Here is a 144179-nt window from a genome sequence, read left to right as displayed (position 1 = left end):
TTTGGGTTTCAAATGACAGTTCGTCTATCCTGCTATGTATCTCAACACACATACATGTTCATTTCCCGAAACCAGAAGAAAGCGTACCTCTTTAGGAAGAGTATCACTGCCTGTTTGCAAGAGCATGAGATTTGGAGTCGGAAGATCTATGCTTGAATCCTGGCAGTATAGCTTCTTCTATGCATTAATTTGAGATAAGTCAAAACTATGGAATACTCATTTCTTTTTCCCACATAAAGATACTTACATATAAATCCCATAGAATAACTACAGCATGGTTATTCGTATTGCTATAGGAATTAAATAATATACACAAAGGTGTTTTGTAAAGTGTTATTAATGCTACAAATCTTAGCTCTTTATTATTGTTATGTGTCTTAGTTTTAACAGATTATTTCATGGGGGGGTGGTTATTTACTTTCCAACACTGAAGCCAAAGTCTTCTTCCACTCTCAATCAATTTTGAAGCAGATGTTTTATAATGGAAGTAGCTCGAAGTCAAACATTAGCTAAGGGGAGCTTTTTCATACACAGAGGTTGCCCCATACTGTAAGGGCACCTTTTTATGTCTTCTCATCCTATCTCACTGTCCTTGTTTTATCTCAACATAGGGGTCACAGGATTTCTATGAGTTAATGAAGAGGTTTAGAGGTGGGGAGAAGGAAGCAATACAAGTGGAGAGAGCCCTATAACTTAGCAGCCTCTATATATTTCTACATCCGGGAAATTTGATCTGGACTGGGAAAAGAATTTGTCATTTTCTTAAAACAAGTTAGTTCAGTGAGGATATGTTTAGCAGCTTCCCTCATGTCTTTATGCCCATTAGTCCAATGACCAAATCCCCTTGAATGACAATTCTTGGTTCTTTCCAACTGCAGCTAGGTTTTATCAAGTAACCTAGATATTAAATTCAAAATTTATCTCCAGGAATGTCTGGAGTGCAGGTAAATTGTAAAAGAGCCTCTTTTTGGGGGAACTGTAGCTATCCTTTATGAACCATAGAGCTTCTGTTAGTCCTGTCATATCTCCTATGGAGTTAGCACTAAGTCTTTTGTTATTTCTTTGGTTTTTATATGAATTTGATTAAATGAAAAGGGAGGAAACATTTCTGGAAAATTATTTGTAGTGACGAGCTTCTAAGAAGCATAGAAATGTGGCCAAATGCTTTGACTTTAATAAATTTGTTTGAAGTTTAGTGGTCCTCTTTGAAGTAAGTCCATTCACTGTGATAAATGTTGACACTAAAGTCCCTGGGTTTGAAAGGCTAGCTTGCATCATCTCTCATTCCTTAAAACAATTTCTTTTTAAAAAAATTAAAGGAAGTTTCACAACAAAATTAAAGGGAGTTTAACCAATGAAATATAAATCACTTAATATGACATTATCCTAATCTAATCATTGGTTTCCTTGGTTTTCAGATGCCCTTTCAACTCCATGATGTGCTATATTGTTTCGTAGTTAGTGATTGAATTAATAATCTTTTAACATTATGTCATTAACACTTCTTATAGTATATAGTTGTTCATCATTATCTCTTTTAATAGCTGCTTAATAACATGTGGGCTATTACCAAATTTCATTATTCCATTACATTAATGTGTTATTATTTACATGGACATTTAAATTGCTTTCAAATGTTTGCTGAGATATTAATGCATTATCTTTATGGATATAACTTTTTCTATTTCCTTAGGTTTTTTTTTGTTGTTGTTGTTTGTTTGTTTTTTAGTAATCTGTACAACCAACATGGGACTCAAACTCAAAACTCCTGATCAAGAGTCTTATGCTCTACCAAGTGAGCCAGCTGGGCATCCCTGTTCTATTTCTTTAAAATACATTTCTTTTAGTAGATTCAAGAGATTGTTATATAACCTTCCAGTACAACCAGCAGAGATGGGAATATTAAGGTCAACACAATATTGCCATTTCTTAGTGTGAATATTTAAAACTTTTGAATAGCTTGGATAATATACATAAATTGAGAAACTGAACATGTGAAAAAATCATATAAAAGTGTCTTCTATTTTTCTATTTTCTGGAAGATGATGTATAATCTTGAAATCATGTGTTTCTTGCATGTTTGGTGAAAATCTTGTGCGTTATTACTTGAGTGTGGTCTTTTGTGTGAAGACTTTGAGAATAGTTAGGGAACTAGTCTACTTTGCACGCTTCTGGTAAATTGTTATATTCTAGACAAATAATTTTTATTTCATCCAAGTTTTCAACATGTTTTTTTCATAATGCTCTTAGCATTTAAAAAATCTAGAATGTAACTATAGTCATGCCTCCTTTTAAATTACATTTTAATTTGTTCCTTCTGTCTCTTTTCCTGCATTAATCTTCTAGGGAATTATTGGGATGCCTGGGTGGCCTAGCTGGCTGAGCGTCTGACCCTTAATTTTGGCTCAGGTCATGATCCCAGGATCGTGAGATTGAGCCCCGCATCAGGCTCCACACTGAGCATGGAGCCTGGTTAAGATTCTCTCTCTTTTTCCTCCTCTGTCCCTCTCCCCAACTTGTGTGTACTCTCTCTCTAAAATAAAATGAAAAAAAAAAAAAAATCTTCCAGAGAATTATCAAGATTATCTCTTTAAAAAGAGTTAAGTTTGTCTTTGGTAATGCTTCTGATGACTTTGTTTTCTATTTAGTTTTCTTCTTTTAACTTGATTACTGTTTTCTAATTTCATTACCCTTTACTCACTAATTTCAGCCTTTTCCTTTCCTAATATAAAGCTACATTTTCTTTCTAAATACCACTTTGGCCATATTCCCCAGGCTTTTGATAAATAATTTGCCAAGTATTTTTAACATTTCCATAATGATTTCCTTTTCAACTTTTCAGTTACTTAACAGAGGTATTTTAAAATTTCCAATATGTGGAAGTTCTTTTTTTTTATTCTTCTTCTTATTGATTGCTAATTCAATTGCACTGGGGTAGGAAAGCATAATCTGTATGATACCAATTCTTTGAAATCTTTTGAGACTTAGGGCCAGTATTCATAAATGCTAATTTTTTTTAAATGTTCCTAGTATGCATTGAAATAATATATACTTAAAAATTGATAGGTGCTAATTTATATATGTACATTAGCCAATCATGTTATTTGTATTCAAATTTTCAGTATCTTTGTTTTTTTTTTTTTTTTCTACACTTGACATGTCAGTAATGAGTGAGAGATGTGTTGAAATACTCCACAACAAGGAGATGTTTTTTTTCATTTTGTTTCTGTAATCGTACTGTTTTTTGCTGGTATTTTGAGGCATTTTTATTAGGATGGTACAACTTTAGAACTGTTATACTCTCTAGGTGAGTTCACATTTTATCAGTGTTAGTGACAAAGTGATAAAGGTTTACTCTTAATATTTTTGATTTTGTTATCTCTATGCAAATTAACTTTTAAAGTGTTTTTTCTGGTGTATATTTTGTCCTTTTTATGTCTTCTTTTTGAAATGAAAAAATATCCAATCTGACAATCTGTCTTTTAACTGACCATTTAGGTCCATTGTAATTATTGATATATTAGAACTTCTTAAATCTGTATGTATTGGTTTTAGCTATTCCTTATGCTTTTTTTTTGTTCTGAGTAGAGGATTTCAAGATTCCTTCCAGTTGTAACATTCTATATTGTACAGTAGGTAAAATTAAGTGACAAGTAGCATCATTCAAGCTATACACTTAATTGCAGCCAGTGTGAGTGAGAGCAGTCAGGATGGCTTCATTGGAGCTCATCCTTGAAGGATGGATTCTATTTGAGTAAGCAGAAAGATAAAGATTGACAGTAGGAAGCAGGATGGAGGTACACACTGTAAAAGAAGTTGATAGAGGCCAGGGAACAAAGACGTCACGATCACAAGAAAAAGACCTAGAGCTTAGAAGGAAGGTAAAGTGGAGAGAAAGGAAAAAGGAGCTGGAAGATGATTGTAACACTGAGCATAAATACTACAAATATGTGTAGGTACTTTAGAGATTAGAGAAGCAACTTTAACTCTTGCAGTGGGCTCTCCATCGTCTCAGAGTGGTAATGTAAAAGAATCCTACATCTTGCATCATTTTGATGTAGGAAAAGCAGGTTGGAAGTGAATTGTTCCTGGTAGCCTTGGGTGCAGGGAAACTGTCATTTTTAACTACCAAAATCCTGTTTCCACAAGAACAGTGAGACATATCAGCGGAAGTAGCATCCAAGTTGTCAGAACATGCTAGGGACCCCACATGCTGTATGTGGACTTCTAATGGAAAGATGAGCTTTTATGAAATGTTTATTAGAAAGCTCTGAAAGTAAACTTGACTTCCCAGTACCATTTGTAGTGTTTGTAAGTATAAGGGTAAAGGCTGTCTTACACGGAAAGTGTTCATAATTTTGAAAGAGGGGAGTAGAAAATATTGGTCAAGAAATCCCATTATAAGAGAGCAAGGTTTGCATGCCCTCATTTACATTCCAGCCTGGGAAATGGTCTTTCATGGGATGATAAGAGAAAGGCAGAAGCTTATTCATGACCCTTCTATTAAAACCAAATTTATGAGTGAAAAAGAAATAATGACTGAAAATTTACAAGAATTATGAGGCAAGAATTGAGCAATGTGTTCTGAGCTTTTGCTCTTGCTATCATTAATAAATCTAAGCTGCCCAATTGCTACTCTTATCCCAGGGAGCTGAATGATGATAACGTATCTCTCCTACATTAGCAATCTGAATGCAGTAACAAAATGTCACTTTGTTGAAGATTAGATGTCAGAGGCGGGTCAAAACAGCAAATGGCCGAATTCAAATCCACACATCTGCAAATTCCTACTCCTAGCACAGTTTCCTTCAGTTGGCACTATTAGGGCTGAGTTTTGTGTGACCTTCCTCAGGCTGCCTATGGAGTTTTGTCATCAGTGTATCAAAAGGTCACAGTACAGGGAAAGTTGAACAATTTCTGTGATGCTCCACTGGCAAAACTCTTTTCCATAAAGCCATTATAATTAAAGTATGCTGCTGGCACAGAGGTAGATTGATTGGTGAACAGGCTAGATGACCCAGACCCTCAAATATGTAAAAACTTAGTGTACAGTTAAATCCTTGTCTTCTGTCACGTACAAAAAGAGAGGGGGGCAGGGTGTTATATTTTAATGTAATGAATATGCAAATATTGTAAGAAACTGTCAGTAATTACTCCAGTCTAGAGATGAGGGAAGTAAAGTTTGTAGGATAAATGCAAGCAGTATAGAATGCTTTAACAGCATTGCTCTGGAGTCAGTAACCTGTAGTCTAATTTAGCTAGCAGCTTACTTACTGTCTTTCTCACTTGGTCAAGTTGCCTAATTTTTCCAAATTTATAATTATGCAATCTGTAAAATGGGAATGGCAATTAAACCTATCTTGGGCAAGTTACATGTTTCCTCATCTCAAATAGTAGTGATGTAATAAAGACTTTCACAGTATGTAGTTATTGGAATAATAATTATAAAACCTACCTTGTTACCAGGAGAAAATGGAAACCTAGTATCTGTCTCACAACCACATCCTTACTTATCTAATACTGTTAATTCATACATTGGAACAAAGAAGGGAAAGATTGGTCTATGTAAAATACAAAATGTAATACACAAAAACTTAAAGGGAAACATCAAACAAAATATTTTTGAAAAATAGGTCTAATATATAAACTTTCTATAGATCTGAAAACTTGGGGTGGGGTATAATTTCTAGGAGGTCTGTTGGCAATAAATTCTCTTAGCTTCCTTCCCTCCCCCCAAAAAAACCATCTATACTTTACCTGTACTTTTAAGGAACATTTTTTACTGGATACAGAACTCCTGGTTGAGGATTTTATTCTTGCAGACCCTAAATTTATAACTCTGTTATTTTCTGGTCATCAGTGTTTCTGATAGAATACCAACTGTCACTTTTTCATTATTCCCCTGTGTGTAATGGAATTTTTTTTCTCCTGGGGTTGATTTTTAGGATCTTTATCTTTGTTTTCTAGAAGTTCAACTCTGATCAACATAGGTGTGATTTCTTTGTATTTATCCTGGTTAGAGTACACTAATATTTCTGGATTTGTGAGTTGCCATTTTTGATCAAATTTAGAGTAAAGTTGGCCAGTTGCATGAATTTAGAGTGCTTGATATTGTTTCACATGTAACTGAGGTTTTGTTAGTGTTTCCCCCCCCCCCCCCCCAATCTTTTTTCTCCCTATGCTTCAGTTGCATAATTTTCATTGAGCTGAGTTCAAGGTCACGGATCTTTTGTTGTATGTAATCTTCTGTTAATCTCATCTAATGACTTTTTAAATTTTTTTGATTTCAGATATTCTATTTAGTATCGATTTATTTTTTACAATGTTCAAATCTCTTAAGAAATTCTCAATATCTTCACTTATCTCTCTTTTCCTGTGAACTGTTCAACGTTTTGATCTTACTTATTTTAAAGTTCTGACACATGAAAAAATGCTCAACATCACTCATCAGGGAAATACAAGTCAAAACCACAATGAGCTACCACTCACACCTGTCAAAATGGCTAACATTAACAACGTAGGCAACAACAGACGTTGGTGAGGATGCAGAGAAAGAGGATCTCTTTTGCACAGCTGGTGGGAATGCAAACTGGTGCAGCCTCTGGAAAACAGTATGGAGGTTCCTCAAAAAATTAAAAATAGAACTACCCTATGACCCAGCAATTGCACTACTAGGTTATCCAGGGGATACAGGTGTGCTGTTTTGAAAGGGTACATGCACCCCAAAGTTTATAGCAGCGCTATCGACAATAGCCAAAGTATGGAAGGAGCCCAAATGTTCATCTATGGATGAATGGATAAAGAAGATGTGGTGTTTATATACACAATGGAGTATTACTTGGCAATCAAAAAGAATGAAATCTTGCCATTTGCAACCACGTGGATGGAACTAGAATGTATTATGCTAAGTGAAATTAGTCAGAGAAAGACAAATATGTGACTTCACTTATATGAGGAATTTAAGATGCAAAACAGATGAACATAAGGGAAGGGAAGCAATAATATAAAAACAGGGAAAGGGACAAAACATAAGAGAGTCTTAAATATGGAGAACAGAAGGTTGCTGGAGGGGTTGTAGGAGGGGGATGGACTAAATGGGTAAAGGGCATTAAGGAATCTACTCCTGAAATCATTGTTCCACCATATGCTAACTAACTTGGATGTAAATTAAACAATAAATAAATTTAAAAAGTCCTGTCTGAAAATAACAATACCTGGTTTACTTCTGAGTACATTTCTTTAGACTATTGGTTACATGTTATTGTTCCCCCCCCCCCACACACACATACGTTAATTTTTTATTGAATAGTGGATATTTTGAGTGATACCAGACTGGATTCTTTTATTTTCACTGGAGACTGTGAAGTTTTGTTTGTGGAAGCAGTTAAATTACTGATGGATCACCTTGAACCTGTGAAGTCTTGGCTTTGTGATTTGCAAGACCAGATCTATTTCTTTCTTACTCTATTTTAGTCCTGGAATGTGTCTTTACTTCTGAAGTGGAGGGGGCTCTTTCTGGATGCTCAGCACTTCCCAACTAAAGTCAGTGTACTCCATGTTAATAGAGCAGGGGTCACACTTTGCCTATTCTGTTGCCTTCTGCATTCCTCTCCTCCAAATCTATAATACTTGGGATGCCTGGATGGCTCAGTCAGTTAAGCATGCGACTCTTGATTTTGGCTCAGGTCATATCATCATGATTTGTGAGTTTAAGCACCACATCTGGTACCAGAAGTTTGACCTAAGGCGGAAGGAATCAACCAGCTCAAAGCCCACAGTCTCAGCATAATTTCTTCTATGTATTGGCACACAGCACTGAGATTGTGCTTGTATCTTCATTTCTTTCAAATCATTTTATTGTAAACCATGCAAGACAAGGAGCTAATCTTTGAGCTTAGTTGTCCTCCTAGGAACCAGATTCTTGCTTCTGAATATTTAGTGGTTGTAGCCATGCTATTCTTAGGTGGAACGTCTTAATTCTGTCTACTTGTTTGGATTGAAGGGTTTTGTCTGCCTTGGGTTCTTTCTTGCTCTGTGCTATCCACTCTTGGGCAAGTTTGTTCATGATAACTTTTGACCTGGAATGAGATAATAGAATCTACTAAAGAAGGCTGGTGAGCCAAACCAAACATCCTATGTTAATCTACTTCTGAGTTCTTTGAACAAATATTTATTGAACTTCTGTATGTCAGGATCTCAGAAAATAGCGATGAGTTCTATTGAGAAATCCTGACGTGTAGTACAAATTATTTACACTAAGAGTAAAAAAACTGGTTGTTAAAACTTGATTGGGGGAAAAGCATATCTGTGTGTGTGTGTGTGTGTGTGTGTGTGTGTGTGTGTGTGTGTATACACAAATAGTGTTTATCATGATTGAACAATGGGAACTTCAGCAAAATAGTTTGCATTGGCCTGATGCTCAACATTTAATTTGCTTTACCCATGAAACCGAAAGACCTTCCTCCCCAGGCTGCTGCAGAGAAACTTTCTGAAGTCAGCTTATGAGCCCAGTGCTGGGAAATGGCATTTAGCATAGCTGGCATGTTCCTGAGGCAATGGTTACCTACGGAGAGCAGTGGTAGAGGCAAATTGCTTCTCAATTTTATGCGACGCTGACTTGTCAACCCAGAGGATGCATTTCATTATCTGTGACTTTGCTGGGGATTAGTTTGGACAGCTCATTGAGGCAGATCTGCCTATCAAAGCAACACTGAGAGATTTATTTATTTATTTAAATATATTTTCCTATTGTAAAGAAAATTAAAAGCAAAAAGTGAAAACAAAAACTTTAAGAATTACAAAAAAAAAAAAACAAAAAAACGGAGAAAATGGAATCTAACCAAGTTTTTGGAGCAGTCCAGTTTTCCAGATATAACCACCTATTGCAAGTGGTCATTCGTTTGTCTTGGGAAGGGTTTCCAGGGTTAGAAAGTAATGAGTTGCTCTGTTCTTTCCTTCCATTTCCCCCTTGAGATGGCCACAAAGAAAAGGTATTTTTGTGATCCCATTCCGTCATTTCAATATGCCAGAGTTTCTGAATTCCATACTAGTCTAGTCCCATTCTCTTGGGATTCAAATATTTGAGCAGCAGAGCCTGAACCTCACAGCACCCTCCTTTATCATTAATCCAAGAATTCAGGAACAAATGCATTTCTGTCCACCCACGCACAGAAGAGGCTCTGGAAACTACTACAGAGAAGTTTTGAGAAGATGCTAAACAGTAGTGGTTTTCAACATTTTCTTAGCTCTGGGATCCTTTGGCAGAATTAAAGTTTACAAAAGCTTGGTGGAAATGGGTGGAAACTTAATGTCTCACTTGTGTCACTCCAATCTGGCCCTTCAAGTAGCTCTTTGAACCAATGCCTTAAAGCTATTTGAGTATGTTTAAGGTAACTCATGCTTATTATGGAAAATTTGGCAGGTTCAAAAAAAATCACATCACTCAGTAACTACCTTTTAACATGTCATGTATATATACTTGTGTATATGTATGTATGTTTTTAAAATTTTGAAAATGTGGATTATGTTAACTTCATATCCCACCTTTTATTTGGAATTTTATTTTTTATCAGTTTCAGGAGTAGAGTGTAGTGATTATCACTTACATATAATACCCAGTGCTCACCACAAGTGCCTTCCTTAATACCTGCCACCCATTTAGCTCATCGCCCCCCTCCCTCCAGCAACCCTCAGTTTGTTCTCTATAATTAAGAGTCTCTTATGGTTTGCCTGCCTTCTTTGAAATTTTAATACAAATAACATATGTTCTTTGAAAACACTCCACTTAGGGGCTCCTGGGTGGCTCAGTCAGTTGAGTGTCTGACTTTGGCTTAGGTCATGATCTCGCTGTTGACAAGTTTGAGCCCCATGTCTGGCTCTGTGCTGACAGCTCAGAGCCTGGAGCCTGCTTCGGATTTTGTGTCTTCCTCTCTCTCTGCCCCTCCTTTGCTCATGCTCTTTCTCTGTCTCAAAAATAAATAATTTTTTTTTTAATGTTTAAGAAAACACTGCACTTAATGTTATAATATGTGGATCTGCCCTTTGCCTATTGTATAGACAGACATTTCTCCAATTTTGTCTATTGTAAACAACAATGATTCATGTCTGTGTCCTAAAGACAAATCACAGATGTAAAAATATCTGTGGTGTCACTAAAAATATCTTATGAAAAAGAGTAAACCAAGACTCATATATCTGTATATCCAGTGGTTCCATGGAAGGACCTGAATGGGAAACTATGCCCTTGATTGGATTTAGGCTTGATTTATAATGGAAACAAGCATGAGATAGTTGAATAGGAAGGAAGTGTCCTTGCTTCTCTGCTTGCTTCTTAGCCTCTTCCTTGCTTTTTCACAGGGAGTGTAATTAGTAAATCTAATTGCTTAGATAGAGCAGGATTAGCAAACATTTTTGGTAAAGGCCAGAATGTAAATACTTTAGGCTTTGTAGACCATGGGGTTTGTGGCAACTATTCAACTCTACTGTAAAGGGAGAACAGACACAGACAATCTGTAAGTGAATGGGTATAGCAGTGTTCAAATCTTTATTCACAAAAAAAGATGGTGGGCTGAATTTGGCCTATAAGCTGTAGTTTGCTCACCCATGACTTTGAGCCCAAGATAATGATTGGATGAGGTTTACTGGTGGGTAGGGTCGCTGTGCACATAAGGACAGACTGCTCAATCTGGCCACCATTTCTCTAGGCCTTAAAACTAGTAAACTGATAAGGACCAGTTAGGAGGTCCATAATCCATACCATACCATACCTTACCATAATCCTTTTTCTTTCCGCACCTGAATATTGGTCAGGGCTCTGGCCCAGAGGGTGGTTCAGTTGGATCCCAGCTTGCATGTGAGAAGCAGATGACCCTTCATAGGCCTTGAGACTAAGCTGTGTGTTATAACCTAATATTATCAAAATTTCTTTTTAAGGAATGTAGGGTAAGGCTCTGCTGAAGATAAAGAGGGATTTTATTAATTTTATGCTGTAATATCTTTTGAGTTCCTTTGGAACTCTTGTTGGTAAGAGGGTAATAGGGCATGAATTCTGGGGTTGTTTAGTTAGATACCATCAAACTCATCCCGTAGTTTTTATGGAAGCAACACCTTTTCTGCATGCACTGTTAGCATGACATTTCAGCACAATGGGCTATATTTTCTTCCCTGGCTAAAACTAAAAAAAGTCACTCGAGTGTCTGCTGCATGTGACTGTTGTTCAGAGAACAGCATTTAGAGATGGCAGGAGGCCAGATGGACTAATCTGATTGCAAGTGGAGCAGGGGCTTCTGGCCTGTCTCGTGGGATCTTCCGTGAGGACACTCTAATGAAAAATAGATTAGATTTTTACCAAGTGGAGCTTCAGGTGTCAAATGCCTAAATTGTACCATTTCCCTTCCTCATTACAATTACTGTCATAAGAATTGATTCACATCGTGCTTTTTTTTTTTTTTTTTTTTTTTTTTTTTTGGGTGGGTGTGGGGGGGAGTCCTCATTGCAGTTTTACCAGGGGGTAAAAATAAGACCTGGGAGTGCATTATCTGCACTGCCCTGGAAACCACTGGTCCCTGTAATTGTGAGGTATATTTTCTTTCTCAAGCAATCTGTATGTGGAGGTACTTTATGAAAACTCATGTTCTCAGTGGGGAAAGCATGTCCTGGGATGTAGAAGAGAACTTGCTCAAAGGAGGCGAAAGTAGAGTCAGCAGATACTGGTGGCATAATTTATATATATAATATATAATATATGTTATATATGTTATATATATATATATTATGTTATATATATATAACATATATAACATATATTATATACATATATAAATATATATGTAATATATAATATATATTATATATATAAATGATAGGTTGTGCTAGAAAAGCCATTTATAAGGAAATACAAGTAACAACTAAAAATAACAACCAAGGAAGCAAAAAGCAAGTGACGAATGGATTCTGTAGCTAACTTTTTAATATCAAGGTATTTGAAGAATGCTGCTTCCAAGGGAATATTTAAAAAAAAATAAGAATACTGGGAAGGGAGTAGAGACTTTCTAGAATTTTTTTTTTTCCAGCATGCAGAAAGGACTGGGGCCCTAAAGCTCAGTAATGATAAAAATGTGGGCTTGCTTTCTGGTCTCTAACTCCAAGACCACTGCTTTTCTTTTCACTCACAAATTTTTCTTTAGGAGCAAATCGTTTTGTACTCATTTTTCATATAGACATGAACTTGGTTTGCATTGCTTTTCCTTCAGTAGGGGTGGGTCAACATTTTATTGGGTATATTCTGAAGAGTGCTCATCTTAAGAGATGATTCATGAGAGGGAAAAATTTCCTAATTAAGTTTGGGAGAAGTAGTAGCTCACTATATCCCTCTCTTGGATGGTTTCCTCACATGTTGGTGTAGTGAAGAGCTGGGAAAAGTCACAGGAAAGAGGCTCTTTGCCTTTATTTATGCAGAGTGTCTGAAACATACTTTGTCCTGGTGCCCTTTTGGGTGTTAATTAGACATCACTGAACATAATTTGGAAAACTGATTTGGATGTGCCATTAACAGGTGCTCCACCTGATTAAGGGTGCTAGTTGTAGCCCTGATTAAAATTTGCTGTTCCAGAAAGAAGAGCTAGTAATATTTACTGAGATTCCACACTATGACCTGTAATTCTCTTTATCTTCTAACTGTTGTTTCTTTTTGTCCTCCCTCTCATACCATCCTGTAGATATTCTTTTCTTTAGTTAATACAAGAAACCTGAGATTCTGAGAGACAAAGTGGTGTTTCCAAAGTATCTAATAAATTAGTTGTGTAAAAGAAGTAACCAGCTTAAGTTGTTTTTCTCCATATACTAGGCTCTTTGAACTAGACCATGGAAGGCAAGCAGGTAACTATTTCCTGGTAGAGAGAGAATTATCTTGGTTTGCCTGGTACCCTGGAATGCAGAGTACTAAAATCAGGAGAATCTCAGGCAAACTGAGATGAGCTGGTCACCTTATATTTCTTCCTTTTACCGTCATAATAAACATAGATGAGCCATCGTAGGACTCTCTTCTGCTGAAACTGCATATTGGCTCAGAATCTGCCCTGACACCACGGTCCAGGCAGCCACTACCGATCAAAGTGTGTGTGTGGGTGTGTGGGAGGAGGGTGAAGGGGAGGTTATCTCATCTCTAACCTATATTATGCTGGCTCATATGAAATCTTTTGCATGCCAAATACCCTGAGTGCTAGGAGAGGGCTCCCTGCAGAGACTCTGGCTGTGTATTTCAGACTCTGAGCTATATCCACCATGTCAGGCGAACACGATAACTGCCATGCTATGGAAACAATCCACCATGGAATGAACTGACATTTAGTGATTTTTTCACTTCCCTTCAGGCTGATAGCTTTCATTTGTGACCCAAATCCATTCTTCCCAATTCCCCAACCCATTAAATCTAGGCTAGTCTTGTTCTTGTATTTTGTTTTAGCCTCAGCTCTCAGTTCTCAGAACATGCCTAGAATAAGTGAGTTAATATCAAAGAAAGTGATTCTACCAACTTAAAAACAGAATCAATTTATTGAAGCTTCTCTGTAAAGTCGAAATGTTTTCCCCTTTATCAACAGAACATTTTAATTATGTCATAGATCAAAGTAAATACTAAAATGTGTAGGACTTAGACTAAACAAGGAAGTCCATCAAATCTGTTTCTAATTACCATAGAGCATTTTCTGATATCCTGAATTAAAAATCAGCCCTAATCCTCCAATCCTATACAACTTGTAAAGCTTCTTTATGTATATGTTCAATTTTAGAACACAAATCGTAAATGTACAGCTTGGTGCATTTAGTAAGTGAACATACTCTTGTAATCATTACCCAGATGAAGAGAGTATTATCAGCACCTTGGAAATACTTTTTATGCTATGTCTCAGCCACTCCTCCTTCCAACATCTACCACTCTCCTGACTTTAATTCCTGTAGAATATGTTTACCTGTTTTTGAGCTTTATATAAATGGCATCTTTTGCATCTGTATTCTTTCATTTACTGTTAGGCTTGTCATAAGCATTTAGGTTGCTGTATATAGTAGTAGTTCATTCTTTCTCATCACTACATCATATCTGTTACTGTGCCACAGTGCATTTATGCAGGCCACTGTTGTTAGGCATTTGAGTTCTGGTTTTTGGCTAGTACAGTGTTGCAACGAACATTCTCATACGTGTATTTTTGGTGAACACACACACATACACATTTCTATTGGATGTGTACTTAAGAGTGGAATTGCTGAGTTATGATAGTGTGTCCATATATTTAGCATTAGTAGATAATAGCAATTTTCCAAAGCAGCTGTATTAAGTTATACCCCTGGCAGCAATTATGATAGTCCCAAGCAGTCCACAACTTCATCAACAGCTAAGATCTATTCTAACAAAGAAAGTATTTATCTTCATACATAGGAGAATCTTTGTGGAAGTGGATCTCCTCATTGCTGCCCCTTGCCTTCCTGCCTACCTCCTTTTCAGAAGATTCTCAATTAAATCCTCCCTTTTCTCAGTCTGCATACTCTTTCCTGCTCTTTGTTAGAAAAATTCATTAGAAATGTGATGTACTACTCCCCAGGAGTATGTGCATTTGTGTGGAGGACTAGGGGTAATGGTAACATAAGAAAAATGAAAGTCCATAGTTTCTGTTAGGGTTCACACTTAGTGTTGAGCATTCTTTGGGTTTGGACAAATGTATAATGATGTGTATCCACAATTATAGTATCCTACAGAGTAGTTTCACTGTCCTAAAAACCCACTATAGTTTGTCAGTTCATCCTTCCCTTTTCCCAAGCTCTGGCAACTACTGATCCATTTTAGTCTCTCCATAGTTTTGGCTTCTCTAGAATATCTTATAGAGTCATAAATGTAGCCTTTTCAGATTGGCTGATTTTATTTAGTAATGTACATTTAAGTTTCCTCCATGTCTTTTCATTTCTTGATAGCTTATTTCCTTCTAATGTTGAATAATCATTGTCTGGATGTTCCACAGTTTATCCATTCACTTACTGAAGGACATATTGGTCGTATCCAAGTTTTGCAAATTATGAATAAAGCTTTTATAAACATCTGTGTACAGGTTTTTGTGTGGACTTAAGTTTTCAACTTTTTAAATACCAAGGAGCACAGCTGCTAGATAGTATGGTTAAGAGTGTCTGCAGACTTTTGATTGTCCTATCCATGGCCTGCTGTACTCAATTAGGTTACCTTCCTGGCACCCCATCTCTATATCAGATATTTCTGCTCTGATAGTCTTCAAATCCTTTAAACTCAGTAAATCTAAACTCAACAGATGAAATCAGCATCTGCAATCCTACTCCTGTACTGACAAACTAGCTCCATTTTCGAATTCTCTTGTTTCTAGTTAACCTTCATTCTTCCATGGCTATATGGCTTTGCAATGCCTTTCACCTTCCTACTTCCTCTCCCTTTCCCTCCATCCATGATTTGTAACCAAGTTCTATAAGTTTCTTCACTCTAAGATCCACTTTGTTAGAGCCCTTCCTGCCCTGTCCCCGCCCCCTCCACTCTCTGGTTTAGTTCCTCATTTTTGCTTAAGCTATTACAATAGCCACTCCCTTGTTTATAAGCTTCCACTCCCCCCCCCCCACACTAATCCAATTCATTTTGTAAACTCCTGTTTGCTAAATAATTCTTCATAAGTAATACTTGGATTATGCTATTCTTCTGGAAAATTATCAGTTGTTTCCTAGTCTCACCTAGTGGTGATTAAAGGCTAAACTCCTTATCTGGTCAATCAAGACCTGTATTCCAGCTTCCATATGCCTTCCTAGACTGATTTCCCTCTCTCTCCTGATATGCTTTGTGACTTCTTGCCTTTGTGCTTTGCTCAGATTGTTCCCTTACCTCGGAATATTCTCACACTTTATATTTCTCACTGTGGAAATCTTACTTATTCCTCAAAACCAGATGAATGAACATGAGTTTCCTAATTGTGCACTTGCCATTCCATGTGCAGATTGTCTCATTCAACTAACCTACAATTTAATGGAGGCTCTTCCAAATTGGATTAATTATTAAGAATCTTCTGAGCTTTGTACAGATACACTGAAGTATAGGATAAGCCTACTGCAACAATATATATATATATTATATATTAGGGGCAGAGAGAGAGAGGGAGACACAGAATCTGAAGCAGGCTCCAGGCTCTGAGCTGTCAGCACAGAGCCTGACGTGGGGCTTGAACTCATGAGCTGTGAGAGCATGACCTGGGCCGAAGTCAGGCTGAACCGACTGAGCCACCCAGGCACCCCAAGGGCATGGATGGATCTTTTAGCTCTGAATGCCTTGAATTTCTCAGCATAGTTATTTGCAGATCTTGGTGCTTAATTCATATAGATTTAATAAGTTAATAATACAGTTCTCCAGGGAACTCCAATGATGAATTAAAAAAAAATTATTAGAGTATTCTCATACTCTATCTGTTCTTGGCCTTGCTCTTTTTCTAAAATGTCTTTTATCACACTCTGATTTCTTTTTTTGGCTGTCATGACAGGACACCTATTTCCAGGATGGGTCCAAAATCTCGATATCATTCAGGAGACTGGGAAAGCAATTAATCCTGTGTAAATCTCTCTTATTTCTGGGAAACCCTATGTTTGAATCAATTCAAGCACACTGTTTTTGATGGGGGAAGGAGAATATTATTCACTCTAACAGAACTACAGAGCCCAGAGTATGATAGGAAAATCATGACTATAAAATGATCTTCCTCATGTGTGTGAAGACAGAAAGATATCAAATTGCCCTGGGTGATTTGTTCTTACAATTGCTCATGGTGATTTATTCAACTTCAAGTCTCTTCTAAGTTTTTCCAGAGAAAGATCAGGCCAAATTACCTGCTGGTGCCTAATCTTTCAGTACGATTACTTAAGAGAATGCTTTGGGGCAGTTTTCTGCTTTGATGATATTATGGTGCATTCACCATTTAACAATGGTGAGATGATTGTCATTTATGGGACCCATCCTAACTGCACAATGGTTTCTGATTAGGATAGGGCCGAAATTGTTGCTGATTAGAGTAACACACTGTGTTTGGCTGTTATTGCCCCATATCTCCTTTGAAAAAGGTGGCACCTGTAAAAATCAATAATGCATGAGTTGAGAAAGCTCTGAGATAGCATTTCTGTTAAGTCCAGAAGGAATGAAAGAATCAAACTTTCTCAATCTCCCAAGTTTCTCTTTTTATTCCTATCAAAGAGTTTATGTAGAGCACCTGTGTTGTGCTTTTTTACTATGCCAGCTGTTGTGGGTTAGACAAGAGAAATAGAAGTCATTATTTCTATCCTCAAGTAGTTTGATTTTGTTGGGTGAGACAAGACACTTAAACATACACAACTAAAAGGCAATGCAGGACCATATGCGGGCAGTTTGCCAAGTATGTTATATAGAGAATGTGATCAAATTTAAAAGAGAAGGAAACGTGTTATCTTTAAGGAAGATTGGACTTAACTGGTCTGGATATTATGTGAGCCTAAAATGAAATAACAAGAGCACTAATAGAGCTAGCTGTTGGTATCTTTTGTCTTTTAGGCAGTGGTTTGAGTGCTTAGGAGGATATCTAAGAATTTTTAAATGGACATCTTGGGTAATTCTTAATGTATATTGTATTCATTATCCCTGAAGGTGCCAGAAAGTAAACAACCTCTTTCTAATGGTGGTATCTCATTTTGCATTCTTAAAGTGATTTTATTTACAGCTGGGCTATTAATTATCTTCATCAGTGGCAACCTTTGAGCCATTCATTTGCTTTCTTTGCCTTCTGGTGTTTTCCTGCTGTCTCTCTTTGTGAGTGCACTTCTGTCTCTGCAGTGATCTATAGTGCTCAAGAAAGGGTTTTTAAATTGACAGGCTGAAAGATATCAGCACCCGGGAGAGTTTATTAAACCCACAGCCAATGAACTTGGTTCAGCCAATGCCTTTAAAAGAATGAGTGTCTGAAAAGCTGCAGGGTACTGTATCGTTTTAGCACTGAAAAATGAGACAGAGATTTTGAACAGTGTGAAATGGACATTCTGTTCTGTAGTTGAAAGTGTGTGTGAGGGAGGAAGAGATTATGTTAATGGAAGACTGGAGAAGAAAATATGAACAGGAACAAATTTCTGTAAGTGGCAGTTTTCCAAGGACTCTCAAGGATCAGGGCAAGGAAGCAGGATTCTTTTGGATGGGAAACAGTTCTACATCCAGATTTTGCCCTCTTTATTTTCCTGTTTCAAGAGAAAAACATATGAGGCTTTAAATGAAACAGCAAACCCCCTAGATTATTTAGATACTCACTTGTCTATGTGCATGGGTTGGACCGGCTGGTTCCTGGAGGCCCTGTCCAGCCCCTGGTTTTGAGGGTCTCTCCCAAGAAAGCAGTTTGTGTTTAATTTAAATGTGAAGTAGACATTCTGTTGGACATTCTACAATATCGGCCAAAAAGCTCAAATAATAACGTGGTGGTATTGCACATTCTCCAGTATGTTACCTGGATCATATCTCTCATTTCCTGCTTTCATTTGTCATTCTCACTTATTGCGCACCTAAAAGTAATAAGAGACTAGGATACAAAGACCGATAGGCCCCTACCTCAAGGAGTTTGGAATCCAGGGGGGTAGACAGAAAATTACCAAATAAATTTGTGATGGAAACAACAGAGGTCAGAAAAGGATTCCAGGACTGAGGTGAGTTTTGATGCCTTGTAAGGTTAGCTAGGTAAAATGTTGAAAGGACAACAGATTATGTATCATGAGGCTTTTAGAAGGTTAAGTTCATATAATATTGGAATAATGTTTCTTGGTAAATTGCACTTGACTATAATTTCTATATAAATGTTACTGACACATATATAATAAACTGAAAGAAGAAAATACTCAAAAGGAAAAATGATTTCATCATATAGTTTGATTATTTCACATATATTTGAAATAATTTTTCCTTTAATAAGCTAAACTCTGACCTAAATGCTACCATATTACATTGTCCTGATTACTTGCAAGGGAGTCAGAAAAACTGAATGCTACCTCTACTGATACTTATGTTCTTGAACGTTCAGTTATTTTATCTGGTTGCCTTTTGAGTAATGGGGCTGTTTGACTTACTAAGTTTTGGTGGTTATCTGAAACAGCCATATGAAAAGAAGTTATATATTTTGTGGGCTTTTGACATGTGCTCTGGTGGCTTCAAATGCATAATAGACTTTTTAATTGTTACTTTGGGCACAACCCTTAATACCCTCCCCTAGCATTATCTATCAAATGGGGAAAATACCCTTTCTTCTTCACAGAGTTGCAGTCAGGATCAAACAAAGCCGTGTGTGAAGATCTTTCACAGACTACAAACTCTTACAGTATTCTACTTTTAGGTTCGAAACACTAAGCTCTCTGGAAAATTCTGGCTTTTCAAATTATCCCACAGTGTTATTGGTATCTAGTTTCCATCTTCCTACATTATACACACACACACACACACACACACACACACACACATACACACACACACACACACACACACACAAATGCATGTAAATACAAAATTCTAGAATTCACTAATCTTATATAGTGAATTCAGTCTATAAACATACAGGAGGGCTAGATTTTAGTTATAAGTTCTCAGAATTTTTTTTTCTATATTTAAGCCACCTTTCATATAAAATTCAATTGAGACAGGGAAACTGAAGGACTCCATAAAAACCTGCTTTTTGCTCCTTTTCCTGATTCCATTCTTGCAAGGACCTGCACCCCCACTTTACACCTGCCTCAGAATGCATATAGTATATGTCCTTCTGGTAAGGGGCAAGGAGTTAATGACCTTTTTAGAAGAGATAACATCTCAGGAAGGACCAGGTGAGAATGACCTCATATGCACATTCTAGACCAATGACTCTAGACACCTCAATGCCAAGAGCCACTGAGTCCAAGGAATAATTGACTTATGAAGGACACCTGGGCCCTGTCCTTGTTCTAACAGGCTCCTGGATGCCTGAGAGGACATGTACACCAGACCACAATCCTCAGTAAAAATTCTGGGCCCAAAACAAAGATGGGACTCTTCTCTCCTTTCTGAGTCTCCCAGATACCATCTGTATCTGTGCTCTCTCTACACCTTAATTAAACTCTGCTTTCATCTCCTGCTGGCTCATGTTTGATATCCATGCAGTACATAGCCAGGGTCCTTTGGGGTCCTCAGACCCGGCTGGCCTGCCTGCATCAAAATGACCACTAAAATCCCCTGCACAGCCCTAGTACACAGCATTCTCTTTTGAAAATCCTTCTATATAAATTGCTGCTCTGAGGTCTCTTGCTGTCACGTCATTAACTGCAAAGGCAATTTGTTTGCTCCTTTACCTAGGTTGATGATCACTTAAGATGCATTGTGATTTGTGAGAGAGTCTAGGGGCTGAATTCCCATAGGGGAGATGTTGGTGTGTGAAACGTACATGAGGTTAGCATCATTCAAACTCAGATCTGTCAGTACATCAGGAAGACAGAAGGCAGCAACTCCAGCTCCATGTCCTTCACAGGAGTCATGAAGTTTTCAAGCCTGGAAAAGAGCTTACGGGGAATCTCCTCCAGCTACATGTCTTCCTTCTCTTGTGGAAACAATACTGAAATGAAGTATGTTAGCCAAGGGCGTGCCATTAGGATGAGAACTCAAGCCTCCCAGCTTAGAGCTCGTTTTCCCACACTCTCCTCCTTCCCCTTTTGGTACGATACATGTCAGGGCCCAAGTGCTTTCTGGTTTTCTTCATAGTCCAGAATTTGTCGATGCGATTTTGAGAGGGTTGCTTTGGTTCTCATTCAGGTTAGGGTTTCATCCTGATAGATATAAAGTGGACTTGAGTGTCATAATCCTGGAAAAGTTGTTTGGAAGAAAACATTTAGCTCTTTATGGGGGGTGAGGTGAATGGCTCCTTGACATGTTTATGTAGCTTATAAAGGAAATACATATATGTAGAGTACGATTATTAAACCATTCTATCCCTCCTTACCATTTGTGAGATTATCAGCATTTCTCTTAATGCTTCAGAATCTTTTCTGCAAAATGAGAGTACAACTACTATATAAAATTACTGTCCAGGTTAAGATAATTTGTGAATATGAACTTTTATGTCATCTATAACAAACTATGCAAATACATTAATATTAACTGCATGCTCCAGAGCCCTCCAGTTTTGCTGCCTGCTATAGGTGGTTGAATCAAGTCACATGTAATTACAGCAGTGTCTAGTGGCTCCATTGGAGTATCATGGGTCCTTAAAAATGCCTAATTCTGATCATAGATAAACTTCCTTGTTGAAATTGTGGTCAGATATGAATTCTAATCCTTAAAATTTTTGACTTTGGAAAGGAGCAATGGTGGGGGAGAGTCATTTGTATATAAAAAAATCACAGAAGAGGTAACCGGGAAACCGAGGCACATAAAACAATAGAAGACTTAGTATTCAGAATCTTAAAATCGTTTATTTTGAATGTTCATTTTGAAGCAGGATTTTTGTGACTTACTCCCCATGCTCCATGTCCGTACTAATGTTAACAGATGTCCCACCTTCCAAAACAGAGAAGCAAGCTTGGCAGCTCTTCCCAGTTCGCAAATTTAATTATGGCTGCAAATGTGATAACGGAGCAACCTTTCCAAGTTTTAATTGGATTTGCATTTGGCACAAGCACCCTTCGTTTTCCACCATATGGGTAACGGTGGTGCAAGGTGCTATCTTGTGCCCTTGCTGTGAGTTAGTCAACTCTTGATTATCTGCAGAGGAACCAGCCACATAGTGGATCAATCATGGCTTTTTTATAACCTTAACCAGCTATCCCTGTACCTAATAAGTAGCTGGACTGCCTTTTCACGTCACTTAGTTTAGTCTTGGGAACTGTAAACTTATTTGAACATTTACTTGGCAGACACCAATTAGTAATCTGATGCCAGTTTACTCATCACTCCTTGCCATCAGATAATCTTTCAAGTGTAATATTCACACAGTCTTAGATGTGTATTTTGCATTTTAGGATTTGAAGAATATAGAAAAACTTGTATAATATAGATGCTAGTCCTGTGGCTAGGAAAAGTAAGCATTGTGGGTGAAGAAGCTGAGTTTCAGAAAGGTTCAGTGACTTATCCAGGGTCATGTTATAAATAAGGAATGTGATGTTAGCCTTAGGTCTCTAAAGTCAGAGCTCTTGCTTGTGTATGACACTTTTCCCAAAAGGACAAGGGGATTATTTAGATGATATGCTGTTTTAAATTATGTGTACTTTAGCTTCCCTTTATTAGTATAGGTAACGGAGAGCTTGAGTTTGAATAAACATGGGGAAAGATGGGATATATAGATAAAGAAGCAGGGACATCTCAATACATGTCCATTAGCTTTGTAAACATTTCTCACTGTCGTACTTCTTAGAACTGATTCTCATGGTTTCAGGCAGTAGTTCATGGAGTAAAGAGAAGGGGTGGGCATGAGGTATAAATGGACAAGAAATAGGATCTGGTAGTATGACCAGTGCCTGAGGGCATTGAAGTGGTTATCATGGACACGTACAATTCCAATTCAACAGTCTCTATACTGGATACCTGTTAGGTAATTGCCGAGCACTGTTTAGGCTCTGGGGATAAAAAGATGCCTAAAATATATTTCAGGTATGTATTGCTACAGGGAAAGAAAGGTATAAATAATTATGATACCTAGTAAATATAAAAGCAAAGACAAGTTTGAAGTGTTGTCGGAACCCAGAGGAAGGACAAACTAATTCCATATGGTGGTGAATTTCAAGCCTTCCTGGCTTAATTTGGGCACATATGGGAGAGTGGAGGCCTTTTATAATCATGAAGTTAAAGAGAATCTCTTGAGTCAAATGAAGATATAATTCCAAATTAAAGCTGAGTGTATAGAAATACTTAACCTTGCAAGACCATAGCTAAATCTTTTAAATCAACTGTTTGGAGCCATATTTGGAAGGAGTCTTTTCAGTCACAGTGTGTATAGTCAGCATAAAAGAATGATGCTGAATAAAGCAGAGAAATAGCTTTCACTAGCAAAGCAGCACCGATCATTGGGGGATATAAATCTAAATAACTGAAGTCCTTCTCTTTAAAAATCTGTTTTAGTCACAATAACCGTCCTGGATGATTCCAAGGCACGTTGAAATAGCGGTGTTCTGGGCATCAGATGTTCCAGGGAGAGCACTGAACAATGTGGTCTGGGCTGGGCTGGGGAGCAGGCGGGGGTTGGGGGTGGTGGTGGAAGGGATAAAGCCACTTTATGAAATGCCTTACTGTCTAGGTGCAGGGCAAGAAGGTGGCTTCTTCAATTTGTCAAAAATTCATTTTCAGGCCGTTAGGTCTCCTAGCAGCAGAATGGTTTCTGGAACCCGCCTTTTCTTTCTTGTGCCAAAATAGGAGTATTTACCCAGATGCAAAAGATGAAAAATAATGACATTAAAAAAGATTGGAGTGCTTAAAAAATATGGATTTAATTAAGCATCCCTACCATTTGGGGATGGAGGGATTCAGATTTGGAGAAGCACACGTAAGATGTAACTTCTGTCTTTTCACTACCATAGCCACTTTCGTCTTAATGTGGCTTACTTCTTAGCCTTCCTCTTGGCTAAATGGGTAGTTTGGAAATGATCCTCTATCTTGGGTTTTTACTGAATATTACCTGATTAAGGCACACTTCCTCTGGTATAAAAAGACGAAGTGCTGTGGGGTGGGTGTTGGGTATGTGTTTGTGTGCTCCTGAAAATAGCAGAAATAGTAGACATTGTAGTAATTAACTTGAAGGTCTACAACTTTATTTTTTCTGTTGCCTTCCCCAGAAGTAGCTATAATGGTGCCATGGCCACAATATAAAGTAATTTGGCAGTATGATATTCTGAAAGGGAATGGGTTCTTGGACTGAGAAGTGAATTTGAATCCTACTCTTGCTTCTTACTAGCTAGTAAAAATGGCCTACTTCTACTAAAGTTGTTTTCTCCCCCAGTAAATGTAGATTATTCCCATTTTACAGATTTATAGTCCCTTTTAAAGCTTCCCCTAGTTTCCTCTGGGAGTCCCCAGGGTTTGAGCACATAGACACATGCTCATGACCTTCTCTGCTTTCTAGCTGTGGTTCTGACTGGCTCTGCAGTTGTCCCACCCTGACTCTCATTACAGTGTGGCTCAGGGGGTTAGATGCTATCTGTGCTAGGAGAGAACTCCCAAGTACACTGGGAGTGTGGCAATGGAACCTGGGTTTGGCGCTGGGCTTGGTGGGATGAAGATGGCACTTACTCCAATTCTGTCTTGCTTCATAAAATCTGAAGAAGCACATTTTGTTCCCAGAATATCACCTATACTTTATCAGATCTTCTGGCTTCTGAACTCCGTTTCTCTCTATAGGATTTTAACACTGGTCCCTTTGGCTGGCAGGGAGACAGATGCTAAGCAATTCCCTCCATATCTAATTCTCTCCTCTGCCATTGACTCAAGCCTCCCTGCACTAAATTCTTCCCCTAACTGCAACCTTATACCATAAAATCATATGAATAGATACCCAGCAGTGTCACCAGTCTGCCAGTTCTACAGACAACTCAGCTCTGAATCTCACTTTTGAATCTCTGAAACTCAAAGAAACAGCAAAGAGAGCAGTCCACTCTCTTGGTAACTGGAAGGCTTCATGAGTTAGTATGCTGCAGTAATAGTTCAGAAAGTAGTAATTCTGTTTCTTACCAGATCCATTTAAAAACAGATGAGTGGAGTGTACTTGGTCAGTACAAACTGAGTTTTCATAGTGTATACTGGATTCATTTGAGTTCTAAGAATAGAGCAACAGAATTCTAATTCAGTAAATAATAATACTTGGAGATATACAAATGGCCTTTTAAAATACTTCTAGAAGTGTCTCACTTTTTTTTTTTTTAAAGTGTTTTTTTGAGAGAGACAGTGTAAGCAGGGAGGGGAGGGGCAGAGAGAGAGAGAATCTCAAGCAGGCTCTGTACTGATAGTGCAGAGCCCAATATGGGGCTTGAACCCACAAAACTGAGATCATGACCTTAGCCAAGATCAAGAGTCAGACGCTCAGCCAACTGAGCCACCCAGGATCCCCAGAGCCATTTCACTTTTGGAATCTAAAAATATGTATTCATTTCAAATATGCCTCAATTTATGCATCACTTACCATATCTTCATTGTACTTTACAAGGAACAGTCATAATAACTAATGAGTGTAATAGATGACATTTACTAGATATTTACTGAGATCAGGCACAGTTCTAAGCATTTTATGTATGTTAATACATTTAATCCTCTTTACAACCTTATGAGGTAATATTGTTACTATTAAAATTTCACAAATGAGGATGCTGAGGGTAGGAGAGATTAAGCACTCTGCCAAGGCCACACAGCCAATAAGTGGTGGAGTTGGGTTTGTTAAACCTATGCAGTTTATTAATTTTTTTCATTTCTTTTATATACTCCTTTATTTTTTTATATTCTTCTATAACACTTATTACATTGCATAATAGATATTTAATATCATTCTTTCCCCACTAGATGATGCTCTCTGATGTCAGGGGCTATGACTTAATGTAGCTCAGCGTTCTACCTGAAACATGGTTAGAACTAGTGTCTGCTGCATGTGGAACAGATTCATTGGTGAATCTCAGGAATATTTATCTGCTTCTCCTTTGTGTATGGCAAAAGTGACTGTTAGAAATAGCAAAGAACATATGGACTCTCACACTGTTCTCAACCAATTTGAGAAGAGAAGCCCTTCCCAGAGGAAGAGGTTATGTAACCATTTGAAAGATGACACCAACACAAGACAGTGAGCTGGTATAGCTAGTGTTTAGGAAAGTCTCAACTGAGTGACACATAAGGGCTGTGGCTCAAAGGAAGGGGAGGTCGCAGTCCTGGGAAGTACTGAATTGCTCAAAAGCATAGAGTAAGTTAGTGTTCTGTCAAGGACTAAAACTGGAATCTTTATCATCTACCAGGTTACCAGGAAACACTAGGTGTTAGATGAAATAGGTCAATATGAGTCAGTTAGACTCATTTGGATCAGGGCCAGAAACCTACAAGAGAATTAGAGGTTAAACAAAACAAAGCAAAACAAAAACAAACAAAAAAACACCTGAAGTTACTGATTTCCAAATGCTTGAATGATTGAATAGCAAACTTGCTTGATTTATAAAACTCCTGAGTCTGTAGCCCGTTAGTTCACTCAATTACTCACTCACTTGCTTACTCACCATATTTATAATTAGTGCTTACTATGTACTAAGCTCTGTATTAGTCATGAAAGCCTCTGGTTTTGAAAGAGGAAAAGAGAAAGCCCTAAGTTTTAGAATAACTTTTCTGGCTAGGTAACCATTTCTTGCCAGCAACTTGGCATTGTGGGAGGTGTTTAAGAAACCACTGATAATTTTAGACTTGAATAATTTAAGATAGGTGGAACTAGAGACTTGACTAGTCCAGTGATTTCACTAGAATATTTCGTGTACTCTCTATATTTAAACATTATGAGAATAAAGTTATAAAAAGTTTCTGCACTTAAGTAGATTATAGTGTATTTAATTAGGATTTATAGTTTGTCTCTAAACCAGAAGCTGTGGGAATAGATGGGAAGGATCTTTTCATGTAACAGAAGATGGAGAATTTCTTTTTCTTCTTAAAAATGTTTTTTAATGTTTGTTTATTTTTGAGACAGAGACAGAGTGTGAGCAGAGGGAGGGGCAAAGAGAGAGGGAGACACAGAAACCAAAGCAGGCTCCAGGCTGTAAGCTGTCAGCACAGAGCCCAACACGGGGCTCAAACCTATGAACCTTGAGATCGTGACCTGAACCAAAGTCAGACACTTAACGAACCAAGCCACTCAGGCGTCCCTAAGGTGGATGATGTCTTAAAAGTTCATTAATACCTTGGCTGAGTGTCCGTGCTCACAATAATCCATGTTCTACTTTTCCTCTTAGGTACCAACATAGTTACCATTTCCAGATCCTTTTGTAGTTGGGTATGACAGCGTGATTGAGTTCTTATAGTAGAATGTGAGCAGAAATGTTGTATATCTGCCCATAAAGTTTTCTCAGGTGTTCTTTCCCTATTTCTTCATCTGCTGGTAGAAAGGAGAGGGCTTCTTGAACTTAGAGTTGGATAAAGTCATGAGATAAACTGGAATTAAAAAAGAATTACCTGTTTCACTCAGCATAATACCTTCCAGTTCCATCGATGTTGTTGGAAATAGCATGATGGGCATTGAGGAGGGCATTTGTTGGGATGAGCACTGGGTGTTGTATGTAAGCGATGAACCACGGGAATCTACTCCAAAAACCAAGAGCACAATTTACACACTATATGTTAGCCACTTTGACAATACATTAAAAAAAAAAAAAAAAAAGACCTGCACCTGACAAAATTTTATTTAAAAAAAAAAAAAAAAAAAAGTAGGCTAATGGTGTGGGTCAGATGCTGTGTTGAGACTTTAAAAAAATTTTTTTTAAATGTTTGTTTATTTATTTTTTTTTTAGAGAAAGAGATAGGGAGACACAGAATCTGAAGCAGGATCCAGGCTTTGAGCTGTCAGCACAAAGCCTGATGCGGGGCTTGAACTTATGAACTGTGACATTGTGACCTGAGCTGAAGTTGGTGCTTAACTGACTGAGCCACCCAGGCACCCTGAGACTTTTTTTTTTTTTTTTTTTTGAGGTTTTTTTTTTTTTTTTTTTTAAGTTCATTTATTTTTGAGAGAGAGATACAGAGCATGAGTGGGGGAAGGGCAGAGAGACGGAGACAGAATCTGAAGCAGGCTCCAGGCTCCAAGGTGTCAGCACAGAGCCCCATGCAGGGCTTGAACCCACGAAATGTGAGATCATGACCTTAGCCGAAGTCAGATGCTTAACTGACTAAGCCACCCAGGTGCCCCAGTTGAGACATTTTTGGTAGTAAGTTATAGAAAATTCAGTTCAAATTGGTTTGAGCCAAAGGGAATTTATTGGCTTCTATGCCTGAAAAATCTAGGCCATAAGTCTGTATTAGTAGAATTAGAAACAAATTTTGTAATTTCAGAGGTGGGAAATGGAACAGATTCTTTTTCTCCTAGATAAGTGGAGAATAGAAATAGAACCACTTAATACAGATAAAATATAAGCAAGCTTTAAGGCAACCACTTGTCTTTGTTAGAAACAGGGAACAAAATAAAGCATTCCAGCAAGAGGGCAATTAAGTCAATAGATTCTCACCAATATGACCAAGTAAATGGTAAAGATGTCCTGACAGTCTGTGATCCTCATTCCTCAAAAAAGTTAAGTCAGTGTTCTGACCAGGTGAGAGAACACTTGTCTAGTGAGTGACTCCCAGCAAGTATATTAGCAGAAAGACAGGCTGGTGTATGTCCTCTTACCTTAGGGTTGTCCAGAAGCGATGGACCTTCTTTTTTATGGAATCACCTATGTAAGAGTTGGGTAAGTCAAGTACATCAAGTTTTACCAAGGAATTTAGGCAATGGGACTGAAGGCAAAAAAAAAAAAAAAAAAGGAAAAATCCTCTATATAATTAAAAACCTCCTAGACATTGTTTTCAAATATAGCAGTTGTACATAAATTTAAACTGCTATAGTACTGTTAAGTTTCTTCAGCCAGCATTGCATCAGTGGCCAGAAGCTTTTAATAGGTCATAGAATCATCTAGGCCATAGGATTATCTAGGCTATCAAAGGAAGAAATTCTTTTTACAAAGAATTTGGAAGACCCCAGAGACTTGTATCAAGATAATGTTTCAGGCTCAGTTGGATCCAAGTTCTCAAGCAAAGGATCATTCCCCTTAATTCTTGGTTATGCTTTTCTCTGTGTTGATTCCTTCTTAGGCAGGTTCTCTATTTAAGGTGTCAAGACTGCCACTAGTAACTCCAAGTGTTACATTCCATCCCCTCATTAACCGATAGAGATATTCTTTCTTCCCCCAAATTGAAAGGTCCTGGGGTTGAATTATGGAATCAGCTTAGGTCATGAGCCCATCCTGAATTAATTACTTCAGTGCATCTCTAAGATTTGATGATTCAGTTAGCCAGCCTAGATCACATGCCACCCAAGCCACATGGATGGGGATAACCAAGAAAATTGTTGAATCAACTGCTATGGCATTGCACAGTAGGCTTCCCAGCTCAGGATCACGGGAGGGTTACTGCAATTCCTCACTTCAGAAATTTTTACTTGTAGTATTCTCCTTCCTAATACCTATTTTTTATTCAAAATTTTTCTTATTACAAGAATCAAAGGAATCAGAAAGCAAGTTATGGCTACTAAGGGCACATACACGCACAGAAAATCTGTAGACAGTTACTGGAAGGGTCTTTGGGTATCTCACAGATCAAAGGAAGTAAGCATGCCTATAGAGGAACAAGGGAAAAACAGCCCCTAGTATCTCAGAAGTAGTAGTTTATGGTCTTTTCAATGGTATCAATGTTACTCCACTCCAAAGACTTTCAACCTTTGTCTCTCAATGAAAAATTTCCCAATTGTTAGAAAAGTGCATTTTATTAGCCTATCCTAGGTCAAATGTAAACCTCCAGATGATTTAGCTGTTGCTGGGAGACTGAGCCACGTGATACAACATGAAAAAGATACTATCACCGCTTTTTAAAGTTGAGGTAATTATGTTCATGGAAATGAATGTTTCCAATATTATATGGCTAATAATAGCAGAGCCAGTATTTTAATACAGTTCTAATTAAATAGTTTTTTATTGTTGTTCTGTCTGTAGTACTGGGCCTGTTAAACTCACTGGATTCTAAGCTGATTTTGCTTTTACATTTGTGTGCCTTCATTTGTGATTTGCTAATTTTTTTAGTTTTAATCAAGTCTGTGCCAACAAAAGCAGTGTCTTTGGGGATTGCATATGGTTGACATCAGGATTGAAAGTGGGATGTGCTCATCAGAGAGGCTCTACCCCCTTGGACAATTGTTCTCCCTCTCAATAATTCTTTCTGAGAGCTCTTCTCATTTGTAGGATTTTTGAGTTTAGGTTATTGAGAAATTGTTCTTTGATCACACCACCCTGCCCCAATCCATGAATGTTTGGAATTTGAAAATTCCAAACTGTAATAGTTTTGCTCACCATATGTGGAAGGAAGAGTGGAAGACTATTTCATGGTAAACATTAAAATGTGGCTAAACCAGATAGAAATATAGGTGATGGCAAATTGAGTTAAGAATGATAGGGCTCCTTCCTTAGTCAAAAATCTGGTGTCTGGAATTGGCAATTGATTGCTATTGGTGCAGATCAAGTGATCTTCTAAAATACTTTTTTGGAAGTTATAAAAATATATCTGCAGACAGAAAAACTCAGTTTAGAAGCATCTCTACATAAATTCTATACACCGTTTTGTGTGTTTATTTTTTATAAGGTGTTTCTGAGGTTAAGTTTTAATCCTCTTCACTAAGGTGAAATTATTGTGCGTATGGTGTCCCTGTTTGGCCTTCTTTCACTATTCTTATGGAAAAGTTTCTTCTGATCTTAGGCAGATCTACCCACACAGTTTATGCTCGGCTAGTTACTTCTTACTGTTAGAGAATATTAAAATCACAAGGTTCATCTCAGAACTGACCATTGTTCAGCTTTCACTGTTGAAGCATGGAGTCCTCATCACTGTCTCCCCAGTTTAGGAACTTCCTTCCGCCATTAGCTTTAGCATGCCTTTCCCTGGTGCAGTGTTTCAGTTTTCTGCCTGGTCTCTGATCTATAGGACTGAATAAAACCATTTCTAAGTGTGGGATAGCTTGAGAAAAGCTTCCCTTCTGCAGAGATAATTTGACTCTGGTACAGCATTATCTAATACTCCCTTTGTTCTCTAACCTCTTGGTCCCCTTACTTTGCTCCTGTCTCCTTCCTCTTCCTCCTCCCTGGCTGTGTGGCTAAGTAGAGTGTTATTACTCCAAGAATTTCAGGTCAACATCAGTGTAGGCTAGGAAGCATACATGGACCTGATCTGCAGACAGTGCTATGGAAGGCAAGAAACTTGTCAGAAAACCTGGAGGGTGATACATAGTACTAATGTCTGATCCTATCCAAGGCAATCTGGCTCAAAGGAGAGTAAGGCTATGTTCATGAGATGACTCCACTACAGAAAAGGAAAGTTGTCAGGCCAACAAATAACAGATTAGCACTTAGAGCCTACAAAGCATTTCTACATCCATTATTTCCTTTAATCCTCATGACTCTGAGGAACATGGTGTAATGATGTCGCTTCCCAGATGAAGCCCAGATTTAAATATTCATAACCAGAGTTGTATCTGATTTAAGATCTTCTAGCTCTGAATCCCATCTCTTGCCCTGATGTCTCCTAGCTGCACTAGAAAAGGGTATAGTTTTTGTGCCTTCTTAACATAGAAACACCCTACATTGGCTTTTGTGTGAGTATGGTAGGGTTCAGGTCTGTTAAATGATTCCCTTAAAGAGGGACCAGACATAAGAAGGGGATCTATGTATAGGTCAAATACAAGGACACTTGTTGTAGATGAGTGATCAAGAATAAGCTGCAGATGAAGAACAAATGACCAGCAATGGGGCAAAGAGTGGCTGGTTTTTTTTTCTGTAACTTAGAGAAGGCACAAGTTAGGTGAATTCCTAACAAATAGAGGAAAACAAACTGCATTCCTTTCCATGAAAATATTCTATTCATTTGAAATTTTGAAAATCTATAATTAGGGATGTCTAGATGGCTCAGTTGGTTGGGCATCGACTCTTGATTTAGGCTCAGATCATGATCTCAGAAACCGTGAGATCGAGCCCCGAGCCAGGCTCTGTGCTAACAGCATGGAGTCTGCTTGGGATTCTCTCTCTGTCTCTGCCCCCCTTTCTCCCTCTTTCTGCCTCTCCCCTGCTCAGGCTCCCTGTCTTAACCCCTCCCCCCATCTCTCTCTCTCCAAATAAACGTTAAAATAAAAATCATTTAAATATTCTGTCAGTAGGAAAAGTCGTGAAGTTCTTTAAATCAGAGGTTATGATTAGCAAAGCAAAACAAAAAAGTTGGAGGAGTTTTCTTAAGAGAAACTACTGCAGCAGTCAGAAGTTACTTTTATAGCATTGAAAAGAAGGCCAATTTGTGGAAGCGGCCATAGTTGAGGTGATAGAGGAGGAAGCTTGCTAAAACTTCTTCTCCCTTTAAGGTTTTTGATTCTATGAAGATGAAATCTGTTCACTTTCAGAGAAGCCTAAAATACGAGAAGCAGCCAGGGCTCCCTTTCTTGGCCTGACAGTGTTGCTGACACACAGCTGGAGACTGATTTATCATCATATCTAAGGAAAGCCTTTAACAAACAGCAACACATATGGACGTTAGGCAGTTCCTTTCCCCCGCATAAAACAAAGTGATAAATGGTGTGTGAATTTTAAAGACATAATTGCACCAATAAAAACTCTAGAGCATGTGCTAGTGATTCCTCCATTTCAAATTTACAAGACGATTCATGGAAGAGAAGTGAGAAAAGTTAGTGAAGTCTATTAGTCTCTTATTTCAATGCCAGCCTTCCTTCACCATTTCCATGCTTCACGTTTATAAAATGCATTGTGATTTTTTTTTTTTCCTTTAGGAGACTAAGGTGGGTTGGATTTATCACTAGCTTATCTCTCTCTGCCATCATATGATATCCAATTTTTATTGTTGACAAATAAGGATGCTTTAAAGCAGACCACATCAGAAGTAGACCCTTAATCCATAAATACTTGAATTTTATGGGTGAAAACCTAGAAGATCAAGTTAAGAGAAAGTCAAGGAATATTCAAAGTTTTATTTCACATCTGTCAGCAAGGCATGTATGGAAACCCAGTTATCTCCATTTCACAACCATATCTTCCTTTTCTTTGGAAATTTGTCAATTTGAAATTTGCCCTTAGGATCCTTTTTTAAAATAAATTGTATTTTTTTTTTAAGTTTATTGATTTTATTTTGAGAAAGAGCACAATTGGGGAAGGGGCAGAGAGAGAATTCCAAGCAGGCTCTACACTGTCAGTGCAGAGCCTGATGAGGGGCTCAAACTCATGAAACATGAGATCCTGACTTGAGCCGTGATCAAGAGTCAGACACTTAAGCAACTGAGCCACCCAGGCACCCTTTAATAAATTGTATTGAACCATTGAAATGTTGGAGCTGTTTGAGTAAGCAGTTAAGCTAATGTAAACAAAACACTCAGGGGCTAATATATAGTTCCCATATTTGGATAGTGAGATTGAAAATCATTAGTCACTTTCTCCTCTTTGAGACCAATCACTTTGAGCAGCCTCACTCTGGGCAGCTGGTTCCTATTCTTTGCTCTTGGGTGCATACATGGCCTAGCAGGCCCTTGATGTTGATGCCTTTAGGATTAAGTAGCCAACCTGGCATCAAGGTCTAGTCCAGAGGTTAGTAAATGACAGCTAGCCAGCAGGCCAACTTTAGCCTACTGTCTGATTTTATGAATAAAGTTTTTTTTTTTTAATTTTAATTTTCTGATTTCTTCAGAGAGAATGTTTGCATGCAAGTGGGGGAGAGGGGCAGAGGGAGAGAGAGAATCTTAAGCAGGCTCCATGCTCAGCACGGAGTCCAACGTAGGGCTCAATCCCACAACCCTGGGATCATGACCTGAGGTGAAATCGAGAGTCAGATACTCAACTGACTAAGCCACCCAGGCACTCCTAAAGTTTTATTAGAACACAGCCAAGCCCATTTGCTTATAGGTTGTCTATGGCTGCTTTCACAGCACAGTGGCAGAGTTGAGTAGTTGGAATGGTTTGAGCCTGAAAACCCTAAAATATTTACCATCTGGCCCTGTAAATAAGTAGTTTGCTTACCCCTGGTCTAACCCCATTCAGACTTGTGTTTGAAGGCTGCAAAAGATTTTTCCCCCTCCTGATTCTTTCATTTATAGAAAATTTTTTTCTTTTTTCAATTAAATATCTAGTATTTGAAAGTTCATCTGATTATGCTGTAGCCCAGATTCCATTCTTCATATTTAAAAGGCCATTAGACCTGACAGACATTTCTCAGTCTGCAGTTTCCCCATTTTTCTCATTTTAAATACTTTTTTAAAAAATTATTTTGAGAGAGAGAATGGGGGAGGGGGAGAGGTGCAGAGAGAGAGGGGAGAGAGAGAATCCCAGGCAGGCTCTTTGCTGTCAGTGCAGACACGGATGCGGGGCTTGAACCCATGAACTGTGAGACCATGACCTGAGCAGAAATCAAGAGTTGGATGCTTAACTGACTGAGGCACTTAGGAGCCCCCATTTTAGAATGCTTTTTTTTTAATTATTTTTTTAATGTTTATTTTTGATAGAGTGTGAGCAGGGGAGGGGCAGAGAGAGAGGGAGACAGAGAATCTGAAGCACGCTCCAGGCTCTGAGCTGTCAACACAAGTAGGGCTTGAACACTCACAAATGGTGAGATCACAACCTGAGCTGAAGTTGGATGCATAACTGATTGAGCCACCCAGGCACCCCAGAATACTTTCAATAGAAAGGTAAAAAAGATGTTTCTTGGCTACTTGGTTAGCTTTATAAGTCTTCTCACTACCTGCCAACCCCAGCAGAAATCTCCAAGTGATTTTTCTCAGTGACTTTAAACCACTGAGCTGCTGCTGCTCACCTTGCATTCTCCCACCTGCACTTTAAACCACATTTCTAGTGGTCATGATGTGTGGTCCTGACAGAAATATGCAGAGGACACAAAGGACCCTTTTAGGTAAAGTAGTTCTGATTTCCACAGGAGTTTTCCAGGTTGCAGGAACTGAGATTCCAGCAAGGAACTAACATTCTTTTTAGTGGGTTTGAGTTGAAATCCTGAAACTGTTTCTTTCGAACATGCTGCTCATAAATTCTTTTAAGCATGCAGCCCTTAGCACAGGTCCCTACTAAATTAAATATCAAGCAGAGCTAGGAAAGGACTGGTTGGTACGTTTGATTATTTTATAAGGTTGGGGGAGAGAGGGTGGCACAGGGGTTTGAAACTGTAATTGCTGCTTCTCCCTTGTTGCCCCTCTAGATTCCTAAGGAGTTGTAAGAAGTTCTGAGCCCATGCTTTCCTGGCTGTGCATGTTCAGTCTTGTCCTCCTTTCTGACACCAGGTGCCCACTGTACTTACCCAGAAAGCATGGGGGAATTCAGTGCAGTTGTCTTTTGTATTGCTGAGATTTTCTTTTTTAAACAAGAAATGACTATTTTTGGGGCATTTGGCCATATCCTCTGAGGTGATAAAACAATTTCAGCAGTCACTTGCAACTTGTAAGCATCTGTCACCTCAAATCTCCATAATTCTGCAACCAGAGGTTAAATTCTCCAAATATCCCCTTCCCCCTAATATTGAAAGGGAAAATAAAAATCACCAAATGAGAGCTAGAAGCAGGAGTATATTCCATTACACAAGCCACGTTATTTGGACAATGTGCAATAATTGAGTTCTTAATCCCTGGTTGGCCTTTATCTAGTCATGTGCCCTGAGGGAGTCATTTCCTATCACTGGGTTTGTTAATTGTAAAAAAGGAGAAAGATTAGTACACATTCAGATTGTACTCAAATTCTGAACTGTGAGGGCTGTCAATCTCTTGAACAGGCTTTTCGAGAAAGGCAGTCTTGGAAAATTTACTGTCTTATGTCATCTTCCTGCTGGCCCTAAATAAACCTATTTAGAACTTGCACCAGGAAAGTACAAATCCTTGAATGCCCTTGATAAGATAAATGGCCCTTCTGTTTGGAAGGTTGTGCTTCTTGACCAAACGTGCATCTTTGGCAGGTGCCTGAAGGTAAAATGTGTCAGGTAGAATGGTGAAAAAAATGGGGGTGGGTAGCTGTCTTTCCCACCAGATCTTCTGAAACAACCCTGACCCTCAGAAGAGATGTGTTACAAACAGATGGCCTTCACAAACCAGAGGCAGTGGTGCATTTTACATATTATCTCATCTGGAGCCAAGGGGATAGAGGATAAACTATGTAACTTCCTTCCTAAGCCTATAATTTTATGATTTTATAAGCGATAAGGCTCTGATTTTGTTAAGACTACAATTGGAACTTTGATAAGCACACATTTTTATTGAGATGAATCTTGACTTAACAGCTGCAGGTGGGGCATAGTTCATTAGGGACCTCTACATTAAGAGATCCATAATCCTTCCTCAGTTTTTATAGGAGAAAAAAATCTTGACAGTGACACCATAATATTTGACCTTAATAACTGCACCTGGAGTCATTCACCAAGAATACCAGCGGAATTTTGCCAACAAATTTAGCTCTTCACGTTAACAATAAATGATTCTGAAATCACATTCATCTGTACTTTTTAGGAGGTTCTAAAACAGCTCAGTTAGCCTTGATGAATTAGCTCTTTCTCTGAAACATAATTCATTATTAGCACATTTTATGGAAACAGCACTAACCCAAATTGTTAGTAATTTAAGATGCATATTTGAAAAGTGCATGATTTAATTCAGTGCAATGGATGAGATTAAGAGTAAATTTGCTCCTACCTCTTGTCATGAAATATACTACATGGAAATATTATAACACAGGGGAAGTAGACTTGGTAATATAGCATGCTTGGGGATATAAATCGGTGCATGTCTTTTTACCCTGGCATTCCATTCAGGAGCCCTATGTAGAAGTAGACTGTTGGCCTGCTCATGGAGACTAATGATTCTTTATTCTTTCTAAGTCTACAGGCATTTAGAATGCATCATTCTTGGGACTATTCAGAAAAGACATGTCTATTGAAGAACAGAAGGTGAAAGAAAAGCCGCATGATCCAAGCCCTAGGAAAAACACAGAAACACCTTTCTTCTTACACCTTGAACCCCAGTATATTAGTAAGAGATTTATGACCAGTCTTATAGGAGGTCAAAACAAGACCTTTAACCCAACTTGTCTCACCTACAAGAAGGTCCTCTATCCATACTGCACGGCCATAGGTCAAAACCCTTAAAGTTTTCACCTGGGAAGCTGATTGCAGTGGCACTGTAACTGCTTGCAGTGGGTTTTGCCCCTGACCTGCCTACTTTCCACATTGTTCACAGAGTGATCTTACTGTCATAGAAATTAGAAATGCCTCCCATGCTTAAAAATCCTTCTGTGTCTCCCACAACCTGTAACCATCATGATAAAATTCAGGTTAGTCAGAGTAGTACTCAGGCTTCTACCTCAGAATATGGGCCCTATCAGCACCCCTAGAGGAATGCTGTACTCCAGTCAGATCGATGTATGTGCAGTTTTCCAAATGGTTCCATGTTCTTACGTCTCTGATCCTTGTATGTGCCATTCACTTCTCATTTGAGGTGAACCTGGAAAGATGAAAAGTGATAGCTAAAATTTATTGGGCACTTAATTATGAGTCAGATACAATTCTGAGGGTTTTACATTTATTGTTATATTCAGTACTTTCATCGATAGCATGAAGTAGGTGCTCTTATTCTCCGTGAAGTAACTTGCCTGAAGTTACCCAAGAAATAAGGATCTGATCGGATTCCAAGCCACACACTCAACACCGTAGTGCTACAATGCCTCTAGGGCTCAGGAAGCATTTGCTTATCCTTCAACATTAAATTTAGAGAGTATTTCACTGAGAAACTCCTATGGTACTCCAGATCTGAGGAAGGTAGTCTTTGTATCCTGCCCTGCTTTTATAACATATCACATAACATTGCTCATGCTAAGTTCCAGAAGAGACCGGGATCTCGACAATCTCTCCTGCCTTTTTATTCCTAGGGCTTTGTAAACATTTGTGGAATGGAGAAAAACTTGTTGTCTCCTACTGTAAATGATTTCCTTTGTTTAAAAAATTTCTATATTTCTTTTTTTTTAATATTTTTTTTTAATGTTTATTTTTGAGAGAGACAGAGACAGAATGTGAGTGGGTTAGGGGCAGAGAGAGAGGGAGACACAGAATCAGAAGCAGGCTCCAGGCTCCTAGCTGTCAGCACAGAACCCAATGCGGGGCTCGAACTCACGAGGCATGAGATCATGACCTGAGCCAAAGTCGGACGCTCAACGGACTGAGACACCCAGGCGCCCCCCAAAATTTCTATATTTCTAGTGAGTATCTTAGCCCTAGTAGACAGTAGGTATTCTACTAGCCCTAGTAGACGGTAGTAAATGTTGAGTGATGAAAGAGAAAATGAGTTTATGTGCTCTTGGTTCTAATACGAAATAGGAGTAGATTAGCTTCCATTAAAATGGCAGCTATATTTCTTTTCATTTTTTGCCACTCCTTTAATTACAAATTGTATCCCATACAATTATGAACTGTAAAGAAATCTTCTCTTACACAAAAACAAGAAATTTGTCTTGTGTAGCCTTTGACTTACAGGGTAAAGCACACTTCTTAATTTTAGCACAACAATGAAAAAAATTACAACAAAAATTTTCTGGATTGCTATTTGCTATAGCAATAAAAAATAAATGGGAAACCTACTGTATGCCAGGTTCTAGTGTAAACATTTTATATGATTTCATTTACTCATCATAATGATCTCTTGGATAAGCATTATTATCCCCATTTTACAGATGAAAAAACTGAGGCGAATCAGTGTCTTGCTGAATGTCACACAAAGAGTAACATGCAGAGCGGAAACCCAAACCTAGATCTGCCTGATTCCAAAGCCTGGGCATATGATTTAAAGCCTGTCCAATGGCATGGTGTCTTGAGGCCTGGGGGGGCATGTCCGTGTAATTGATTATTCTTTGGGATTACAAATTCAAGTAAATTCAACAGTGAAACCTGTCCACTTCATTGTGCAATAGCAGGTCTTGTATATTGGATTTCAGTGTAGTAGAAAGAAGGCATCATTTACTAATGATAAAGAGAACTCTGATGCTAGATTGCTAGTTTGAATCCCTGTTTGCTTGTTATGTGTCCTTGGGTGACTGAACTCTGTATCCAGTTTCTACACCTGAAAAACAAGTGATAATAAGTGAAACAGTTTGTAATAATAAAACCTATCTTCTGGGGTTGTTAGACTCTTGATCTCTGATTTAAATTAGAGCTTCCCTATCAGTGTTCCATTGCTGGATAAGCCAGAATCTCCATGCTTACTTAGTTTAGTGCTGCTGCTGTCTGCCTTTTTTTTTTTTTTTTTTCTGACTCCAATATGCCACTCCTCATTCTATGCTCTGCCGCAGGATGGAGGCATGTAGTCATGAATCCAAAAAAGCCTTTTGCTAATGTTCTTCTTTCCCCAGGAAGTGATGAAAGTTTCCTGCTTCAGCTTTAACAGTCATGCAGTTTATGTATACACCCTGCTATATAAATTGCAGTCAATTACTTAAGGTTAGCAACTGAAATCCCCAGTAGTAGTCAAGAAGCTAGCCATTTGTAAGTCATTTGTAGTAATCTTTAGTAACCGATAATTAGACACTAATTAGCTCATTTGCTTAGTGTTGTTTTTACTTAGTGAGACATTTAATGAGTTAATTAGAAGAAAAAGAATTGAATGGTAATTAAATGCCAATTAAAGGGTTTTATATGTGAGCAAAGTACATTGGTTAAATAATAACGTTTAAAACGAAAACACTGAACTAAATGTTTAAGGTAATGTGATAAGAATCATTTTATCCCTATACTGATTTTCATAGTACCTTAGTCTTGCTTGGGTGTACACAAGTCTCAGGTTATCAGAGCTTCTCCACCTCGGCACTACTGACCTCTGGAGCCTCATAATTCTTTGTTGTGGGGGCTGTACAATGCATTGTAAGATGTTTAGCAGCATCTTTGTCCTGTTAGAAGGCGGTAGTACTTTCCCTTTTGTGACAACAAAATGTCTCTAGTCATTGACAAATGTCCTATGGGAGTCAAAACTGCCCCAGTTGGGAACTACTGGGTCCATTATACACTTATTGTGTTTTTTTTTTCTTTTCTTTTCCTCATTGTTACTTTATTTTCACCATTTACCTTAAGTTGAGATTATAAAGTTCATTGTAACATCTGCCAACTCTTAGATTGCTAAGAATGAACTGTTAATGTGGCAAGAGCACTGAATTTGGTACTTGAACACTTAGCCTCATATTAAGTGTCCCACTTACAGTGTGTATGATCTTCAGTAACGGAACACCTTTGAATATTCTCATGTACCTAAGAAGTATAAGGGAGTTTGTTTTTAGTTTTGGTGTCAGGTTCTAGGACGTGGAAGGTAAAAATTGCCATATGACTCTTAACCTTTTGATCACAAGGTTCATCTAGAACCTTCCCTGACCTACTGGCTATTTTTTCTTTCATTCAAATATATTGAATTGAATATATATCAAATATGTTGAAATTACTGAATGCTTTCTATGTGCCAGTTGCTTTTTTAGGCACTGAGGATACAGTAATGAACAAAACAAATGTATGTTATATTAGAATGACAGCATGGAGACAAACAGCAGGGATGGAGAATTCACTTTTAAGTGAGGTTCTGCTAGATGTTCCCACTTAGAAGGAGCCTACTTGAAGAAGTGAGCCAGGTGGATACCTGAGGGAAGAGTTTCCAGGACAGAGGAAACAGCCAGGACAAACCTGTTTCCTTTTTCTTACTCAAAATTTGAAAAGTTTATGAACTTAATTAGACATTGTTGTTGATCTTGTTGCTTATAGAATTGGACATTTGGTTATAAACATCTCATAATTTTTCTTAAAAGATCTTCATATGTTTACAGCCTATATAAAAATAGGCACAATTATATCTTTTAATATAATATTGGCATAATTTGAAGAAATGGGTAATATTTTTGTATATTTCAACTAAGGATAGAGAAAAGTTTTTTTGAGAATCAACTAAAAAATAGTCCAACACTGTTGTGTTACTGTCTTTTAGGAACATTAATTAGCTGCTCTTGTCAATTTGAGTCTATTGACAAGACCTCAGCACCACATTAAGTAGTCACATTATGACCTACGCAATTTGAAATCCTCAGGATGCCTATGAAAGCACCACTCATTTTAATTAGAAAGCCTAATAAATTAGGTAAATATTGGCTTTAGAATCTTAATCACACAGTACAGATCAGTCATAATTATAATGAAGAAACTGTGCTTTCATTACAGGATTTTTCATAATTCTTTTCAGGCCACAAAGTTCAAGGGCATATTCTGATTCTTCATCTCCTATTGGGAAGCATAGAAGTTGATATTTCTAAAGTTATATTTATGCCAATTAACACAACAGTTAATTCCGTTATAGACTGACAAAGTCACAGCCATGATGTGTGTTTTAAAGATTGTGTCTTACAGCAGTCTTTATGTCAGAGTCTCTTGGCTCCTTTAGAATGTCTTACTGTCTAGTAATTCCTCAGAAAAGGCACAAAGGAACTGTATTGTCCAAATCCTTACATTTTCATAATAGTTGATCTGTGGGATTTATAATTAAAAGTCCATTTGTGTGTGAAATTCTTGTCTCAAATTTTCTTTCCTTTAGTAACACAACCTATTATTCCATTGTTATCTGGAATAACGTACTAGTCTAAAAATATGACACTTTATAATTTCATTTCCTTTATAAGTGAGTTGATTGTTTTGCATGGATGTCCAAAGGATTTTATTTTCTTTACAGTTCAGTAGATTTATTAGATTATGTCTCACTTTGGGTTCTTCTGGGTTGATTTTCCCAGCTAGTTGTGTACCTTCACGGAACATAATGTCAGTACTATTTTTTTCCCCTTTGTGGTAAAACTTTTTTTTTTGTAATGTTTGTTTATTTTTGAGAGAGACAGAGACAGAATGCGAGTGGGTTGGGGCAGAGAGAGAGGGAGACACAGAATCCGAAGCAGGCTCCAGGCTCTGAGCTGTCAGCACAGAGCCTGATGTGGGGCTTGAACTCACGAGCTGTGAGATCATGACCTGAGCCGAAGTCGGACGCTCAACCAACTGAGCCACCCAGGCGCCCGCCCCTGTGGTAAAACTTTTAAGAAAGTTTTCTTCAGTTAAAGTTTGTGATGTTTGTTTCATCCTGTCATGTTGGTTTAAAACTTCAGAAATTCTGTTAGAAGGTTTGTGTCTGATTTTATTTTTCTAAAGATGGTCATGCCTGCATATTTATTCCATCCCATATGTTTTCCTCATAGTGTGATTGACACAGTTTTCAGGCAGTGGAGGGAGTGGAATCTATTTCTTTTCCTTGAATCAGGGTCATGTCTTGTGGCTGCACTGACCAATGGATGACAAGTGGCACTCCGGGACTTCTGAGGCTAGGTCATAGGAATAATGCAGCTTCTTCCTGGTCCTGTCTTGGGAGGCTTGCACTTGAAATCCTGCCTTTGAGTGTCAAGGAAACACTTTGCACGTCACCTGGAAAGGCCATATGCAGGTATTTCAACCAGTAGATCCAGCCGGGCGCTCAGAAAATAACCAGCATTGACAGCATTTGAGAGAATTGTTTTTAGATGATTCCAGCCCCCAGCCTTCAAATATCCCCAGCTGAGGCTGTAGAACTGATGGGGCAAAAAATAAACTTCCCATTTATGTGTTATATGATGCTCAGAAACCATGAGAGATCATACATCATTGTTAATGTTTAAATTCCTAGGTTTTGTGAATTGATACACAGCAATGGAAAGGTAACACTGGGGTATTGATTCTTGAAAATTTTTTTCTATACCTCTTAACTTTCTTTTTTTTAACTTTTGTGTTTTATTCAGTTCTGTGTTCCTCCTAATTTAGTTTTCATTTCTGCAGTGATTTTTAGCAGTTACATTTAAAGTTTTCTTGAGTTCTGCCATCTTATTTCACCTATTTTTATGTTGTTTTTCCATATCTGAGAGCTATATGTCTTTTAACTTATTTGACAGTCTAGGTCACAGTTTCTATCTGTGTTGTAGACTTGTTGTTATGGTGTATTTTCATTATTTGTAGGATGATACTTTGTCCATTCCCCTCTATATTTGCTTGTGAGAGCTTTGTACAGTGCTTTACCTCCATTCCTTTTGACTGCTCACTTTTATAGGAAACTGGTTTTCCTGAACATTCTGGCAGATGTGTTGGGTTGAAGTAGCTATTCTAGTTTCAGGTGTCTAGAGCTGCTTGTTTGGTTCCTTTTTCTCAAAGTGAAGTTATGTCTATTCTGATAGCTGCCTCCTCTGGTGTTCCCCTACCTTTGTCAGGGCCTAATTTCTCCTGTACACCTTTAGTCCCTCCCCTGTTCAATTGGGCATCTCCTTCCGGCAGTTTCTCCTCAGTGTGGGGCTTTGTCCTGGAAAAAGGGTTGATTAGTTTCCAGAGTTCATAGGGTCATGTTTTTTTCAGTACTTTCAGACTTCTCCACAGATCCCTTGTTACCCAGATGACTGTAAAGAGGCATGCTAACTCCTCCTGGGGTTTGCTGCTGTCCTCAACTTGCCTGTGATGTGTGTTCTCCAGAGGCTCCCTGTTGACCATCTTGGGGTTCTTCTTCTCAGGTGCATATGGTGCCTGGTGGCTTTTTTCTTCTTTATCCTGTATAGATGCTGATATCACAAGGGCCTTTGGATTCTATGTGATCATGCCCCACCTGTTTATATTTTGGGGTTCATAGAGATCCCTCTGTTACAGAGTTTGGTTGTAGATGTTATTTGGGTGATTTTTTTTTTTTTTTTTGCTATTTTATTTGCTTACTTTTTTCTTTAAGGTTTTATTTATTTTGAGAGAGTGTGCGCACAAGTTTGGGAAGGGCAGAGAGAGAGAGAGAGAGAGAGAGAGAGAGAGAGAGAGAGAATATCAATCCCAAGCAGGCTCGACACTATCAGCACAGAGCCCAATGCAGGGCTCAATCCCACGAACCATGACATCATGACATGAGCTAAAATCAAGAGTCAGATGCTTAACCAACTGAGCCATCTAGGCATCCCTGTTGCTTTCTTTTAATGGGGGGAATTCAGGGAGAATCACACTATATGGTTACCATCATCACTGTCATTCCAGCATGGCATCTGTGCATTGTAATCTATCTTTTGTATGTGTTTCTGAGCCACCTCAGAGCCCTTATCTATAGAGAAAAGACATAAATAAGAGTTGTGATGTGCTACCTCTGCCTTCTTAACAGCAAACCTCCAGGAAGATGGTGGTCAATGGAGCTGTAATCTTTCCAAATGTTACCCATTATAGTGCCCTATACATAAAAATTTGTCATATCTTGGAAATCTATTAGGCTTCATAATGTGAAGAAATGCAGGGTTTCTTCTCATGGCACAATTTCTTCCAGCCATGGCACACTTTGTCAACAGTTCCCCACAGGCCTTTAGAAGCTTGAGAACCATTTGGAATGTGGAGGGAGATGGGGTAGCTGAAGTGAAGCAAAGGAAAGTGGTGGGTATTGTGCCAGCACTGTGTTCTTGAGTCACATGACTTTTTTTTTAATAAGAGAATATAATGAAAAGTTTCTCCTCCATGTTGACTTCTGCCCAATACTTAGACCATAACAACTGGAAAAATCAGAAATGGGTTAACACTCACCAAGAACTGGGGGGTGGGGGGGGGAGGACCCTGGAGAGAAATGAGCAGGAAATATAATGCCACCAGCCCTTCCCTTAAGTCCTTATCCTATAGATTACCTTTCCTCAACTCAGAAACCTGATTCTCTCAAGCCTGTGTGGAGCAAGGAGTCAGCTGAAATCCAGCTGTGTCCAACCTCACCTTGCTTTGAAGGTGTTGAGATTAGACTTGAATTACGTTTGGGAAAATAATCTCTACTTTGCTATTATGAAGCAAATAAATCTTTAATGGTATTAAAAAGGCACTTCAAGATTTCTTTCTGCTTCCCCTCCCTACCAAATCTTACTTTCTAAACAACATATTGCTGAGTTAAGTGTAAATGAATCAGTAGCATATGGCTTAATCTTCTCTCAAATCCCCTTTGGGCTTGAGGAATTAATTGACAAAACTTAGTGGCAAAGCTTCCTTGTAGTATTTGGAATCCCAAAGTTAGGCAGCATGACCAGAACCATTTAAAGACTCCAATTTGAGTTAATGCCTTTCTCTCTGTTAAAGTCTTAAAGGGCTAACAGAATGCAGCCTTCATAGCTGATTACCTCAAGCTCCTGTGTCAGAGTTTCTCCATGTCTTTATATCTCTAAGAATTTATTAGGAAATGAGCATCCATTCAGCTGCCTCCTGTGAAGTGAGACAGTCATGCATGGGCAAATGCGGAGACTGGGAAAACCAAGGTGGGCTGTTTGTTTCCTATCTAAGGTTTCAGAAGTCCCTTGCATTCTAAGTATCCCATAGAGAATTCAGAATGAGATAAAAGGAAGTAGGTTTGTGATTAATCCCAGAAGATTATTTCGTAAAGTTTCTCACTACAAATGTTAATTAAGATTCTCTTCTATTTGCCACTGTTTGAACAAGGAAAATCAGCTGGTATGCAGAAAAGACTATGGGCTTTGGAATGTTGAAAGATGGGAGTACAGATCCCCTCTCTGTCTCTCACTGGTTATGGGGCTGGTTACCAAAGATGAGGAGCAGAAATGGCAGATGCATGGCTGGGGCCATTAGGAACCCCAGTGAGCTTTTGCCTGGAGCCCAGCTGGAGGTGAGGTCTAGGGCTGGGGGCTCCCAGATAAGAAGGCAAAATCAATCAAGACAGAACCCTCTGCTTAGCTTCCAGTCATTGTTATTGTTGCTGCAGACATTTTGAATGTAATTGAATAGTAATTAAGAACAATAGAAATTCTACCATTAGCCATCCAAAGGCCATCTGCTTTCTACGTTTTGGTAATAACCACATTCCCACCACTTAAGACAGAAATAATTGCCCTTCTGCCTCAAACATAATTTATTTTGCTCTTGCCTAACCCTGCCCACTTTCCCTCTTAGCAGGAAAAAGAAATGTTTTCTGTGGGGGACTCAGAGGCACACTACACTTGGCAGCTACCCCATTTTGGCTGTGGGTCTTCATCTCACAAGTATCCGTTTTTTCTTCTGTAACATGGGTATGGTAACATGTACCTAATACTACTGCAGTGAGAACTAAAATAATGTATGTAATATGCTCAGTGCCCTAAATGGCACATCACAGGGGCTCATTGTTACATCTCTTAAGATAATGCTGTCTCCTAGTTTACGAAGCGCTAGACCTCAATGATGAGGATTACTTTATCCAGAAGGTGCTGGACAGGGTAATTGTAAAGTTCAGGTGGCTCTGCTTGTATGTAATTTGAACGTTTTAGGAGCTGGGATGAGTCTTGGAAAGGTGGTTCCCAAAAGCCCTTTAAAAGACATGCCTATCAAAAACAAGGTGCCCCTGAAATGTCAGTCTGCTGTTTTGCAACCCTGTTACATGTGGGAATGGAACCTCCTTTCCCCACCAAATAACCACAAAATTCAATCAGTGTAATTACAGAAATCACAGCTGACTCATATTTTTTCTTCTGCTGTTTTATGTTGCTATATTATCTGTCACTTGTTGCTTTATAGCTGTTTTATTTCTCTCATAATGTTTTGAGACATAAAACTTCAAATAACTATATTTTTTCTAATTTGGAAAAAAAAAACCTAAATAGAAAACAAACATGGAAAATATTACTAACACCCATGTAGACATGATAGAAAATTAATAAATGTGAAATCGACAAATTTCTTTTTATTTTAGATCATTCTTTTAAATGGACGTCTCTGTACCTCATTAATTCCATTTTTTCTCCTTACCTAGAGTCAATCCTTACTGTAAATTTTGCATGAATCCTTCTAGTCAATGTGTTATTTTCACTATATACAAACATAAAACCAATATGTAATACTCTGTTGTATTTTGAAAGATATATGTGAATGTTCAGAAACTTGTTTCATTTAACAATGTTTTAGAGAGTGATCCATGTTGATAGATGCATAATCTAGTGAATTCACATTATTGAATTTCATCATGTGACTACCAATAAACAATCCCTTTACTGATACACATTTAGAATATTTCTAACATTTGGCTATTTATTTCCCCAAATGCTTTAATAGTGTGATAGCCTGTACATTTATGTAAGATACATAAGGCATATTTTTGTAAAATGTAGCATAACCAGGAAGAGATAATCGCTTTTAAAATAGAATTCTGTAAGAAGAGGTTTTGTATACTTGGTGTACCAGAATCTTGATTATAATGAAATTGGTTCAATAGGAGTTTTATCCAAAATTCAAAAATCCTACCTTCTCTGTTCCACATATTTACATATCTTGTGAAGGTAACCAGTATTAGCTATAGCTTTTATACAAGGACATAGTCACTTAATCAGCATAAATAAATTTGGTTGAGCCTCCTCTATGCTGTCATTTTTGTGCAGTTACCATAAGGTCTTACAAAGAGATAATTCACTGCCCATGGAGAGCTCATAATCTATTGGGGAAGAGATGATAGATAGTAGGAACAATGGACAGTACTTCGAACTGTATTTGTGCAGCTTTGAGAGGGAGCAGTGTGGGTTCAAAAAGGAAAGCTAAGTTGGAGGTAGGTATTGGGCCACTTTGAGAATGTGGGTGGCATTTACCCAGCTGGGGAAGAAGCATCAAAGAATTCTGGATGGGTAGAATTGCATGAACAAAAGTTTGGGGCCTGGGACTACAAGTGGCTCATATCAACGGTTAGAAAGGATGAATATTAGGGACATACTCCAGATGTCACTGTCAGCAGAGTTAATAGAGAACCTAGAATATGTGACTTCAGTATCTGAGCTCCTTTCACTTTCCATACCTCTTGTCTGATTTCTTCTCAGATTATAGTATAGTTAGTGGAATTCATCAGGACACTTAAGAGGCATGTAATGGAATGCCAGTGTCTTGGGAAAACCAGAGAGGAGGTATTGAAGCAAAGCAAGTTAAAAGTTCCTCCTGCCCAAAGAAAGGAAAAATCAGATAAGGTGAAAGAAAGGTAGTGCTTGGAGGCTGTTTAATTACCAAAAAGGTTTATGGAATTATCACCTGCCCTGAGGGTTCATTTGGAAGCTAGAGCTCTGTGTTCTAATGGGAGTTTTATAGAATTGTCTGAGACCCAGCCAGCTCTTAGAAAGTGCAAGTTTAAAATGCATAGCCATTCAGTTTTTCTTTTTTTCTCTCTTAAAAAAAATAAATAAAAACTTAAACCAAGGCACAGGAAATGTAAATCTCCTCTAGGGGCTACAGCGTTGTTTAGCACTCTCCCTCCTAGAGCATCACAACTACTTGACTTACGCATCCAACCCTCCCATCCCTACCCCAGCTCTGACTTCCCTTCCTAGTGCATTGGGAAATTAGGATTTTGAGCTGTGGAGTCAAATTGCTCTACTTAGTCTTGCTTACATTAGTTAGTCACTGGTGGAGAAGTAAGCTAACCTTTTGAGTAATATGTCCTCATCTGTAACCTAAAGAAAGAAAGAAAGATTATACTTATTCATAGAGTTACTATGAGAATGTACTGTGAAGCATCATATCTATGATGAAGATGTTGTTATCCTCAGGAAACCAAAGCTAAAAGATTGTTACCACTCCCTCTCACTGAAAAGGTTTCTGTAAGATGTACTTTAGGAAAAAGAAAATTGTACCCACAAACAGGGAGTTTTGAGAATAAATGCTGATCAAAGAAATTTGTAAAGATACAGATACATCTAAATAATCTCTAATGGGGAAGGAGTTTACTGAACAATGTGGAACTAAAATACTGGACAAAAGTAACACTAAGTTGGGAGATATATGATTAAAGTTTAAGTGTTCCACAGTTCTTGTTCAGAAAATGTGCAGAAATGTATTAACTCTTGACTTTAAGTGAAATTTTGAGGATGACCTCTACATGAGTAAAAGTAAGCTGTTTAAATTTTCAGCCAGTAGTGGGGATAAAAGAATAAAGGAAACCTGATCAATAAATTGGAAATTTGAAGAGGAGAGAAAATAAACATAGGGAAAGAACAGAAAAATCAGAGTAACTAGAAAGTACAAGATAAAGTGATAGCGGCAAACAAAATGTGCAAATTATCACAATAAGTGTATATGAACTGAGTTTAATAGCAAGCACAGAGCCTGTCGTATTGAAATAAAAGAGAATATAGATACATGTTTACAAGGGACCCACTTAAACTTAAGGATATAAAGAATTGGAAGTAAAAGGGAAAATGTATAGAAAGTATTAACAGAAAGAAAGCTGGTGTAGCTGTACTAATATTAAAATAGGCTTTATGATCTCTAATAATGTTTTCTGACTTACTGAATGGAGAAAAAATTCACTAGGAAGATGTAGCAGTTATAAACTTATTCGCAATTAATAATATAACCTAAAACGTATAAAACAGAAATCAACAGAATTACAGGGAAAAGTTAACAAACTGACAAACATACAAGGAAGGGTATTTTAACAAATGTCTCTTTGTAATTGGTGAGTGAGAAGAAAAAAAATGGATATCGAATAACCAAATTAACAATTCATTGGAAATAAGTGAATTATATATTCAACAAGTAGAGGGTACATGTTCTCTTAAAGCACATTTACAAAAATGTGCTAGGCCACAAAGCAGTGACTTACTTGCTCTTTGTCTCTAGCAATTCGTTTGCATTTCCTAGAATGTTATGCAAGTGAAATCACAGAATACATACTTTTTTTTTGGAGAGGTGGCCTTCCTCATTCAGTATAATTATTTAGAGATTCATCCATATTGATGCATGTATCAGTACTTCATTCAGTTTTATTGCCCATTAAGTATGCCATAATTTCTTTATTCAGCAGTTAATGGACATTGGGTTTTTCCAATTTTTGCTTTTTCTAAGTGAAGCTGCTATGAGGTTTCAGGTACAAATTTTTATGTAAATATATGCTCATTTCTATTGGATAAATATTTAGGAGTGGAATGGCTGAGCCATATGGTAGAGGTATGTTTAACTTTTTAAAAAACTACCAAACTGTTTTCATAAAGTAGTTTTATCAGGGTGCCTGGGTGGCTCAGTTGGTTGAGTGTCTAACTTTTTATTTTGGCTCAGGTCATGATCCCAGGGTTGTGGGACTGACCCCCACATTGGGCTCCTCGCCAACTGTAGAGCCTGCTTGGGATTGTTTCTCTCCCTCGGCCCTTCCCCCGCCCCATGTGCATGCTCTCTCTAAAGTAAAAAAAAAAATAAATTAAAAAAAAAGTGATTGTATCCTTTTACTTACCAGCAAGGTAGAGACTTTCTGGTGCTCTATATTCTCACTGAATATTTTAATATTAGCCATTCTAGTAGTGGTATTTCATTGTGCTTTGAATTTGCATTTCCCTGGTGACTAATGATGATGTGCATCTTATGTGCTCATTTCTAAATATTTTTTAGTAAAGCATCTATTTAAATCTTTGCCCATTTTTTATTGGGTTGTTCATTATTGAGTGGTAGGAGTTCATTATATGTTCTAAATACAGGTCATTGTTGGACAGATTTCTTACTTGTAGGTTTATTTGCGCCCCCACCGTGGCTTGGTTTTTCATTTTTATGGCAAAGTCTTTGGAAGATCAGAACTTTTGAATTCTAATGAAATGCAGTTTATTTTTTCTTTTATAGTTTGTGTTTTCTGTGCCCTTTAAGATATCTTTTCCATGCAGGTGTTAAGATTTTCTCCTAGAAGTTTTAAAGCTTTAGCTTTCAAAGTTTGTTGTGTGTTTCATTTCTAGTTAAGTAGGAGGTAAGGGTAAAGGCTTATATTTTGCTTATGACTGTTCAGTTGTTCCAGTACCATTTTTTGTAAAGACTATTCTCTCTGCATTGAATTGCTTTTGTACCTTTGTCAAAATTCCAGTGGCTACAAACACACAAATGCACACACAATCTTGATTGCTATAGTTTCATAATAAGATTTGAAATCAGGTAGTGTACATCCTTCAGTTTTGTTTTTTTTCCCAAAGTTTGGGCTATTCTATGCCTTTTTCATTTCCATGTAAGTTTTAGAATAATTTTGTCAATTTCAACCAAAAACCTGCTGGGATATTGATTGGCATTGAGTTGATAGATCAATTGATCAATTTGGGGGAAGGGACGTGTTACTAATAACTGAGTGATACAATCTATGAACACGAATTATACATCCATCTCTCTAGGTCTTTGATTTTTCTCAGCAATGTTTCCTAGTTTTCAGGTCTTATACATGTTTTTTATTCCATATCCTATGCTATTTAAAATGATATTTTTCAATTTCTGGTTGTTTGTTAGCATATACAAATACAACTGAATTATTTTTATTTGGCTTTTTCCTGAAATTTTGCTATCCTCATTAGTTCTGATAGTTTGTGTGGATTCTGTATGATTTTCAACTGAGGTAAGCATGGCATCTACAAATAAAGACTGTTCTACCATTCCAGTCTAGATGCCCTTTATTTCTTTTCTTGACTTACTGCACCAACTGGAAACTTCAGTATAAAATGGTAAAAGGGCTGAGTATAAACCCATTTGCTCTGTTGCTTATCTTATGGGGAAAACATTCTGTATTCAGCAGGAAGTGTGTTGATAGCTATGTTTTGTTTTTGTTTTTTTTTGTTTTTTGGTAGATTCCCTTTACTAAGTTGAAGAAATATCATTTGTTCTTAGTTTACTGAGAGTTTTTAATAGAATGTCTGTTAGATTTTGTCAGGTGCTTTTTATGCATTTATTTAGATGATCATGGTCTTTGTTTTTATTTTTTATTTTTTATTCTTTATTTTTTATTTTTTTTAAATTTTTTTTATTTTTTCAATATATGAAATTTATTGTCAGATTGGTTTCCATACAACACCCAGTGCTCATCCCAAAAGGTGCCCTCCTCAATACCCATCACCCACCCTCCCCTCCCTCCCACCCCCCATCAACCCTCAGTTTGTTCTCAGTTTTTAGGAGTCTCTTATGCTTTGGCTCTCTCCCACTCTAACCTCTTTTTTTTTCCTTCCCCTCCCCCATGGGTTTCTGTTAAGTTTCTCAGGATCCACATAAGAGTGAAAACATATGGTATCTGTCTTTCTCTGTATGGCTTATTTCACTTAGCATCACACTCTCCAGTTCCATCCACGTTGCTACAAAGGGCTATATTTCGTTCTTTCTCATTGCCACGTAGTACTCCATTGTGTATATAAACCACAATTTCTTTATCTATTCATCAGTTGATGGACATTTAGGCTCTTTCCACAATTTGGCTATTGTTGAGAGTGCTGCTATAAACATTGGGGTACAAGTGCCCCTATGCATCAGTACTCCTGTATCCCTTGGTTAAATTCCTAGCAGTGCTATTGCTGGGTCATAGGGTAGATCTATTTTTAATTTTCTGAGGAACCTCCACACTGTTTTCCAGAGTGGCTGCACCAGTTTGCATTCCCACCAACAGTACAAGAGGGTTCCCGTTTCTCCACATCCTCTCCAGCATCTACAGTCTCCTGATTTGTTCATTTTGGCCACTCTGACTGGTGTGAGGTGATATCTAAGTGTGGTTTTGATTTGTATTTCCCTGATGAGGAGTGACGTTGAGCATCTTTTCATGTGCCTGTTCTTTAAAGAAGACATCCGGATGGCCAACAGGCACATGGTCTTTGTTTTTAATTTGTCAATATGGTTAACTGCATTAACTATACAAATATTAAAACAGCCTTACAGTTCCAAGATAAACCCTCTTGGTCATTGTGCATTTTCCGTTAAATGTTATTAGATTTGATTTCCTAACACTTTAAGATTTTTTTTACATCTTTCACGAGGGATATTTGCAGCTTTCTTTTAGTGTCTTTTTTTAAAATTTTGGTATAAAGATAATTCTGGCTTGATAAGGTATGAAGTTTTTCCATGTATTCAGTTTTCTGAACGAGTTTGTGTAGAACTATTTTCTTTGTAAATGGTCTGTAGCATTTACTGGTGAAACCATGAAATCGTTGAATTCCCTTTATGGAAATGTTTTTAAACTGCAAATTCAATGTCTTTAATAGGTATAGGGCTGTACAGATTATGTAATTCTTGAATAAGTTTTAATTGTGTCTTTCAAGAAATTTGTCCATTTCATCTAGTTCCTTAAATTTATAGGCATAAAATTCATAACATTTTCTTATTCTTTTACTATTTGTAGGATCTGTAATTATTCTTCTCTGTCTTCCAGGTTGTGACTCCCTGCCTTCCGTGCCTCCCCCCCCGCCCCCGATTGATCTGGCTAGACATTTGTCACTCTTATTACTTATCTATTCAAAGAACCAGATCTTGGTTTTACTGATTCTCACTATTGCTTTTCTATTTTATATTTCATTGATTACTGCTTGATCTTTTTTTTTTTTCCTGTTCACTTTGGGTTTAATTTTGTCTTCGACTTTTACTTTTTAGAGTCAAGCTATGGTTATTGATTTGGGGCCCTTCCTCTGTGTGTAAATGCTAAGTGTATAAATTTTCCTCTAAGCACTGTTAGCTGCATCTCACCAATTTTGATATTTAAAAATTTTCGTTGCATTCTAAATACTTTCTAAATTCCCTTTTGATTTCTTCTTTTGACTTTATTCTGAAATGCAGGTAACTTACATAGAAATTATTGAATCCTTTCTAGGTTTGCTTTTTAAAAATTTTAAGGAGGAATGAGAGCAACCTTTAGTCTATGGGGTAATCTTTCTCCACCACTGACCAGTACCCTTCTGAGTGCTCCACCCAATGTCTAATAAATTACATGTGGTTCTTCCACTCTGCGTGGTAGGAAAACAAACAGTCCTTGGTCCCATGTGAACTCTGGGGACTATTCCCTCTAGTTCTCTTAAATAGTTCTTTTCTGAGCCTGCGCTGTTTCCTTGCTTACATGGACTAAATTCTCAGTTGAAACTGCGTGGGGAACTCTCAACGGATCTCCAGGGTCCTTGCTCTGCAACTTCTCTCACTTCTCAATTACTTTGCTCTGAGAACTCTTGCTTCCTTGACTTTACTGAACTCCCAAATTGAGCTCCTTGACTCAAGGAGGTCTGGAAACTCTGCAGGTAGTAAGCTGGAGCACGTTGTTTTCTTCCTTCTCTTAGAGATCATTTTCCTGTACTACCTAACATACAGTGTCTGAAAATCTTTGTTTCTTATATATTTTTGCCTACTTTTAAAATTATTTCCAGTGGGGGCAATCCGTAGCTCTTCATCTTGACATGTAGTTATATTTTAAAAAGTGAATATGACCTTAGATTTTGTTGGTAGATGTACAGTGTACAGAGAAACTGAGGTAAATAGTTTTATAATACTTGGGACTGGTTAGGCAACATTCAAAATTTTATGTTTATATACATTTGAAGAAATTCACAGGTAACCTAGACTGTAGCCAGAAGAATGTCATTAGAATGGAAATGGAAATATACTAAATGTGGAGGATGATAATGGTCTTCAATAATTTATTCTCCACAAAGCAGTCAGTGTGATTCTTTTAAATCAGGAATCGAATCATTTCACTTTTTTTTTTTTTTGCCATTCAAATTTATTTATTTATTTATTTATTTATTTATTTATTTATTTATTTATTTATTAATATATGAAATTTATTGTCAAATTGGTTTCAATACAACACCCAGTGCTCATCCCAAAAGGTTCCCTCCTCAATACCCATCACCCACCCTCCCCTCCCTCCCACCCCCCATCAACCCTCAGTTTGTTCTCAGTTTTTAACAGTCTCTTATGCTTTGGCTCTCTCCCACTCTAACCTCTTTTTTTTTTTTTTCCCTTCCCCTCCCCATGGGTTTCTGTTAAGTTTCTCAGGATCCACATAAGAGTGAAAACATATGGTATCTGTCTTTCTCTGTATGGCTTATTTCACTTAGCATCACACTCTCCAATTCCATCCACGTTGCTACAAAAGGCCATATTTCATTTTTTCTCATTGCCACATAGTATTCCATTGTGTATATAAACCACAATTTCTTTATCCATTCATCAGTTGATGGACATTTAGGCTCTTTCCACAATTTGGCTATTGTTGAGAGTGCTGCTATAAACATTGGGGTACAAGTGCCCCTATGCATCAGTACTCCTGTATCCCTTGGTTAAATTCCTAGCAGTGCTATTGCTGGGTCATAGGGTAGGTCTATTTTTAATTTTCTGAGGAACCTCCACACTGCTTTCCAAAGCGGCTGCACCAATATGCATTCCCACCAACAGTGCAAGAGGGTTCCCGTTTCTCCACATCCTCTCCAGCATCTATAGTCTCCTGATTTGTTCATTTTGGCCACTCTGACTGGCGTGAGGTGATATCTGAGTGTGGTTTTGATTTGTATTTCCCTAATGAGGAGCGACGTTGAACATCTTTTCATGTGCCTGTTGGCCATCCGGATGTCTTCTTTAGAGAAGTGTCTATTCCTGTTTTCTGCCCATTTCTTCACTGGGTTACTTGTTTTTCGGGTGTGGAGTTTGGTGAGCTCTTTATAGATTTTGGATACTAGCCCTTTGTCCGATATGTCATTTGCAAATATCTTTTCCCATTCCGTTGGTTGCCTTTTAGTTTTGTTGGCTGTTTCCTTTGCTGTGCAGAAGCTTTTTATCTTCATAAGGTCCCAGTAATTCACTTTTGCTTTTAATTCCCTTGCCTTTGGGGATGTGTCAAGTAAGAGATTGCTACGGCTGAGGTCAGAGAGGTCTTTTCCTGCTTTCTCCTCTAGGGTTTTGATGGTTTCCTGTCTCACATTCAGGTCCTTTATCCATTTTGAGTTTATTTTTGTGAATGGTGTGAGAAAGTGGTCTAGTTTCAACCTTCTGCATGTTGCTGTCCAGTTCTCCCAGCACCATTTGTTAAAGAGACTGTCTTTTTTCCATTGGATGTTCTTTCCTGCTTTGTCAAAGATGAGTTGGCCATACGTTTGTGGGTCTAGTTCTGGGGTTTCTATTCTATTCCATTGGTCTATGTGTCTGTTTTTGTGCCACTACCATGCTGTCTTGATGATGACAGCTTTGTAGTAGAGGCTAAAGTCTGGGATTGTGATGCCTCCTGCTTTGGTCTTCTTCTTCAAAATTACTTTGGCTATTCGGGGCCTTTTGTGGTTCCATATGAATTTTAGGATTGCTTGTTCTAGTTTCGAGAAGAATGCTGGTGCAATTTTGATTGGGATTGCATTGAATGTGTAGATAGCTTTGGGTAGTATTGACATTTTGACAATATTTATTCTTCCAATCCATGAGCAGGGAATGTCTTTCCATTTCTTTAAATCTTCTTCAATTACCTGCATAAGCTTTCTATAGTTTTCAGCATACAGATCTTTTACATCTTTGGTTAGATTTATTCCTAGGTATTTTTTGCTTCTTGGTGCAATTGTGAATGGGATCGGTTTCTTTGTCTTTCTGTTGCTTCATTGTTAGTGTATAAGAATGCAACTGATTTCTGTACATTGATTTTGTATCCTACAACTTTGCTGAATTCATGTATCAGTTCTAGCAGACTTTTGGTGGAGTCTGTTGGATTTTCCAGGTATAATATCATGTCATCTGCAAAAAGCAAAAGCTTGACTTCATCTTTGCCAATTTTGATGCCTTTGATTTCCTTTTGTTGTCTGATTGCTGATGCTAGCACTTCCAGCACTATGTTAAACAACAGCGGTGAGAGTGGGCATCCCTGTCGTGTTCCTGATCTCAGGGAAAAAGCTCTCAGTTTTTCCCCACTGAGGATGATGTTAGCTGTGGGCTTTTCATAAATGGCTTTTATGATCTTTAAGTATGTTCCTTCTATCCCGACTTTCTCAAGGGTTTTTATTAAGAGAGGGTGCTGGATTTTGTCAAAGGCCTTTTCTGCATCGATTGACAGGATCATATGGTTCTTCTCTTTTTTTTTTGTTAATGTGATGTATCACGATTGATTTGCGAATGTTGAACCAGCCCTGCATCCCAGGAATGAATCCCACTTGATCATGGTGAATAATTCTTTTTATATGCCGTTGAATTTGATTTGCTAGTATCTTATTGAGAATTTTTGCATCCATATTCATCAGGGATATTGGCCTGTAGTTCTCTTTTTTTACTGGGTCTCTGTCTGGTTTAGGAATCAAAGTAATACTGGCTTCATAGAATGCGTCTGGAAGTTTTCCTTCCTTTTCTATTTCTTGGAATAGCTTGAGAAGGATAGGTATTATCTCTGCTTTAAACGTCTGGTAGAACTCCCCTGGGAAGCCATCTGGTCCTGGACTCTTATTTGTTGGGAGATTTTTGAGAACCAATTCAATTTCTTCGCTGGTTATGGGTCTGTTCAAGCTTTCTATTTCCTCCTGATTGAGTTTTGGAAGAGTGTGGGTGTTTAGGAATTTGTCCATTTCTTCCAGGTTGTCCAATTTGTTGGCATATAATTTTTCATAGTATTCCCTGATAATTGTTTGTATCTCTGAGGGATTGGTTGTAATAATCCCATTTTCATTCATGATTTTATCTATTTGGGTCATCTCCCTTTTCTTTTTGAGAAGCCTGGCTAGAGGTTTGTCAATTTTGTTTATTTTTTCAAAAAACCAACTCTTGGTTTCGTTGATCTGCTCTACAGTTTTTTTAGATTCTATATTGTTTATTTCTGCTCTGATCTTTATGATTTCTCTTCTTCTGCTGGGTTTAGGCTGCCTTTGCTGTTCTGCTTCTATTTCCTTTAGGTGTGCTGTTAGATTTTGTATTTGGGATTTTTCTTGTTTCTTGAGATAGGCCTGGATTGCAATGTATTTTCCTCTCAGGACTGCCTTCACTGCATCCCAAAGCGTTTGGATTGTTGTATTCATTTTCATTTGTTTCCATATATGTTTTAATTTCTTCTCTAATTGCCTGGTTGACCCACTCATTCGTTAGTAGGGTGTTCTTTAACCTCCATGCTTTTGGAGGTTTTCCAGACTTTTTCCTGTGGTTGATTTCAAGCTTCATAGCATTGTGGTCTGAAAGTATGCATGGTATAATTTCAATTCTTGTAAACTTATGAAGGGCTGTTTTGTGACCCAGTATATGATCTATCTTGGAGAATGTTCCATGTGCACTCGAGAAGAAAGTATATTCTGTTGCTTTGGGATGCAGAGTTCTAAATATATCTGTCAAGTCCATCCGATCCAATGTATCATTCGGGGTCCTTGTTTCTTTATTGACGGTGTGTCTAGATGATCTATCCATTTCTGTAAGTGGGGTGTTAAAGTCCCCTGCAATTACCACATTCTTATCAATAAGGTTGCTTATGTTTATGAGTAATTGTTTTATATATTTGGGGGCTTCCATATTCGGAGCATAGACATTTATAATTGTTAGCTCTTCCTGATGGATAGACCCTTTAATTATTATATAATGCCCTTCTTCATCTCTTGTTACAGCCTTTAATTTAAAGTCTAGTTTGTCTGATATAAGTATGGCTACTCCAGCTTTCTTTTGGCTTCCAGTAGCATGATAAATAGTTCTCCATCCTCTCACTCTCAATCTAAAGGTGTCCTCAGATCTAAAATGAGTCTCTTGTAGACAGCAAATAGATGGGTCTTGTTTTTTTATCCATTCTGATACCCTATGTCTTTTGGTTGGCACATTAATCCATTTACATTCAGTGTTATTATAGAAAGATGCGGGTTTAGAGTCATTGTGATGTCTGTATGTTTTATGCTTGTAGTGATGTCTCTGGTACTTTGTCTCACAGGATCCCCCTTAGGATCTCTTGTAGGGCTGGTTTCGTGGTGACAAATTCCTTCAGTTTTTGTTTGTTTGGGAAGACCTTTATCTCTCCTTCTATTCTAAATGACAGACTTGCTGGATAAAGGATTCTCGGCTGCATATTTTTTCTGTTTAGCACACTGTAGATATCGTGCCAAGCCTTTCTGGCCTGCCAAGTTTCAAAAGAGAGATCAGTCACGAGTCTTATAGGTTTCCCTTTATATGTGAGGGCACGTTTATCCCTTGCTGCTTTCAGAATTCTCTTTATCCTTGTATTTTGCCAGTTTGACTATGATATGTCGTGCAGAAGATCGATTCAAGTTACGTCTGAAGGGAGTTCTCTGTGCCTCTTGGACTTCAATGCCTTTTTCCTTCCCCAGTTCAGGGAAGTTCTCAGCTATAATTTCTTCAAGTACCCCTTCAGCACCTTTCCCTCTCTCTTCCTCCTCTGGGATACCAATTATGCGTATATTATTTCTTTTTAGTGTATCACTTAGTTCTCTAATTTTCCCCTCATACTCCTGGATTTTTTAATCTCTCTTTCTCTCAGCTTCCTCTTTTTCCATAACTTTATCTTCTAGTTCACCTGTTCTCTCCTCTGCCTCTTCAATCCGAGCTGTCGTCTTTTCCATTTTGTTTTGCATTTCGTTTAAAGCGCTTTTCAGCTCCTCGTGACTGTTCCTTAGTCCCTTGATCTCTGTGGCAAGAGATTCTCTGCTGTCCTCTATACGTTTTCAAGCCCAGCGATTAATTTTATGACTATTATTCTAAATTCACTTTCTGTTATATTATTTAAATCCTTTTTGATCAGTTCATTAGCTGTTGTTATTTCCTGGAGATTCTTCTGAGGGGAATTCTTCCGTTTGGTCATTTTGGATAGTCCCTGGAGTGGTGAGGACCTGCAGGGCACTTCCCCTGTGCTGTGGTGTATAACTGGAGTTGGTGGGCGGGGCCGCAGTCCGACCTGATGTGTGCCCCCAGCCCACCGCTGGGGCCACAGTCAGACTGGTGTGTGCCTTCTCTTCCCCTCTCCTAGGGGCGGGATTCAGTGTGGGGTGGCGTGGCCCGTCTGGGCTACTTGCACACTGCCAGGCTTGTGGTGCTGGGGATCTGGCGTATTAGCTGGGGTGGGTAGGCAAGGTGCACGGGAGCAGGAGGGGCAGGCTTAGCTCGCTTCTCCTTAGGTGATCCACTTCAGGAGGGGCCCTGTGGCAGCGGGAGGGAGTCAGATCCGCTGCTGGAGGTTTGGCTCCGCAGAAGCACAGAGTTGGGTGTTTGAGCGGAGTGAGCAAGTTCCCTGGCAGGAACTGGTTCCCTTTGGGATTTTGGCTGGGGTATGGGCGGGGGAGATGGTGCTGGCGAGTGCCTTTGTTCCCCACCAAACTGAGCTCTGTCGTGCGGGGGCTCGGCAACTCTCCCTCCCTTTGTCCTCCAGCCTTCCCACTTTCTGAGCAGAGCTGTTAACTTATGACCGCCCAGACGCTAAGTCACGCTTGCTGTCAGAACACACTCTGTCCGGCCCCTCCGCTTTTGCCAGCCAGACTAGGGGCTCTGCTTGGCCGGTGAGCCACCCCTCCGCCCCGGCTCCCTCCCGCCAGTCCGTGGAGTGCGCACCGCCTCGCCGCCCTTCCTACCCTCTTCTGTGGGCCTCTCGTCTGTGCTTGGCTCCGGAGACTCTGTTCCGCTAATCCTCTGGAGGTTTTCTGGGTTATTTAGGCAGGTGTAGGTGGAATCTAAGTGATCAGCAGGACGCGCGGTGAGCCCAGCGTCCTCCTACGCCACCATCTTCCCTCTCTCCTGTGCCTTCACTAACTTTTTTAAGACTCCCTCCCTGCCATGGTTTTTCATTATAATAGAATAAAATCTAAACTCTGCATAAGAGCCTACGAGGCCCTGTGTGATCTGGCACAGCCAGCTTTGTAATCTCTCCTAACGGCTCACCCCAGTTTCTCTAAACTTCACTCATGCTAGCCTTTTTGTTATTCAAAAATAGTAGGCTCTCTGCTACCTTAGAGCCTTATTCCTTGCTATTTCCTCTATCTGGATGATCTTTCTCCATATCTATCCAAGGTCAGCTTTTAAAAAAAAACCATAGTATCCAAATGTTACCTCTTCAGAGCAGGCATCTTTGCTCTATATAGTCAATTTAATACCTATTTAAATTATATTTAAATTGCCATCTTCTTCAGAGCACACACCACTATTTTTCTCTATTATATTTTGTATTTAATTGTTTACTTGCTACTCTTTTCCTCCAGCCTGTAAGCTTCATTAGGAAGTAACTTCATTTGTCTTGCTTGCCACTACATGCCCAGTCTCTAGAAAAGTATCTGGCACAGTGAAGATTTGTGATAGATAAATGCTCATTTAATGTGTGAAGAAATGTAGAAGAGTAGACATTTGTGTGTGTTCCAGATTTTATCCCTCTAATTATACCACAGATAGAGAAGAGAATGATAATTGCCGAGCACCTATAAAGCGTGAATCACTTTACAAATATCATCTCACTGAATAGGGACAAAAATAAAGTCACTTTATAGATATCAGATAAGGTTCAGAGGGTTATGTTCCTTTGTCTAGTTAATAGAGAAACAGGGATGTAAATCTCAGTCTGATTTTCTCTAAATTCCATAATATTTCTATCATTTTCCACCATAAATCCTCAAACTGGTCAATAGAACACTAATTAGTTCATTAATTTCATTTAAAGGAATCAGTCATGTTGGTCACGTGTCATACTATGTGGGACAAAAGAACTGTTGTTTTTACTTTGTTGTGGTTGTCTTAGCGCAGGTGAAATAATTGAACCCAATGGATAATATATGTGTATTTTCTCCTTCATTGTTTCTTGTCCCTCCCCCATCTCTCTTTTTCATCCTTTATACTCTCAAGACAGATTTTAAAATGTTGACTTGAATTCCAGGAGACTGCCTAGGGAGAATTTGGTGCAGCCAGTGGGAGGTATTTGTAGTTGAGGTTAAAGACTTTCTTTTCCTGGAGGACTCTTGTGAGGTGGAGAATGATTCTTCAAACTCTTCAGCTAAAACATTTATGAAATTTGACGAGTACTGAATTTATTACCAGGGACAGCAGTCACCCAGTCAGTTTTCTTTCAGAGTCATGGTCGGCGAGGGCATAACATACTGGATACATTAGCACATCTCATGTACTGAATACTCAGTTGCAAGAATGCCATGGATTATCTGTGTAGACAGGATGACCCCTCCAAATGGGCTGAATGACCATCCCAGGAGCATTTGAACAGAAAAATAATGAGGAAGAAACTAAATAAATATATTGGGCTAGGTAGATGATATTTCTTATTCAGCAAGTAAATATCCAGTACCCAGCCCACTTTTTTCTTTCTTTCTTTCTTTCTTTCTTTCTTTCTTTCTTTCTTTCTTTCTTTCTTTCTTTCTTCAGAGAGCGAGCGTGAGTGGGGGAGGGGCAGAGAGAGAAGGGGACAGAGGATCTGAAGCCCGTCTCTGTGCTGACAGGTTTACAGCAGGGAGTCTGATGTGGGGCTCGAACTCACAAACTACGAGATTATAACCTGAGCTGAAGTTGGATTCAAACTGACTGAACTACTCAGGTGTCCCTGTTTTTGTAATAGCATTCCAGTTAACTTTTGAGTAACAACTTCTTTGTGATTACATGTTATCCAGGTGGCACTATGATTCAGTGTAGTCTTCTCTTCCCTCTGCAAGGAGTAGGCATATTAGAACATATGATAATGTTGACTGAGTTTCTTCTGATATTGGTGGTACTGTGACAACATGGAAAATTTTAGATCTTCTTCATTCTAGTGTGAACACTTAGGTCAGATGTCTTACTGTGGTCCTGCTCCCCAGAGCCTAGTTCACAGAGCCTAGTTCTGCAGCTGTTCCATTGATTATGTTAGATATCCAAAATCTTTCTAATAATCATGTTCTCTAAGTGTGCAGAAATGCCAACTGCTGTTGCTTATAATCAAGTCTATTTTGTAGTCTGTTTTTGAATATGTATTTTTGGACACTGAAAGCATTTTCCTAATTTTGATACATAAACGAATGAAACAGGGAGATAAGTCATTGTGGCATAGCAAGGAATTTCTTGATAGGGTAGTTGGTAGACGCTCTAATTCTGCTTTGACCTTTCCCTAAATTTATAACTGCTCGTCCTTCAACCTTTATGTGTTTCTGGGTAAGAAGCTTTGAGGTCTCCCTGACGAAGAAGAAATTCTTACTAAGCTGCCTCGCCTCCTTGCATTTTAATTTTATGTATCCTTTTACACCGATTGTTGATTTGGTAGCAAACTGGTGGCAGCAACCTTGAGCTATATCCAAGTTCTTGTTTTTTACACTCTTTGAAATGGAACTAGCTCTTTGTCATATGACCTGATTCAGCATGTTTCCTCTTTGGCAGTCAGCTTGTCCTAAGTCACATTTTTGAGAATAATGGAACTTCCTTATTAAGAATGCAGTTCATGCTATTTCTTCTTCAGCAAGAACACAGGGCACATGAATCTTACCTCAAATTCCAGAAATCTTATAGACTTTAAGCAATACTTCCTTTTTGGGGGTCATATTAGGGATATTCAGGTTTCTAGCACTCAAGAAGAAATGTGAAAAAATACTTTGGGTTGATTCTCAACAAATCTTGCCTGTGTCTGTTCCATGCTTCATAACAATTGAACACAAAAAGCTAGTTCTCCTAATATTTATGTGTTTAGATTTGGGATACCCATTGCTATAAACAAGATGTACATTTCAAGGTAAGATGACCCTAGAGGGAAATAGAATCTAAGAAAGTCAGAAACAAAGGAGCATGACTTACTGTAATTCTGTATGTCTTTGGTATAGTGTGTAGGGTCTAGACACAAAAAATTTGAGAATGGGATGAACAATGAATGGCAAGGATGAAGGCTGAATAATGTACTTGGATCTGAAGACTGGATCTGGATTCTGGATTCTTTGATAGTCCTTTGAAGAGAGGAATGAAAGAGATAGTGGCCAAGTATCCAAGCAAGCAGAGGTTAGTTACCTGAATTAATAGCAGAAGTTAATTTAGAAAGAAGTGGCACATGTATAGATTTCAGGAAGACCATCTTTTCTACAATGGGCTCTTTCTTATAGGTCTAGGGTGAGAGAGCCCAAGTTTGCAAAGTTATTGGCAGCTATAGAAACTCGGCATGGAAAAGAGAACCTGGGAGGGAAGGGCTTCCAGATCCTGATTTTCAGCTCATGCCTTATCTCCAAGCTCCAAAAGGCCTGGATGGAGGAGGGAGATGGCGAGTATTGGTCAAGTATGGAATAGGACCTGGAAGTGGTGTTGGTGAGAAATTGTGAGGGAATTGGTGGGGAGGATGGGGCAGAGAAGAGATGGTGATGATGGTGGGGGAGATTAGGAGAGATGGTGGGGGTGGTGGAGGGGAGAAAGGGTGGTAAATAGTGGTGGTGGTGGGATGGGGTTGAGGGGTGGTGGCAGTGGTGGTGATGGCACAGGCTGTAGATACTAAACACAAATTATTTTACATCTTACACCTACTGTGATTGACAGGTTAGTCCCTGTGGATGGGATTCTTTAACAGATTCAACCAAAAGATTCTGGATAAGACAGCATCAAAGGAAGCAAGGAAAGGGCTGATGTACACGACCTCCAAAGAATTAGAATCAGCTTTTATTACATTACTTGCAAAGATCGAAGAGATGAATTGACAAGTATTTATATCCATCTTCTGTTAATTTTAAGTTTGGATAAAATTAGAAATTGAAGTGCTCCATGGTGAGACATATTAGAAGTACCATATGTGGGGAAATTTATTCTTAATATAAATCGTCTGGGCAAAAGAGGGAGACAAGTGGTTTCCCACTGCTTTGACAATTTTGGGAGAGAAACACATTTCAGCATCAAGTAAAAAAAAAAAAAAAAAAAATAGTACTAGATCTTACTGCCCGGTAAGTGGCAATAAGAAGTGGAGGTTACAATTGTTACATATATTTAATTTCCACCCGGTCTGTTATGTACTGGACCTTTCTAATACTTCATAATAATATTTTCAAAGAGTTATAGAATCAAGAACACTTGTTCTTGAATGGGGTAGCTGCTATTTTGATAATCTATCCAGAGACCTTGTGGGAAATCTCTTTAGTTCTGCTGTCTCTTTGAATAGTGATTGAATCTTTTTCTCCGATTTACAGCTCAAGGAGAGTTTGTGCACAGCTTCCCGTTTCCCACAGAGATTTATTTAGTTTGGTCTTGCTGTACTGAGCTGGGATCTTACCTTACTCCCCAGTGGCTGTTCATGATACTCTGAACTAATAGAGAACATAATAACAATAACAAAAACGAATCCAAAGAAAAACAAAAAGCTTTATCCTCTGGCGTTAGCTTGCAAAGTCTTGAATGTTTTCCCCACCGCTTGCTGCCTCTGATGTTGTGCTTATGGGAATGTAATGTGATCAGAAGGCCACTGCCTTTCAACTTCCAAATTCTTGCTCTGTTGCCTTCTCCATTTCCACCAAAGGATATCAGCCCCAATTTGGGTACGAAAAGATGTCTTCTTCAAATATAGTACCTGATGAGGAGTGAGGTGGATGTTCAGTTTCTGGTGGGTAGTGACCCCAGGTGTCTGAGTTGGGGGTGATGGTGGGGTCTAGGAGACCATGTTTTTGTTTGTTTGTTTGTTTTTTGTTTTTTGTTTTTTGCTTTGTTCCAACAGGATTTCATTTGATAAGTCAGAGTATAAGTAGACCATCAGCCTTGTGGTTTTAGTTTTTCAAAATAGTTGTACATTTTTAACATTTCCTGTGTTTCACAAGTAAATATCTATTCATTAGCTAGAAAATCAGGAAACTTAGGGCACCTGAGTGGCTCAGTCAATTAAGCATCTGACTCTTGATCTCAGGGTTGTGAGTTCAAGCCCCGTGTTGGGCTCTGTGCTTAAAAAACCAGGAAAGTCCATTTCCAAGCTTGTTAGCCAGAGAACATTTAAAAGTGTCGGTAAGATTGAATAAGGCTGTGTCAGTGCTGTCGATATTAAAAAGAGCAATGCTATATTAGGTCCTGGTTCCTTTAAAAAAAAATGATGAAAACCATATGCTCCTTACCCAAATATATGCACCTCTGGGCATGTCTGTAGTCATCTTCTGATCTCCAGAAATGGAATTCAAGAAGGGATCTCTTGATTTTTAAAGTATTAAAACATATTCATAACAGTCATTTGATCCTGAGAATTTTTAAATAATTTTATTCATAAATTAATTAGCTACCTTTTAAAATCCCAATTGATAACCCCTTTCTCCTCAGAAAGTTTTGGGATGCTGTAGCTTTTCTCATGAGGCAGCCTATCTTATGTATATTTACTTCTGCCAATATAATTAGGAAAATATACCCCTGTGAGAGAATGCACAGTTAGCTGCCTTGAAGGGACACTGAGACCTTCTAGTTTTTAGACAAATGAGGTCAGAAATAATTTAAATAGCCTCAGAGGACCGGGAATTAACTCTTGCAAAGTGCTAATTTCTGAGTTTATGAATTTGGCCTTTTAATGATTATTTAGGCCAACCCAACATGTTTATTTCTCTCCCCCACCCTCCAACTATTTTAAAACATAAAATCCCAATGATTCTTTGGTGGGGGAGTGGATGGGGGAAAAAATAAGCTTTTTTTTTTTTTTTCTTTCTCGCGTTGATTACCTTCTCTTTAGAGTGACAGCCTTCTAGATTCTGGCCAGGCATGACACAATAAAATAAGCCAACTATAAGGTGTCTCCCTTCACAGCTGCATTTCTTTAGCAGTGCTTCTGCTGTTTGAAGGTGCTGAAGAATTTTTGTTGGTTTGGTAACTCTGAGGCCTGGTGAGGGTGGAAGGGTAGGGAAAGCTGGTAAAAGGGAAGAGTTTTGTCAACCTGCATCAAACTGGTTGTCTAAGGCTTAGTTTACTCACTGCACTTAGTGGAAAACTTCCAAATATGCGGTGAGAGAGAAAACTCTCAAATCCCTTGATTGCCCATCTGTTTCATCTAAAAAATCAGGCTAACCTCCCTTGGCCACTGTAATGTTTTACCTTGCCTCCCAACTTCAGAATTTCGCATAAAGGAGTCAAAAACAGTATCTGTAACAGAAAAGCTTAAAGCAAAAGAGGCAAAATGAGTCACTGATGGGCAGTTGTGAGTTTTTGTGGCTTTTTGTTTTGTTTTTGTAGAGGATAAAATTCAAGTCTTAGGAGCTATGATTTGAAATTTGCTACAATGAGACTATCACCATCAGACTCCTCCCCAAAGATACACTGTCTGAATGACTCACCCATATTTCCTAGATGGAAAACATGGAAAATGATAAAAGTGACTTTCACAGGAGATCGATCGTTTATCTAGTTATCCATCTGTTGTCTTTATCTTTAGGATTAAAATAAGGGGAGGGGGTTAAGCTGACTTGGTGGGCCATCAGAGTCCTCTTGTGAAGGGTCTCTTGTGTAATGTTCTTCTGTCCTTTTTAAAAATTTTTTTAAATGTTTTACTTATTTTTGAGAGAGAGAGAGCACAAGCGGGGAGGGGCAGAGAGAGAGAGAGTGGGAGACACAGATTCTGAAGCAGGCTCCAGGCTCTGAGCTGTCAGCACAGAGACTGACGTGGGGCTTGAACTCCCGAACTGTGAGATCATGGCCTGAGCAGAAGTCAGATGCTTAACCGACTGAGTCACCCAGGTGCCTTTTTTCTTTTAATTTGTTTATTTTTGAGAGAGATCTTCCTCCCTCTTCTTAAAATACTTAACAGTTTTTTTTGTTTTCATTTTGTTTGTGAAGTGTGTAGTTCCTCCTGAGGCTACATTAGAAGTAGTGTTTATTTTGATGGTAAAGTGGGAGTGGTTAACAGATGCACTGGACTGGAAAATCTCACTTTCAGGCATCACAAAATACTAATTTAACCACTGGCAGTTGAACATTTATCCTCTCTGGTAAACTCTTGTCTAAATCATTTGCTTAAAAGTAGATGATATGTTGTTTTTGAGATGTCATAGTTTTGCTGTGGGGAAAACGAGGGAGAAGCTGAATGGACCAGCCTCTGGACCCCGTTCCTACTTTCAGTGTAAACAGTGGGTCTTTTATCTTTTCTGTGTTCAAAAGATCTCTTCATAGTCTAAAATTCTATGAATAGTATTCTTTGCAATCAGGGCTTATAGCTGGGAATGGGAGGGAGGGGAAATAAACATATAGCGCTGTGAATTTCCAGGATGAGAGAAGTTTACTTAAAGATTTACACTAGAAAGGGGTTGAGGCCAAAAAAAATTTAAAATGACACATTATAAGTATATCTTGTCGTGCTTCTGTGTGTGTGTGTGTGTGTGTGTGTGTGTGCGCGCTTTTTATAGATTGAAGGTTTTTGGTAATCCTGCATTGGGCAAGGCGATCAATACCATTTTTCCAACAGCATTTGCTCACTTTGTGTCTCTGGGTCACATTTTGGTAGTTCTCACAATATCCAAACTTTTACATTATTGTTTGTTATGGTGCTCTGTGATCAGTGATCTTTGATTTAACTTTGTAATTGTTTCAAAGCACCATAAATTGCACCAGTATAAGACAGTGAAGTTGATTGACAAATGTTGTCTGTGTTCTGACTGCTCCACTGCTCATTCCCTTGTCTCTCTCCCTCTCCTTGGGTCTCCCTATTCCCTGAGACACAACAGTATCACAGTTAGGCTTTAATGACCTTACAATGGCCTTTAAGTGTTAAGGGAGGAGTCACACATCTCACTTTAAATCAAAAGCTAGAAATGATTAAGCCTAGTGAGGAATGCATATTGAAAGCCAAGGTAGGCTGAAAGCCAGGCCTCTTGTGCCAAACAGTTAGCCAAAGTTGTGAGTGCAAAGAAACTGTTCTTAAAAGAAATTACAAGTGCTACTCCAGTGGATGTACAAATGGTAAAAAAGCGAAACAGCCTTCTTGCTGATGGAGACAGTTTTTAGTGGTCTGGATAGATGATTAAACCAGCCACAACATTCCCTTCAACCAAAGCCTAATTCCAGGAAGGCCCTAACTCTCTTCAGTTCTGTGAAGCCTGAGAGAGGTAAGGAAGCTGCAGAAGAAAGTTTGAAGCTAGCAGAGGCTGGTTCCTGAGGATTAAAGAGAGAAGCCATCTCCATAACATAAAGATGAAAGGTGAATCAGCAAGCTATCAAGAAGATCTAGCTAAGATAAGTAATTAAGGTGACTACAGTAAGCAACAGACTTTCAGTGTAGAGGAAACAGCCTTCTATTGGAAGAAGATGCCATCTAGGACTTTATAAGTAGAGAACAGTAGTCAATGCCTGGCTTCAAAAGACTGGCTTCTCCTGTTAGGGGCTAAGGCAGCTGGTGAATTTAAATTGAAGCCATTGCTCCTTTATCATTCCTAAATCCTGGGGATTTAGGATTGTGCTAAATCTACTCTGCCTGTGCTCTGTAAATGGAACAACATCTGGAGGACATCATATCTATTTTTACAACATGGTTTACTGAATATTTTAAGGCCACTGTTGAGACCTACTGCTAAAAAAAATATTTTCAACATATAACTGCTCATTGACACCTGGTCACCCAAGAGCTCCGATGGAGATGTACAGTAAGATTAATGTTGTTTCCATGCCTGCTAACACATCCATTCAGCAGCCCACTGATCAAGGAATAATTTAGACTTTCAAGTCCTGTTATTTAAAAATCATCCTCTGATGGATCTAAGCAAACTTGAAAACCTTCTGAAAAGGATTTATCATTCTAAATGCCATTGAGAATATTCATGATTCACAAGAAGAGGTCGAAATATCAATATTAACAGGAAATTGGAAGAAGTTGATTCCCACCCTCATGGATGACTTGGAGGGATTTAAGAAGTAACTGCAGATGTGGTGGAAATAGCAAGAAAACTAGAATTAGAAGTGGAGTCTGAAGGTGTGACTGAATCCCTGCAAGCTCAGGAAAAAACTTGAATGGGTAAGAAGATGCTTCTTCTGGAAGAGCAAAGAAAGTGGTTTCTTTAAAAAAAAAATCACTTATGCATTCATTCATTTCTTCATTTGAGGGAGAGAGAAAGAAAGAGAGAAAGTGAATGAGCACGAGGAGGAGAGGGGCAGAAAGAAGGAGGGAAAGAAAGAATCCCAAGCAGGCTCTGCACTGATGCGGGATTTGAACTCGTGAACAGTGAGATCATGACCTGAGCTGAAACCAAGAGTCAGACACTTAACCAACTGAGCCACCCAGGTGCCCCAAGAAAGTGGTTTCTTGAGATGGACTCTATTCCTGGTGCAGATGCTGCTGTGAAGATTGTTGAAATGACAACAAAGGATTTGGAATATTGCATAAACTTACCAACTTTGCATAAAGTTGGTAAAGCAGCAGCAGGGTTTGAGAGGATTGACTCCCTATTTTGAAAGAAGTTCTACTGTGGGTAGTATGCTCTCAAGCAGCATTACATGCTACAGAGAAATCCTTTGTGAAAGGATGAGTCAATCAATGCAGCAAACTTCATTGTCTTATTTTAAGCAATTTGCACAACTACCCCAACCTTCATCAGCAGCTGTCAACATAGAGACAAGGCTTTCCACCAGGAGAAAGATTAGGATGCATTGAAAGCTCAGATGATGGTTAGCATTTTTGTAGCAATAAAGTATTATAAAATCAGGGCACGTACATTATTTTTGTAGACATCACACACTTAATAGACTTCAGTATAGTATAAACATAACTTTCATATGTACTGGGAAAACAAAGAAGTCATTTGACTCACTTTATTGTAATAAATATTTGCTATGTTGCAGTGGTCTGGAACTGTACCTGTGATATCTCTGAGGAATGCTTATAAACTCCTTTTTTTAAAGTTATTTATTTTGAGAGAGAGAGTGTGTGTGTGCAAGCGGGACAGAGAGAGAGGGAGATAGAGAATCCCAAGCAGGCTCTGCACTGTCAGTACAGAGCTTGATGTAGGGCTTGAATTCAAGAACTGCAAGATCAACATCTGAGCTGAAGTCAGATGCTTAATCGACTGAGCCACCTAGGAGCCCCATAAACTCCTTTTAATATGCCAGCTGAACTATCCTCACAAGGAGTCCTTTTCTGATCCATATAGTTTCTTGTGACCTTTCTTGCCTCTGAACTCCCATAGTTCTTATGACCTTTATCACTCATTTGACACTTAAATTTGTGCTCCTTTAATATTTAATAATAAAATGCTAATATTAATATTATAATACTATATATATATATATATATATATATATATATATATATATATATATATATATATTTGTTTCTGGTAGAGAAAGTTTCCATTTGTGTGGCCTGCCTCCCCAGCTAGTTATAGCTTACCACATGGTAATGAAAATATTTTAAAATGGAAGTTTATGGGATGGATGAATAGATTGTAAGCTCCCCGAGGACAGACAAAATTAATTTGGATTTCTTGTGTTCCTCCCAAGGCTTAGCAAAGGATCATGTGTATTCAGTGATTCTCAAATGATCCTTGAATTCATTTCAATTCAGTTCAGTGCTTCATTCTGGTTATGAAGTGATCTAATATTTGCCTTCTTGAAATGTTGCCTGGGGAAGTTGTATGGAGCTTAGAGGAGAATGTCCTCAATGTAATGTCATATCAATGTAAGGCTCCAGGAGAAAGTTGAATGCAGTTAACATGTTGCTTACAAAGATTATATGTGATTAGAAACTATTGAAGTACTCCACAGGTAGCTACATTTAGGTTTCCTGTCCCTTCAGAAGTCATGACAAACTGCTATTGAGAAACTATATTGAAAAGCACTGAACAGAATAGAGCCAAGTCTATAATGGTGAATACTTAACCAGCTCCCAACTAGGTGGAATCCATAATTTCAATAATATGCCTTAATGGTGGAACATGACGTTAAATTTGAAGTAATCTTTCATGAGGTGCCATTCATTCCTACCAAGTTTAAGAATAGTCCAAATTGGGAGCACCTTGCTGGCTCAGTCAGTAGAGCGTATGACTCGTGATCTTGGGGTTGTGAGTTTGAGCTCTATGCTGGGGATAGAGATTACTTAAGAAAAAATAGGTCAAACTGAGCTGATGAGTGGAGAAGCACTGGGGGATAATCATCCCTTATTTAAAAAGACCTTGTATAATGGTGTCAATCTTTGAAAGCTGATGAGTGATGAGTTGTAATTTACATTGGGCCTTATTAATTACACAGTCCCTACTGGGCTTACTTGTTATTTATATTAGCTGTCTGGATTCTGTAGGCATTTATATGCTACATTGCTGGAAGCCAGTCACCTATATGAGTTTAAAACTCCAACAAAACATAATAAATTTTCTGAAGGCAACCTCCTTGTCACATTTTTCTCAGATTCTCCATGGCAAAGGGGATTCTTTTAGATGCATAGCTGGCATGCAATCAATATGTTGAATTTGAAGCCTACAGTTGACTACCATCCGTCTGTGATAGTCAGCCAGTTTGGGAGCCACTGTAATAGAAAGATCATAGGGGTTGGTATCTGAATTGGATTTGGGTTTTGGCCTTGCCAATTACTAGCATTTTATAAAGAGCAAGTCCATCCCCTTCCTAAGCTTCTCATCTATAAAACAGAGATGTCATAATACTTATTGTCATGGGCATTCAATGATCTGGTTTGTTGAGTATATAGTACTACGAAGTGCTTAATCAGTGTGCATCCTTCAGTGCATTCCACTCTCCACCTTGCTATTTCCAAAGGAATGCTCACATCTTACACATTGCTAAAACCAGTTGACCATGTTTTGATTGCCTATGTCCAGAGGCATCATCTCTTCTTCAGGCTAACTAACTCTGCCACTGATTTGATAACTTAGTCGGGTTTCACTTGTACTGTGTATAGTTACCTTGACCAGTTACTTCTAGAATTTCCTCTGTTTTTCAAGTGGATAGTTTGAAGTTGAAATCTGGATTTGCTCACACCTTAGGAAACTAATTTCCTGTGACAATGCATGAGGCAGATGGCATCCTCTGATCCTTCTGCTATACTCTGAAGGGTGAAAGTTGTTTGCATATTTTTTCTTTTTTGATGATACTATTTCTTGTGAATGGAGAACATGAAAATAGAACTCACTGCCTACTCCACTTCTGCTTAGAAAAGCCCCCTTCAGCTTTGCTCATCTGTATCCATCCTTTAAACCTTTACAACCCACTCTCTTCCTCTGTAAGGCAGCCATACTCCCTCCTTCCATCTGACTGCACATCTCCCACACACCTTACATAATACTGGGGAAGAAGGGTTCTTATCAAGTCTAATTTTTTAAATTATTTTTCAGATTAAATTGGCTCAGTTTTCCTCAGCCGTGAGGAAAAGAGATTAAGGGTTCATAGACTAGTATTAGAGCAAGTATTATATGTAAATATGGGCCATTAAAGTAATACATGATTAAAATTAATAGTTTTTTCTCTCAAGCTCCAATTCTGGCCTCGAGTGTATCCACTGTCAAAAAAAATGTAATGCTTATCATTCTCTCTCTCTCTCTTTCTCTTTCTCTCTTTTTCTGTGTAAGCATATATATGTAATTTTGGTCTAAAGTTTAGACCATTATCTAAAAGCACAGGAAAATTCTAAATAGTTAATTGAATCCATAAATATCATTAAATTACATATATATGTAATTTTAACTTAGACAAGATTATACCAGTTATATGCATATGTAATTTTATTGTAAAAACAAGATCACAATATGTTATTCTGAAAATTTTTTCACTTCTATTTCATGAATAGTTTCAAGTGAACACTTAAAAGTATCTCAATTTTGGGGTGCCTGGGTAACTCAGTCAGTTAAGCATCCAACTTTGGGTCAGGTCATGATCTCACTGTTCGTGGGTTTGAGCCCCACATTAGGCTTTGTGCTGACAGCTCAGAACCTGGAGCCTGTTTCGGATTCTGTGTCTCCCTCTCTCTCTTTTCTCTCCTACTCATACTCTGTCTCTCTCTCAAAAAGAAATAAAGATTACAAAAAATTAATAGCTCAGTTTTAAAAGTGAACGTATTATATTTCATATTAAGAATGTACCATAGTCAACCATTTCCATATTGAGAACTGTTCTGATTATTCCATTTTTTTGCTAACAGAATAATGCTTTCATAAAAATTCATGTCTATATGTCTATATATTATTTTTGTTTTAAAAATTCCCTGGATTGTATTGCTTGATCAAGGATATCTGCATTACAATTAAATTTTTTTTTAATGTTTACTTATTTTTGAGAGAGACAGTGTGAGTGGGGGAAGGGCAGAGAGAGGGAGACACAGAATTCAAAGCAGGCTCCAGGCTCGGAGCTGTTAGCACGGAGCCCAACGTGGGGCTTAAACTCATGAACTGTGGTATGCTTAACTGACTGAGCCACCCAGGTGCCCCTGCATTATACAGTTTAATCCATGCTGCTAGAAGGCTATTCAAAAACCTTTGAAAATTAAACCTTTCAACAATGTGTGAGTTCAATGGAGTACTACGTGGCAATGAGAAAGAATGAAATATGGCCTTTTGTAGCAAAGTGGAAGGAACTGGAGAGTGTGATGCTAAGTGAAATAAGCCATACAGAGAAAGACAGATACCATATGTTTTCACTGTTATGTGGATCCTGAGAAACTTAACAGAAACCTATGGGGGAGGGGAAGGAAAAAAAAAAAGAGGTTAGAGTGGGAGAGAGCCAAAGCATAAGAGACTCTTAAAAACTGAGAACAAGCTGAGGGTTGATGGGGGGTGGGAGGGAGGGGAGGGTAGGTGATGGGTATTGAAGAGGGCATCTTTTGGGATGAGCAGTGGGTGTTGTATGGAAACCAATTTGACAATAAATTTCATATATTAAAAAACAAAAAAAACAATGTGTGAGTTGATTTATTTTTTCTTAATTGCTTCATGAGATGCTAAAATTTTTCAGTTGAGGGGAAAAATTTCACTTGTAAACATTCTGTATTTTGTATTAACTCTTCTGTTTCAGTATATTTTAATATATTTATTGGAATTTTGCATTTTATTTTCTGTGATTGCTTCTTGAAATACTTAGCCCCTTTTTATTGGTTTATCTCTTCTAATCAGTTTGAAGGAGCTCTTTGTAAATTAATGACAATTTTTGGTCTTTCATGTTTATTGCAAATAGTTTATATTTTCCCAAATTTATCTTTTTATCTTTTGCCATAAAAAATTTTATGGAATTGAATAATTTTATAAAAAGGCTTCTAGGTTTCCTGCTTTCCTTAAGAAAACTTCTAAAAGGGTGGATATTTTAAATAGAAGATTTTAGGTGCAAGTTCTTACACTTTCTCTTATCTTGGAGAACTCATTCAGAATTAAAAGTCTTAGGCTACATTTTCATTGCACAAGGATAATTTTCTCACATTTTGTTCTCTCTCTTTCTCTCTCTTTTTAAGTATGTCTTCATGAATCACATCTTTAAATTGGCTGTTACTAATTTATTGCCTCTTGGCCCAAAATTTACCCTTCTTTACTTTGCTTTGTGACATGAGCTGGACCCTGTACACATTTTTTCTTGCCTGAGTGATTTTTTTGTAATTCAAGAGTGGGAAGAAGGGATTTATTTTCCTTCCTCCAGTGTGCTGTGGCATCCAGCATATTGGCTTGTATATGTGTGTGTGTGTGTGTGTGTGTGTGTGTGCGCGCGTGCATGCGTGTGCGCTCAGCTAGAAGTGGGAGGTATGCTCACCTCTGTACCTCTCGTGGCTCAGCTGAAGCCTTGAACCTCCAGCAAGTTTTTCCTCCATTCAGCAGCTACAGTGGTTGACCTTTAGTAGTTGAGTTTCCATGAATGTAGCCAGATCTTTTCCTCAGAGGTCTGAATCTCAGCCAGTGGAATGGGCTTCTATAAGTTTCTAAATTCCTTTCATGTGTGTTCTTCCTCAGTCCTACAAATAGCATCTGCATCCTGCAGTTGTCTCTTCGATTGCTACTATGCTTTAGAATCTTTTTACTCCGTTTAGCAGTTAGCCAGTCTGTTACTCATTAATAATTTTTATATTATATTTACCCTGTTCAATTCCTTGTGTGGTTCCTGTCTCCTGACTTGACCCTATATGATATGCAAGCACAGTTGTGAGATTTCTGGAAGAAATATAGCAGATAATACAGTCTTCTGTGCAGCAGTAAGGAAGGGTATTGTTTACATTTACCTGAAGATACAAAGTTACAAATATTAACCACAGTGACAAGTGAAGGCAATATGATAAAGCTCCCAACTACAGAACCTATAGTAATTTTCCAATCTAAGTACCTTGTGTTTTGCCTTAAGATGTTTGTCATAACTTTGGGTAACTATACTTTTACTTAATATCTTTCTTTTAACCAAACCATTTTTAATTAATATTCTTTATTTTGTACACTTTTATATTTATAGAAAAATTGAGCAGGCAGTTCAGATCAATCCACTTTTAAATTTAAATAAACTTAAAAAAATTAACTTTATAAGATGGTAGGTAGTATAATATAAATTTGCCATACATAGAATTTATAAAAATAAGTATTAAAGTGTTCATCAATCAACTAAAATTGTATCTTGTAACATTACATGTATTTTACTTTGAGAAAAACTAGACCAGATTATCTCTTGAGGTATGTCTTTTCTATCTCTCAAATTCTGGACTATAAGCATACTATGTTTATGTACTTTTTTGTTTATTTGTTTGAGCAAAGTGTGAATACTGTTCCAAACCTTATCTTCTATAAACTACAGAAATACCCACCCCTGTGTACATATACATCTATATTTGCATTTGTGTACATGTCCACAAATCTCTCTATGGTTACTATCTATGTCTCTAATGTCTTAATCTATATACCACCATTTCCTTGGTAATTTGCTCGTTTATTTGATGTATTGGCATAAATCAGCCCCATTGTTATTCCTTATCGGTCTTTGCTGTTTAAATCATAACCTTGAAAGGACAAAACCAAATTGCTTTCTACATACTCTGTAACCCTATAGCAATCAGATAGTGCTATTCATGATTCCTGAGAGCTCAGGAAATGCTTTCAATGAAGATGATGAAGAAATTTCAAGGATTTTTTTTTTTTTTTTTAGTTCAAAGCATGTGGAGTTGCTCTTGCTAGAGTTAACAAATCTGTCTGTGTTAGTTCATAGCTTTGTTTTTAATAATAGGAAGCTGGGTTCTGTGTGTGTGTGTGTGTGCATATTTGTGTACTTTTCTTCCACTTAGTATCATATTTGTGAACTTTTTTGTAATGGCGTATGCATATATAGATCAATGTAAGGAATCAACCCCGTATTTATATACTCCTTCCAGAGGACAGATTGTTCCCCCTTTGTACTCATTATCAACAGCATTGCAATGAACATATGTATGTATACTTCCTTGAATGTGTAAAAAAGAAAAAAATCTGTAGAAAGCTGAAAGTGGAATATCTGGGTTGAGGTTATATTAATTTTCAACTGTATGGGATGTATCAAAATTAAATTGTAGGAATGTATAAGCAATATATTTCTGTTTCCAATATCCTATCCAAACTTAATTTCATGAATCTTGTTAATTTTGTCCAATTAAATGAATGTGTGGAATTGTATCACATTGTAAATCCATATTTTCTCAGTTGGTAGTGGGATATATTTCTTACATTTATTAGCCATTTATGTTTTTTCTTTGTAAATCGCTGTTATAACATTCTTTGCTCAATTTTATGATCCTGTGTCAGCCTGTGTCTTTTTTTTTGTTTGTTTGTTTATGGCAGTTCTATTTTTCCTGCATAGAAGTTCATCAGTTAGCATAAACCAGGTTATGCTGTATTAAAAACCTCCAAATCTCAATGGCATAATGCAATAAAGATTTATTTTTTTCCATAGAGGGTCTGTTGTGATTTCAGATGGCTCTTCAGGAAAGCTTTCCTCCATACAACCACTCAGCAGTCTAGGTTGCTGTTACTTTTCAGTACAAATACTTCTCAGTAATTCCTGTGGTAGAGAGCGCTGGAAAATCTTGCATTGGAAATTAAGTTCTTATGTCCAAAAGTGACACAAGTTATGTTTTCTCACAACTCATTGGCCAGAACTGGTCACATGACTTCAACTTAACTGCAAGGGTTGGGGAAATGTAATTCTCCCACATACCCACAAGGAAAGAAGATCCACTTGTGGATAATCACTAAACATTGAAATGTTGTCACACTGTCACAAAAAGATTTAAAAATCTATGTGTACATTTATTCTTCCTAATGAATTTTAACATTATTTTGAGTTCTCTCTTCAAATATCAGTCTAATTTTAATTAATATTGCCATGCAATTTAGAGTTATTGGTGTTAGGGAGGGAGAGGAGAACTGACAGTTTCCAATATTAAGCCTTCCTAATCATGAGCATCATTTCTGTCTCCAAATATTCAAAATTTTGAATATTAGGATTATCTCTAGCTTTAGCATATTTGATGTACATGTCTCTGGTCTTTAGTCAATACTTCTACACTTTATATTTTTGTTTCTATTATAAGAAACAAGATATTGTTTTATACCTGACAATGTTAAGAGCACTTTTTAGTTTGAATAGATTTTAGTGACGACTTTTAGATTTTCCAGGAAGATTATATTGAAAACAATATTTTTTACTTTCAGAGTTCTGATTTTATGTATATATTATATATAATTATGTTGTATATTATATTATAAATTATATATAATTATATAAATTGTATATAATAACTTATAAAGAAATGTTATTTACACAGGAAAATAATAATAGTTTTATTTTTTTGTGTTTTTTTGTGTGTTTTTTTTAAATGTGAAATTTATTGTCAAATTGGTTTCCATACAACACCCAGTGCTCATCCCAACAGGTGCCCTCCTCAATGCCCATCACTCACTTTCCCCTCCCTCCCACCCCCATCAATCCTCAGTTTATTCTCAGTTGTGTCTTTTTTTTTTTTTTCCAGGAGGAGAAAAGAACCCTGAGTAAGGGTCCTTGCTGTGTATTTATTAGGATCAGAAGGCTTACAAACATAATGGACGAGTAGAAAGAGGCAATGAAAGAGTGATTATTAACTCATGTGTGTGAGAGAAAGGGAGTTCAATGGTATGCAGTGTTAGGAGTTTGGTTCAATACAAAACAAAATCCCAGCACCCAGCAGATGGCTGTTTACTGGAGGCTAGAGATGCGCTGTTTATATCTCAACTTGCCTAGGGGATAAGACAGAGAATGCTACCTCAGGATTAACAAGGCAGGTTTCTTTTGTTAATTACCTCTGCTCCAGGTAATTTCACCCTGCTGAGGGGGTCTATAGCCCTGTTTACCTGTATACCTATTCTGGACCTTCCATCCTGTGAAAGCATTATTAACATAACTTGGGCCTCCTTGTACAATGACCAATTTGCATGGACCACTATTTCTGCTTTTGTACTATGCTGGGGGCTCTTCCTCCCTGTTTACTTAATCTTGGATGCTTTCATCCTGTGGCTTCCTATTCCTATGTCTTTGTTCTATGCTCCAGGTGTTTTTGCCCTGCTTACCTAATCTTGGATGCTTTCATCTTTAGCTTTGTTAACCCATTGGTGCAAGCTTAGGGAATACCTATATTCAATTCCCACAGTTACCCTTTTTTTTTTTTGTTTTTCTTGGTTTTTCTAGTGTTTTGTTCACAGACCGTCATAAAAAACGCCTTGTCCTCCTTTTGCTTTCTGGTGGCCTGGAGGGTGATTCTGGCGGTGCTCTGGTAGGAATGGCGAATCCCCAGGAACAGAGTGGGGTCCAGGAGGTTCTCGAGCCACACGGGGAAAAGCGGTTCCACTGCTGGAAGGACATCTGCTAGAGACTGTTGAAGCCACCCGGTCCCAGCAGACCCCGGAAGGCGGCCACATTCACTGGTGCTGGGGCAAGGTCATTAAAGGTGAAGCCCGGTGCCAGATGTGTGCTGTGATTTTCCATAATCCCTGAAACGCTGCTGCTACACTGTCTCGCAAACTTTCTCTGGGGCAGGCTGGCACCTGGCCGCAGTCTTGGGGCACCTGGAGCAGCAGGGTTCAGCGGGGCATTCCTGGGTGCAGCCGATATTTGGCCATTGCTCATTCGGCCATTACTTGGTGAGACCCTCCCGCAGAGGGGCAGAAGGGGTCAAAGCCTCAGCCCTTCAGAAGTAAGGGGCCGGGGAAAACAGCCACATCTGAGACAAAACTTGGGAGAGAGGTACTGCCTGGGGCCTGGTCACGGAGAGTGAAAAAGTGGAGAGTGGACGAGAGCTGAAGACAGAGGACAGGTGCACGATTGCTGATCCGGGAGAACAGCTATTCTCAGTTTTTAAGAGTCTCTTATGGTTTGGCTCCCTCCCTCTCTCTCTTTTTTTTTTTCCTCCCCTCCCCCCTTAACTTCTGTTAAGTTTCTCAGGATCCATGTAAGAGTGAAAACATATGGTATCTGTTTTTCTCTGTATGACTTATTTCACTTAGCATAACACTCTCCAGTTCCATCCACGTTGCTACAAAAGGCCATATTTCATTCTTTCTCATTGCCAAGTAGTATTCCATTGTGTATATAAACCACATTTCTTTATCCATTCATCAGTTGATGGACATTTAGGCTCTTTCCATAATTTGGCTATTGTTGAAAGTGCTGCTATAAACATTGGGGTACAAGTGCCCCTATGCATCAGCACTCTTGTATCCCTTGGGTAAATTCCTAGCAGTGCTATTGCTGGGTCATAGGGTAGATCTATTTTTAATTTTTTGAGGAACCTTCACACTGTTTTCCAGAGCGGCTGCACCAGTTTGCATTCCCACCAACAGTACAAGAGGGTTCCCGTTTCTCCACATCCTCGCCAGCATCTGTAGTCTCCTGATTTTGTTCATTTTAGCCACTCTGACTGGTGTGAGGTGATATCTCAGTGTGGTTTTGATTTGTATTTCCCTGATGAGGAGTGATGTTGCATTCTTCTCGAAGCTAGAACAAGCAATCCTAAAATTTGTATGGAACCACTAAAGACCCCGAATAGCCAAAGTAATATTGAAGAAGACCAAAGCAGGAGGCATCACAATCCCAGACTTTATTTAGCCTCTACTACAAAGCTGTAATCATCAAGACAGCATGGTATTGGCACAAAAGCAGACACATAGACCAATGGAATAGTTTTAAATAGTAGTAATAATCACATGTAACATTACCTTGCCACTATAAAGAGAATGACTTTAGAATTTTACAATTAGGAATGGTATTTACTAGTTTCACCATGTCTCATTCTTTACATGATTAAGGTACTAAGATGAATATCAAGATAGTCACATGACTTCTCTACTTTGACCTACTGATAATGATAAATTAACAAATTTTCCTATTAAATTGCTTTTGCATTATATACTAAAGCCTATTGGTCATATTATATTACACTTTTAATGTTGTTTATGGATTCAATTTACTATTTGGAATTTTCTTGTGCTTTTAGATAATGGTCTTAGTTCTCTGTGTCTTCTTACATTTTTGCTGTCAAGTTTATGCTGGCTTTGTATAATGGGTTGCAAAGTTGCAAGTTTTTTATTTGTACTTTAATAGTTTAATGGCATTTGGATTTTATCATAATTAAACATTTGTAAGGAATCACTTAAAATTTTTGAAACGGGGATTGGGTTTTGACTATACTTTTCAATTCATTCCGTATTCATTATTCAGTACGTTTTATTAAGTTTTTGGGGACAATTTTGGTAGCTTTTATTTTCTTAAAAAATTGTCCATTTTCTTGTAATGTTCAAATATATAAGCACAGAATTACAGATTTTATTCAACTATCTAAAATATCTCTGTATTATGTTTATATTCCTTCCTGTATTCCTACTTTGGGGGTTTATATTCTCTTCAGATTATATTTTTATTAGTCTTCCTGCATTTCTAATTTGATGTCTTTATAAATTACTATGCTGAATGCTTAATTTATTTTTATTGCTTATTTAATGATAACATCAATTATAGTATAAAATTTCATCACAATAAATTGGTCCATATCTCATAAGTTTTGACATAAACTGTTCCCATTGTTATTGTTATATACATCTTATAAAATCTTCAGTTTCTTCTTTTGCCCAAAAGTTATGTTAAAAAGTCTTTTCTTTTTTTTAAATAGTTGAGTTTTGTTGTTGTTGTTGTTTTTTTTTTTTTTTTTTTTTTTTTTTGGTTGTCAGTTTTTTTCATATTTAATGCATTATTAAGATCACTTGATTTTTGTGGGGTTTTTTGGTTTGAAATGTTTTGAAGTTTATTTTGATTTAGTATGTGTTAATTTTAATAAGTGTTTTAAGAAAATTTGAAAGAATGTCGTTTGTAGTTGTAGGGTATAGAGATTGCTATACATTGTTCTAGCTTGTGTCTCTGTTCCCACTGTTGATCCCATGCAATTTGTGGTCCACACTGCAGTTGAGAGCATTAAGAGGAAGGGTTCACAAAATAAACTGGGTTGGGCTGTATTAGACACAGGGTTAAGGGTCAAATGTCTTAACTGAGACATCAGAATTGCCTTGACATCTCTTTTTGTTTCCTTGTACATGCCTTAGTATTCTGCATTTTTCATTATATCCTGAATTCTCTTGATCTTAGAATGTTATTTATTTATTTATTTATTTATTTTTGCTGTTCATATATTCTTTTTTTTAAATATAATTTATTGTTAAATTGTCTTCCATACAATACCCAGTGCTCATCCCAACAAGTGCCCTCCTGAATGCCCATCACCCATTTTCCCCTCTCCCCCACCCCCATCAACCCTCAGTTTGCTCTCTGTATTTGAGAATGTCTTATGGTTTGCCTCCCTCCCTTTCTGTTTGTAACTTTTCCCCCCTTTCCTTCCCCCATGGTCTTGTGTTAAGTTTCTCAAGATCCACATATGAGTGAAAATATATGGTATATATCTTTCTCTGCCTTATTTCACTTAGCATAATACCCTCCAGTTCCATCCACATTGCTGCAAATGGCAGGATTTCATTCTTTCTCATTGCCAAGTAGTATTCCATTGTATATATAAACCACATCTTCTTTATCTATTAATCAATTGATGGACATTTAGGCTCTTTCCATAATTTGGGTATTGTTGAAAGTGCTGCTATAAACATTGGGGTACATGTGTCCCTATGTATCAGCACTCTTGTATCCCTTGGGTAAATTCCTACTTAGAATGTTTTTTATATTAAACAGAGGATTCTAGTTAAAGTTAGAGGTGTATTCCTTATTCTTTTCGTATTTGCTAGGTTTGTCTTAATTATTGAAATGTGCATCGGGACACTGGGGAGAACTTTTATATTTTTGAATAGTTTCTCTGATGCCAGTGAGGTCGATAAGCTTTAATCGAAAGAGTTGTTCTTAGTTCTGATTGGCCAAGGATATCAGGGTTTTCTGAAGACAAACACTTGAGAGTTAGGAGGCTGGTACCTAATTAACCATCAACAAATATTTTTTTGAATAAATAATCATTTCTGCTATTTTTCATAAATAGACATTTAAAGTCAAGTTAAAGATTGTACATTGTGAGGCTTATAAATGATAGGACTTGGATTTGATCCTAGGTCTTCTGACACTAGGTCAGATCTTCTCAGTGAACTGCTTTTTTAAATTATGCAAATTTCTTTTGTTGCTCAAATGGTATTATTTTGCAGTTCTGTTCAGGTAAAGTTCTATGAAGTCTGTTGTGTTTTGGTTTTGTCAGTTTTAATTTTTGGTAAAACAATTATATATATAGTATTTCCTACAAAAAGTATACAGGTGCATATTCCTTTATGAAATCTAAATAGTAATTTACTCAGTATTTTAAAATACAACAAAGGATTAACTGAAAATTGCTGAATGGGATGAAAAATATATGAAGTTAATTAGAGAGTTAATCTATGCACAATTATATAACAAACAAATGGCAAATAATATAAAGTTTGGTTCTGGAATAAATTTTTATTTCATTCTTACAGAGTCATTGGTTAAACCAAAAGCAGGAAACAGCAAAGGCTAATGTCTCTTTCTTGGTATTTTGGAAAACTCTTTTTGATTATTCTCATTCTACAATTTCTATTGATTGATTTCTGCATTCTGTGCTATGTATACACTATACCGACTTTTCTTTAATAATTTTTAGAGTTCTTAGTATAAAGCTAGAGAATTTTCAATGTTCTGTCCATAATTGCTCAAAGTTCAGACTTCAGAGAATTGTCACTGATTGTATCCTTGGATGTTGCCATCTCTATTCCTATTTATAAAGATGTTAAGGAGGTTTTCTTGTTCTCATATATGTAGTGCGTTTGTGTGCACACACACACAACTTCTAGAAGGTCAGTGTGAATCAGAATATTGATTTGCTACTGTATATATTTGTAGGTCCAAGTACAGTGACTGACAGAAGCCGTACTGAACATGTGTCCAAGGTCTCTTGTTTTGAGCTCTATTCATTTCTCTGGTTTTTCTCTCATCTGGGCTAAAGCAGTAGGTGGGGATGAAAAGTAAAGGTTTCAGGTTACATACATCTTGAAAACAGCTTCCTTCAAGAATTTGTTGACTCTCTTCAAGTTCCCTGTTTATAGTATTATACTCTCATGTTCACTGCTGTACAGGGATTTTGCATTTAACCACCTAACTTTTTTTTCTGTAGGAGAACCTCACTATCACACCTGTACTATCACACACACTGTTGGAGTCTAATTTTGATACAAAAATATAAGCCAGTAATGGGAAATATTGTATAAAATTCCATCACTCTATCATAATGTCCACTTTTGAGTATTTTCTATTTTCCACATATGTCCATTTTCCACAGTGGTAATCATCCTGAACATATTACTTTGTATGCTCATTTAAAACAACATTGCAATGTTTATTCTTGCTTGTACATGGCATTGATAATTTTTTATCTTTCAGAATTTACAGTATTACATCAAAATTAACATGGTGCTGAGTCTTGAAAGAAATGGGAGATGGTGTTTTCCTAATAAATAAAATGAGCAGGATATTTACGTGGAATGTATCACAAATTTACTAAATGATTTAACTAGTTCTCCAACCTGTTTTCTGACACCAAATCCAGAGCTTACACTATTATACCACCTAATATGTTCTGTAGATAAGAGGCTTAAAAACACCTGCCTTTCAAATACCACTGTGTTAGTTTGCTTCTGTAGTTTGAGAGTTGTATAACTGATTCTGGGCAACATGAGGATATAACATCATCTCTGTTTGATGCTTAGCTCTTTTGTTAATGGCTTATGATGTCCCTTCAGGAGTGTCTGCTTTCTTTTCTGCCTTTCACCTTTATTCTCCCCAGGTAAGTTGGGTTGATTGGCTACCATCCAAAATGGACCATTCTTCCTGGGTGTTCATAAATTGGGAAATTTTCCTAACCCAGACAATTGTGACAATGATACCAACACTGTTTTCACTTGAAGCACGTGATTTCACCTGCTACACAGTACTTCCTGAGTATTCATTTCTTAGCATGATTTTTTTTTTGAGCCTTCTTGTCCAGTGTATTGCACTTTCCAGTCCGCAAATCCCTTCATTGTTATACAGCTCTGAGGATGCACTTTCCTAGCTCTACAACTGTCTGTCTTGTGTACAGTGACAACATGCTCATCGCTTTCTCAGTGGGATGGCAACTTGAAGTCACATCTCCTTACTCCATCCAGAGGCAATGCCCTGGTCTTCTTTAAATAACTGCTTTCCAGCCTTAGGGTTCACAGTATCTTCTGGTTCTTCATAATTCTTTCTTAATACTCCACCTTCCTAATTTCTCTTTTCAGGGGTTGTAATCTCTGTTTGTTCTCCTATTACACCTCTTGCCTGTGTATAGCCCATCATCAATAACTTCTTACCTGTGTGCTTCTGTCCATGCTTTCACTGGGCTAAACCATCTACCAAAAAGAAGATGGAATGGAGTATGTGAAGGTCAGATTCAGGTCATTAGAGGAGTGTATATATGGACTGCATCATTTTTGATTTTTTATGACTGTCTTTATTGAGCTAGATTTTGAAATGACACCAAGGTTAGTACTGAGGAATTTTATACAGAAGACAGCCATATAAATCTTACAACTGTATATCGTGTAGGCATGGTATTGAGGCTTTTAGTCTATTATTACATAGTTTTTTCTATGTGAGGATATAGAATAAATTCCCATCATGTCCCAAGTCCCTTGGTAATACTGTAAATCTAGTAATAATACTATTTTTATTTGAAAATCAGATGTGTGTACCTTCTTTTGTGAAAATGTATTAGACGTTAGGATATAAATCTTTGTACCAAAGTTATCTTTGACTTCTTTTTATCTTCATTGCCTTTTCACACCCATTATCTCACTTACTTCAAGGTTTTATGATATTCACTTGTTTTCCATAAGCTTCCTCAAATTCCTCCTTTTGTTTGAATGAGATAAATATAAAAAGTGAATATGTAATTAAATAAATTTTACATTTAATAGTTCAATTAGTTTAAAATACTTTTATTGGAATAACATTGAAATTAATAGATTATATAGCTTTGTTAAACTCTTAGCATTAAAATTATTTTTAAAATGTATGTTCTGTTAATTTACACTTACATATTTTTCTACTATTTAAATGCTTCCGAATTTTTTCCAATCCATGGTATTTTCAAATTGTTTCAGGGATGCCTGGGTGGCTCAGTCGGTTAAGTGTCCAACTTTGGCTCAGGTCATGATCTCACTCCTGGTGAGTTCAAGTCCTGCGTTGGGCTCTGTGCTGACAGCTTGGAACCTGGAGCCTGCTTCAGAATCTGTGTCCGTCTCTGTGCCTCTCCACTGCCTGCACTCTGTTTCTTTCTCAAATATAAAATACAACATAAATTTTTTTTTTAAATAAATCGTTTTAACTTTTTATTGTTGTATTATCATTGCATTTTCGAATTACTTGGGGAGGTTCATTCTGGAAATATGCAGATGAGATTTTATCTTTTATATTTAGGTTTTTATATTTAGGAATTTGTACATCTATATTATCTGTACCTTGAGATTGAAACCTCTTCAAGGTCAGGGCCCATACTGACTTTATTCTTTATTATTACCCACTAATAAAGTATCTTCATAACTTATTACCTCTGTGACCTTGAGCAAATGACATCTTCTCTCTGAGCTTCAGTTTCCTCCCCTGTAAAACGTGCATAATTACTATATCCATTTCATAAAGTTATTGATTTAAAAGATTAATTACAGAGGCACCTGGGTGGCTCAGTTGGTTAAGCATCAAACTTTAGCTCAGGTCATGATTTCATGGTTCGTGGGTTTGAGCCCTGCATCAGGCTCTGTGCTGACAACTCAGAGCCTGGAGCCTGCTTTGGATTCTGTGTCTCCCTCTCTCTCTGCCCTTCACCGGCGCTCTCTCTCTCTCTCTCTCTCTCTCTCTCTCTTTAAATAAACATTAAAAAATTCTTTTTTTCTAAAGATTAATTTAGAACTAGTGCTCTGAGTATGTTAGTAATGGCAATAGTAGCTGCTTTAACTGATAAATCCCCAAATCTCAGTTGTTTTAACAATCTAGAAGTTTATTTTTCACTCCATAATTGAGAGCGGGTGGGCTCTGTTTCCCACAGTAATTCAGGGGCCCAGGCTGTTGGAAGCTCTGCCATCATAATCAACATGTAACTTGATTGATCTGTTATCCATCCATCCATCCATCCATCCATCCATCCATCCATCTCAGGTGGTAGTGGTGGGATATATGCATGGGGGAGTTGGGGAAGGGTTAATGGAGAATATTAGAAATATTTTTACAGTCCAGACCTGGACATGGTGTACTTCACTCTGCCCAAATTCCTTTGGCCAGATCACTTGGTCCTACTTAAGTGATTATGGGTGAGAAATGGAGTACCTGCATGGACAGCTTCTTTCCAGCAATGACTTTTTCCTACAGAAAAGGATCATGAATCTTTGATAGAAAACATGTCACTTCCACACAGGTACTTTGGAAGTAATTAAAAACATTGGGTACCATTTGTATATCTTTATCATTTAACACAATGTATCATACTTACAATTTACTTGTTAGATTCTTTAATTAGGCTGGGAATCCTTCCAAGTCACACAGGGATTACATCCTGCCCACAGTCCCTGATCACTGGCAGAATTGAAGAACAGTGTGAGCTCTTGACAAATGCGTGGTGACTGGATATCTGTGGATGGCATGCATTTAGAAAATAGATGAATATCTGATTTGGTGTTGGATATACAATAGTTACCATTAGTATTAACTGGGAATTACAAATAGGTCTTCTTATAAATTTATAGTTATAAATTTAGAACTTACAAATTTAAAGTTCCAAAAAAGTGAACTGGTCCCTTGCTAAATGTCACCTCACTGAATATCAATAATCTGGGCATAGATGGGTTTGTAAAATAATAGATGCTGCCATAGCAGTTAATAACAGTGTGGTTGGCCTCTTTGGAATACTGTGATTGTTGTCACTGATTTCCCATTTCTTCAGACTCTTTTGGAAACACTAAAGCTGGCTGTGTGATGCGATTTATCAATGATTTCGTAATCCAAAATCAATATCCAGATTTAGGAGAATTTGCGTAGGTTGACTAAGCTTTCCTCCACTGCTCCAGTGTGTTAGACCCTGCTCTTCCAATTAGATTCCATGTAATCTCATGGGGATGGGATGTAGAACACAGTGTCCTGTTGCTTCAGCATTTGTTCCTCAGTACTTGTATTAAAAATCACAAAGGGGACTCTCGTAAAAGGCAACTAACTTGCCATCTATCCTCTGTATTCTTGGAGTCTTGTTTTAGCATCTCTCATGACATGCAATTCTTGTTCTCCTATAATAAGGAGGCAGTATCCTAGAAAGCCAGAGCTGTACAGGGAAAAAAACAGCATGAAGTATTTCTGTCACTGTTCCTCTGGAACTTTCACATCACCTCCTTCTTCTGGTTCCTCTGAGGTCTGGAGAAAAGGAGGGTTCTGGATGGCAGGAAAAAAAAATCTTTTTAATTCCTTGTGTTTTCTTCTGTGGTTATACATGCACTGTATCATGGCAGGCATCCAGATACTGACTCTTTTATGCATGTTCCAGTGAGTTTTCTAATGATGTGGGGACATCTCTTATGCATAGGTCCCTGGTATGGATGCAGTCTATGGCTAACCTCCTAACACCCCAGTCAGCTTTTGCCTATAGCAGAACCCCTGCAGCTTTTTACTGATTGATTGTCCTATCCCAGCAGGGCATCCTTTTTGGCAGAAGTTAATCAAGACAGCTCAAATACGGTTTCTTGGTCCTTAAGACACTCATATATCCTTACCCAAATCATGGAAGAGCAGTTTGCCCAGATTCTAATAGCTGTCTGTTAAATGTGTATGCAAGGGCTGATCCAGCCCGCCTACCACCTTCAGACTTCTTCAGTAACTAATAGGTTGTATCTTCAACCTCCTGGAGATACATGGACACCTCAAATATCTATCTCCGTAGCACAGGGCAGGCCTGTGAATTTTTCTTGCTCTGTGAGCTTTAAATTAAAGATTAACACAATCTTTGAACTCTCATTCTCTTGATGTGATAGATTGAAGGCACCACCCTTACAAATCTCTTCCAAAGGTGGTTGGAGGAGGAAAAAGAAAGAATTCTTCACTTGTATGAAAATTCTCTTAACAGTCCTAGTCAATAACCATTTGCATTCCTAGCTGTATGTAGACCAGAAGTAGAAAGCAATGGAATATTTTATTGTTACTGCTTTGGCTCTTTTATCTTTTAGTGAAGCATGGATTCATTTCATATACAATAACTCTGATGAGAATTTTGTACAGTTGCCATAGGTCAAGCCATTTCAGAGACTTATTTTAAATTTTAAAATCCCATACAAAATTCATCTTTGCAGTTCCCCTTTCTTCATTATATTCATATTCTTGAGTGTTTTTATGTTTTGTTATGTGCTTGGACCCTTTCACTTTTCTTACAAACCATGTCTTATAAGTCTGTTTGGATTTAATTTTCTTTTGCATAACCCAAGAGATATATATCATGAAGATCTGTTATTTTGCTATCAACAAAGTGGTTCTAATTCTGAAAAAGAAAATACAGTAACTTGTATGGTTGTATGTATTTTGGCTATATTTTTCTGTATTTATAGGTTAGGTATGTTGCCTTCTGAGGTTGAGTGGTATCTGTTACCACTGGTTTCTCCTAATTCAGGAGAATTTAGTTCATCATTAATTTCTTAGCCCAGATAATTACTGTGTCATTCATGATGATGCTTGGAAAGTTATCTGGGCAGAGAGAAAAAAGAATCTAGGGGTATATTTTATTGTTTTCAATATTAGGTCTTTAGCCCAAATCCTGAGATAATAGTAAATGTTCCATTCAACATACTGTTTTACTCTACCAGGAAATAATAAAAAATACTCTATTATTTTCTTTACCATGAAGTATGAAAGAGAATCTTAAGGGACCTACCTGAGACTCCTGACATACATGTTCATTCACATGACAGTCGGTAACCACAAACCGGAGCAAGATGCGGATGCTGGGTGGCAGAGGTAAGAGCTCCTTTTACCACAGCAGGCAGTACACACATTCCAGTCTTCTCTACAAAACTCAGATGGCCACACATCTGGAACCTTCAAAGTGACTTTTGTGAATATTCAAAAATCCCCCAGTGTTAAATATGCACATGCCTAGGATCTGCTAGATGGAGGTAATAGGATTATTTCAAGAATTAAATGCAGTTACATTTTTTTTTTTTTATCTGACCCTGCAATCATGAATATTTCCCTTGCTTGACTAAAATCTTTCTAAGGACGGGTACTTACTTATTTCTTCCCTGTTCCACCATCCTGGTGGGGTTGAACATATCTTTAAAGTGTTGTCAACTTGGATTTTTCTCTGGAACCTAATGGGATCCTGAATCATTTGTACTTTCTAGGGAAACTAGCCAGTGGTTTAATCCTCCCCACCTTTTTTTCCCTCCCTCTTATAGGAAAATTTCCTAGAAAGAGATGTCTATATTTGCTGTTTCCATTTCTTTTATTCTCATTCTCTTTTGAACCCACATTAATTGGTGTTTTGTTCCTACCTCCATTGAAAGAGTGTTTCCATAGTCCTGGATGATTGCCATAATATCAAATCCAAAGGCGGTAATTATTCCTCAAACAGTTAGGTCTAGCAACATTAGGAAGAGTTGATCATTCTCTTCTTAAAACACCTTTCACTTTGCTTCCAGGAACTATCCTCTGTTTGCCTTCTACTTTACTTGTCACTCTTTCTGAGTCTCCTCTGTTCATTCTTTCTCATCTTCCTGAAGCCCAGTCTTCAGACCTGCTCTCCTCTGGTTCTATACTCACTTCCTAGGTTATCTGCTCTCCTGGTTTCAGGGGTTTAAAAGCCATCTGAACTCTGACAGTGCCTAAATTTATATCTACAACCCACACCAGTCTCCTGAAAGTATTCTCATATATCCATCTGCCTACTCAACACATCCCCTTCATATAAAGTTGCTATCTCAGACTTAATATGGCTAAAACATAACTCTAGATTTCGAAGCTCCCAATCTGCTCCTCCCACAGGGTTATCTTGATAATTGGCAACTCCATCCCACCAGTTGCTTGGGCCAAGAATCTTGGAATCATCTTGAGTTCCCTCTCATTTTCTACATCACTGTACTAGAAAATTCTTTCAGTGGTACCTTTAAAATATATCTTGAATCTAGTCACTTTTCCAGTGCTACCTATTTTACCTAAAATGATATTTTTGCTCACTTGGGTTATTATAATAACCTAAGTTCCCCTGCCACTCCCTCACCCGGCAAGAAGAGTAGCCATTCAAATAATGTGAATTAACTGAATTCATATTCAATTGGAATTCAAATTTTTGCTAAAGGAATAAATATATGATTTTCTGTTATTGTGGTGGCTGTGTGGAGGTGATCTCACTCATGTGCATCCTCAGGATTTAGGATAGCTGTAAGTCTCGGGGTGCCTGGGTGACTCCGTTGGTTGAGCATCTGACTCTAGTTTCAGCTCAGGTCATGATCTCACAGTTCATGATTTGAGCCCCGTGTCTGGCTCACTGCTGAGCATGCAGCCTGCCTGGGATTCTCTCTCTCTGCCCCTCCCCTTCTTGTACATGCTCACCATCTCTCTGTCTCTCTCCCTCTCCCCCCTGAGAATAAATAAATTAAAAAAAAAAAAAAACAGCTTTGAGTCTCCCTCACAGATCAATACATGCACCATTCATAGGCTTTAAATACTACTTATTTTTTTTTTAAGCCTGTCTATTTTGAGAGAGAGCATGCATGAGCATGCAAAAGTGGTCAGGGACAGAGGGTGAGGGAGAGAGAGAATCCCAAGCAGGCTCTGCACTAATGAACCAATCGTGACCTGAGCCGAAGTCAGATGCTTAACTGACTGAGCCACCCAGGTGCTGCTAAAGACTGCCTTTTAATTCCTGGTGAGGTTACTCTAGTAAGGCAGTGAATACCCCTTCAGGTGGAGGAAGGTGGGCTCTACCTTAGAAGAAGGTATGGGGTAAGCTGGTTAAGACATTTCAAGGGGATAGAGGTGAGAGCAATTTTTTTTTTTTTTGAAGACCAATGTTCTCTATTTTTTTTTTTTTTTTTTTGGTCTTGGTAAGTGTGCTGTTTAATCCCCATCACCTATTCCACCCTTCTCCCCACCCACTTCTCCTCTGGTAACCATCAGTGCTCTATAGTTAAGAGTCTATTTCCTGGTTTGTCTCTTTTTTTTTTTTCTTTACTTTTTATTCTGTTTCTTAAATTCCACATATGAGTGAGATCATATGGTATTTCTATTTTCTGACTAACTTATTTCACTTACAGTTATACTCTCTGGCTCTATTTGTGTTGTTGCAAATGGCAAGACTTCATTCTTTTTTTGTGGCTGAATAATATTCCAATGTATATATATATACCACATCTTCTTTATCCATTCATCTATCATTGGACACTTAGGCTTCTTCCGTACATTGGCTATTGTAAATAATGCTGCAGTAAACATAGGATTGAACGTTGAATTAGTGTTTTTGAAGACTAATAAACGTTATTATAAATATTTATAAAAAAATTATGATAAACGACAGAGTAAGACATTAACAATGAGTGGAATCTGGCAAAGCTGCCTATCTAGCTGGGGTCTTAAATCAGGTATAATTGGCCTTGAACTTTCCAGTAACAGGAATGACTTCAAAATCAATGGTTATTGATAGATATTTTCTTCTTAAAAGGGGCCCACATCAACATTTTTGCTGGCTTGATTTGTTTCTCTCTCACTCTGACCCATTCCATTATTTATTGCCACAGGGTTGGGGCTTCAATATTATCTCAGTCTTGCTTTTCTCATTGCCCTACTTTTAGGCTTCGTGCTATGTGGATGTGATCTGCCTTTGGGTATTAGGTTCATCAAAAACTTTAGTTTTCAGTAATAACTTTTAGTTCTCTGTGCCAGGTGCTCTAGGGCCTTTGGATCCTCAGCCAGATCACAAAAATGAATAAAAACAACTTTTCCACTTTCACTAATAGGAAAACAAACTTCTCATCACACTTTCAGAAGAGTTGGCATTTTATCACAGTCTCTTGTTTGGGGTTATTGGGTTTGAGATTTAATCAAAGAATATTTGCCTGACACAGAAAGGTGTGCAATTTGTAGCACTTAACTATAGCCCTGCTATATAGCTACAATTAACTCTTCTTTGTGCAAGACAATGTGTGTATTCTTTACATTTAACCCTCATGATAGCTGTATGAAATATGGACTATTCTGATCTCTTCTTTAGATTTGCCTAGAGTGACAGAAGAGACATACTGCAGAAAGGATGTTCAGATGTTCTCCTAATGCCAAAGAATATTCTTTTGAAAATTTAACAGTGTTATCTCCCTTAGAACAAGGGGTAGTGACTATGAGGCAGAATATGTTACTTTTTCCTTTTTCTGTAAGAGAAAGAGCCCAACTCTTCTGAGTCCTCTCCTAATTATATTCATTTATGTCCTGGAAGAATAAGGAAGCGTAGCAGTTTCAATGCAGTTTTGGTGCTCAGTTCCAGACAATGAACCAGTCTCTCAAATGTTCCCTTCCTGGTAGGAGCTTAGGGAAGCCACCAACTTATTTATGTCCATGGACAAACCATGAGATAAGGATATTTTCTGTCTTAGCAGATTTTGAAAAAATGGAGCCAAAAACCTTTTGGAGGAAGAAGCCACATTTGAGCAGTGTTCTTCTGAGTTACCCTGTCCTAAATGATTCACTCTCTTGTTATCAATTCACTGTTTTTCAGAAAAGAACTGTAATTCTACCTTTGAGCCTTTTTACCTACATTAATAAAGCCACACCTATATAAATAACTTCTGATTGTTTGAAAGCAAAAGTACTTCATGAATCAGACTGACAAAAACAAGGAAAACCAATTCATTTAAACCTATAATTGGATTATTTCTACTTTTGGCAATCCCCTATATATTTCCCAATAAATTAGTGTGATTACACTTGAAACCCAGATAGCATCAATTTTCACTTTAAATTAAAGAGAAGATTCTTGGATAGATCTTTTCTCTGACCAGCAAGCAGTCTCCAGAGCCTCTAGGAACTCATTAATATGTTGAGCTTTGAAGTTTCTGATTTGGCAGAATATCTGTGTTGAGTCAATATTAAGTGGCCTAATGCTGAAATTTCTTCTCAGCTAGTTAGCTTCATGGGTTAGAAAATGCTGCTAGCTAAGCCATTTATTTTCTGTACTGTAGAGAAAGTTGCTGTTCTGAACTATTGGTTGGATCCTTAACTCCATGGTGTGTTTACGGTGTTTCACAAAGCAGGAGCCAGGGACAGTTGGACCATGGCATTCCTAGTGCTTTCTGTACATTGGTAAGTTTGATCTCTTCACTAAATTTAGGAAAACAATGTTGCTTTCCTTGAACCCTAAGAATCTCGTCTTGATTAGTCAAATCCACACCACCTTTCAAAGGAGAAAGCAGGGGAGGGGCTCTTTGTGTTATAGCCAAGGGCATCAGCATTGGGTATGGCATAGGCAGGGAATATTACTTTATATAAAGGACCATTTACCAGTCACTCCTGTTGTATATGAGAGACCCCTGTGACATGTGAACAAGCATGGGTAAAGAGCTTGTTTGAACTCTTGGCTTCTACCATCATGTGGTTGAATTCTAGGTCTGTGTATTAAACTACCCAATCAATGTCTCCACTCAATTAAGAGAAGTCTCAAACTTAATGTCTAAAATAGAACTTCAATCTTCCCCTTGTAGAGGGTTGAACATGCCCTTCCCAAAAAGATATGTTATTCTGGAATCTATGAATGTGACTTTATATGGAAAAAGGGTCTTTGCAGATGTAATTAAGAAACGGATCTTGAGGAGGGCATCTGTTGGGATGAGCACTGGGTGTTGTATGGAAACCAATTTCACAATAAATTTCATATTAAAAAAAAAAAAGAAACGGATCTTGAGATAATTCTGGATTATGTGGGTGAGCCTTAAATCAAATGATAAGTGTTCTTATCAAAGAAGGCACACAGAAGAGGAGAAAGCAGACAGAGGCAGAGATTACAGTTATGCAGCTCTCAGTCAAGGAATGCTTGGAGCCACAGAAACCCAAGAGGGAAGGGAGGATGCTCCCCTAGATCCTTTGGAGAGAGCGTGGTCCTGCTTGACACTCTGGTTTCGGACTTTTGTCCTCTAGAACTGTGAGAGACTAAATTTCTATTCTAAGCCACCAAGTTTGTGGTAATTTAGTGCAGCAGTCCTAGGAAACTAATGTACCTCTTAAATCTGCTTCAGTCCCAGTCTTCAGATAATGGCAACTCTAGTCTTCTAGCTCATGCCAAAAACCTTAGGGATTATTCTTGACTTCTTTCCTTCTTCCATACCTCTAATCTAACTTATCAGCAAATCCTGTTGCTCTATTTTCAAAATATTCCAAGGAGTCAGTTCTCATTGTTCACATTACTATCGTCATCATTCAGGCTACCGTTATCTCCTGCCTACCATATTAGAAAAGTCTCCTATAACATATCTTCTTTCTTTGATCATGTCTTACTACATTTTATTTTCAACAGAATAGCAAGAGTGGTCCTTTAAAAACCAAATTAGATGGGGCGCCTGGGTGGCTCAGTTGGTTGAGCATCCGACTTCATCTCAGGTCATGATCTCACAGTTTGTGGGTTAGAGCCCTGCATCGAGCTCTGTGCTGACAGCTCAGAGCCTGGAGCCTGCTTCGGATTCTGTGTCTCCCTTTCTCTCTCCCCCTTCCCCACTGATGCTCTGTCTCTGTCTCTAAAAAATGAATAAATCTTAAAAAAAATTAATAAAAACCAAATTAGATCCTGACATTTCTCCACTTAAATACTGCCTGTGGTTTTCCATTTTACTCAGAGTAAAACCCAAGATTAGTAGCAGTGGCCTGTAAAACCCCAAGTCGCATTCTTTACTCTTAATCTTCTGTGAGAACTACCTAGAAGGTTCTCTTAAAACTTGCAACCCCTCCCCTTGCACACATCCAGTTCCTCTTACCCTGATTAATTTCTCCCATGACATTCAACTTTCTAACTATGGGATTAACTTTTTTATTAAGTAAGTTGTCTTCTCCCATTAGAATGTAAGCACCAGGGGGGCAGAGATCTTTGTTTTTGTGTTGCTACTTTTATCACTGCTGTATCTCAACCCCCTAGAATAGTGGTCAGCAAATTCTTTCTATAAAGGGTCCTAGTCCATTTGGGCTGTTATAACAAATTACATGGATGTGGCTTAAACAACAAATATATATCTCCCAGTTCTGGAGACTGGACATCTGAGATAAGGGTGCCAGCATGCTTGGATTTTTGGCAGGGTACCTCTTCCTGATTTCTAGACCACCATCTTCTTTCAAGTGGCAGAGAACAGAGGAAGCAAACTCTTTGGTGTCTCTTAAAAGGGCACTAATCCCATCATGAGGCTCCACCCTCATGACCCAATTACCTTTAAAAAACTACCAATAGCATCATATTGGGCATTAAGGTTTCAATATATGAAACAGTCTATAGCAAGTATCTTGTATTTATACAATGTTTTTTAAAAATATAATTTATTGTCAAATTGGCTTACATACAACACCCAGTGCTCATCCCAACAGTGTCCTCCTCAGTGCCCATCACCCATTTTCCCCTCTCCCCCACCCCCAGTCCACCCTCAGTTTGTTTTCTGTATTTAAGAGTCTCTTGTGGTTTACCTCCTTGCCTCTCTGTTTGTAACTATTTTTTCTCCTCTTCCCTTCCCCTTGGTCTTTTGTTAAGTTTCTCAAGATACACATATGAGTGAAAACATGGTATCTGTCCTTCTCTGACCGACTTAGTTCACTCAGCATAGTACCTTCCAGTTCCATCCACTTTGCTGCAAATGGCATGAATGTTGAGCATTTTCATGTATATTACTTCAGAGCATCCTCATAGAAACCCTCTGACATAGCTAGAGTAGGGACCTTAATAGTTTATGTGATCTCAAAGTCATTTGGCTGGAGCAAGGCATATGAGAATCCTAGCTTGGGCTTCTGATCTGTTTTTATCATCATGGCCTCAATTTATTAACAAGTGATTCTATTTGAAAATAATGCTGTTCTTCTAAAAGGTGAAGTATTTTAGCTTTGTTCCAGTACCATAGTTTTTCCATGCCCTGTCTCAAATCTAATGGTTATATTAAACAAAGACTTAGAGGATTCTGTCTATCCTGGTATCTGTAACACATCAAGCTGTACTTATTTGCAGAGTAGGTGCCCCAGTGGGCTATATTTTTAGGCCCTGCTCCCCCCCCCCCCCCGCTTTTAGATTCAGTGAATTCAGGAATGGAAGGGGATAATCAGCATAGGAGAAACACCTCCTAAAAATGCAGACAGGAAACAAAGATGTGGTAGAAGTGAAGATTTTGATTACATACAGGGTCCAGCTAGCATGAGTTAGAGGAAATTGTTGCTGAATTTCCCACTTCTACTTGGGTGCACAGAGTCTATGTGTTGGTGTTAAGAATATTCTTCCAGTTCACTATAGGGATTTCTGGGAAATCAGCTTATCAATACGGGGCAAGAAAACCATCATGATGCCTGGTGCTCCATAACCAGTAAGACTGCCCGAAAGAATAATCACTGTGGCTCCTCCATCCTTTATTTCCATCCTACTTCCACAAAGAGAAAGCAAATTTTGCTTTCATCTTCTTAATCTTCTGGACACCTGTCTAGAAAAGCATCATCAAGACAACTTGGATGTTTTTATTTCTCAAGTATTATTTTCTAAGTACTATTCTTAAGTTCGTTTCTTTCATCCTCCTTCTTGCTTTCTTCCTTTTCCAACCAAAAGAAATGCTAATTTTTCATTAGTTTCTGTAACCACAGTAGAGAGATCCTTTGTAATTCATGGATCTTTGCTCCAGTCCAGCCTTGCTAATTTTCTGTGTCACCTAAGTCCAGGGGCCCATTAGTCTTAGGATTATTGACAGTAGGATGCAGTCACTTTTTAAGACATTAATGTAGTCTGAATGGGCCTTCATGTACTAATTTGGATTTAGTAAATGTAGTTAGGATGGGGAAGTAAAAGATTAAAGGGGTGCTGGGCCTGAAAGGTGGTGTCAGCCAGGAGCTATGTTTGTAATAAGATCATTTGAACATATTTTGATGATGTGCAGGCACCAGAAATGTTTGAAGAAGGGGATGAAGGGAAAGGATAATATTGGAAATGGCAGGGGAATGATTTTCTACTGTATCTCAGCCCTGCCAGTGATGCAACTAGGGAAGAGAAGGGCTGAATGAACACAAAATTTTGGTTGTTGAACAAAATAGGATCAAAGAAAAGGGAAGAATAATCAGAGGTAATGATGGTAATTTGTTTTTTAGTTCAGAGATAATTGACCCATACTGAAGACATAATTATGGTACATTAAAGAGATTAAAAGAAAGACAAAGACAAAGGCATGGAGTGATGACAAACATGATTCAGAATCCTATAATTATGATGTTTTTATAACCACAATATTTTGATATTAGCCTTTCAACCCACAAAATGCAGCAACAGCAGAAAACCAAGCAGATTCCTTTTTACTTGTCAGATCCGTTTTCTTTTTTTTCTTTCTGTTTCTTCCCTTCTTACATTTCTTCCAACAGCTGCCAGTACTTGAATGGTATCTGGTGGTGATAAGGATGTGGAAAAGTAGAAATGATTGTCTATTTAGATGAGAAGAGTAAGTCTGCAATGAGAGTTCTCCACTCCAGCCTTTTTCATCCAGCTCTAGTGTGGGTATTTTGGGCTTAGTCTGAAATTCTAGCAGCTCTCAGCTGGGATTCCTTTCAGTTGCCAATTTCCCAGAGTGTGACTTTATGAGGCGCCTTAAGATGATTTAGGGACTTTGGGTGGACACATTCTTTTTGTTGTTGTTGTTGTTGCATCAGTTACGGATTTGAATTAGCATTAAAAATGTTATTTATCCCTTCAATCTATGCTGTTGTGGTAGTTCTTAGGATAAAGTAAACAAAGTGAGTGTATTTAAAGGATAATGCTATTGGTATAGGTCTTTGGTACAAATCATGATAGAGGCTGGGCAATTACTGACTTTGTGAAACATTATTTAGTCCCTCCTCTCCTTCATCCCTGAGTTGTCTCATCATTGTCCCCTGGCAATATAATGGGAGAGAGGTAGGGTGCCAGTTCTGACATACCATCAGAGCATGGAAATTTGGGTGCTATGTACTGACTACACTGATATTAATCCCAGCAATCTGTAATCTCCAGAAATAGACTTGAATTCTGCAACAAGTCCACTGCCTGCTGGCAAGGCAGCTAGCACTTTAGAGTATGCAAAGAGAAAACCAGATATACCATCAAGGCTGTGTGGGATAGTGGGGATTCACACATTTTGTCTGTTTTTGTGTGCATTTAGTGCTAGGCTGACTGCAGTCATAAGATCAGGCTTCAGTGCATATTGAGGTGGTATGCTTTCCAGAACCATGCAGTTTCTTGAATAAATATAGTCTCTGTTAAGAAAAACATACAGAGCCTATTAAAAGAGATTGATTTTTTTTTTCCCATTTGGTTCTCTCCTTACCCAGCTTCTCCTATTATATACATGAAGGCACAGTTTTTCTTTGATCCAGGGCTCAACCCATCATTTGTGGAAGCACAATTCACTGCTTGCTTAGTTGTTCAGATTAGTATTCACCAACCTCTGTACTTTGTAACTCAACTCCAAAAAATCTTTCCATTCACAGGAAAACTGGAACTGACATCCAAACTACTTTCTCAGAATGAAGAGATTTTTCTAAGCACACAAGATAAGTAGGTTGCAAAGTCTAGAACAAAAAGGGTTTCCAGGCTGGAAAAAAAATAAGCATAAGAAATACAGGAAAAATTCACACAAACTCTCTGAGATGGAAATATCTTGCCGTGTAGACCTCAGAAACGCTATTCTTTTTTTTTCAAATTACAAAATCCTCACACCCCTTCCATGTACAGATAAGGTTTCTGCTTTGCATGTTGGATGGGCAGCTCTCTCTCATTTGGAGCATCCTTTGGTGCCCTGGTGCTCAGCCCACCAGCTTATTAACTATATTAAACATGATCCTGAACTGAGAGATACAACATATTTGTGCCATACTCAGTTCAGTGTGCAGCCAACACCTGGAATCTGTGTCAGCATTTTCAACCCATACCTCCCTGACCTGCTTGGATTGTGATACTCTAGTTTTAGCCTAGGAGTGGCCTCAGACTCCTTTTCAACACAGTGCTTGAGACTGCCTGTTACTAAGCAGGGGAAGCTAATCTTCAGAGGGAAACTTATTTTCATCCTTAGGATAAAACCATGGAAGGAAACCCTGTATAGAATCACATGGGCATTTGTAGAAGGAAATAATGGATCATGTAATAATTCCACTTGCCCCCTAACCTCACAGGGCATTTTTAGTAGCTTAATATGTATTATTTTTCAAGTGCTTTATAACCCAAGAGAAGTGTAAGTGCCTGGCTATATTAGTCTGTTTCAGATCTGTAGGGAAAGATTTAATATTAAACCTTTTAAGCTTGACAGCTCCCTTTTAGACATGCCCAATTTACCACACTTCAGCTTTAAGCAACCTGGATTGGGATAAAGGCTGAGTTCTGTTCCTGTTTGACATCTTCTGAGCATCCATTGTCAGCTTTAACAAGCTGTGTATTGACATTATTCAATATACATTATCTGCCAAGATGCATTCCAGCCATTTAAACAAGGGTGTACTTTTTAACTGGCAATGAGAGGGACTATTACAGTGCTTATGGTGTCAAAGTTTGAGCATACACTGTCACTCATTGGCTATGTAGGTGTTGGGAAGATGCAACTTTTTAGTCTCCAGAAACTTCGCAAGGAAAAGGTAAAGACCCCAACTTTTTTTTGACCAGTTTTTTCTTTCAAAAGGAATCACTTGCACACAAACTATTTCTACCTATATATCTAACATTTATGTATGTATGTATGTTAATATTTGTGTATTTCTGCTATCTGTTCTAATTTTGCATCTCCTCTGACTTTCAGTAGTGAAGGGTTAGCTTATATTCCTCTTGAGTCATGAGTTATTCATGAGATTGCAGCTCTTTAAAGGCATGTGTTCTGTGTGTCACCCTGCTGAGCACACTGGATCTGCCATACACCATTAACAGTAGTATGCTTGGCCCTCTTCCGAGGCACCAGAAAATCACATTAGCGTTTACTCCTGCTTTGTTGTCCATAACATTGTTATATAAGTCTTTATGGGTATAATGAACTTTACTGAAAACCTGGAATAACTAAAGGAAATTACAATATAAGAGATAAAAAAAAAAAAAACAAACCAAACACCACAGTCAATGTGAAATACAGCTATTCCCATAGTGGGAAACATCTAGGAAATACAACTTTTGATGGATAAGGGTTGATTTTTGAGTGGGGGGGGGGGCGGTTTCTTTGGAATGTTTCCTCTTCCTGTCTGAGTCCCTGTGTATTACGTATGCGTCTTTCTGGGACCACCACTTTCTTGTAATAACTGCTGGGCTTCGGGTCATCCATGCTATTCTCTACCAACAAGGAGCACATATACCAACACTTAAATTATTTGGCTTAAAGTAATATTTGGAATAATGGCTCTAGAGTCTCCATCAGGACAGAATAAATGGCCCTCATCTCTTCAATCCTACTGAATAATGTGGTGAAGAGCAATGGGGTGTGGGTGGTTTTATTACTGAAAACACATAAGATAGTGCAGGTATTTTCCACCACTAAGAGTTGCAGATTCATCTCTCCATTATTTTGGTTGTACAGTAGCTAACTATAAAATCAGACAAATACTTTTCAGAAAGAACTCTTAGGAAGAATATACTCCAAACCAGAGGTAACCAGCTCTGTTGTTCATATGTCCAAGTAATGAAGTTGATTGGTTGAATTGGGTAGGGGTATGGCAAACTGAAGGCTATCTATTTCTTCTAAAGGTGTCTTTTGTATATATTGGGACCTTAGGAGTTGCTCAATTCCAGGGGGTGGCATATTTGTATTACATGGGTACAATTCATTTGTATTTTTCTTTTAAGTTTATTTTGAGGGAGTGGTGAGAGAGAGAAAGAGAGAGAGAGAATATGAGAATCAATCCCAAGTAGGCTCCGCATTGTCAGTGCAGAGACCGTTGTAGGGCTCGATCTCACAAACAGCAAGATCATGACCTGAGCTGAGATGAAGAGTTGGATGCTTAACTGACTGAGCCACCCAGACGCTTCATATACAATTCTTTTGTATTAATTTCACTTTGGATACAAGCTAAGTGGTGCTCTTTGAGTTTATAAGAAAACCTGGCTCTGTGACATTATATCTCATTTTGAGTATGTGAAAATACAATCTCAGAGTTGTCAGATCTTTATCTATTTCTCTCTTCTCTCAACTGCAATTCTACGTGAAATCTTCCAATTTAATTTTTTGCAAGTAACTCAAATGAAAAACAAGTCTGTGTAAGCCAACAAAATGTCTGCAGGCCAAATTTGTCTTATAAACAAAGATACTGCATTCCATCTAAATCCTTAAGGCACCAGAAAAACATTTTCCTAACTGCCCTAGTAAGTTGAGAGATCGGTTTTTCTTCCTGTAGGGATAGTACTTCACTTTATAATTAGAATGACCGTACCTCATGTTTGCCTATGGCAGTCATGGTTTATGGCTCTAATCATGGTATCCAGTTTCATTTAGCGTTTGTCCTAGAGTTTTTATTTTTTTAAGCATAGTGTTATTGATCACTGCATTAAAATAAGCACTCTGCATTTGGTTGATTTCATGTTTACTTCCAGCTTCTGTCATGTTAAGTGGGCAATGCATATGTAGTGAACAGAGTTCTTACTTAAACACATAAATCATCACTGGTCCATTTTTCATATTCACTATTTCTCTTTTCTGGCCGTTTCCACATGGCCAGTAACTAACACCCTATCTCCTTCCTTTGAAAGATAGCATTAAGAGTGCTTGCTGGTGAGCAAGACTGCACTTTATTAGGAGAAGCTAGAGACCGCCAATACCTACTTTTAGGTAGCGATGGAAGAACTGCTTATTGCTGTTGTTTCTTCTGGCTGTTTGGTGAATTGCTGTGGTCCTGCTTTGGGATGTTGGATACACAAAGCATCTGGCCACTAGTTGCACACACTGGGAAACCTGCAAAAATTAGAAGTTAGATATATGTGAAATATGTATGGAAAATAATTGTTGGAATGTGTTGCTACAGTGATTTTTGTCATTTATTCCATGAGAACTCTACAACAATTTATTTTTTTCATTATGCTTTAAACATTTTTTTCTAATTGTTGGCTGCAATGTGCCAAAGCAAAAAAAGTATATTTAAAAGAGATTAAATATGAATTTCTGTTTCTTAAGATATTGATGAATGGGAAACTTCCATGAGACTTTGTTGAAAATTATTTATGGGGGTTGTCATAATATTAATGAGCATGTGAAAACCAAGAGTCAGAAGTATGGTAAAGAAGCATCAGCCTCTCCTTCAAAATTTAATAGTTACTTTAAGAAGACTACCCTGTTAACAATGATTGGAAACCTACAGCTTTAGAAAGAGCACTTACATTTTATTCTGTGAAGCATGACTTTTCATTTAGATCAAATGACAGTTCTAAATTAGTTTCTTCTGTCATTGATTCCAGCTTTTCCTGTGAATACACTAAAAGTAAATTGATAGTTGTTAATAGGATAGCTTCACTAGCAGAAAAACTTTGCAAAGAATTAAACAATGTTTTTTTCCCCTCAGTGTCAAGTGTTTCAAGTAGAACACGAACTTAGATAAATTCAGTAATATCGCTTCTCGGCCTTTTGGCTAAGATCAAGTGTAGATAAATTCAATAATAGCTTATTTTTAAATTCCCATTAATGGGATCAAAATCATTCTAAATTATGACATCTGACAGTATTGTGAATACTAGTATAAAGTTAAACATGTCATCATTTAAAATATTTTGTGGAGAAAATAGGAACAAACACAGATTTTACTGGCACACAGTGTGGTGGTAAAAATAATGTTATTAAATTAAGAGGCCCTGGAGCAGAAATGTACTTGAAATTGGTTGTGGTGCATGCATAGTTTATAACCGCATCTAAACAAAATGTGTTATTTAACCAATCAAAATGGAAGTTGTAGATATCAAAATAATGTCATATGTATCCACTTAGAATAAACAAATTACAACTTTATTTTGTAATGAAGATGGTATTAAATTTTTAAAAACTCTTCAGCATGCTTACCTCTCTTAGTTACTCACCATCAGTCAGAGATGTTTGAATTTTCAATGAATAGCACTAGAAAACAAACTAAATGTTTTATGATGGTGATGGTATTAAACTGCTTTAAAAAAATAAATTGATTGCATTTTGTTCAAAATTAATTGAAAATCTTTAATCAGAACATTTAACACATGAATGCCAAAAAAAACACTGTAGCTTTTTATGTATTTGGCAAATTTCAGAGAAGAAGACGTTGTGAAATTGATCTCTCAAAAAGGAAAGGAAGGCCGCCTTGGTGGCTCAGTGGGTTGAGCATCTGACTTCGGCTCAGGCCATGATCTCCTGGTCTGTGAGTTCCAGCCTCGAGTTGGGCTCTGTGCTGACAGCTCGGAGTCTGCTTCAGATTCTCTGTCTCCGTCTCACTCTGCCCCTCCCCAACTCGTGCTCTCTCTCAAAAATAAAAATAAACATTTACGGGGCATCTGGGTGGCTTGGTCGGTTAAGCGTCCGACATCGGCTCAGGTCATGATCTCACGGTCCGTGAGTTGGAGCCCCATGTCAGGCTCTGTGCTGACTGCTCAGAGCCTGGAGCCTGTTTCAGATTCTGTGTCTCCCTCTCTCTCTGCCCCTCCCCTGTTCATGCTCTGTCTCTCTGTGTCTCAAAAATAAATAAACGTTAAAAAAAAAATTAAAAAAAAATAAACATTTAAAAAATTTTTTGAAAAAAGGAAAGGAAAAACTGAATGGATAAAACAATAAAAGCCCAGGGGCGCCTGGGTGGCTCAGTCGGTTAAGTGTCCGACTTCGGTTCAGGTCATGATCTCGTGGTTCACGAGTTCGAGCCCCGCGTGGGGCTCTGTGCTGACAGCTCGGAGCCTGGAGCCTGCTTCCGATTCTGTCTCTCCCTCTCTCTCTGACCCTCCCCCCATTCATGCTCTGTCTCAAAAATAAATAAACGTTAAAAAAAAAAAACAATAAAAACCCAAATTTCAGTTTTGCTATTCAGAGTGTGGTCCTAGGCAACATTGGCCTCACCTGTGAGCTTGTTAGAACTGTAGCTCCAACACACCCTGAATCATAGTCTTTGTTTTAATAAGATCCCTGGGGTATTTGTATTTACATTAAAATTTGAGAAGTACTGGTGTAAATTATTTCATTTGGAAATTTGATAATTACATGTGTAATATTTTGACAGATGGTAAGAATACTTTGACACTTTTTTATTGGAAAAATCTACATTCTCCACTAGGATGCTGATGATATGAAATTGAAAAGGGCTACAAAGTTGTAATATCTAAATTTGGCAAAGTATACAAAATACCTAAAAAAAATCATAGAGATTAGATGAAGACAAGTATCTAAATGGAAGCAAAAGTACACTATTTATAAAAGTATTTGTTGTGAGATATTTACAGATCAATAAGATAATAAGTTAGAATGGGGAATAACATCTACTTATGAGAAGTTGTTTTCAGCTTAACAGATACCTCAATGTCTGCAGAGAGTGATTTTCTCAATTAAAAAAATTATGGTCTACAGGGAAGAGTCAACTGAAAGTGTCAACAACTTTAAATATCATACATATAAAATGCACTATTGAAATGGTGTGTGAAATTGAATTTAAACAATTAAAAAATAAGAGCATCTTGAAAAAACAACTTTGAGACAAATACCAGTGACAAGACAATTAGGGATTGTTATGGCTAAGAAACTGATTAAATTAATCTACGCCAAAATAATTATTTTACTCATGTTATCTTTACTTCTTTTGATTACAACATCATTCAGTGAAGTTTTACAATAAATACTGTTTTATCTGCATTTACAGGAGTAGATATTTTAATTTTCTTTATTTTTAAATGTTTATTGATTTATTTTGAGAGAGAGAGGGAGAGAAAGAATCCCAAGCAGGCTGTGTGCTGTCAGCATAGAGCCCAATGTGGGGCTTGATCTCATGAACCCTGAGATCATGACCTGAGCAGAAATCAAGAGCTAGATCCTTCACTGACTGAGCCACCCAGGTGCCCCAAGTTGATACTTTAATTTTAAGAATTATATTTTGAAAGTAATTTTGAATAAAAATATTTTAAAGGTCCAACAATATAATGAAACCAATTTTACAGTAAATCACTTAAAAAAAACATATAACTTTAAATTATCCCTCGAGAGTATCCTGGTTTGGACAATAAATCATAATGCAAAACTGTGCTGGTTTATTTCCATTTGTTCTCTCACCTTACCCTGTCCAAATTATGCCTCTTCTGACTTGTTGAGAAAAAAACCAGTGGCTTTACATTGTCTATTTTTCAAGTGTGAAAAATCTGGATAAGCCTTGAAACTATCACTTTTTAAGGGCTCAAGTAAATTCTCAGGAAAGGATAATAATCCTCTCCAGTTATAAGGGGTGAAGGGAAAAGGCATTGATAGCATAGAGACAGGTGGTTTCAGAACTACAGTTTCATATAAATTCATTTAAAATATGGTTTTGTTAACTCAATGCATCTATGTTGACATTATACCTAATATACCACATTTATATGTAGTATGTCTGCCTCTACGGTCACTATCCTGGTCCAAGCCACCATGTCACACCTGGATTACTGAAGCAGCCTTCATATAATACATCTTCTCTTGCCCTATTACAGTTAAATGCTCACATTGCGGCCAGAGGACTTTTTACATTCTAAGTCCACTTTACAATATTTTTCTGCTTAACATCCTCTGATGGCTTCCGATCTTCATTCACAATAAAAGCCACAGTCCTTACAGAACCCTTCGTGTTTACTTTCATCTAGATTGTATATATAACAAATAAATGTGGTAATGTGATGACCACCTACATTGTATTTGGTTTCATTTGAGAGATTCTTGATTAGGGTTTCCCTACATGGGATGTTGTTATTGCTACATCTACCATTGTTGGGCTCCGTATCTCATGCTTTGCTGTCATTGATCTCTCTCACCTGGGGACTCATCCCACTCAGTCTCCAGCTCTACCTGCTTCTATTTGGAGAGAGTTCAATGTAGCCAGTCACCCTTTCCCTGGAGTTCTGTGGGAATACATTTTTCTTTCCCATTTTACTACATGTGATTATTAGTCAGTGATCTATTTCTTTGGTAGATTGATTTTTGACAAGCATTTCTCCCTGGTTAGACTTCATCTTCCTAATCTAGGACTTGCTTTTCTGGCTACCAGTCAGTGACTATTAGAGTGTACATATCTGTTTGAATATGAGAAAGAGCAAAGTGTACTATGATGGTAATTTTGCCAAATCCCAGAAGTCATCCAATTTCCATTCAAAACTCAGTGTCTTTTGTTCTGACCTTTTCAGTGAACTGTATTGTGAATCATCCATGTATATATTTGAGAATTGATTCTGCTAGGAAGATAGTCTTGCAAGAATAATATATCTTATGGCAGTTTCTCCATATTTTGGTATCTAAGAAACTATTTTCTATACCATGAATTTGGGTACTAGAATATACACTGCATTCTCTGATGCATAATCGTTTCACTCATTCAATATTGTGTTCCTATTAAATGCAGCAGACTGAGCTCATTTAAGATTCAGAACTATTTTCAGGGTATCATTAGTCAAATGGCAACTTTGTGCTAATTAGACAAATGCACACTTTCTCTTGTAAGACCTAGCTGTGTGTAAGGTTGCATAGCTTGATGAACTGAACATGGGTAATTTCAGACCTCCACTCACTCCACTTGCTGGGCACCTTTGAGCAGTGAACAACCTGTACCACATTATATGACAGTTCTAGAGATAAAAAGCATTTCCTTTTGCACTCGAGGATCTTCAGTACCTATTGAAAATATTCTGAGGAGATGGACTGTGGTTTGATCTTTATTCCCACCTGTATCTAGAGGAAGGGCTTGAACACATAGTAAGTTCTTGATAAATACTTAGAGAAATGAAACGTCCAAATTGGTAGAAATAACAGGATAGTATACTCTTGAAATTAGCACGTGGTTTTCACCAGCTTTTAGCTGGTTGTTGCGGAGCTTTTCACTTGGGCTGAAAGGGGAATATAAAAAATAGAGAATGAGAGAGGTGGGGAAGAAGGAGCAAGTATACTTACTTGATGAATTAAATTATAAATGGATTTGTGTTGTCAATATTAAAATACTATATAATTTCATTTGGAGAACACAGTAACTCTTTGATTGCTTTCAGAGATCCAAATCCCCTGCATATCATAATAGCATTCTTTGAAGTATGGGTGATGATAAAGATTCTTTGATTTCAAACACCTATTCAGCTTCTTTTCACTTTTCTCTGTGGAGCAGCAGTTATTCTTATTAGCAGAGATGTCAGAGGATCCATTTGAATTTTACTGATACCTTTTTAACACTCTATTCACCCAACTCTGGAAAGATCTCTATCAATTTTGCAAAAAGACATGTCACTTGAAGTAAAACCAATATCTTAGAGACAAACTGCTTGTAGTCCCTGACACCTTCTCTCCTTCAGTGAAACTAAGAACAGGTCTCTGAGTAGGTTTGTCACTTGTTTATCATCCTTATATTTGCAATCAAAGCACATTCTCGTGCTGCAATGTCAGTGACTTCCTGGTGGACACAGCACCTGTTCAACCCAGTTTTTCCCTAGTGGGCTGTGGCAGCCATTGGAATACTCCTTGCGGGCTTCCAATTATGGAAGACGTAATTGAACAGAGCCCCAGATGCTGTGTTCTGAAATCTCTTGCTACATTGTACAGATGTCATGCTTCCCATGGTTGCTTCCAGCCAATGACTGAGCTTGGCAGGGATTCTAAGGCAAACCTGTTCCTGGGAGACCTGGAACTTCTCTGATGGACAACCTTGGCCCAAGGACTCTCTGAAGATCTTGTCAAACTTTACTTAGAGAGCATGGTAGTCTAGAATGCTTCTACTACCAAACCTTTTCTCTCCATCTCTTGGGGTCAGACTTGTATCATGGTCTGATGGCTTTCCCAGCATTCCCTGTAACTCTCCATATTTTCTCTCTGAAAGTATTTCCCTAATAATTCCTTGCAAATTTAATCACATCTTGGCGTCTGGTTCTTTGATATTCTGAACTAACACAGAACCTAACTCTTAATAGCACATGCTCACAACTATGCTTGAAAAGAAGGCATCAAGCCAACAGCCTTTGTCCTACCTCAGATAAACTGTTGGCAACTCACTGAGTGATAAGCCCCACTTTCTTAGTTTAAGATGATTTTTTAATCTATTGCTTTTCACCCCTTTAAATTCTAACTCTGAGTCATAGCTGTACTCTAGAAAACCATGTCTACCCAGGTCTGTCTATTGGGTCATCTGTACACTGACTCTGTATATGACACCCTAAACTCACCACTCTGTGGTGTGAACTTCCTAACTGCAAGCTGTCACATGCTCTTAATCTTGTTTGTGTCCTTGACTGGGATGAAACCCTATGTTGGCCTCAGGGCCCATAAAATTTCTACTCAGTGGTAATATTTGTTAAAAGGAGCAATTAAAAACTTCATTGATGTTTTAAAGTGGAAACCTTCACTAAAATAATTGTATATTAATTTTTAAATGCTTCTTACGTACCAGGCACTGGGCTAATTGATACACATTCATTACCTCTATCAACCCTCACATAAATCCTATCAGGCAAGTGTGATTACTGCCCCATTTTACAGAAAAACAGCCTAACAGAGGTGTCACACTAATGAGTGGTGAGCCACAAAGTATGACCTCTGAGTTTTCTCTGGATTTTAATTTGTGTATGGCATTGCTTCACAGTCAAAGGCAGTGTGACCTTGAATAATCTGCTTAGTTGTGGTAAGCCTGATATTTCACCTATGAAGCAGGAGGCTAATAATGCTCTCCACCCTTTAGTCAGTTTCTTGTGTTTTTGTCATTTTACATAATTATCTTATTTAGTCCTCCTTACAATTTTAGAAGGTAGGCATTGTGCTTGTATCAGTTACCTATTGCTATGCAAAACTTAGTGGTATAAAACAATACCAGTTTATTATTTCTTGTGATTCTGTAGATGTACAATCTCAGTGCTTCTTTGCGTGGTCTCACTGGGAATCATTCATGCAGTTACTGTCATCTGGTGGCTCCAATGGAGCAGGTGATTCCAAGAGGACATCAATCATGTATTTGTCAGCTGAAGCCAATTATGGCACTTCATTTCTCCTCTCTGTGATTTTTTAACCTTTACTAGGCTAGATGGACTTTCATAGCATGATGGTCTCAGGAGTCCAAGACAGTGAGGATGGAAATTGCAAGTTGTCTTAATGCTTAGGCTTCATATTCATAACTATTATTTCTCTCTGTTGGCCAAGGTAAGTCACAAGGCCAGCTCTGATAAAGGGAGCAGCAGTGCCACATTCCAAAGTGGACATTCTTACATTCATTGGGAGGTTGTTATTATTATAAACTTCATTTTAAAAATGAGGAAGCTAAATGGAAAAGCCAGAATTAATATCCATATCTATATTATCTTCTCCCTGCTTTTCTTTCCACGCTGCCATGCTGTAGTACCTCTTTCTCCACAGAGGTGGTGGTAGAATTTGATGAGACCAGTGCTGGCAAGGTACTCTGCAGACTTGACTGCCATTCTAAGTTGAAGCCCTCTCAGTATTAAGTTAGTTTTTATTCTAGCATATATTTATTAAGTTTAGAACACTTTTCCAGGGCATGGAGTTATAACAAAATAATAGGATTGAAACTTGAATATGGAACCTCTGACTACCAGTTCATTACTCTTTTTACCTATGCATAGCACATGGGATGCCACTCCATTTCCCCCAATGTCCCTGGCAGATAGCACTAATTGATCAGTTAACACTTAAGATGAAACCTGTTTAAAATACACAATAGGGAAAGGATAGTCTCTTCAATAAATGGTGTTGGGAAAACTGGATATTCACACGCAAAAAAGAAAATTGGACTTGTATGTTACACCACTCATAACAATTAACTGGAAATGGATTAAGGACTTGAAGGTAAGATCTGAAGCCACAACAATTCTAGAAGAAAACGTACAGAGTAAGCGTCCTGACGTTGGTCTTGGAAATGATCTTTTGGATTTGACACCAAAAGCAAAAGCAACAAAAGCAAAAATAAGCATGATGATAACAAACTAGGAAGCTTCTGCACAGCAAAAGAAATTATCAACACAATGAAAAGGCAACCTATTGAATGGGAGAAAGTATTTGCAAAGCATCTACCTGATCAGGAGTTAATACAACCCTCACAGATCAATAGCAAAAACAAACAATCCCTTTAAAAAATGGGCAGAGGACTTCAACAGACTTTTTTTTTTTTCCAAAGAAAACCAACAAATGGCCAACAGGTCCATGGAAAGGTGGTCAACAACAGTAATCATCAGGGAAATGCAAATCAGAAGTGCAATGAAATATCACCTCACACATGTTAGAATGTGTGTCATCGTAAAGATAAATAACACGTGTTGGTGAGGCTGTGGAGAAAAGAGGACCTTGGTGCATCACTGTTGGAAATCTAAATTGGCACAGCCACTATGGGAAACAGTAGGGAGGTTGCTCAAAAAGTTAAAAATAGAACTACCCTATGATCCAGCAATTCCACTTCTTAGGTATATATCCAAAGGAAATGAAATCACTCTCTCAAAGAGATGTCTGCACTACCATGTTCACTGCAGCATTATTCACAGTAGCCAAGACATGGAAACAACCTATATGCTTATTGATGGATGAATGGATATAGAAGATGTGATGTATCACAGACACACACACACAGAGACACAGGAATATTAGCCATGAGAAAGAAGGAAATGCTGCTATTTGTGGTCACATGGATGAACTCTGAGTGCATTATGCTAAGTGAAATAATCCAGATAGAAAAAGACTAATATTGCATGGTATCACTTATATGTGGAACCAAAAAAAAAAAAAAACAACACAAAAAAAAACTTCAGAAAATTAGAGAGTAGAAAACTCATTGCCAGGGACTGGGGTGTAGGGGAAATAGGGAGAAGTTGGTAAAAGATTATAAGCCTCAGCTGTAAGATGAATCAATTCAGAGCATCTGATGTACAACATGGTGACTATAGTTGCATAATTGAAATTTGCCAAGTGAGTAGGTTTTGAAATGTTGTCACCAAAACATATATATGAGGGTGATGGGATGTGTTAATTAACTAGATAGGAGGAGTCCTTTCATGATATACATATATCAAATCATCACAATATGCACTTTAAATGTCCTGTAATTTTATTTGTCCATTAAACCTCAGTAAAGCTGGAAAGAAAGAAGATACCAATTTGAAGTCCTTGAACTGAATTATATCTACTTTTTTTCCCCAGATAACTTCGTGTACAGGTCATTGGTCATTTTCTTCCTAGAGGATAGAACTGTACTCTGCCAAACTCAGCCTCTTAAAATGTATGGCACAGGGTACTTTGCAGTCAAAAGAACTCTTCTTCTCTCTCAAATTAAGTTATTTCCTATCCTGGTAAACTGGGCTAGGTAATATTCAGGGCTTCTAGACCATTATCTCAAATGTCCTTTTTTGACTGTGCCTTCTTTTCCTCAGCCTCTCTAACACTCTTAGGATTTACTCTCTCTCTCCTTTTTCCATCTTTGTCTCTCTCAAAGGCATAATTAACACATCTTGCATTTAGAAACGAAATCCTGCAGAGTGCACTATTATACTGCGAATAACGACAGTGCCCTGAGCAGTAAAATTGCCGTTTGGAATAAGAAGTTTAATGCTCTGCACATCTGCAATAAATAAATCAAATGAACTGTTGTTGATTTTGTTCCATGATTCCTGCAACAAATACCAGTTTTGATCAAAGCGGTTGCTTAATGTTTTCTTTCCAGCAAATACCTTACTGCAATAGTGAATGCTGGCATTAGAAAAACGTCCATTGTTTTCTTAACAATGCAAAGGAAAACACTTCCTTTAGTTCCAGGGATCTGTTGGTATACGTGCATCTTCAAATAATTCAAGGATGCTGAGACTGTAAGGTGTCTGAAAGAAAATTAAAATTCTCATTGGTGAGAAAGTTTACCCAGACAAAATGGACCCCACATGTGACTGTGTGATAAACTGGATGAATCTAATCAGACAATCTAAATTAGGTCACAAATCCATTTTTACTGTTTTTTTTTTGTTTTTTTTTTTTTTTTGGTCCTAATGAACATGACAATTTACTTTCCTTACCACTGTTTTAAAATTGTAGAAATAGGAGTGAATTTGGGGGACCATTTAATCTAGTCCCCTGTCCAGAACATCATGTTCTACACTCAAAACAAAACAAAAACCTTAATGAGGTTTTATCATATATCAGACCCTGGTAATTGCAGAAGCATTTCAGGATGAATAGATTACAGTGCCTTTTATGATGAGTTATAACATACAGGTCACATGGGTATTTCTGCTTTTAAACATCTTTAGGAAAAGAATTTCCATGACTTCTTCACATTATCCAGATGTTCCAAGCAAGCAGTTCTACCTCACTTATATTTCTATGCATCTGTAATTATTATGAAGGGATTAGCGGGAGAAAGAAACCCTTACCTCTCAGCTTCTGCCCAAAGAAATTAATTGTTATTTCTCTCTGCAACCAGGGAAAAGATTGTATTGAACTAATGAAAAGAATCAAAACGCATTTGTTTCACAATTGCTTAGAATGAAATCTGTTGTTTGGCATAAATTCAGTTAGTCATTTATTTGAGGGGAAATGCATCTCCATCTGTAGCAGTAGAACCGGCCATGTCAGCGGGATCAGCTACTGGGATTCCCCTTATATTCCACCTATAACTTTTATTCTTTCAACCTAAGAAGGTTTTATCACACAGTAGTGAGTCCTTGTATAGTTCTACAGGTATTTGCTTTTTTCCTTAGATCTTAGTATTATGTACTCTTTGGGATAAATGATATGTATGATTTCACTTAGTCTAAAATGACAGACAGGTCTGTCAGGGTATTTTAAACAATGAATTCAAAGCATATTGCAGTGAAACATGAAGAAAACGTGGCGGGATCAATCTAACTTCAGTATACAATGATCAGGGAATGTTGCCCACTGGTCAGTTTTGTCATAGGACAGCAAGTCAGTGAGAATGGAAACAATCATATACTTCTATTTTGTAAACTTCAAAGTAACTGAGAAGTTGCTTCAAAGAAATCTATTTCTGGAGTTTTCAACCAGTATAGTGCACAGTGACAAACATGGGCACAAAAGATCTCATGTATTCGAAATTGAAGAATGGAATCAGATAAACATAGAAAGGTGAGTCAAAATTCTCTGTCTTATGTGGGTGATATGAGTCATCCAAGTCCCTGTAGTTTTGTTGTCTTGAAGATATTTGAGATCATAGGAAAGTCTGCCCATCACACCTGGGCTCCACTGTTTGGCATAACTGCCTTCTCCAAGATGGATTGGACTACACATGTCCAGGGCTTTCTCTGCTACCATTGATGCCTTTAATCACCTCCAGTGATACATCTAATCAAATATATTAACTTTCCCTTCATTGTTGGAAAAAGCAACAAACTTATCCCCCATTGAGAGGTGGTGATGTACAAATAAATTCAAATATCAATGTGGAGTCTAATACACATGACCCAGTCCACTTAAAAAGCATATCTTTGTTTTTGAGAAGCGGTACGCTTTTTTTTCTACTTGTTTGTTTGTTTTGTTTTTTTTTTTTTTCTGCAACATCTGTTGGCTTATGCTTGGCATCCTTTGTAATGCACCTGTGTAGGAAATGGCAAATTCAATAGAGAAAGGGAAAGGTGGAGACAGATAGGGAAGATGTGGGAAGGTATGTAAAATTTTATCAAGCTATGAATGTCAACATTTCACTTTTTTAATACAAAAAAGTACTAATGCATGTGTAAATGTGTCTGCCTATTGTCTTTGATTCATCTGTTCTCCTAACTAGGTAAACACAAGATTTTTTAATCTGTGTGTCACAACCAAAGGCACATGTTTAAAGTGCAGGCTTAGTTCTCTGAGTTCCTGCATCCCTCTTTCTTCTTGCTCTCTGAGGTGAACACCCATTCTTCTGGAAGAATAGCTCCTTGGAGAGCAGTCTTGGTCTTCTGCATTCTTTCAGCAGCTCTGAATCCTCTCAAATTGCTCTCTCTTTTAGGGCTTTATATGAGGATCAAGGAGTCTCTATTGAATCCTGTAGGGATACCAACCAGATAGGTGCAGAGTCTTCTCTTAGCCAGTTAGTTGGGCTGATTGCTTTTGGTGCTGCATTTTGGGCATCCTTGAATAGTTTGGTAGCATATTAAGGATGTAGAAGAGGTGGTGGCAGGGGACGAGATAGGTAACTCCCCTGGTTCCTTCCTTTTAAAAAAAAAAAAAAAAAGGAAGCTAATCCAACTCTTAGACTGCCCTATACCTTTCCCCTTGAAAGCTGTCTTAGATATTAATTAATCTGTATGAAAATGTTGGGCAAGGGGCAGGTAGGAGTGTGCAGGGGCAGAGTGTGATTTGCTTTTATAGATAGTAAGTGAACTTGCAACATGATTTAGTGTCATTCAGATTTGGATTTAAATCCTAGCTCCACTCTTTGCTTCCTTGGGCTACTTACTTTTTTTTATTTTTCAGTGCCAGGAACACTCTTGCTACATTTTTCTAGATGATGGCTACTCAACCATTGGATCTCAGCTTAAACACCACTTCTTCTGAGATCCCTTCCCTGAGCCCCTGGTCTGGCTTAAATCTTCCCACTCCCATAGGGAAGGCCTCCCATAGCACCCTTTAGTAACACGCATCATTCATAAATGAGGGAAAAGATTTTGTTCTTCTTTTTCATCACTGTATCTTCAGCATCTAGCATAGTAGTTCATATCTGATAGATTTTTCAATTAAAAATTTTTAATGAAGGGCTTAACCTTAGAGAAACTTGAGTTTCTTCAACTGTGAAGTGATGCCAATGCTGAGAGATGTAGCAGAATAACTAACATATGTAAAATGCTAACATGGTGCTTGGCCAGCAGGAAAACACATTTGAACTTACTGCTTATCATTCATTTTAAGATGCAGCCTCCTCCATTTTTACACCTTAGAACTTGGCATATATCTGTTACTTGAGAGGATATCATAGATGAATAGTTTACATTTTGTCTTTATTCATAATGGTACATAAAATAATTTTATATGTTAGCTTTAATAAAATATGGTGGTTCCTCTTGGTTCCCATAGTAAATGTTTGTAAACCTTGTCATCACTTAAATTTTTTCTTTTACATAGGGTAGGTAGTATTTGTATTTTAAGTACTCAATATAAAATAAAGAAGAGCCTAAAAATAAGAAATAATGTGAATGTGTAGCATGCACATTAGCATATGCCATCTTAATGACCTCATGACCCCATTTTACAGATCAGGGAACTGAGGCACAAAGAAGCTTGGTAACTCATCCAAGTTGTAGAGCTGGCATTTGTTCTAAGAGTCAAATCTTTATTACCCAAGAAAGGGTCTTATAAGTCTGAAGCTGATAAGGCAGTAAAAATAAGCTGATATAAATACATAAACACTTAAAGCCTATAGTCATAAAAAATTATAAACAAAATTGGAATATCAACAAATAGTGAAAAAAAGCCACTGCGCTGTTTGGGAATATATTTTGTAAAGGAGAAAAGTGCATTTTAATGTTTGATTTGTATTGAAAAAGATACCAATTTCTGTTTCTTTTTCATAGTTAGAAAATAAAGAAATCAACCTCTAGAAATTACTTAGGGTGACTTATAAGAGCATATAAAATACAGAAAGCTAACATAGAGTCTAAGCATATTAAATGAAACCAGAAATTTAAAAAAAATGCAGACCAAAAAAATATTATATTGTTGTAAATGGGTCATGAATGGCCTTCTTAAAATATTTAAATCATTATAATAATGATTTTCAGAAAGCTTGTCCCTATATAGTCCTTGTATATAGTTGATAGCATCTCAACAAAACACAATTATGTGCATGTACTTCTATATAGTATCAGAATGAATGTGGAAATTTAGCTAGATACAAGGTAAACCTACAAAGTTGGTACTAATTGTGAACGAAACAATTTACAGAATATAATGGATGAGAAAAAGTCCTTATTTCGCAATTGCAATAAAGAAGATTAAAAACCCAGCAATAACCTTAACCCAGACCACATGGCCTCTATATCAAGAAAATCTATAAATGTTTCTGAGAGACGTTAAAGAAAGACCAAAAAAAAAAAAAAAGAGAGAGAGACTAAACATTGGGAAGTCCACCTAAATTTGATAGGAAGTTTCAGTATGATAAAGTTGTAGCATCATATATATTTAAATTCTCATTTATATAAAAGTTCAACTTTTTCTAATGTAGCAAAGATACATGCATTCATATATATAGTTTTTGGTTAACTTGACTAAGTGATCCCGAAGTTAAAATGAATATATATAAAATCACTGTCCGGGAGAGGATTTTATCAACTTAAAGCCAACAAAGCAGTGAAGATCCATCAATATCAATAAAATACTTAAATACATATAAAACATTAATGAACAAAATGGAGATATATTAATAAACTGGAGAAAATATGCCGAGAATATAACGTGATACATTGTAAAAATGGACATTAAAGAACAGGGAAACTGGAGGATCACTTACGCACAAGTTCTAGTCTTTCTCTGATTGAAGTTTGCCCTTAGGAGGGTTGAATCATGGGCTTTGAGGTGTCTCTGCAAGCTCCTATGAGCTTGGAGAGAGTCTTCGGAAAAGCAGAGAAATACTAATCAAGATGGGAAGCTGTCCATGCCACTGCAGGTGGAGTCAGAGGGTGGAAGTGATATGGGGCAGAGGAAAATCAGTATTTGCTATGAGGGAGAAATGTCTTGATGATAAAATTCAGTGGAAAATACTGAGAAAAACTATGGAGACAATCACTATTATGTAAAAAAACAAAAACAGTCATCAAAGATTGGAAGGAAGCAGAGCAAAACATTAGAAGTGAATATCTTGGGTTCTAGGACTATCACATTTTATTTATAATTGTAGTTGGGGCGCCTGGGTGGCGCAGTCGGTTAAGCGTCCGACTTCAGCCAGGTCACGATCTCGCGGTCCGTGAGTTCGAGCCCCGCGTCAGGCTCTGGGCTGATGGCTCGGAGCCTGGAGCCTGTTTCCGATTCTGTGTCTCCCTCTCTCTCTGCCCCTCCCCCGTTCATGCTCTGTCTCTCTCTGTCCCAAAAATAAATAAAAAACGTTGAAAAAAAAATTTTATAATTGTAGTAATAGAAGTAAGATATAATTATATATTATTATATGTTATAATTATTGTTACTTTTGTTTAGAACTAGGGTTGGCAAACAACTCAAATCTGTTTTTGCCAAAAAAAAAAAAAAGTTTTACTGGTCACATAGCCATCCATGCCAGTTCATTTCATATTGTCTGGCTGATTTGGCTACAATTGAAGAGTTGAGTGGTTGTAACAGAGATTGAAAACGTGATATACTTATTGACTGGCTTTTTATAGAAAAACTTTGTTGATCCCTGCTTTAGAATAGTATACTGAAGAATAGTATACTTAGAATAGTATACCGAACTGAATCTGAGCACAATTTGAAGACATACTGGAGGTATTAGGGGGGGAAGAACCCATAAAACACTGTTATTTATGGAATGCACATGGCATAATTTAGGTAGATACAATTAATAATATCTTCTCAGGTAACAGTGGAATTCTGCTTTTCTATCCTGTATTTGGATTGCTGACCTTTTAGAGCACAGACTGGGAAAATTTGAGAACATCCACCATTCTTGAACCATTTCAGTCAGTGTTTGAGTTTCAAATCAATACTATCTTGAAATTATGTGAAGACAGTGAAGTGGCTAATGAGAAATTCTTTCTCAAAATTGGGTTTGAAAGCTTGAATTAAAGGGCTTCATTAAGAAAATTGGGCCCCTAAATACTCAAAGGGAGCAGGTCTCTTTTGAGAATGGATAATTCCAGAATGGAGGCAGAGAAAGTATAAGGTAAATCTAGGAATATTTTGGTGCCTGAAGATAGGGAAGTGTTCAGAAAGTATTGAGAACATGTGACATGGATGCAAACCCAAATTTTGAGTCTCCCACTGGCTAAATTTGGGACACTTTGAGCATGAAAAATGATGGTTATGGAATATGATATGATTAAAAATATATGAACCTACGATGATAACAAAAAATGAGGGAGGAGAATTGAAATATTTTTTTTTAAGTTTATTTATTTTGAGAGAGTGAGTGTGAGCGCACCTGAGCCTGAGAGGGACAGAGAAAGAAGGGGAGAGAGAATCCAAAGCAGGCTCAGTGCTGTCAGCACAGAGCCCAGCACAGGGCTCGAACTCACAAACCGAGTGAGATCACCTGAGCCGAAATCAAGAGTCAGACGCTTAACTGACTGAGCTACCCAGGCATCCTGAAATACTTTCCTTTATAGAAGAATGCCAGTTAATATATATAGAAGAAATGATAGTATTAGAATAATAAGCAATTTGGTACTACCTATGTGGTAATTCAGGCAAGAATCATCAAGGATGCTAAAATTACTTGATAAGAGATTGTTAAGGAACAGGATATTTCATGGTCTCAAATTATCCCCCAACTGATTGCTTATTAAATGACAGGGAAAGGATACTTTCTAATGAAATGATCTGGCAGATACCACCTTAATCAAATCGTCGAGCTTAGCCCGTTAGTAGAACAAATTGACAATATGTACCTTCATATGTGATTCAGAAGAAATTACACATTACCTATGCAGTATTTTTGCCAAAAATGTTTAATCTGTGTTTAATCATGAGGAAGTAATGAGACAAATCCAAAATATGGGACAGTCCAATAGTCCAGTGACCTAAACTATTAAAAATGTCAATATCATGAAAGCTAGTTTTAGATTAAAAGAGATTCTTTTGGTTTATGGGGAACTGGAAATATATAACCAATGAAATGTATGAACTTTGATGAGATTCTGCATTGGATGAGGGAAAAACAGATATAAAGGACATTTGGGAAAAATTGAACAGGATTTAAAATTTTTTTAATGTTAATTTTTGAGAGAGAGAGCATGAGCAGGGGATGAGCAGAGAGAGAGAGAGGGAGACACAAAATCCAAAGCAGGCTCCAGGCTCTGAGCTGTCATCACAGAGCCCAATGCAGGGCTCAAACCCATGAACCAGGAAATCATGACTTGAGCCGAAGTTGGACACTTAACCAACTGAGCCACCCAGGAGCCCTGAGTATGGAATTTTTATATAATGTTATTGAGTCCGTATTAAATTTTTTGACTTTGTAATGATCTTGTGGTTATCTAGGAGAATGTACTTGTTCATGGGAGGTACATGCTCAGGTATTTAGGGGTGAAATATTATATCTGTTATATACTGCACATAGTTCAGAAAGGAGAGGGGAGTAGGAAAATGTCGCAGAAAAGCTAATATTCCAAATTTTTCTTTATTTAAATTCCTTATTTAAGTTGTATTTGTTTTGTAATATCATTCTTGCAAACATTTATCACATGACTACCATGTTTAAGGACCTTTGTTGGCTATTAGATCTTAAAAAGTCATAAGACATGGGATCCAGTTTTCCAGAAGGCATATATTTGCATAGCAAATATTTCCCAAATAGTGTATTTTAGATGCTAAGTAGGTATGGTAAGAGTTCCGGGGAGAAGAAAATTTCCTGGGCTGAACTAATTTGATAGGTTGCAGATAGTAAGTGAGTCCTGAAGGAAGTAACCACCATGTACTATGCTGGAAAACTCCAACTAAAAAATATTCACCGTCATGGTAAAATCTCTAAAACCTAAATTCTGATGAACTCATACTGCAAAATCCCAAATGTATTGGCCTTATTCCTAAGATTTTCTATTATCCTTCCTCTGGTCAGCTAAAGAAAGAATGAAAAAGAGAGTCTTGTGATCATTTGATACCTGGGCAGTTCCCACAAATGGACTTATTTCCTATCCAGTAAGAGATACATGGCAGGTTGTTCTGATGTCTTGTTGGATCTCAGCAACGTTCTGTCCCTTCTGTGCTTTCCTCTTTATCAGGAGAGGTTAAAAGCCTACAAACCACAGTTCTCAGAATTCCTGGCCAGCTGACTTCTGGTTAGGTTCTTCCAGTGGGGGACACTAAAGAGATATTGGAAAGTAGGAAAAAGGAAGATATAGGAAAAAAGAAGCAGATACTCCTGTGTTGGTGATTCCTCGGAAGAAGAATGAGCTCCTGAGGTCCTGCTTGGGTAGAGGGTTCCGTGAAGTGCAGTGGCAGCAGACAGTCCAGCAACGTCAGCAGCATCGTGTCTGCCTGCTGTGGCTGTGGTAGGGCAATATGGCAGCAGGAGCAGACACCTCAGTGCTTCAGCAGCATCGCTCTTATGGGCTCAGGCTCCGGCAGAATCGGTGATGGTGGGCAACAGTGGAGTGTGTCTGTGGACTTCCAGCAGTATCGGTAGAGGGGTGGTATCTTAGCTTTCTACCAAGTAGCAGAACTGTCATTCCAACAACAACAGTGGATGCTTCCAACATCAAGGACACAGCAATTACAGGCTTTGAGTAACATAATTTTCCCATTCACTCCTGCAATCCTATTAGAAAAGAGAGGCTTCTGTCATTATTGATAACTGAAAAAACTATTCTCTTAATTTTTCCTGCAGTCATTCCAGCACTTTGGAGAAACAGTATTAAATTCTCCCTACTTAAAATAACTGAAGCCATTTCTGTTATTTTGACTAGATACTGAGGTATAGGTGAGTTTGAGCATTTGTATGTAACTGGGTTTAGGACAGCAGGTTTTAGGTACAATTCTGTACATTTTTCTTCATGAATTGCCTCTTCAGATATGTTTAAGACATTGAAATTTGGTTCACTCATTTAGATAATTTTCTGATGCATTTTCTGCTGATGGCAGCAACGGTATGGACTGTCAGGAAAGCTTTAATGCTTGGGGGCAGCAGAAGCAGTGGGGATGGATTTGTTAGATGACACCTATGTACCTTTGGGGTACTCCTGATAACATTTATGTGGCACCTCCAAGTGCCAACACTAAACTATAGAATTTCACATTGGTTATCTCGGTAATCTGTCCACCCCCCCCCAAAAAAAAAAAAACAACAATAAAACCCCTGCTCCTGTGGGTATTATCATTTCTTCCACGGAGATAAGAAATTATTGATGCCTAGAGCACTATTTAAGTGAGAATCACTGGCCACCATCATTATTAGAATATTTTAGGGTGCCTACTAAAAATCAGATTCCAGGACCTTACCGTATACTTATTTTTTTTTTAAAATTTATTTTCTTAATTTTTTAATATATGAAATTTACTGTCAAATTGGTTTCCATACAACACCCAGTGCTCATCCCAAAAGGTGCCCTCCTCAATACCCATCACCCACCCTGCCCTCCCTCCCACCCCCCATCAACCCTCAGTTTGTTCTCAGTTTTTAACAGTCTCCTATGCTTTGGCTCTCTCCCACTCTAACCTCTTTTTTTTTTTTTTTTCCTTCCCCTCCCCCATGGGTTTCTGTTAAGTTTCTCAGGATCCACATAAGAGTGAAACCATATGGTATCTGTCTTTCTCTGTATGGCTTATTTCACTTAGCATCACACTCTCCAGTTCCATCCACGTTGCTACAAAAGGCCATATTTCATTCTTTCTCATGGCCACGTAGTATTCCATTGTGTATATAAACCACAACTTCTTTATCCATTCATCAGTTGATGGACATTTAGGCTCTTTCCATAATTTGGCTATTGTTGAGAGTGCTGCTATAAACATTGGGGTACAGGTGCCCCTATGCATCAGTACTCCTGTATCCCTTGGATAAATTCCTAGCAGTGCTATTGCTGGGTCATAGGGTAGGTCTATTTTTAATTTTCTGAGGAACCTCCACACTGCTTTCCAGAGCGGCTGCACCAATTTGCATTCCCACCAACAGTGCAAGAGGGTTCCCGTTTCTCCACATCCTCTCCAGCATCTATAGTCTCCTGATTTGTTCATTTTGGCCACTCTGACTGGCGTGAGGTGATATCTGAGTGTGGTTTTGATTTGTATTTCCCTGATGAGGAGCGACGTTGAACATCTTTTCATGTGCCTGTTGGCCATCCGGATGTCTTCTTTAGAGAAGTGTCTATTCATGTTTTCTGCCCATTTCTTCACTGGGTTATTTGTTTTTCAGGTGTGGAGTTTGATGAGCTCTTTATAGATTTTGGATACTAGCCCTTTGTCCGATATGTCATTTGCAAATATCTTTTCCCATTCCGTTGGTTGCCTTTTAGTTTTGTTGGTTGTTTCCTTTGCTGTGCAGAAGCTTTTTATCTTCATAAGGTCCCAGTAATTCACTTTTGCTTTTAATTCCCTTGCCTTTGGGGATGTGCCGAGTAAGAGATTGCTGCGGCTGAGGTCAGAGAGGTCTTTTCCTGCTTTCTCCTCTAAGGTTTTGATGGTTTCCTGTCTCACATTCAGGTCCTTTATCCATTTTGAGTTTATTTTTGTGAATGGTGTGAGAAAGTGGTCTAGTTTCAACCTTCTGCATGTTGCTGTCCAGTTCTCCCAGCACCATTTGTTAGGGAGACTGTCTTTTTTCCATTGGATGTTCTTTCCTGCTTTGTCAAAGATGAGTTGGCCATACGTTTGTGGGTCTAGTTCTGGGGTTTCTATTCTATTCCATTGGTCTATGTGTCTGTTTTTATGCCAATACCATGCTGTCTTGATGATGACAGCTTTGTAGTAGAGGCTAAAGTCTGGGATTGTGATGCCTCCTGCTTTGGTCTTCTTCTTCAAAATTACTTTGGCTATTCGGGGCCTTTTGTGGTTCCATATGAATTTTAGGATTGCTTGTTCTAGTTTTGAGAAGAATGCTGGTGCAATTTTGATTGGGATTGCATTGAATGTGTAGATAGCTTTGGGTAGTATTGATTTTTGACAATATTTATTCTTCCAATCCATGAGCAGGGAATGTCTTTCCATTTCTTTAAATCTTCTTCAATTACCTGCATAAGCTTTCTATAGTTTTCAGCATACAGATCTTTTACATCTTTGGTTAGATTTATTCCTAGGTATTTTATGCTTCTTGGTGCAATTGTGAATGGGATCAGTTTCTTTGTCTTTCTGTTGCTTCATTGTTAGTGTATAAGAATGCAACTGATTTCTGTACATTGATTTTGTATCCTGCAACTTTGCTGAATTCATGTATCAGTTCTAGCAGACTTTTGGTGGAGTCTATAGGATTTTCCATGTATAATATCATGTCATCTGCAAAAAGCGAAAGCTTGACTTCATCTTTGCCAATTTTGATGCCTTTGATTTCCTTTTGTTGTCTGATTGCTGATGCTAGAACTTCCAGCACTATGTTAAACAACAACGGTGAGAGTGGGCATCCCTGTCGTGTTCCTGATCTCAGGGAAAAAGCTCTCAGTTTTTCCCCACTGAGGATGATGTTAGCTGTGGGCTTTTCATAAATGGCTTTTATGATCTTTAAGTATGTTCCTTCTATCCCGACTTTCTCAAGGGTTTTTATTAAGAGAGGGTGCTGGATTTTGTCAAAGGCCTTTTCTGCATCGATTGACAGGATCATATGGTTCTTCTCTTTTTTTTTTGTTAATGTGATGTATCACGTTGATCGATTTGCGAATGTTGAACCAGCCCTGCATCCCAGGAATGAATCCCACTTGATCATGGTGAATAATTCTTTTTATATGCCATTGAATTGGATTTGCTAGTATCTTATTAAGAATTTTGCATCCATATTCATCAGGGATATTGGCCTGTAGTTCTCTTTTTTTACTGGGTCTCTGTCTGGTTTAGGAATCAAAGTAATACTGGCTTCATAGAATGCGTCTGGAAGTTTTCCTTCCCTTTCTATTTCTTGGAATAGCTTGAGAAGGATAGGTATTATCTCTGCTTTAAACGTCTGGTAGAACTCCCCTGGGAAGCCATCTGGTCCTGGACTCTTATTTGTTGGGAGATGTTTGATAACCGATTCAATTTCTTCGCTGGTTATGGGTCTGTTCAAGCTTTCTATTTCCTCCTGATTGAGTTTTGGAAGAGTGTGGGTGTTTAGGAATTTGTCCATTTCTTCCAGGTTGTCCAATTTGTTGGCATATAATTTTTCATAGTATTCCCTGATAATTGTTTGTATCTCTGAGGGATTGGTTGTAATAATCCCATTTTCATTCATGATTTTATCTATTTGGGTCATCTCCCTTTTCTTTTTGAGAAGCCTGGCTAGAGGTTTGTCAATTTTGTTTATTTTTTCAAAAAACCAACTCTTGGTTTCGTTGATCTGCTCTACAGTTTTTTTTAGATTCTATATTGTTTATTTCTGCTCTGATCTTTATTATTTCTCTTCTTCTGCTGGGTTTAGGCTGCCTTTGCTGTTCTGCTTCTATTTCCTTTAGGTGTCCTGTTAGATTTTGTATTTGGGATTTTTCTTGTTTCTTGAGATAGGCCTGGATTGCAATGTATTTTCCTCTCAGGACTGCCTTCGCTGTGTCCCAAAGCGTTTGGATTGTTGTATTTTCATTTTCGTTTGTTTCCATATATGTTTTAATTTCTTCTCTAATTGCCTGGTTGACCCACTCATTCGTTAGTAGGGTGTTCTTTAACCTCCATGCTTTTGGAGGTTTTCCAGACTTTTTCCTGTGGTTGATTTCAAGCTTCATAGCATTGTGGTCTGAAAGTATGCATGGTATAATTTCAATTCTTGTAAACTTATGAAGGGCTGTTTTGTGACCTAGTATATGATCTATCTTGGAGAATGTTCCATGTGCACTTGAGAAGAAAGTATATTCTGTTGCTTTGGGATGCAGAGTTCTAAATATATCTGTCAAGTCCATCTGATCCAATGTATCATTCAGGACCCTTGTTTCTTTATTGACTGTGTGTCTAGATGATCTATCCATTTCTGTAAGTGGGGTGTTAAAGTCCCCTGCAATGACCACATTCTTATCCATAAGGTTGCTTATGTTTATGAGTAATTGTTTTATATATCTGGGGGCTCCGGTATTCGGCGCATAGACATTTATAATTGTTAGCTCTTCCTGATGGATAGACCCTGTAATTATTATATAATGCCCTTCTTCATCTCTTGTTACAGCCTTTAATTTAAAGTCTAGTTTGTCTGATATAAGTATGGCTACTCCAGCTTTCTTTTGGCTTCCAGTAGCATGATAAATAGTTCTCCATCCCCTCACTCTCAATCTAAAGGTGTCCTCAGATCTAAAATGAGTCTCTTGTAGACAGCAAATAGATGGGTCTTGTTTTTTTATCCATTCTGATACCCTATGTCTTTTGGTTGGCGCATTTAATCCATTTACATTCAGTGTTATTATAGAAAGATGCGGGTTTAGAGTCATTGTGATGTCTGTATGTTTTATGCTTGTAGTGATGTCTCTGGTACTTTGTCTCACAGGATCCCCCTTAGGATCTCTTGTAGGGCTGGTTTCGTGGTGACAAATTCCTTCAGTTTTTGTTTGTTTGGGAAGACCTTTATCTCTCCTTCTATTCTAAATGACAGACTTGCTGGATAAAGGATTCTCGGCTGCATATTTTTTCTGTTTAGCACACTGAAGATATCGTGCCAAGCCTTTCTGGCCTGCCAAGTTTCAAAAGAGAGATCAGTCACGAGTCTTATAGGTTTCCCTTTATATGTGAGGGCACGTTTATCCCTTGCTGCTTTCAGAATTCTCTTTATCCTTGTATTTTGCCAGTTTGACTATGATATGTCGTGCAGAAGATCGATTCAAGTTACGTCTGAAGGGAGTTCTCTGTGCCTCTTGGACTTCAATGCCTTTTTCCTTCCCCAGTTCAGGGAAGTTCTCAGCTATAATTTCTTCAAGTACCCCTTCAGCACCTTTCCCTCTCTCTTCCTCCTCTGGGATACCAATTATGCGTATATTATTTCTTTTTAGTGTATCACTTAGTTCTCTAATTTTCCCCTCATACTCCTGGATTTTTTAATCTCTCTTTCTCTCAGCTTCCTCTTTTTCCATAACTGTATCTTCTAGTTCACCTGTTCTCTCCTCTGCCTCTTCAATCCGAGCTGTCGTCTTTTCCATTTTGTTTTGCATTTCGTTTAAAGCACTTTTCAGCTCCTCGTGACTGTTCCTTAGTCCCTTGATCTCTGTGGCAAGAGATTCTCTGCTGTCCTGTATACTGTTTTCAAGCCCAGTGATTAATTTTATGACTATTATTCTAAATTCACTTTCTGTTATATTATTTAAATCCTTTTTGATCAGTTCATTAGCTGTTGTTATTTCCTGGAGATTCTTCTGAGGGGAATTCTTCCGTTTGGTCATTTTGGAGAGTCCCTGGCGTGGTGAGGACCTGCAGTGCACTTCCCCTGTGCTGTGGTGTATAACTGGAGTTAGTGGGCGGGGCCGCAGTCCGACCCGATGTCTGCCCCCAGCCCACTACTGGGGCCACAGTCAGACTGGTGTGTGCCTTCTCTTCCCCTCTCCTAGGGGCGGGATTCACTGTGGGGTGGCGTGTCCCGTCTGGGCTACTTGCACACTGCCAGGCTTGTGTTGCTGGGGATCTGGCGTATTAGCTGGGGTGGGTAGGCAAGGTGCACGGGGGCTGGAGGGGCAGGCTTAGCTCGCTTCTCCTTAGGTGATCCACTTCAGGAGGAGCCCTGTGGCAGCGGGAGGGAGTCAGATCCGCTGCCGGAGGTTTGGCTCCGCAGAAGCACAGAGTTGGGTGTTTGAGCGGAGCGAGCAAGTTCCCTGGCAGGAACTGGTTCCCTTTGGGATTTTGGCTGGGGGATGGGCGGGGGAGATGGCGCTGGCGAGCGCCTTTGTTCCCCACCAAACTGAGCTCTGTCGTGCGGGGGCTCGGCAACTCTCCCTCCCTTTGTCCTCCAGCCTTCCCCGCTTTCTGAGCAGAGCTGTTAACTTATGACCTCCCAGACGCTAAGTCACGCTTGCTGTCGGAACACACTCCGTCCGGCCCCTCCGCTTTTGCCAGCCAGACTCGGGGGCTCTGCTTGGCCCGCGAGCTGCCCCTCCGCTCCGGCTCCCTCCCGCCAATCCGTGGAGTGCGCACCGCCTTGCCGCCCTTCCTACCCTCTTCCGTGGGCCTCTCCTCTGCGCTTGGCTCCTTGGTTCTGCTAATCCTCTGGTGGCTTTCTGGGTTATTTAGGCAGGTGTAGGTGGAATCTAAGTGATCAGCAGGACGTGTGGTGAGCCCAGCGTCCTCCTACGCTGCCATCTTCCCTCCCAATCCCACCGTATACTTATTAATCACTAATCTCTGTGAGTTGCACCTGGGAATCCATATGTTAACAAGCATCCTACATGGTTCTTATAACTCCCCTACAATTTGAGAAGCACCATGAGAGAGGATTAGTAAATTATTCAAGGTCAGAGTAGGAGCGATCCCATGTGAACTTGGTCTGACTTGAAATCCCATGTTTTTCTCCCCCCACTTATGGTAGTCCCACCTTCTCACAGAAGGAATGATTTGGCAAAGGTGAGAGGCCAAATGCTGTAAACTATTAATGTTTTACATTTGATGAATATTTTAAAACTGAGAGGTATTTTCACCCAATTTTCCCATTTAACAAAGCTTGTGGTTTGATCAAATAGAGACTTTTTTGTTCACATTTTTTTGTTCAAATTTATTCTGAGTGCTGTCTCATCTTTCTCTTGTCTTGGCAAGTTTTGAAATAACTCAAATTATCTGTCATTAAGCACATTCCCAGAGTGTACCCCATGTCAATTTACCACACTTGTTACTTCTGAAATGAAAGGCATTTTGCCTTCTATCTTCTTTATTTCTCCAATAACCTGCTTGTCATTTTTTGCTTTGACTTTTCTGCTATTATTACATCTAACTTAGCAATCTTGATTCATTTACATTCATTAGGCATTGAGAGCCCATGTTGTTTACACTGTCTTAGGCCCTGTGAGAGGTACAAACTAGGCCCCTATGGGGCATGTTTTCCAAAGCTTGTGTTGGTGGAAACCTGTATCCCTGTCATGCTGCTTTTGGAGTGAAGTTGACACGAATTATCCTCTCATCTTTAAAATTATCTAAATTGACAAACCAATGGCTCAGCTTTTTCTCAGTTAAGAGGTTAGTGAAAATGTCACAAAATCTGCTAGGCAAGGAAGTTGAAGTTTCCTGTGTTAACTGTAATGGATGTCAAAGATGTGATACAGATCTCTTCTCCTGACACATTCCCCAAGACTGGGACCACCAGCTGATCCATTTGTCTTTCTAGTGTCTTAAGGTAAGCACAATGTTTTCAGAAGTTGAAATTGTCTACCATAGCAAAGTCTCATTTTGAAGGAAGAGATTACCACAGTACCATACCTTGCAGAGCTGTTAGGATGATTAAGTGAGGTTTTGCATCTAAAATGCTCAGGACAGTTTCTAGCTGGAAGTAAGAGCTCTGTAAGTGTGAGTTACTTTAAAATTGAGGGCTGTGTGGATAGGAAGCATTTTAAAAATGTGGGAACAAGCTTATAAAACACTTAATAAACATTTCAACACACATTTATGGGAATGTGTGTATGGGAGAGAATAAAAATAAGACCTGGTTTTAACTTAATACCAAGCTGCTTGCTATCTGGAGTTGTATAAATATATACATAAATAATCATTATATAAGGCATTATTTTTAATGATTTTAAATGAGGGCTCAAGTTCTGGGATGTGTCCAAATGATGATGATGATAAAGACATGATAAATATAACAGACAATATATTTTTATATGACTTGATGGTTTAAAATGCTTTTACAAACATTTTCACATTTAGTTCTTACAATAATTTGGTGGGGCAGGTATTCTTAGGGATAATTGAGAATTGATTTATCCATGGTTCCAAGCTCTTAGGAAGCAGAGCTAGGATATAAACCTGGGTTTATTAATTTTACACTTTGTTATTTCTCCTATATTCTGAGGTTGAATTTGGATAAATGATATGAGAGAGGTATGAATTATCCCTTGAATTTTAAGGAACAGTTCTGAGAAGAAGATGGAGTCCATTTGTCTGGATTAAAAAGTTAGGCTTTTTAATACACATGCACAGAAGCCATCTTTGTTCTTTGGGCTTTTATATGATACAACAAAGCATCCTACACTGCCTGTTAATAAACCAGCATAAAATTCTTAACCCATATTCAAGTGTGATTGATGATTATATGATATTATTATGAAAATAATAAGTTAATTTCATTAATTAGTCGATAATATCTCAACTCAGTCCTACTAATTAGAAAATTAGCTTGAAAATGTTGGTAAAAAATAAATTACAGCAATATAGTCATGTTGTTTTGGACCTAGTTAAAAGAATTAAACATTTAAATCGCTATATTTTCTAATTAAGCATCTTCCTAGGATACCCTTAGAGAAAACACTGAGAGGAGGAAAATGCTCTCTGGTTTTCAAGCCAATAGTATTTAAACTGTGTTGTCTTTGAGGAAGGGAGACAGAGAGGTGTCAGGGGGCGGGGGGGGGGGATGTTGGGGTGGGGAAGGCAGGGCAGGGAGAAGGAGATGAAGAGAGGGAGAGAGAATTTTTAGTTTTAAAATTCATAATCCATGATGCCAGTATGATATAGATGCTTAAAACTGAGTTTCTGGAGAAAACCATAAAACTAAATAATAGTGCCATTGGTCTTACTTTAAAATTGTAAAGAATTTCTGTGCAAATATTATTGAGAACGGGTGGCGTTTTTTTCTTTTCTCCTATCTTCAGCCTGAAACAGTAAAAGAATAAAACTGTAATCTCTCTCCACAATAAAATTAAGAAATAGCTACAAATTCACTAACTCTGAAGGGCATTTGCCAATAATGGATGTAGCAACTTAAAACCAGTATGTGATTCAAATGTACACTCAAAGTGATTTGGTCCAGCCTTGGAGTAGTATCTCAATCTAGCAGTTAGAAACAATTAAGAAGTCGGTGCTACACTTTCTCTGGAAAGCCTAGCTTCTCCATTTGTAATCTGAATTTCTCCAATCCTCTCTATCTTCTTAGAAGAATTCAGTCCTATAGTTAACACAGCCCCTCTTTCCTGCTTCATGCATCCCCCTCTCTAATGGGATCAAGTCAGTGAGCATATGAACAAGTTAGTGCCAACATCATAACATGCCCTTGATCCCACAATCCTCTCTAACTGCACTTCATTTCTTGACTGTCTTTCCCCAGAAATGTTTTTTTAGTTCTTCTCCTCACCTCAGCTTTACTGAGGTATAATTGACATAGAACACTGTACAAGTTTAAACTGTAGGCAATGATATATCTGTATATATTGTGAAATGTTTACTACAGTAAGGTTAGCTTATCCTTCACCACACGTAATTACCATTTTGTTGTTGTTATGGTGGCAACACTAAAGCTCTATGCTCATGACAACTCACAAGTATATAATAAAGTGTCATTAATTGTAGTAGCCATGCTGCACCCAGAAGTTACTCATCTTATAATGAAAAATTTATACCATTTGACCAACATTGCTCCCTTTTCCCCATTTCTTATCATCTGGAAATCACCATTCTACTCTCTGCTTCTGTGAGTTCAGGTTTTCTAGATTCCACATATAAATGAGATCATACAGTATTTGCCTTTTTTCAGTCTTATTTCCACTTAGCATTATGCCCTCAAAGTCTATCCATGTCGTTTCTAACAGCAGGATTTTCTTTTTTCATGGCTGAATACTGTTCCATGATATATCTGTATTTATGTCTTATGTCTTTGTCCATTCATCTATCAACAGGTACTTAGTTTTGTTTCCATGTTTTGGTTAATGTAAACAATGCTGCAGTGAACCTAGGGTGCAGATACCTCTTTAAGATAATGATTTCATTTTCCTTGGAAATGTATCCAGAAGTGAAATTACTGGATCATTTGGTAGTTCTATTTTTAATGAAAAAAAAAAAAAATCCCCTTGTGGCAACGTGGATGGAACTGGAGAGTGTGATGTTAAGTGAAATAAGCCATACAGAGAAAGACAGATACCATATGTTTTCACTCTTATGTCGATCCTGAGAAACTTAACAGAAACCCATAGGGGAGGGAAAGGAAAAAAAAAAAGAGGTTAGAGTGGGAGAGAGTCAAAGCATAAGAGACTCTTAAAAACTGAGAACAAACTGAGGGTTGATGGGGGGGTGGGAGGGGGGGGGTAGGTGATGGGCATTGAAGAGGGCATCTTTTGGGATGAGCACTGGGTGTTGTATGGAAACCAATTTGACAATAAATTTCATATATTACAAAGAAAAGAAAAGAAAAAAATCCCTACTGTTTTTTCTGTGTGGCTATACCAATTTACATTCCCTACTGCCCAACAGTGCACCAGGGTTTCCTTTTTTCCACAGCCTTGCTAGCATTTTCTATCTCTTATTTTTTTGATTACAGCCATTCTAACAGGTTTGGTGATAGTTTATTGGTTTTTTGATTTGTATTTACCTGATGACTTTGTGTTGAACATATTTTCATGTACCTGCTGGTCATTTGTATGTCATCTTTGGAGAAATATCTATTCAAGTCTGCCCGTTTTTTAGTTGGATTTTTTTCTCTTGCTATTGAGTTATGTGAGTCTCTCATATATTTTGGATATTAATCCCTTATCAGGTAGATAGTTTGCAAATATGTTTTCCCATTTCATAGGTTGCCTTTTCATTTTGTTGATTCTTTTGCTTTGCAGAAGTGTTTTAGTTTGATGTAGTCCCACTTGTTGATTTTTGCTTTTGTTGCTTATATTTTTGATGTCATACCCGAAAAATCATTGCCAAGATCAGTGTCATGTAGCTTTTTCTGTTCTGTTTTTCCCAAGAATATCAATGGATTCAGGTCTTATATTTAAGTCCTTAATCTATTTTCAATTGATTTTTATGAGTGGTATAAGATAGAGGTCCAATTTCCATCTTTTGCATGGGAATATCCAGTTTTTTCATCACCATTTATTGAAGAGACTATCCTTTCCCCACTGAATATTCCTGGTTTCCCCTGTCAAATGTTAATCGACTGTATGTGTGTGGTTTATTTCTGGGCTCTTGATGCTGATCTATTGGTTTACATGTCTGTTTTTATGCTAGTAGCATCCTATTTTGATTATTAAAGTTTTGTAATGTAGTTTGAATCAGGAAGTGTGATTCCTCCAGCTTTGTTCTTTCTTGAGATTGCTTTCGTTATGTTTTTTTTTTTATTCCATATGAATTTTATGATCTAAATCTGTGAAAAATGCCATTGGAATTTTGATGGGGATTGAATTGAATATAGATGGCTTTAGTAGTACAGACATTTTAACAATATTAACCTTCTGATCCATAAACAAAAGCTATCTTTCCATTGATTTGTGTTTTCTTCAGTTTCTTTCGTTAATGCCCTACAGTTGTTGGTGTGTAGATCTTTGACTTTCTTTGGTTAAATTTATTTATGAGAATTTTATTGCTTTTGATATAAGTGGGATTGTGATTGTTTTTACATATTTCCTTTTCAGACAGTTCATTTTTAGTGTGTAGAAAATGACCTGATTTTTATATGTTGACTTTATGTCCTCAAACTGTACTGAATTAGTTTATTACGTCTAAACAGTTTTTTGTTGGCGACTGGGATTTTCTATATAAATGATCATGTCGGCAGACAGTTTTACATCTTCGTTTCTAATTTGAATGCTTTTTATTTCTTTTTCTTTCCTAATTGCTCTGGCTAGGACTTCTAGTACTCTATTTAATAGGAGTAGTGAGAGTGGACAATCTTGTCTTCTGATCTTAGAGGGAAAACTTTCAACCTTTCACTGTTGAGTATGATGTTAGCTGTGGGCTTGTCATATGTGACATTTATTCTGTAGAGGTTTGTTCCCTTCTGTGTCCAAATTCTTGAAAGTTTATATCATGAAGGTATGTTGAAATTTGGTAAATGCTTCTCTGAATCTATTTTTTTTAATTTTTTTTAACGTTTATTTATTTTTGAGACAGAGAGAGACAGAGCATGAACGGGGGAGGGGCAAGGAGAGAGGGAGACACAGAATTGGAAGCAGGCTCCAGGCTCTGAGCCATCAGCCCAGAGCCCGACGTGGGGCTCGAACTCATGGACTGCGAGATGGCGACCTGAGCTGAAGTCGGATGCTCAACTGACTGAGGCACCCAGGCGCTCCTTCTCTGAATCTATTGAGGTGATCATACGATTTTTGTCTTTTATTCTGTGAATGTGGTATATCACATTTGTGGATTCACATATATTGAACCATCCTTTCATCTAGGAGGGATAAATCCCATTTGATCATGGTGTATGATTCTTTTAATGTGCTATTAAATTTGGATTGCTAGTATTTTGTTGAAAATTTCTGTGTCTCTATTAATCAGTGATATTGGCCTTTAGCTTTCCTCTCTTCTAGTGCCCTTATCTGGCTAAAGTATTAGAGTAATGCTGGCCTCTTTAATTTTGGGGGAGATTTTGAGGAGTGCGATAAATCATTTTTAATGTATTTGGTAGAATTCACTGAAAAGCCACCTAGTCCTTGGCTTTTCTTTGTTTAAAGTTCACTGGAACATATGTTTATATGTTAACTGGATTGATCCCATGAGAGAGCAGGATACATGATGCCGGAAAGAGAAGGTTAACAGTAGGACTGAAGACTAATAAGATAATAGAGGGTGTTAGAGAGATTCAGATTACAAATGGATGAACTAGACTTTTCCGAGGGGGGGGAAATACCCATTCAGTACTGAATTAATTCTTAATTGTTTCTGGCTCCTAGACTGAGCTACTACTCCAAGATTGGACCACATGAGTTTGAGCTTGTATACCATCTGACTCCTGCCTTTGTCTCCAACTTCACCCTGTGGATTACTAGATTCTCCTACATATTCCCCCCATCCTTCTGTGCTGAGGCATTCCATTTGCCTCAGATGAGGCAAATTATATCTGGTCTTAGGGTTCATGTCCCCTGGACAGAATACCCCTTCCCTGGATTTTCAAAGGGGAGCTCTATTTAATCCTTTAGGCAGAAGTTGAAATGTTGCTTTTTTCCAAGAGGACCTCATTGACCGCCTCACCTGCCCCATGCCTCATCATTTCCATATTAGTATCTTGCTTATTTCCTTGTTAGAATTTACCACACTGAAGTTAATCTTGTTTATATGTTTGCTTATTTATTGACTATCTCGTCACCAACTGGGATGTAAGCTAGAGAAAGGAAACCTGATGGGTTTGTTTACTGCTATGTCCTCGTGACCTGGAAGAGTGTCTAACATATTGAATATGCTCAATAGATCATTTGACAAGCAAATAAATGGATGAATAACACATCCTATGTGGCACTTTGTAAGATCACCTCTGCTGATTTCTCTCCTCCCATTTTTTCCCCCCATCTCCTACCCCTTTTTCAGTCTGTCTGGTCTATTCTCTCAGTTGCTCATCATACAAGTCTAGAAAGTGGTCTAGCAAGAAACAGACTTTACTCAGAGTACAGAAAATGAGAACTTGTGCTTGAGAAGGAGTACGAGCATCTAGATGTTAATCATTTGACTCCTTCATAGACTTCTATTTTCAAAAATCTAAACAGGGGTAAGAAATTTCTAAATATTAGTGAACTTGTCCTAAAAGTCCTAAACAAAGAGTCCTTTAGTAAAACTGAGGATGATCAGAGTGTGAGCCTGCCTCGAGAGAAATAAGAAACCCATCCTTAGAAGCCCAGTTTCATACTATTAGTAATGCATGCCATCTTTCCTTTTCCTGAGACAGCCTCGCTCCCTAAGGTTGAGATTCAGATATCATTGGAGAGGGTAAGGCTGTGGCCCATTGGACTGGGAAGAAGATTGAGGTGCCCAGTCACATGACTGGGGTGGCTTTTGAACTCCTCTTCTGATTCAGCTGGGCAAAGATCAATAATACTAAACTACACAGAAGGCCTGGGATCTTTGAATAATCTTAACTCCAAAAGTGGGAACTCTGGAAATGAGGAAGGTGTCCCCCCAAGAGAGAGGACACTATTCTAAGTTCCCCACTCACCCTAACAATATTTTTAGCAAATAGTAGGACCAGATAAAAATGGCTATGTTCATGGATAAACAATAACCTACAAACAATATGGGAATCTATATCATTATTATAAACTGTAAAAAGAGGGAAGAGCTGAATATATACCTATACATAAATCAATCTTTCTCCTTTCCTTTCCTTTCCTTTCCTTTCCTTTCCTTTCCTTTCCTTTCCTTTCCTTTCCTTTCCTTTCTCTATCTCTATCTCTATCTCTATCTCTATCTCTATCTCTATTATCTCTATCATCTCTGTCATTACTATCAACAGTAAGGGGGGAAGGACTGACAAAGCCAAGAGAAAGGAGGGGTATAAAAATATAATCAGAGTAGGCAATATGTCTTAAGATGATATGGTAGGAAGAATAATGACATCCCTCTCTCCAAGAAATCCACATCCTATCCCAGGAACCTGTGAATATATTACCTTAAATGGCCAAAGGGACTTTGCAGGTGGGATTAAGTTAAGGCTCATGAGATACAAAGATTATCTTAAGTTACCCAGGTAGGCCCAAGTAATCACAAGGGTCCTTATGAGAAGGAAACATTAGAGTGGAGAAAAGATGGAAGGATGGAAGCAGAGGTCAGAGAAGAAGGAAGAGGCTAAGCTGCTGGATTTGAAGATGGAGGAAGGGCCATGGGCAAAGGAATATAGGTGACCTCTAGAAGCACGAAAAGTCATGGAAACAAGTTCTTCTCTAGAGCCTCAGGAAGGAATATAGCCCTGCTGACCCATGCTAGACTTCTGATCTCCAGAATAATAAAATTTGTGCCACTGTAAGCCACTAAGTTTATTGTAGCTTGTTATAGGAGCAATAAGGAACTAATAAATATGATTTATTTCTTTGGAAAGCCCACAATTATCACTTAAAGTCTCTTAGAGATGAAAAAAATTCAAAAGGATTTGTACCTATAAATCAGTATGTGGAAATCAATAGTTTTTTTTAATATACCAACAATAGTTACTTAGCAAATATAATGAAAGAATGAATCTGATATACTACATCCACAGAAAATTTAAAACCCCCAAGAATTAACATAGCCTAGAAATGGAATACTTAAGTGGTTCTTAGTTTTGTCTGTATATTATAATCATCTGGGAGAAATAAAAATGCTAGTGCTCAGCCCTGACATTGGTCTGTTCTTAAGAGCTCCCCAGGGATTTCAACATGTAGCCAGATTTGAGAACCACTGGTAACCTCTATTTTGAGTTGGGGCTGGAGGACCTGTGGAGTTATAGTCACTTCAGGTAAGATTATCAAGCCCACACTTGAGGATTGAGCATCTGTAAAGATGCTGCTCACAGCAATAAAAGGAGAATTCAATAGGCACTTTGCAGGGAACACTGAAAAGACTTGGCAAAAAATTAAATGGAAAATGAAGGCGGCTAATTCAGTGATTATTCAAAGGGTTCAAAACTGGCAGAATTTGATGCCACAGACTAATGCGAACAGGTATGTAAGGGAATAGATATCCATATTGAGGAAGAAAAGATGTTGGTATGTAGAAATGGAAGAGAAGGTCAGGAAAATGTGCGTTCTTTAAGTGATTGACAACAGGCATTTGAGATCTCAGGAAAATTGGCATAACTAGATACAAAAATTTGGGCATCATCAGCCCATGGATTAAAGAGTGGGAGAGAGAAAAATAGCTTCAAGAAAAGCCTGTAAGAAAAGAAAGAGGAACAGTGACCAAAGAGAAAAATAAGTAGATGTAGTGGGAGTGTGCTACTATTGCATAGAATTGCTACAACCAGGAGGAAATATAATTTTGGAAAGAGGTGTTCTGCAGGTTCAAAAACAAAATTAAAGCAAATAAAAAAGAGGAAATGAGGTTAGAGAAAAGTCATTGGATTTGACACTAGGAAAGCTATAAGGTAATTACCTATACCTATACCTTGAAAACCAAGTTAAGTGGCATTAGGTATAGAAAAGAATGTGAAATCCATTATCAAAACTACAAAGCATATTTGGAATGATGATTTTAGTCAATCGAATCTAAGTTAAGAGAAATGGATGCCTTTTCCTATCTGACCAATTAAATTCAATAATATGTATTGAGCATGAAACACAATATGGAAAATACTGAGTTTTGAAAAGCATCATTCATGTTGCCATAAAGTGTTTGTGATTTGGAACATGATTCAGTTGCTTTGACGGATATTTTGGTGGCTTTGTAGGTCACTGGTCACTTTGAATAAATGTCAGTGGGAAAGTGCTGGCACATGCCAAAAGCCCAAATGTAATAAAAATTCTCTGTCATCTGGTGCATCCCCAGACTGCCTCAAAACATGAAATATTGATTGATAAAACAACTTTTTGGCCATACTTTAAAAACTGCACTTTAAGTGTTTTTGAAGATGTTTCTGTGGGCATGTCGATTAAATTTACACTCTTGATGGATAAAATTAGGGCTAGAAAGAATAGATGACTAGGATAAAATATCATTTGAGAAGAGATCAGATTCCCAGACATTTTAATTGACCTAAAAATGATTCTTCTCTTTTGGTAATATATAAATAAATATATAATACTCAGAGACCTCAAAATCTATAATGGCTCAAACCCAATAAAAGTTTGTCTGACTCATGAAGAAAATATAATAGGTTTGGTCAGTGAGAGTCTGACCTTCTTGTGACTCAGGGACCCAGGCTCCTTCCAGTTCTCTGGTTCTTCAGGTCCTATGACCATTGTCTCTTTTGCATTCGGCTGATGGAAGGAGAAATAGAGTGGTAAAGAGCCACACCCATTTCCAAAAAGCTTTGTCAGGAAAGTGATATAAATCACCCCCCCCCCATTCCTTTAATGAGAATTATTCAATGGCCACCCATTGATGCAAGGTGGACTGTGTGGGAAAATGGATTTTATGAACACAAGGAGGTCTCTCCCACACTTTACATATGAGATTTAAAAAAATCAATAAGTTAGCATTTTAATAGTAATTCTGAATTGATATATCTAGAAGCTAGTTGCTAAGGGAGATGGCTGCTTGAAAACTAAGCCCCTTTGATTGTTTGATTTCATTTTGCAAATATACTGCAACCTGATGTTTTTTTTAGTGGTGCTTCCAACCTAGTATCTAATTTATTGATATGCACACTTTCTCACTGTCTGTAGAATACAGTGTACAAACATAGTAACATAAATTCTGCAAGTGTCACATCACTGCTGCAATTATTTGTAATGTTCTCACCTTTTCCCTGCCTTGTCAGTGCTTTAACATGCAAGAGAGATATTTTTTTGCTGAAGAACTCTTATTTAAGCAGTTTTATTAACAATAATAAAATACATCTCTCTGCAGATTTGTTTTGGGTAGGGCAGAGGCAGCATCGATCTTCTATATCTGGAAAAATGCAGGTCTCAAGGACAAGTGGCAGAGACCAAAGCTTAGGATGTAGAACAAACAGCTGTATTTGTGCTGTCATTGGCCCAGGGTGCTTGGCTCTGCAGTTTGTGTCATAACATGGTAGATGCCAATTTTAATAAGGAAAAAGGAAGACAAGTAGTGCTAAAATGCAAATATCTGAAGCATTCTCATGAAGCTGAGCTGATTAAATTGCTTATTATGCTGAAGATGCCAACAGAAGTAAGAAAGAAGCAAGAATTTGTTGCCCAAAGCAGGTCTGATCATAGACTTATATCCTCCAGGTGCAATATATATCTTGAGTGCTTTTTCCAAGCAAGAGTAGAGATTGCTGGGTTTTTTTTTTCCCCCTGCATGATAATAACTGCAGAATGAAGGTGATGGGCTCATGGTCGCTCCCCATGGGTCAGAAATTCATTATTATTTCTCTTTTTATTGCATCCATGCTGATGTATTTAATTTCACATAATGAAATGAGATGAAAGGAAAATAGAAATTGTGATAAAAATAATTTGGTATTTCAGGAGAGTCTTTATTTTCAGAGAATTGTGGTCTCACAAGAATCCTGAACTTCATTGCCTCTCTCTCAGAGAACGTGACTGACGGCTGGAAAAGGAAATATACTGTGAACATTCTTTGACTTACTAGATACCTTGTCCATAAAGGGAAAATACTAGTGTAGAGAAGGCTCTTGGAGGAGGATTATGATGGAGCGTTTGGATGAGCTGTATTGAATTTCCGGTTTTAAGGTGGAATCTGAGGCCAGCTACACTATGATTTCTTTTCTAAAAAAAATTTTAATGATCCTTAACATTCTGTATTTTATTGTGCTTTAGAGTGTATACCAGTCATCAACTTATGGCCTCACAGTTCCAGATCCACTCTTTTAAAAGTTTTTAAGTTAAACTTAATTAACATACAGTGTAATATTAGTTTCAGGTGTACAATACAATGATTGAACACTTCCACACATGACCTAGTACTCATCACAGCAAGTAAGTACACTTCTTAATCCCTGTCACTTATTTCACTCATCCACCCGTCCCCCCACTCCCCCCCCCCCCACCTTTTCTGGTAACCATCAATTCTCTACAGCTAAGAGTCTGTTTCTTGGTTTGCCTCTCTTTTTTTCTCTTTGCTCATTTGTTTTGTTAAATTCCACATATGAATGAAATCATACGGTATTTGTCTTTCTCTGACTAACTTATTTCAATTAGCATAATACTCTCTAGCTTCACGTTTTTGCAAATGGCAAGACTTCATTCTTTTTATGGCTGAATAATGTTCCATTGTATGTATGTACCAAATCCACTTTTCTTTGTCCTTCATATTTCTAGAATTGAGGAGTAGAAACTCTTTCTCCGTTGCCGGCTGGAATAATGCTAGCTAGCCCTTGCCAGTAGAGGGCGCTGGAGGACCACTGCAAGAGGACCCAGTTTTTCTTGATTCTAGTGTTTTTCTTACTCCTATAGCAGGGCATTACTCCCATAATGGTGGCAGCTTCCCAACGAATGTCACTACCACCACCACCACCGCAGTGGGTGGCTTCCCAGGGAGTACCCCAGCAGCCTTTCCCTCCTTGCTAACCTCCACCATTGACACCTCAGTCTTCCTAAACCAATGGGCCACAGCCTTACCCTCTTCTATTGATATCTGAATCTCAGCCCTGGGGAGGGAGGCTCTTTCCCAGTTTGTTTCTATCTTGAGTATTTTGTACTTCCCTATATTTGCTATTCATATATTGTTTAGAGTTCTCTTTACCCCCTTTTAATAGTTAGTGTCTTTTCACTGGATAATAGTTCTTAAATTTTTTTTTTTTCTTGGCAAATTGCTCATGTAGTTTCTGTCTCCTGACTGGACTCTGACAGATACAGAGCACTTCTAGAATTTTCTTCTGTGACAGACTTGTCTGAGCAAGGATCTTAGGATTGCTTAGGATATTGGGAAAAACCCATATAGTCAGTTCTGTATTCTACCCTTGTCACCAAGATGCCAGGAATGCCTGGTCTTGTGGAAGGACCTTTTGATACTAATGAATGGGTGTTACGTATTTTTTAGACATTAGAAAACTGTCTTGAAGTTGGGGCACCTGGCTGGCTCAGTTGGAGGAGCATGTGACTCTTGATCTCTGGGTCATGAGTTCAGTTGAGCCCCACATGGGGTGTAGAGATTACTTAAATAAATAAAACTTTAAAGAACCTATTGTGAGAAAGTTAAAACAAAACACTGGATAAGACCCCATGGGAAACCCTCTCTTTCTAGGTTTGCAGTTCTCAACTCTTTCAGCAAATGCCCCAGCTGCTTTATATGGAATGTGGCATAGTGGCAGGAAAAAAGTGAACTGGGGATTGAGAAAGATGTTGCAGTGAATATACTTTGTTCATTCCTTTTGAGTTGAGCTTATTCATTCCATTATCTACCTTTATTAAAATGGTGGACACTACTAAGAATCTATAATAGAGTGTTCTATGTCTTCACTGTTTATCCTCATGACATCGAGGTGACCCAGCTCCTCTGTCCTCAATAAATAGAGTATCTGAAATCTATATTAGCATTACAACAAATATAGTATCTGAAATGTATATTAGAGTGATTTTTGTAAATGACATGACAGATACATTTTATCTCTTCAGGATATTGTACACAACAACAGTCAAATGCCAAGGGATGAATTTACTAAAATAGATAGGAGACATTATGAAGAAACTATAAAACTAAAGGACCATTCTAGCTGTCTGTAACTGTTATAAAAAATTACACCAAATTTTAACAACTAATTCTGTAACAATCGTTAATTATCTAACACAGTTTCTGAGGGTCAGGGGTTTGGGAGAAGCTCAGTTGGATGTTTCTGGCTTGGGATTTCTTGAGAGGTTGCAGTTAAAATGTTGGCTAGGGTCATAGTTTTCTAAAGGCTTGACTGGGGTTAAAGGATTGGATTCCAAGATGGCTCACTTACATGGCTGGCAAGTTGGTATTGACTGTCAACAGGAGGCCACAGTTCCTCATTAACCGGACCTCTCTTCTAAGAGCTACTGGAGTGTCGTCACAACATGGTGACTGGCTCCCTCCAGAATGAGTAATCCAAGAGACAGTAGGAGCAAAGTTTTTGGAATTCTATATTGTGACTTCTACTCGAATCTGGAATTCTGGAATCGCTCAGAACAACCCAGATAAAATGTACAAGAGGACTGCACTAGGGCACTAACAACAGGATATGTATCACCAGAGACCATGTTGGAGGCTGGCTACCACTAGTGCTGAAAGAAGAAATGAACAGATTAAGAAAAGTACTGTATTTCCAGATGGGAAGACCAGTACTTTTAAAAATACCAATTCTCCCTGTGGAGCCTACTTGGGATTCTCTCTCTCTGCCCCTCCCTGACTTGCACTTTCTCTCTCAAAATAAATAAATAAACTTAAAAAAAGGAAAATGTTTTAAAAAGATGGGGGATACTTGGGTGGAGGAGTCGGTTAAGTGTCTGACTTCGGCTTAGTTCATGATCTCACAGCTCATGGGTTCAAGCCCCACATCAGGCTCTGCACTGGCAGTGCAGGCCTGCTTGGGATTTTGTCTCTCTTCTCTCTCTCTCTGTGTCTCCTTGACTTGTACTTTCTCTCTCAATATAAATAAATAAACATAAAAAATGTTTTAAAAATACCAATTCTCCCTATGTCAATATATAAATTTAATTCTATTTCAGTCAAATTAATATGTTACTTTTTGGTCAAGGATTTTGACAATTGCCTACATTAGTTAATTTGGAAAAATAATTGTCATAAACATTGAATGTCTGAATGTTGGTGTTCATCATTGGTAGGACAGTTTGAGAAGAGCACTGTAATATAGACACCCCCACCTTGTGAAAATTAAGCATGGGAAGGTTAAGGGCTATCTATAATTTTAGTTGGAGAAGGCCAAAAATCAGAAACCATCGAAGAATAGATTGCAAGATCTTACTATATAATTTTTTAAAGCCTGCATGGCAAAATCATCATAACAAGATTAAAAAGATAATTGGCAAATTGGAAAAAATAACTGTATAAGTAACATTACTATCCTTAGTAAGTAAAAATGCTTGTAAATCACTAAGAAAAATATTAATACCTTAATGGAAAAATTGGTTAGAAAAAAAGTATCTCATACATCCACACACAAAAATGCTACTGACCAAGAAACATGGGGTAAAATGTTTACTCTTTATTATCAAAGAAATATTAAATTATGAAGTGTTTTAAAAGTATTTTATGTTTTAAAAGTAAAGATTAAGACTAAAAATTAAAAATTATTAATGCTCAGTGTTGACATAGATGTTGGGAGGTAAACACTCTGTATACACATTTTTTTTTTCAGGACCAGTTGTAAGTATTCAATGTTTTTGGCACTATGTGCAAATCCTTCCACTGGTCAGTTTTACTTCTGTTATTTACACATTAATTATGAGGAACTAAGTAATTATGTGTAGGATTGTTTATAACAGTGAAGACTAGAAATAGCCTAAATGCCCCTAAACAGGTGATTAAATAAGTTATGGGGGGAAGGAATTCTTACTGTTATCCAAATGTCAAACAAGATGAAGTAGGTATCTGTGAACTGATGTAGAAATATTCTCATAAATGTTGTTTATAGTCTGGGGAGGGGCACAGGCAGTTTACAAAACACTTTTGAGGAAAAATAGATACATTCCAAGGCTCTTCCTCCCTTTTTTCTTAGAGTCACTTTCTACTCA

General features: G+C 37.9%; 2 long non-coding RNA genes and 1 pseudogene across 3 annotated transcripts; 1 reads left to right on the top strand and 2 right to left on the bottom strand.

The window, feature by feature from the left end:
• Positions 1-37159: 37159 nt before the first annotated feature.
• On the bottom strand, positions 37160-90776 carry LOC109247252 (uncharacterized). Of its 2 annotated transcripts, none has more exons than XR_002071659.2 (4): positions 90448-90776; positions 89829-89992; positions 87414-87551; positions 37160-37283 (listed from the first exon to the last, which is right to left on the bottom strand). It is a non-coding gene; the product is annotated as an uncharacterized LOC109247252 (long non-coding RNA). The 2 variants fall into 2 exon arrangements; XR_002071658.2 differs by lacking the exon at positions 37160-37283 and adding an exon at positions 83764-83849.
• Positions 90777-103694: 12918 nt separating this feature from the next.
• Positions 103695-103784, top strand: LOC128774392 (U2 spliceosomal RNA; annotated as a pseudogene).
• A 16750-nt stretch (positions 103785-120534) lies between these two features.
• On the bottom strand, positions 120535-142532 carry LOC109247253 (uncharacterized). The gene is made up of 2 exons (XR_002071661.2): positions 142409-142532; positions 120535-121687 (listed from the first exon to the last, which is right to left on the bottom strand). It is a non-coding gene; the product is annotated as an uncharacterized LOC109247253 (long non-coding RNA).
• Between the last annotated feature and the right edge of the window lie 1647 nt (positions 142533-144179).

Source organism: Panthera pardus, unplaced genomic scaffold, assembly GCF_024362965.1.
Source record: "Panthera pardus isolate Hobbes unplaced genomic scaffold, ASM2436296v1 HiC_scaffold_3, whole genome shotgun sequence".
Lineage (NCBI taxonomy): Eukaryota > Metazoa > Chordata > Mammalia > Carnivora > Felidae > Panthera > Panthera pardus.
Note: the sequence above shows the minus strand (reverse complement) of the source record. Positions and strands in the feature narration are given on the sequence as shown.